General features: G+C 35.9%; 2 protein-coding genes across 23 annotated transcripts; one reads left to right on the top strand and one right to left on the bottom strand.

Annotated features, from left to right (window-relative positions):
- The first annotated feature begins 41,992 nt into the window (after positions 1-41,992).
- On the top strand, positions 41,993-97,912 carry vib (phosphatidylinositol transfer protein vib). 21 transcript variants are annotated; one of them, XM_073987913.1, is made up of 9 exons: positions 41,993-42,131; positions 42,907-43,094; positions 85,469-85,499; positions 89,117-89,228; positions 89,296-89,447; positions 91,842-91,919; positions 92,960-93,069; positions 93,137-93,316; positions 96,820-97,912. In XM_073987913.1, the coding sequence occupies exons 2-9, from the start codon at positions 43,078-43,080 to the stop codon at positions 96,956-96,958; spliced, it is 819 nt and encodes a 272-aa protein (XP_073844014.1). In that variant the 5' UTR covers positions 41,993-42,131; positions 42,907-43,077; the 3' UTR covers positions 96,959-97,912. The 21 variants fall into 21 exon arrangements, with proteins under 21 accessions (XP_073844014.1, XP_073843950.1, XP_073844043.1 ...); XM_073987849.1 differs by having other exon boundaries at positions 41,993-42,147; XM_073987942.1 differs by lacking the exon at positions 91,842-91,919 and adding an exon at positions 92,421-92,498 and having other exon boundaries at positions 42,018-42,147.
- A 13,785-nt stretch (positions 97,913-111,697) lies between these two features.
- On the bottom strand, positions 111,698-121,240 carry cry (circadian regulator cryptochrome). 2 transcript variants are annotated; one of them, XM_073987659.1, is made up of 6 exons: positions 120,831-121,240; positions 113,322-113,668; positions 113,053-113,169; positions 112,199-113,001; positions 111,927-112,145; positions 111,698-111,857 (listed from the first exon to the last, which is right to left on the bottom strand). In XM_073987659.1, the coding sequence occupies exons 1-6, from the start codon at positions 120,961-120,963 to the stop codon at positions 111,854-111,856; spliced, it is 1,623 nt and encodes a 540-aa protein (XP_073843760.1). In that variant the 5' UTR covers positions 120,964-121,240; the 3' UTR covers positions 111,698-111,853. The 2 variants fall into 2 exon arrangements, with proteins under 2 accessions (XP_073843760.1, XP_073843751.1); XM_073987650.1 differs by having other exon boundaries at positions 111,698-112,145; positions 120,831-121,224.
- Between the last annotated feature and the right edge of the window lie 22,939 nt (positions 121,241-144,179).

The raw sequence follows: 144,179 nt of genomic DNA, 5'->3' as shown, positions 1-144,179 counted from the left end.
ACTAAAAAGTTAAAAATAAAAAATAATTTAAAAAAATTAAGTTTCAGTGTTTTATTTAGAAATGCACTTAAAACTAAAAAATAATTTGTCGCTTAGCCTCAATAAATACATATATTCTTTCTCATGATAGAGTCTCTAAGATAAAACGCTTGCCGTTTAATTTTGCCACCATTCATAATTTAAATACAAGCGTTTTATTTGAGAGATTCTATCATGAGAAAGAATATATTTATTGAGGCTAAGCGACAAATTATTTTTTAGTTTTAAGTGCATTTCTAAATAAAACACTGAAACTTAATTTTTTTTAAATTATTTTTTATTTCACTCATACGTTCATACATGTCTTCGCTTTGGTTGTATTTCTGTGGTCATCGCTGCTCTAAAGCAAAGCCGACCAAGAAGAGCGAGCGCTTAAATTGTTTATGTGTGGGTAAAATTACACTGACAGAACAGAACAGGGTGATGATTTTCATATTGAGTATGAAATGAAAAACACAGGAAAAAAGTTGTCACGGCGTGTTAGCGTTCAGAGCCAAACATAGTGGTGGGTGTGTGGGTTCGAATCGTTGGCTTTCCTTTTTCATTTGCATTATAGATCATAAAAAAGCTCGATTAATAAATTAAAAAAAATTAATACTAAAAATGATCTTCGCCTAAAAAGGCAAAATTTTCAAATAGAAAAAATATATTGTTGGCGCGTTCGCTTTGTATGACTAATGCTTTGTTCCAGAACCTGCAAGAAGCTACTATTTTTTACTACGATAACATTTTTTCCTTTATGTTATCGGATAAAATAGTAAAAATTAGTAGATTCTTGCAGTACTGGAACAAACCATATAATTAAAAATAATATACAGTGAATCACAGTCAAAAGTATCCACTTCAGTTTCTTTTATTAAAACTGTGATTGCTAAGAGTTGATTTATGATAGCGATTTCGTTCTTTTTATATTTGTACATTAGGGTCTTAACTTAAATATAATAAAATTAACGAAATTCGGGTAAATTTAGATAAAAAAATAAAAATTGTTAAACATCGATTTCTACCTCACAGTGAAAATTATCCACTCATATTATTTTTTTCGCACATTTCCCGTCATTAAATGATATTTTGTATGCGTATTATAATGACGCCTAAGGTAAGATGGATATACATTTTTTATTGTTGCATTACAGACGAGGCATTCTGCGTCATTAAAAATATTAATACAAAACAAAAAATCATTTTCAAATTCTTCCCTCCACATATTTGCTGTACAACTGCAAAATCTTTTCAGTGTACCCAAAAAAAAAAAACAAATAAAGCGGCATCAACCTGCTTGCATGACATTCAGTACAAAACTGAAGTAAAAAAATCAAAACATTTGCTCTTTTACTTTGCGTTCGGGTCGCGTGTGTGTGATTTGCCGAAAAACTTCGTAACCATATCAATACCAACGAACGGGTTTGCTCTAAAGCACAGCCGACCAAGAAGAGGGCACATAAAATTCTCAATACACATTTGCAACTTTTGACAGTGTGTTAGTAACGTTGTATGCACGCATGCTGCAAAACAAATCAAAACATTTGTGTGCTCTTTCGTTGCGTTCGGGTCGTGTGGGTGTGAATTGCCGAAAAACTTCGTAACTTTAACAATATCAAAGCACCACATTGCTCTAAAGGCTCAATCTCTCATGATTGATTCAGGCCTTTTGACCTCAACACCTTCGAATTGCATACGCTCACTTGCCCAGAGAAATTCTGATCTCAACAAACTCTGTTCTATACCAATGATGCAGAAATCAGGATGAGTTCAAAGTCAACCCCAATGGCCCTAATGGAACAATCACCCATGAGTGGTTCATCCCTTTTTATTTCAACAGCTTCTTCGAAGGAAAATGTGCTGCCTACACACCAGCAGGACACCCCTAGAAGTTGAAGGATGTGGAGTCAAAGGAGATGAATTCCAAATTAAATAAAAAATGTCGAGGCCTGAGAAGACTGGCTCAGTATCGGACTCGACACCTATGATTAGTCTCAAAGTGGTTAGAACATTCGAAAGGAGATACCCTCACATGCTCAGGAGAAATCCTGATCTCAAAAAACTTTCTCTCAAACCAATGACGCGCAGAGGTCAGATTGAGTTCAACGTCATCATCAACCCCACAAGCCCCTGAAGGCTCAATTTCCCACAAACCCTTCTCCAAGAGAGGCTCTGAAAATCGATAAAAATTATGTGCGTCGTTTGCTCGTTTCGCAGAAAAAGGCGCTTTAGAAAAATTTTCATTTGAACCTGAATATTGAACGAAGTCGGAGCAAAGTTGTAACCACACTGGATTTTTTTTAATTTAAATCAACATGTCTGTAAGTATATATACTTATCTTTCCTTTAGGGTGCACCTGGAATTTGACGTATGATATATGATTCCAAAGGTGTACAACTTTTGTCCCGAGCTAAGGAAATATGTGTAACTTAAGGCCAAGTTAGAGTTTCTGTGGAACTTTCTAGGAAGTATACATTTCCGGGACAAGGCCACCTGTGGCAAAATTGCCAAATTTTTCCGCCAGGTGCACCCCAAAGGAAGGAGTTCTTTTCATTTTTTCTTTTTTATACTTTTATGATCTTCTACAATATGATCTTCAAAAAATTTTTCTTTTTTTTAAGGGCGGAAATACCCACAACCATTTTAACACCCTAAATATAACATATTTCGTTGGGCGGATGGAGGACGCCCAAGATTTAGCAAATTCCCTAAACAACAACAACAACAAACGGTTCCATCCGTATAACAAACCCCAAAACAAGAAAAAGGAGGAACAACAACTTGAAAATCCGAATAATGATCAAAAAAATCAAAAAAATAATGATCAAAAAAATCAAAGTGGTAGTGGTGACGCAAATCCATCAACATCAAATGTTGCAGCAAACACCAAGAAATAAAATAATAATAAGTAATTTTTTGAATTATTTCCATTTGATTCATTTTCATTAAATACAAATGAAAAATAAATATACATACATCTACATTATTGAATTTCTTTTGTTAAATGAATTTCTTTTGTTCTTTGTATTGATATCAAATAAATGAAATGAAATATGAAAAGTTGATAAAGTTACGGTGCAGGGCTTAATAAACCCAGTACCGGCGGGGGTTGTTGATCTGCCTACGAGTCACACCCCGTCGTCATCATGCGATCGTAAGCAAATCTCTCCCACAGATGTGGGTGCCTTGGCATCTGTGGTCGAAGGTAATGCGACAAGCACACAGCCGAAGGGCAATTACAGGGAGGAGGAAGTTAAGGAACTCAGGGGAAGCTCATGCTCGACCCAGCCTTCAGATACAGGTAGTGATTCAGACTCCGAATTCCAAACAAATAAAACCATCGTGGAAAACCGCAAAAAGGTGGAGATCCACAAGATGTTAGATGATGTGGGTAAGGGCTTTGAAAACCTCACAACACACAAAAAGCAGCTGTCTGGGGCTCAACGGCGCAAGCTCAAGAAGCAACAGGCAAGCAAAGAGGCAATTCTGCAAGATGCTCCCAAACAGGTCAGGAACACTCCCTCAACTTCCTCGGAAGCTGGGAAGAGGATCAGATTTCCTGAAGAGCAGAACACTGCAAAGCCAACAAAAAAGAAAAAGAGCTCCACACCTTCAAATGATTCGAGCAAGCCGCGTCAAGAACCTCGCAAGGGAGGCTGTTCCGAGAATCCCTTGGCAGAGGGCGACAAAGTGAGCTCGAACATGAAAAAGGTGTGCCCGGCCGCGGAATCGACTGCAAAACAAGGGGTTTCCGTAAAGAAATCCCGGACCAAGCGGAAGAGGGCTGCCGAAACTGGTAAAGAGCCGCCATCTTACGCCAAGGTAGCAAAGAAATGCTACAGGGACGAGCTCTGCTATGCAGTGATCGACACCAGTAGAGGTTGCGGCAAGCTACCCAAGGACCAAATTCAAGCCATTGAAGATGAGGTCAATAACTAAATTTTGGATCACCTAATGCAGGGAGGATATCCAATTCAAATTGTCAGCAGCGGGGTCAAATGGGACATGATTGTTTACCAATTTGCCCAGCATGCAAACGTTGCCGCCCTCAAGGATATTGTCAGTAGTATAAGACCTCCATGGGAATGCGGCAAACTCAAGCTGGTGAGGAAAGACCAAATTCCTCAACTTACTAAGGCATCTGTTTTTGTCCGAGGTTGGGGCAGCAAGTTCGAGACGGAACGCATGCTCGAGGTCTTTGGTCGTCAGAACAGGACCTTGGATGTGAAGAGATGGGAGGTCTTCCACAGGGAGGAGCATGAAGATGGTACTCTCCTTGTGGTCGGAATTGACAAACTCTCCATGTCCAGTTTGACAAAGACAAAGGGCATGGCCTATTACGTTTCAAACGCTGTCCGCTTCAAAACGGGAAAGGCGAGCATCGGCGTAGACGAGGAAGCCAAAAATAACAGCGAGGAGGCTTCACCTCCAAGCAACAACTTACAGGGAGCCGACATTGAAATCAGCACTTCCCAAGAATCCCGTTTACTGGAGGACCAATGATCGGAGTCATCCAGATAAACCTCCATCGGAGCGAGACGGCAACCATGGCACTGATGGAGCAAATTAACACAGGTAAAGTACACATCGGTTTGATCCAGGAACCATGGACAATTCAGAACAAGGTCTCTGGACTAAACCATATAAATTACCAACTTTTTATACCCTCCACCATAGGATGGGGGTATATTAAGTTTGTCACTACGTTTGTAACTACTCGAAATAATCATTGTAGACCCCACAAAGTATATATATTCTTGATCAGCGTGCAATTCTACATCGATATAGCCATGTCCGTCCGTCTGTCTGTCCGTCTGTGGAAATCACTCTAGCGTCCGAACGGATTGACGTAGGTTGATGAAATTTTGGGAAAATATGTTATATTTACGTAGGACTTTTGGTATTGAAAGCGGGCTATGTAGGTCCACGCTTTCGTATAGCCCCCATACAAAATGACGCGTGACGCGTCGTCGTTTTAAGGAATTTTTAAGATATTTGGCCCATTTTACCACCGAATTGTTTGTAATTTGGTACTTTGTGTCTCCAGAGGCCAAAAAATATTCTTACCAAAGTTGGGTTATATAGGTCCACGTTTTGGTATAGCCCCCACATAAAGCCCCATATAAAGTACGCGTCATTTTAATATATTTTTAATGTATTAGACCCATTTGACCACAGAATTGGTTGTAATTTGTTATTTTGTGTCTTCAGAGGCCAGAAAACATTCCTACCAAAGTTGGGTTATATAGGTCCACGTTTTGGTATAGTCCCCACATAAGACCCCTTATAAAGTACGCGTCATTTTAATATATTTTGAATGTATTAGAACCATTTGACAAAAGAATCGGTTGTAACTTTGTATTTTGTGTTTCCAGAGGCTAAGAAACATTTCTACCATAAAATGTTTATATAGGTCCACGTGTTGATATAGCCCCCATAATACAATATCTCCCGATTTTCGATATTTTGAACGTTTTAGCCTCATTATCACACCGATATGTCTGAAATTTGGTATTTAGTCTTCTTTAGGCGTATAAAACATTCCCCCAGAAATTTGTAGGTATAGGTCCACGCCATCATATAGCCCCCATAGAACGGTACCTTCCGAATTTCGGTATTTTGAAGGTTGTGGCCACATTAATCCACCAAAATGGCTGAAATTTGTGGTGGAGGGTATAAAATGTTCGGCCCGACCGAACTTAACGCTTTTCTTACTTGTTTATGCTAATACAGGGTCTCGCCCGAGAACCTGTATAATATGCCACAAAAACTTAAGTTTTTTTTTTTTTTTTTTGGCTTTTAACTCCTCCTTCAACCCTTGGATCACACCGCTACCACCATAAAGCCAAATAAAAATGGTAAAGATCCACGACTAAGTGTGTAGACTGACTACGTGTGTCTGCTTTCCTTCTAATTCGAATTACGACGTGCGTTGAGTTCTGAAGTGAAATTAAGATAAGTATGTTAAGGCATATAGCCATACGATGACAACGTGACCTTCTTCTGCGAAGAGCACGTTTGTGAATCAGGATTAAATCCATCTAATGAGTCAGCATTTAGTATGATTAAACAGCGTTAATTGATTCTCCTTAGGTGTTCATTATGGTCGTGTCTCCAAAAATAAGAATTGCGTGCTGTTAAAGCTCAACATTGGCTTTCTGCAAGAAATCCGCTACGATGATCAGACTATCTAAGCCCTTGGAAGCTACGAGATCTTCGATAGTGAAGAAATCGTGAAGTAGTTGAAAGGATCTCCTCGTATTATCATATTTGATGCAATTAAAAATAATGTGAGAGGCTGTCTCCTCCACCTCACAAACATCACAAAGATTATTATAAGTTACGTTCATTTTTGCCAGGGTATCTTTGCAAAAACAGTGACCGCACAGAAGTCTATTAATTAATTTCTGCTTTTCAGCACTGAGGTTAGATTTCTTGAACCAAGGTGTTCTGGATATATTTGGGAAAATTTTGTAAAACTGTGAGTTACTATCACTTGCTGTTTCATTGTATTGACTCCCCCATTCTTCCCAAATCAACTTTGCCACTGCGTTGATGGCGTCCCCTATCGGCCACTGAATTGCCAATTCTGTCCCATCTATACTAGCCCTTTTGGCAGCCCTGTCCACCTTTTCATTATTGACTATGTTCGAATGACCTGGAATGTAATGAAATTCAACCTGTTCTGTCGAGGAGTCTATCCATCGCATAAGATGATCAATCAGAAAATGTTTATGTTTGTTGCTGTTCAAAGCTTGCAGCCCACTCAAGCTGTCTGTAAGTATGGCCAATTTTCTGATGTTCCTACCTTCTGCAAAAAGTACAGCCCGCAAGCAGGCTAGCAGTTCCGCAGTCATTGAGCAGAATCTCTTGTTGACGTAAAATGATTCGGTGGTATCGGAGTCCAAATGATAGTAAGCGGCGCCTGTGACGTCGCCAATCACTGACCCATCAGTGAAGAAAATTTCAAACCCTCTCTCTCAAACCGTTGACTTTTTCATTGTACAAAAAAGAAATGACCTCTTGATTACATTCTGCCTTTTTGGCAGCAGATTTATTGAAAAAATCGCCAAACGTTGACACTTTTTTTGACGTAAAACCCGTAATGCTAGTGGTTGCTACTTCTTGGAGTATACCCCGAAACTTCCTCCATACCAATGCACTAAGGTTCCAAATTCGAATTCTTTGGCCAAAAGTCAAATTTTTGACATTTCGTTTTATTGTTTTTTTCGTTGTCATATGCAAGTAAACACTCTAAAACAATGACAACAATGTTTGTTTTTAGAAATTTTTATTTACCGTTATAAATCATGGTACAATAATGCAGGTAAAAGCAAGTCCCAGCTGATTAGATTTACCCGTAATACTAGTGTCAAAAACAATATGAAGTTTAATACATGTTGTTCTTTTCGTTAATTGTCAATTAATATTTATGTTTTTTACTTTCTGATAAACAAACATAAAACACATATTTTTGAAGTTATAGACTTCACGGCTAACTTCGAATAAATAGATCAGCAGATGGTGTAAGAGAACAAAAGGCCGTTTAAAATGGTGTGCCAGGAATTTGCGGATACAGGTCAGTGCTATATTTATTCATGGTAAAGTGGGTATTTATGCACGTAAAAATATCTCATTGCAGACAAGGATCTGATGGAAAACATTATGAATGGAATCTCAATATATTGGATGCACTGTGAATTATACGGAATAAGATAAGTTCAGAGTACGGTTAGCCTTTTATTATGGAACCTCAGCCGTGTTATTTTGGCTAACTATGGCGAAGTAGATTTGTTCTAAATATCCCTAGCAGAGAGGTATCAAACAGCATTTTTTAGTATTTGCATGTCAAATGGCATTATAAGAGATTTCATTGGACCATATTTTGTATCGGAAGACAACATGGGATTTGCGAGACCTACCCGTTATTTACGTTTAAGTCCAAATAATGTTGAGGGATGATCTTTAATGTGGGACGAAGCAGTATCTAAAGCTTCCGTGCTTTATGGCACACGAATGCACAATCTCTTCTGTGACAATTGCCATTCGCATGTAGCGACTGCATTAAATTTTATGCGCTACAAAGATTCCAGTTGTAAAGTTCCATGGTAAAGTTGGCCGCATGGATATTCTTCTGTGGCAGATATGTTAGTGTTGTGGGCTTCATCAAAACGTGGTTGACCTTTCTTATTGTTGTACGCTATTGGGAGTGTATTTTTAATATTTGTTATATTGAGAGAGCATACAAATGACAGACTTCCTAATGCATTTTTAGATCGGAGTTTGGCTGCTTCTTGTATTATAAACAAAATTTTTTTATTTTGAATGTTTCCTAATATTAAGTTTCAATATTAGTCAATGTACACATATTGTTTTAATGCAAATGTATATAATAGTTAATTTTAATAAAATGCATAGACATAAATTTGATTATTGATTAAATTGTAATCGATATTTGAGTCCATCTATAAATGATATTTTTAACGGTAAAAATGTATAATTAGCAATGCGTTTTAAACTTCTTTTGCGACTGCATCTTGTTAATAGAACTGCAACTTTTATTCAGACTCAATTTATACTGTTTCATGGCTGCAATAGCAATTTTAGTCTGATGTTCACGTTAAATGCGTTTAATAAAAAGGTGATACCTTACAACATTGTCAATAATGCACAAATTCTGGTTTGAAAACATATGTATTTAGCAATGTATACTTTAATAAAAATTGAAACGTGTACGTTGCTCTATCCAATTGAGTCGGAATATTTTCAAATATGACTTAAGGTCCCACATATGTATGCTTCGTCCGATCTCATATTTAGCTGCGATGTCGTCATAAAAGATTTCCGAAATGTTTAATTTAGACGGTGTACTCCATTTGTTTCTTTGCCAACCAAACTCATCTCATAGCGGAAATCTTTGTCTTTCAATTCATCATGGACCTGATAGATGCTATAGTTAGAAAAAGATTAATTTTAAGCATTTGTTATAATGCAAACAATTTCCACTCACATTCTGCCAGAATTCTGTACCAAATCGGTGGTGGACATTTCAGTATAATTAAATTTCTCAATTTCTGTCTTAGCTTGTTGTTTTGCTACTGGCACATGCTAAGGAAGAGGTATCAGAACAGCAGTTTCATCTCAGGTGTTGCTGTGGTTGGCATCACGAAAGCAATCCAATGTGGTTGTTTTTAGCTACACAAAACGTCAAGCAATGGATTAAACAGACCATAACCCACGTTCAGAAAATCTAAACTTACTATAATGCACGTTGACACTCTCCTTTCGTTACCACTTTTTATCCTTACACCTGTAGGGATGAAAATAGTGAACCAAGTTTGCATCTAGGAACTTCAGCCAACAATTTTTGGGATAATGTCCAAACACACTGATTTTTTTAAACATATGGAGCCAAAGAGATAGAGCTGTTCGCTTATCCTGACAATAACATCGGCTACATTTCCTATTATTGCAGGTATGCAGTTTTCTCTTAATGATACCGCCATACTGTCTTTTCTAGCGGTGTTAATGTTAGTACATTTTATCCTGTGCCATGGAATTGGCGTTTCCTAAGCATATAATATCTTAGGATTAGGTTGATTTAAAAATGAATTAGGAAATAAACTATGAATTATTTTATTCTGGATATTTAGATGCATTAATACTTACTACTGTCAACATTTTTGCGGAACATACCACGCAGAAACGTTATTGATTTTAATTTAATTAGTTTTTATTCATTTTTTTAATTTACAATTATGAAACTTCAAAACATATGTATGTATTTATATTTCATATTTTGTTTACATTTTTGAAAAATTACATTGACATTAGTATTACGTACAACAACAAATTTCTATGTGGTTGTTGTATCGATTGTTGTACAACAACACTTGCTTTTACCTGTAATAATTGTACCATGGTTATAAATAAATGCTTTCAAAATTAACATTTGTTTACTCAGTTGATATCAAAGTCACGTGCGCAGTTTTTTTTCACAGTTTCTGTTTAAAAATATCGCGAAAACAAAAATAAAATTTTTAAAGTAAAATATGGAAAAGAAATGTGGTAGTGTGAGGTTTAAATTTAAAAAAAAAATTTTGAACAAAAATTATTTACAAATGGTATTTTATAAATGCTTTTTGACACCTTATTAAGTTTTAATTATTTTTTTAATTCAAATTTTGCTCTGGTCCTAAATAATTTTGTTAACTAGTGACACCTCTATAAAAAAAATCGAAATTACTTTGAAGTCTGTAGTTAATAAATTTAAAAGGACAGTTTGCTCTTTGGTGCTCTTTACGAGATATAAATTTTTATAGGATACATTAGTGTACTAAATTCACATTTTTTTATTTTTGGCTGGAACAATTAACACAATATCAAATAAGGAAATTTTTCTGAAGATAAAATACAATCTAACGATTTCTTAACAGATACTCGCCTAAGTAGTATAAGACTAAGATGTCGCGTAGTTTATGGAAAGTTGTGTCGAAACTGGAAAAATTTCACAGAAAGTTGACTATTATCGAAGAAAATCGAGAATCGACAGAACCTCAAATCTCTCACTCTAGACAAGTAAATAAAATAAATAACAAGCAGAAAAAGAAGACAAACACAAATTTAAGTACGTCCCAACAAAATGACTCAAATTTATTAGTTCGTGCGGTATCGACGTCAGCTACTTTATGTTGATTTGTCAGTAGTGATTAAGGAAGCAATCTCAAGCCTTTAAGGGGCTACAGCAGTATAAAAAGTTGTGTTAAATTTGAAAAACAATTTTCATCGAAGAAGACAAATTTTCGAGCATTTATAATACATGTGGTAAACTATGGTGGAGTTATGAGAATGATTACAATATACATTTTTCAAATTTTATTTGATTAAAACTCATTCTGATGACCCACAAAAAGAGCCCGTTTTTGTTGCTATATTATAATGTAATAATGTAACTATAATTTTACATTGCTAATATATGAAAACAATTAAAATATATATTTTTTAATTCTCTAATATATAAATAAAACACAAAAACAAATATATTTGCATACAAAAATATTAATTTTTTCATAAGAAATACTTTTGGCCACGAAAAATCGATATGAAACCATTGTGCAATGCAGCGCTAGTATTTAAATTATCGTTTTCTTCCAATAAGCTAACAATAGGGAGATTGAACGCGACACTTTTTACAAGTTCCTTGGCAGTCGCCAGCTCAAACCTGAATTTGGGTGGCAGTTCTGCAGCAAGGTTGTATATTACTGGAATGGGAGTTGATTTAATAAGCCCTAGTGCCTTGCGTAAATTGTCATTCACACATGTTTGAAGCTTGCGTTCCGAACCCTTTGTTAGGTTGGAGAGACAGGATGCCCCATATTCCAGTTTAGATCTTACAAAAACTTTGTAAAAATGGATAGCCCTTTGGGGTTTGATGCCAAATTTACAAACACTTAGTATTCTAACGAACCCGGAACCGCTTCTAATCGCAGTTGACGTTTCATCTACATGTACCTTCGCTGATCGGCTCGACGTCAGATGTACCCCCAAGAACTTGATTTTGTTCGTTTTTTTGACTTCTTCCCCATCAATTGTAAAATCTAACCTGCCTGGCACTTTACTGAAATGCATGGCATGAACTTTGTTCATGTTAAAATGCAGCTTTAACTGCTCACACTTGTCTCTAAATTCAATGATCTTACTGTACATTAGTGTTTTGGTGTCTTCTAGGCCTTTCCCATAGCACAAGATGAAAAAATCATCAGCGAACTGAAATATGGTGCAATTTTCGGAGTTCAATTGATGTAGACTGGCGGTGTATAAGTTAAACAATATTGGGCTTAACCCACTACCCTGTGGAATGCCGTTCCTGATGTCTATCTTCTTGTTCCCCAATATTAATGTTCTCCTTTCCATCCCTTGGTAGAGCCACGTTATAATATGAGCATTGAGACCGAGTTCAAACAAAATCAGAGCTAACTTCCCTATATCCGTATTATCGAACGCCTTCTCGATGTCGATACAGACTCCCAGCACTGTATTTCCAATATTCCTGTTCAGTTCGATTGTGTTCACTAGATCATTGATACAAGTAGACGTGGATTTGCCCGAACAAAAGGCGTACGACCTTTTCGGCACAATTTGATTCTCTTCGATGAACTTCTGTACAATTACTTTAAGCGCACCTTCCATAATTTTCTGCCCCGTACACATTAAGGCGACTGGTCTATAGTTCTGCACAACCGAGAAATCCTTACCTCGTTTTGGCACTGGCGCAATCCTTATACTTCTCCATTTTTCCGGGAAATGTCCGTCCATCCAAACCTGCTGCAAAATTTTTAAGAACTTCGTCCGTTCCTGCTGTTCTAGCTTCTCAATCATGCCATAAGAGATTAAATCAGGCCCGGGGGCCGAGTCCTGTTTCCTGGCTGCAAGAAATTTCTCCATATCTTCTACCTCAATCAAAGGTTTGTCCTCAATGATATTGCCAAAGCTTATTGGAGTTGGCTCACTGTTTACTAGCGTCGAGCTAACTATGTGATTCAGGAATTCCTCGTTCTGTTCCTGATTCCACGAATTATTCACTGGCTTGACTCTCTGATATTTTTTGAGGTTTCTCATTCTGGACCACAATTCTTTATTAGGTATGCCCTCGGACAATTGATTTTGGAAGTTTTTAAAATGCTTGTTCTTAAGCCTGGCTATTTGCCTGTAGAGCTTTTTCTCTATGGCCGCTAATTTGATTAAGTCTTCCCACTTATTAGTTGCCTCAAACAACTTCCTTTGTGCCGTCCTTTTATTGTATAGCCTTTGTATATTTTCGTTCCACCAGGCCTTGGGTGTGTATTTGTTGTTGCTGCTGGTTGTCACCGTATTTTCAGCCCGGATAATTTCGAAAGCATCATAAAATTCGTTAAGACTATCCCCAATTTTGAGTTTTTCGATTTGCTTGAACATCTTCTTTTTCAATAATATCTTAGTGCTGGCTAAGGGAACACAGTTGCCTTCCAATACGATAGTGATTGGCATGTGGTTGCTGTTGGTGATCTTGACATCTCCAACACTCCACTTGATTTTAAATTGAGCGCTGTTAATGAACGTTAGATCCAAAGCTGATTTTGTGCCATCGTTCAGGATGAACGTGGGATCCCCCGTATTACAGCAAATGAAATGATTTTTATCCGCCATTCTACTTAAAAACTCCCCTTGCGCATCCGTGTGAGTATTTCCCCAGTTAACTGATTTAGCATTAAAATCACCCACCAGCAAAGTAGGTAATTTGGAAGCTGAAATCTGGTTAAACATTCTATCTATTATGCTTTTGAAAGCGTCACGGCTCGTGTTGGGCGGGACATATGCGACTACAAGGTTAAGATTACTCTTCAGATTATGGGTCGTAATTCCTACTATATTATCACGTTGGTCAAACTTCATTAAAGAGAATTTGAGACTACGTCTCAAATAAACTCCTACCCCACCATAACCATCACTTCTACTCTTACCGTAGAAGTTATAGTTTGTAATGTTAGTTGAAGTGGCATCTCTGACCCACGTTTCGGTCAGCAATGCCACATCAAAAGTACCTTCCTCTAGGTGCAGTTCGAGCAGATCTTTATTTTGTTTTTTGTTAATGCTTTGCACGTTGTATTGTAAAATCTTAAGCATATTTAAGAAAAAAAAAAGAATAAAAAAAAATATATAAAAATATAAAAAGAAAAATTGATTAATGAAAAACTATATTATCTCTTTAATGATGCTCCCACTGCCCTCTGAATCCCTGTGACTTGACCTTATGAGTGACACTTCCATGTTTATAACCTCTTCTGACTTCTCGAACCTCTTTCTTCGTCAGATTCTCAATCGTCATCATACGCTTGATCTGATACTCAACCTCCCTGGCTGGGCATCTTCTGTCCCAAGGCTTGTGGTTGCCTTTGCAGTTGGAACATACCACCGGTGTAACACACTGTTCCCCTCTGCTATGTGGTGTAAAACATGTTTCGCAAAGTTGAGTCTTTTGTTTGCAGTGTTCTGCAAAGTGATTAAATCGGAAGCACCTAAAGCACTGTCCAAAAGAGATAAAGTGTCTGACCTCTTTCTTAGTATAGTTGTAGAACGTCACCTCCCTAGGTATTTCTGAGCCCTTGAAGAAGACCTTTATTCTCTGCGTTGGTACAATTCTATCACCGTCTTTCCGTGTTATCCTAACTACCTTGTAGAACCTAATATCTGACTGCATAACCTCCATTAGCTCATCTTCGCATATATCCGTAGGTACACCGAAAATGACACCAATTTTGGAAACCCGGTGTGAAAATATTTTTGGTTGATATCCTTCCTTAACTAACTCGGTATTGCTCGCAAAGACATTAGCAAGTGAAACATTTCTAAAAAGCACTTTGGCCCTGCCAAAACCCACTTTCTTTATATCCAGAATACCCTTACATTTTAATCTATCCACCAGTCTTGACAAATTTACCACGTTAATGGTGGTGCGATCACTGCTATCTGCTTGGATCCTGTCCACGTAAACAATATATGGACCCTTACGATCCTGTTCATAAACACAGTCTTTAAAATCTGGGACATTCTTACCTGAGGAGATTCTATCATTTCTTACGTGTTCCGTAGGGCTATTGTTTTTGGTTGTGTCTTCTCTTAGGGTGACGTTTTCTTCAATGCCAGTTGTCTCCATTTGGGTAACATTTTGATCTGAGACTTCTTCTGTTATTATTATGTTATCGCTGTTTCCTTCTTGTGTTAACATTCCGGCAGCTGTCGTTTCCTCCTTTTTCTTCTTCTTTTCTTCATTCCTTACATTGCTGCGAGGAGTCTCTTCTTGTTTCTTTTATTTCTCTGCTACTTCTCGCCGCTCTCTCTCTCTCTGCGGCCATGGAGGAGGTGGTGGTTTCACACCCTCCTTCATTTTACAGGTTCATATGAACACTATCTCCGTCTCTTTCTTGGCTTCCTCTAATACACAGATAATGTAACGGGACCAAAAACCGCTAATTCTTCTGGAAGTTATTTTTGTTGTAATACTTTTTGTTGTAATACTTTTTTATTCCAGAACAAAAAAAAAGAAATTCGATATGCCAATGGCTAAAATGATTTCACTTTGATTATATCGTCGGTATTTTTACTAATTTTTTATGACTTTTTAGCTTGTATAGCATAAACTTCAGTGGGACTTCACACACGACCGTTTTGATGAGTTTATAACTTTTTTCCCATGGCTTCAACGATCGCCAATGGTATGTTTCACTTTTGCAACTAGGTTATGAGCCCGTTTATACAAGAATGATATGGCTTTTCAGCTAATGACTATTCTTTTCTTTAGATTATTAAATATTTAAATCGAGCGGGATTAAAATCCTCTAAATCCAGTAATTTTTATGTCAGATGCCCTATAACACATTCCCGTGTTTTATGTTATGCGCCGAAGCTGTACAATTTTGTTTATTGTTTCACAAAAGTCTTTTGTTTTATCTTTTCTTTGAACACAAAACAATTATGAGCAGCAATACCCAGCTGACTGAACTGGGTTGTAGTGTTACCCCCAGTTTTTGTAAAAAATTTTATTCTTCTCACACGAATTGTCAAATTTTGTAGATCGATTTACTCGCTTTAGCGCAAATGTAGAGCGCTGATTTTTAAATGAGGAATCCTTAATGATATATGGAACAGGTATACGAAAAATTAGATGTGTATGTCATCTGGGGGCTGAGATATGAATGCCTAAATTATTACGAATATAGACGAACGAACAAAAATAAGTTACAAAAACTGGGGGTTAGTGTCAAATATCATATGACATTTTATACATTTATTTCTATTTCGATGTACATTAGGGACATATATTTTTTGAGAAAAAAAATATATCATTCGGAAAAAACCATTTCCCAGAAAGACTTCTTCATTTCAATGATATGTAACCTCCTCCAAGTTCGAACGATAAGCCGCGCAGTAAATCACCGCTTGTAGAGGCGATACAACGTTTGTTAATGTTTGAGGTATTTTGTTAAAATTTAAAAAATAAAGCCCTAATAAACATGTGCTTCTTTGATTTTTAAAACAAAACATTGAAACAGCTTCTCCCTTTTCTATGAATTTCCAGCGACCCCAAACTTGTCTGCAAGAATTCTACTTTCTGCGAGAATTTATGCATTTAGTGGAATGATGTGGAAACATAAAAATTGAAAATGTAACGAATTCATGTTTTCCAAAATATTCAACCAAATGTGAAAAATTATTAGTTTTTTAAATTCCAATAATTTATAGACATTTCCTTGTTTTGTTTACAAATACAACTGGCAGTAACGTTACAAACAAAAACAAATTCCTTTGTGGTTGTTGTTTGAGTTGTATTTGTTGTAGTATTAACTTTACCTTATATTTGTTCTACCATGTATGATAAGTGAGATCACTGATTGTTTTTATTTCATGATACACCAATTTAATTTTCAACACAGCATGAATAACTTTGATTTCATGAGATTTTGCTGTTAAACGAAAGTTTTTGCTATTAAAAGGCTATTGCTCAGAAGGCACTTCTTTACACCACGGCGTTGTTTCAGCGAATGAAACTTAAGTTTTCTTTTCTTCCCAGAGTTGTCAACATCGGACGCAACTGTACTGAAACAGGGGAATGGCAACATACAGTGACACAGAAAAGTATACATACACCCTAGGCTAAATCGTTGGGTTTTTTATAGCAACAACTGCACTGTGTGGCTCCTTGGTGACAAAATAACCATAATTACACAAATTTATTTTAATCTAATACGTATATTTAATACGATTAAAGAAATTCAATTTTCACAACACAGAAAAGTATACATACACCCCAAGGAAATACGAGTATTATCGTAAAATTTATGGAATTAGTAGCAAAATTTATACATTTTTTAGCTTTGGCGAATGCCTCTGGGTGTCTGAGATATATTGTAGAGAAAACAAATCATTTGTGGGGGTTTAATGCCGTTATTTAAGGTCGGACTTCTTGTATAGCTCATTAAACCTTACCCTTGCTTAATTCTTTGCGTTTTTAGGTATTGTATTTAATAAAAAGCACAAAATTAGTTTCAGATTGCAAATCTTGAGACCCTAGAAAGCTTTGGAGTTGTTATTGAGCAAAATATTCCTTCCTGGACGTCGATTAATACACGTTTTTCCTTAAAATTTCTCAGGAAGTTAATATATTCCGCGAAATTCCTGGGGCAAATTACGTACAAAAGGCATTGAATTGCCTTGTAGTATGGTCCGATACAATCCTACGAAAATCTTATAAACGATGTGCAGAATTGGAGGGTCTCGAAAGAGCACTCCTTCTCAGATCATCGACCTATAAGTTTCCGAAATAAATCCAAAACCATCTGGATAAAATTTGGAAAACTAATAAAAGAAAGGCTAGGGCACGATAGCTATGAATGCTCAAGCACGGAAGATATAGATAGAAATATCAAAATTATAACGGAAGTCTTAGTAAAGTCATTCGAAGAAAGTTGTCCCCTTCGAGAGAGGAAATCTGCCTACGAAAAACCCTGGATGACAGTAGAAATTCGTAACAAAGGCAAAGAGGTCCGAAGGCTTTACAACAGAGCTCGACGTAAAGAATTAGCTGTGTTCTGGGATAACTATCACACAAAACTTAAAGAATACAACAAAATGACTAGAACAGCAAAGCGCAATTCCTGGAAACACTTTTGTGAACAGGTAGACAGCGTAAATGAGGTATCTAAAATAAAAAAGTTTCTATCGAAAACCCATACACAAACCGAGATTATGGTGAATGATATGGGAAATAAGATGGAAACAATTGAGGACACGTTGGCGCTTTTGATGAATACGCATTTCCCGCCGAGCACTACGGAAAATGTAGGGATATCGGCGGATGGGGAAAATGCTACGGACGAAGCAGCAAACATTGATGAAACAATGTTTAAAGATGCCATCAACAGTTTCAAACCTTTTAAAGCAACGGGACCAGACCAGGTCTTTCCGGCCTTACTCCAAAAGGAGGTGGACTATATTTCGTCCAAATTAGCTGGTATCTTCAACGCACGGTTAAAATTTGCGTATACCCCTAAAGCCTGGCAGGGTGCGAGGGTAGTGTTTATCCCCAAACTTGGAAAGGCTAGCTACGCAATTCCTAAGTCTTATCGCCCGATAAGTCTAACTTCTTTCTTACTCAAAATCATGGAACGTATTGTCGATACCATGATTAAGAGCAAGATCCCAAACGATATGCTTAAATATAAACAACATGCATACGTTAAAGGCAGATCAGTAGAAACCGCTTTACATGAGGTAGTATACCACATCGAAAACACCTTCGACAAGAAGATGTATACACTGGCAGTATGCATTGACATCGAGGGTGCTTTCAATAACGTCAGCACTGAAACCCTTATCCAATCCTTAGATAATTTTTATGTGGACCGGGCCCTTAGGAACTGGATAAGCAATATGCTAAGGAATAGGTGGATAAGTTGCGGGCTACACGACGTAACGAAACGGGATAAAGTTGGTCAGGGAACGCCACAAGGGGGGATTTTGTCAACTCTCCTGTGGGTTACTACCATAAATAGCCTACTGAGGACTTTAACCAAAGAGGGATTGGAACTAGTCTGTTATGCAGACGACGTTATAATACTTCTGAGGGGAAAGAACCCTAATTTGTTATGCAGAAGGGCCGAATCGGCTCTAAAAATTGTATATAACTGGGCTAGACCAAGAGGTCTAAACGTAAACTCTGAAAAAACAGAAATATGTATTTTCACTAGGAAAACAAATCTGGGTCACATCGAGGAACCTGTTTTCCTTAACAAGACTATTAAGATTTCCAATAAGGTCAAATATCTGGGAGTTATCCTGGCATAAAGATGTTGGTCAATCTGTAGAAGGGCCATAGGCTCTAAATGGGGTCTCAATCCAAAGATGACACACTGGCTATACAAAAGCGTAGTTAGACCCATCCTAACATACGCGTCAGTAGTCTGGTGGACAGCGATGGATAAAAAATATAATATAAAAATTTTACAAAAAGTCTAAAGAATGTGCTGCCTAGGAGCAAGTGGTGCTATGAGGACAACACCAACGAGGGCACTAGAAACTATTCTATACGTACACCCAATAGAAATTCAGATAAGATATGAAGCTGCCGTCGCAGCCATAAGGCTGAAGGCGACAGACGAGTGGATCGAAAAGGACCACGTAACATACCATCAAAAAATTCTACAGGTAACAACGGGGGAGTCAATGGATAACGTTAATTCGAACCGTATACCTGAAACAATTGTAGTTGCCTCATGTGAAACATTAATACCTGACGGAGACTCGTGGATCGGTGGGACCCTAGCTGGAAAGCCTCCTGGAAACTGCTGTTATACAGACGGCTCGATGTTAGGGGGGAGGACGGGACTGGGACTTTTTATTGAAGAACCACGGTTGCCGGATCAAAATACGGTCCTTCAAGCGGAGCTCAGGCTGATCAGAGTGTCTGAACTGGCTTAATGCTAACTCGAGACCAACTACCGTTAACGTCCTTACGGACAATAAAATGACAATCAATGCAATAACATCCAAAACAGTAAAATCGAAAACTGTACTGGACTGCATAAATACGATAAACAATTATTCCCAGCAAGGAACAGTGCGCATTATATGGGTACCAGGCCATGCGGGGATTAAATGTAATGAAAGAGCAAATTCTCTGGCAAAAAATGGCAGGGAATTAGCAACAATAAACTTAGACAGCGAAAATACTCTAAATGCGTCACGTCTAGAGTTAAAAAATTGGGCAAAACAGGCCCATACATCGCTATGGAATAGAGAGGAGATAGGGAAAACCACTAAGATTCTCTGGGGGACCCAAACGAGGATAAAACTAAAAACTTACTATTATTAGGTAAGGCAGACATTAGTAGGCTAACAGGTATCCTTACTGGTCACTTGGGCCTACAAGCACATCTGCATAAAATTAAATGCGCAGATAACAGCTTATGCAGGGCATGCGGAGAGGATGACGAAACGTTGGAACACTATCTTTGCCAATGCCCAGCTTTCGCAAATATCAGGTCCCAGTCTTTAGGGACCGACACTATACCGGGACTTAATCAGATAACGGTAAATGATGTTAAACAGTTAAGGGATTTTGTTAAAGGCACAGAATTCCTAAAATAATAAAGAGACCAAATACGACCCTTTCTTCAATTAGTCTAGAGCGCACAATAGACCTATTCTGGCTTAAGTGTATGTCCATTGGACATATGACGACTTGCGCCCCTCTTTTCAACCTAACCTTTTTGCCATCAACATCATTAAAGGGAGACTCTGCCAGCACACCGGCAGGACACTCCTCGAAGTTGAAGAAGGTGAAGTCTAATGAGATAAATCAGCAACAAAAAAATCAGCGCCGACCTTGACACCTGGACGTGTGGTTTTAACTAAAAGTAACAAGATGAAGAGAGTTAGATCAACGGAGGAACCAAACACGAAGTCAAAGAGACCCAACCCGATGCAGCACTACAAACTCTATACAATCTCTGCCTATCATCAAACGGACCTTTTCTTACGATTAGCAACGCTGAAAAGAGCACCAAACGGCCAATGCCTCCAGAGAAATTTGGTAACATACATATAATCCCAAAGCGGGGAAGTCAAGTCATACACTTCCAAAAGACTATAGACCGTTTTTACCATTTTTAACCTGTAAAGTGTTCCCTTACTTTAAAAAGTATGCAATTAATATGAGACCAGCTGGCCACTTTTAAAAGTAAAGGAAAAGACCAAAAATTGACTGGGAAAACTGAGTCAGGGCTGCCCTCGACACCTGGACGTGTGGTTTTAACCAAAATCAACGGAGAAACCACACCCGAAGGCCAAAAGACTCAACACGAGTGAGGACTCCATGCTATATACTTTCTCTACCTGCTATCAAAAGACTGAGCGCCGGAATGCGCCACTGCCGAGGTAAATTCACAAGCTAACCATCACTACAAGATATCTTGTGGGTAACTCCTCACCGGTAACAACACCCAAAAGACACAAAACTACCAATGGTTCCAGATGAACTTCGGCGATATACATCCGGAAAGCAGAGAAGTCAAATGCCAATTTTGGAAGGCCCAATCTACATCTTCGCAGCCTTTCCTAATATGTCGATGGTCAGACTAGCACGATTTCAACATGGCGACGTCAAGTTTATAGGCGAAAGGTATGAAGTAGTGAAACCCATGTACATGGTTTTCTGTGTTTGTTGTGTTGCCTCTTCTTGTTCTTCGTTGCAAGATTTTTTCTTCAATTTTCTTTCATTTTTATTTTCTCAAGCAAACGTTAACAACAAAACAAACATAAATATATTTAATAAAAACATTTAATTAATGAAATAGTGAAAATTTAACTATTAATATTAATTTAATTATTAATGTTAGTTATTTTGTGTTGTTTTTTGGTTTATTTATGTCTTTTTTTGTTTTTATTGGTATGAGAAACACAACAAACGCGAATGGTAAAATAAAGAGGACACGCAAAGATCTTAAATTTCACGTTAACGTGTGTGGACATTAACGAAATTTGAAAAGAAACTTTAACGAAATTGGTTTCATGAAACCTTGCTAGTCTGACCATCGACTATAGAAGGCTGATTCAATCACGTTAGGCATGAATCCATCTACAATTCACTCACACAATTCTGCATGTGTTTCCTCTACGAGTACACTGATTAATTGGATTGACGAAATGTTTAGCAGCAGGATAGGTGTTGAATATCAAGGTTGAGCATTGGACAATGACAACAGTCTAAAAACCGAAAATACTGGGCGTGATCTTTGACAACCTTCTTGAAACATACAGTCACTGTAAAAGTCCAGAAAAGAAATAAGGTACTAAAGTCACCTTGGGTACGGGGCAAGGAGATCTTGCTCCCTACTTATAAAGCAGTTAGCTGTTCAGTCCTAACCCATGTTCAGTCCTAAATCACAACTTCATGTAATATTTTTTAAATGATAAAATGGGGCATTTCCCATTGTTTCAATTGTTTAGTATAAAATCGAATTGAATAAATACAGCCATTAACAGTCACCGCAACGATCTCCGCACATTCAAACAAAGAAATAAACCGCGAATAAACAATGGGTATCGCCGCCTCATCTCAACCATTTCCACATCTATCAGATTGTAAAATTTATTTTGGTGGACATGCTTATGAGAATGTTGAAATATACATTGATCTCGTTGAAGAATATAAGAAGCGGAGGGACATTTGTGACGCAGTGGCTCTGGACGAGATGAAACGTTTGCTATACGGTCCAGCATTGGTTTGGTGGAAGAAACAAAAGAAACGTAAAATGCTTACTTACTTACTTACTTACTTACTTAGCTGGCCCATTACAGAACATTTGTTCTATAGGCCGAACTAAGAAGAGATCTCCATTCCTCTCTATTTGTTGCTTTGCTCTCTGGAATACCGCGCCTTTTCATCTCAACATCCACTTGTTTGCGCCAACTATTCCTTGGCCTGCCAATTCTGCGTGCACCGCCATGTGGCATGTATTCATACGCCTTTTTAGTGGGTTCATCATCGCTCATTCTTTTGACATGGCCTAGCCAACGCAATCGCTGCATCTCGATACGTTTAACAATATTGATGTCGTTGTATAGCAGATACAGCTCGTGGTTCATGCGACGTCGATATTCACCGTCAACGCAGATTGGTCCGTAGATCTTTCGAAGAATTTTTCTCTCAAACACACCAAGCACTGCCATGTCTGCTTGCGCAAGTACCCAGGCTTCGGAGCCATACATCAGCACGGGTAGTATCAGTGTTTTGTAGAGCGTTATTTTTGTTTGACGAGATGTGGCTTTGTTTTTAAACTGCTTACTTAGTCCAAAGTAGCATCTGTTGGCCAATACAATTCTTCTTTTTATTTCACAACTGATGTCGTTTGTTGTGTTGACGGAGGTGCCGAGGTAGACGAAGTCTTTTACTACCTCAATATTATAGGAACCAACTTCCACAGTCGGTCCGAGCTCAATGGACGCATTGCGCGTCGACACCATCAACTTGGTCTTCTCACCGTTTACCGCCAGACCCACTTTAGCAGATTCTCCTTCGACTTTTATAAAGGTATCAGTTACTTCTTTTACTGATCGACCCATGATGTCTATATCATCAGCATAAGCAAGTAACATGTGACTATTGGTGTAGATTGTGCCACTTCTTTTGACGTTTGCCTCTCGTATAACCTTTTCTAGCAGGATGTTGAAGAGGTCACACGAAAGGCTGTCTCCTTGTCTGAAACCTCTTTTGGTACCAAACTCTTCGGAGAGGTTCTTTCCTATTTTAACTGAGGACCTCGTGTCAGTTAAAGTCATTTTACAAAGCCGGATGAGCTTTGCGGGAATACCAAATTCAGACATGGCTTGGAATACCTTTGAGCGCAGCGGACTGTCGAAGGCTGCTTTATAATCGACAAAAAGGTGGTAGGTGTCGATCTGCATCTCTTGGGTCTTCTCCAGGATTTGCCGCAGGGTAAATATCTGGTCAATGGTGGACTTGCCAGGTCTAAAGCCGCATTGGTATGGTCCAATAATCTCGTTGACCATTGGCTTTAGTCGTTCGCACAATATCCCTGACACGATCTTGTAGGCAATAGGGAGTAGACTTATGCCCCTATAGTTAGAGCATACAGTCTTATCTCCCTTCTTGTGGACGGGGCACAGGATACTCAGGTTCCAATCGTCGGGTACTCGTTCTTCCTGCCAGATGGTGCTAACTAGCTGATGAATACACCTTATCAGCGTGTCGCCTCCGGTTTTGAACAGCTCGGCTGGTAAGCCATCGGCCCCTGCTGCCTTATTATTCTTCAGCCGATTTATTGCTGTCTTTACCTCATCTTGGCTGGGCGGTATACATTCAATACCATCTTCTGGGATTGGGACTGTGGTATCTTCGTCGTCTTCGCTGCTATTGGATACCAACAGATTTGAAAAATGTTCTTTCCATATCCTGAGTACACTATCTGTATCAGTTACCAAATTACCTTGCTGGTCTCTACAGGAGGATGTGCCTGTACCAAAGCCGTCAGTTTGATGCTTGACTCTTTGGTAGAATTTTCGGACTTCATTCTGGCTCCTGTACATCTCGATTTTTTCACACTCCCGCTTTTCCATCTCTCTCTTTTTCCTGCGGAAAAGACGTTTCTCCTCTCTCCTTTTCTCCCTGTATCTCTCTCGTGCGCTACGCGTTGCTACGGATTGTAAAGTAGCCTTATATGCCGCATTTTTCTCTTCGGTGGCAGCACGACACTCCTCATCATACCATGGATTCCTTGGTGGAGGTCTCTGGTATCCAAGTATGGATTTTGCGGCTGTTTGCATGGAGTGGGCAATGCTTTGCCATTGCGCTGATATGTTATCGGGATGAGGAGGGCTTTGATTAAGCAATTGGGCTAGTTGAGTGGAATATGCTGTGGCTATCTGTTGTGATTGCAGCTTACCGATGTCTAACTTTCGTGTTGTGTCTGTTCGTACTTTGTTTGCTACGTTTAAGCGGGTGCGTACCTTTGCTGCAACAAGGTAGTGGTCCGAATCAATGTTTGCGCCTCGGAACGATCGTGGTCCCTCTTTCATCCCAAGTGGACACTGACCTCCCCGTGGTGTCACCTGGGGAACTGCCTTTAACACCCGTTAAAGGTAGTGAGCTAACATGTGCCGCGCGTTCACCCATAAGAACGTTAGAAACTTGGGTTTGGGCGTCGGGTTAGTAACCCTCCCCTAGAAAAAACAGCCTACTATGAAAAAACGAAAGAAAAGAAAAACGTAAAATGCTTAAGGATTGGAAAACTGTCATGGCAATGTTTAGAGATGAATTTAAAGTTAAGAAATAAAGAATTTAACTCGTTTGTTGTATTGGATAATTTTTTAATAACACTGGGACACAAGGGCGGTATCAGAGTTTTGGTAGTGGCAAACTCATTTTGGGTATGAAGCTCATTTTTAAATATTTTACTACAAGGAATACGTTTAAAATTCTGAAACCCACCGAGCAGAACTGAAGATATCTGAAAATTTATTGTGAAGTTTTCAGAGCTTATAACGAGTGGTTTTGTCTAGGGCTGAGATTGGCTCACTCGCAGCCAGGGTCGCCCAAAGGACCCATAAACCTTAAGTAAAACACGAGTGCTTATAATTTCAATATTTATTATAGTAGCATTCTGTAGACCTATTCTGTAACTTTTATTGATTGAAAAGTTGTTAAAATTTCTTTTTTTTTTGTAACAACTACAAAACAAACAAATGATATTGTTTTAAAATAAACAGTGAGTAAAGTTGTTAAAAAGTTACTGAATTGGCGGGCAGTCCCCTATGTGAGGAATATTGATTGATAAAGTAGTTGTTGTTGGTTCGTTAACAAACGTGTTATCGGCTCATTGACAATCGGATGGTAGTTGTGGGCTCGATGGTAATCGGGTGGCTGTTAGCTCAGCAGTTGTCGAGTGTAAGTCGGCTCTAACTACTCAGGTTGACATCGGCTCGGCTGTTGTCACTTTGGCTATACATACTAATATACAGACCAGCTAATGTCATACATGGAGCTTAATTGAATCCATGGCAGAACTACCAGGTAGTGGTATCAAACCACCTGATCGAATATGAAAAGTCAAATCCCTTTATAAAAAAATTATATTTGTTGTAATTTCCCCACCAACATAAACAAAGTTATGACATAACATATTAAAAATGTTACGATGCCACTACCTGGGTAATTGTACCATGATTGAATCGTAGCCATGTTGAAATCGTGCTAGTCTGACCAACGACTAACGAGTGCATTTTGCCAATTTTTTCAGTTAAACGGGCATAAGTCGAAATAATTCTCTGCTAAAATCAAGATTTTTTCAACAAAATGGTAGTAACTCGAAAATTGGTTAGAAATATAATTAAATACTTAACGAAATAAAAATAATGCTGTAGTATAGTGAACAATATATCCTTACGATGGCAAAGTTTTTTTGTATAATATACCTTTAATATTAACATAAATATTTTTTTTGTCTCTACTGAAAACTTGGAAATTTCGAGTGCTACCCTTTTTATGAACAGGTGCGATATATGTATGTATTTGTGCGAACATTGCTCGTATTGGTCATTTGGGTGACATAAAAAGGGGAAATTCCTTACTTGTTGGTGGTTTTGTTGATATGAAAACAAAAATAAGTGCTATTGATAATTCAATATAGGTCATTCCCCACTGCAGAATTTGTATTTCAATCGACGGGAACACATAAAAAGGGGAAATTCCTTACATGCTGGTGGTTTTGTTGATATGGAAACAAAAAAGTGCTAATGATAACACTGTGAACCGAAATTTTGGGGGGTGGAAAATTCCTATTGGAGATGAAAGCCCTTGGTGAGTATATACAGAACCCCGAAGGACAGATTCGCCGTGAGTCGAACTTTCGCGATATGACGTGATGAATATTTGGCTGGAGACCCTAAAAGACATCTGGAATCAGCGTTATATCTTTGTTCGCTGTTGTTTAAGCTTATATTTAAGATGAAATGTCTTCAGTCAAATCAAATGAGGATTTTTTTCGTAGAACATTTCGACCTTCTAACATGCTTCCTTCAATGTCCTTTTCGTCCTTTATTTCAAGAACCGCAATAAAAGTGGCACAGGATGACATTTTTCAGCTTCGGAATGTTCTACAAAAATGTCGCTCGGAAGATTTTAGGTACGGTTCCCAAAGACATAAAATCGATAAAATCATGTTTAAGCTGTCGTTTTTCACTTTTACCCGAATCTTGCTCAGACAGCCCTATATCTATTTATTTCAATACATTATTGTTAACCTATTGATTATCTAGAATTCTCGGAGTCATTAAAACAGTTGTATCTTGTTTTGCTAAGCACGTTAATTTCATTATTTTTTAGAATAAATATCCGGATATCCGAATTATGGAACCGGTTATTCTGATATTAAAACCGAATTTTTATCCGGTTTTTATGAACCGAATAACCGTATATGTATATCATTAGAAAGCTATTAAAATTGTCCAACAGATATGACTAATATGCATTATACGTTTTAAGCGGTTATGGTGATGGAACAAAAAAACGTATTTTTGAACCGTTTCTTAACGTTTGTGAGGATACATTTCTGTGCGTGAAAAAAATTATGATCATGACCTGGGGGGTGGAAAATTCTTTTTGGAGGTGAAAGCCCTTGGTGTGGACATACAGAACCCTGAAGGGCAGATCCGCCGTGAGTCGAACCTTTGTGTTATGGCGGGTTGAATTCTGGGATGGTGACCCATTATTGCAAGCGTCAAAATTTACGTAACTGAATTTCAAGTGGGTTAACTAGGCGTTTACACCAGACAGTTTGTCTTTAAATACAACTCTGATTTACTAACACATACATACATTTGCCGGCTGTCTTCACAGACAGTAGGGAAGACAAATTTTTGGCATTTTTGTAAAAATAAGTGAAATAACAATTGAAATGTGTTGAAAAAAAGAATATGTACAAAAACAAAATATGTGAACGGAAAACGAAAAGAAATCGATGGTTTCTATTTATAATATTACAACTGTTTTTGCAGTTGTCTGGACGCCTACGTCACACAGGCAAGTTTTGGGTTTTTGACAATCAATACATGAACTCAACTGTCCTGTCATGTATAAACGCAGGGTTAGGGTGCTACTGGGACAGTATGTGCTTAGTCTTATGTCAGACTATGAAAATTATTATTGAAAACGTTTTTCCATTTTCTTCCAAATTTTCATTGACGTTCACACACATATTTGAAAATTTTGATATTTTCATTGCTTTGCATTGGTTTGAGTGTTACGAATATAAACACAAAGAATAATTTCAGATTACAGAACCTTGTGTACAGAGTTTCACCCCCTTCACACCTCTTGCCATTAAACTCATTTTCATGTTATTGAAAATTTTCATAGTCTGGCATAAGACTTAGTCAAATCGTTTTAAGACGATTTCTGTAGAACATTTACTGTCTTACTCTTATCCTGCTCTTTTTGTTGAAGAAGGTATAAAAATATACTTTAAAGAAAAGGAAAGATGCAATTTCAGGGTTAAAATATTAAAACAAAAAAATCCTCAGCCGATTTGGCTAGGGCATATCACGAAAATAATCTTACGCCGACATAGCACATACTGTCCCAGTAGCACCCTAAACCCACTTGAAATTCAGTTACGTAAATTTTGACGCTTGCAATAATGGGTCACCATCCCAGAATTCAACCCGCCATAACACAAAGGTTCGACTCACGGCGGATCTGCCCTTCAGGGTTCTGTATGTCCACACCAAGGGCTTTTACCTCCAAAAAGAATTTTCAACCCCCCAGGTCATGATCATAATTTTTTTCACGCACAGAAATGTATCCTCACAAACGTTAAGAAACGGTTCAAAAATACGGTTTTTTTGTTCCATCACCATAACCGCTTAAAACGTCTAATGCATATTAGTCATATCTGTTGGACAATTTTAATAGCTTTCTAATGATATACATATACGGTTATTCGGTTCATAAAAACCGGATAAAAATTCGGTTTTAATATCAGAATAACCGGTTCCATAATTAGGATATCCGGATATTTATTCTAAAAAATAATGAAATTAACGTGCTTAGCAAAACAAGATACAACTGTTTTAATGACTCCGAGAATTCTAGATCATCAATAGGTTAACAATAATGTATTGAAATAAATAGATATAGGGCTGTCTGAGCAAGATTCGGGTAAAAGTAAAAAACGACCGCTTAAACATGATTTTATCGATTTTATGTCTTTGGGAACCGTACCTAAAATCTTCCGAGCGACATTTTTGTAGAACATTCCGAAGCTGAAAAATGTCACCTTGTGCCACTTTTATTGCGGTTCTTGAAATAAAGGACGAAAAGGACATTGAAGGAAGCATGTTAGAAGGTCGAAATGTTCTACGAAAAAAATCCTCATTTGATTTGACTGAAGACATTTCATCTTAAATATAAGCTTAAACAACAGCGAACAAAGATATAACGCTGATTCCAGATGTCTCTTAGGGTCTCCAGCCAAATATTCATCACGCCATATCGCGAAAGTTCGACTCACGGCGAATCTTTCCTTCGGGGTTCTGTATATACTCTCCAAGGGCTTTCATCTCCAATAGGAATTTTCCACACCCCAGACTTTCAGCTCCATTTTTTTGCACAGTGTAATTCAATGTAGGTCATTCATTCCCTACTGCAGAATTTTTATTTCAATCTACAGGAACACACGCGAGACTCATATGAATGAGTGAACGCCGTTTCAGCTCTATGATGTAGGAACTACTTTTTATGGCTAGGTTCGAACGGAGTGTCTAACGTCACTACCTAAAGATAAGTTTCATATTCCTGAGTAAATGCCGCCTGCATTAAGCTGAGGGGCATTTTGCCACAGTTGGAAAGTAGGATGTTTCTGCTCGGTCTGGGAATTGAACACGGGCACGCAGAGTGCAAGGCGGATGTGCTAACCATTGCACCAAGGTGGATGGATTCGGTTCCGTCTGAATCCACCCCACGAAACTCAAGTAAGAGTGGGGAAGCGGCAGGCAATTGAGTTTTCCTATCTTTATATACATACATATTTACATATCGTCGGCGTCATGCTTAAGTGTTCCATACGCCATTTTTGACATTTTGAGACAAAGGTATCCTACGAGGTTTTAAACCATATTCTTTCAGATTTTTTAATCTGTTTTCTTCTATCTCCTATCGTTTTTGAGATATTTATGCCATGTTCATACTAGAATTTGTGTACGACATGGTACACAATTCATAGCGACATGATTCATATTTTCATACTTTTTATTTTCTGATTTTAAAGAAAGTTTCGTCCAAAAGACAAGTAAAATTAATTGATATTGATACTATTTGTCCTTCTTTCAGATATCTATTTAATATTTAATTACATTATTTTCATTCATCTTTTCTATTTTTTCTCGCAATTTTGGTGTTTTCAGCAAATAAAAATATTTTTCTATTATCAAAATTAATTAGAGAGAGACCTGCCAAATAAATTTTTGGTATACAGACTTTCTGGCAGGCATTTGATTTTTGTTTTTAAATTTGTACGCGAATTTGAAACGATGGACAAGAAATGCAACTGCAATAAACGAAAATAGAAAATTTGCTATGATTTGAATGTTTATTAGTCATTAAACCGTTTACTTTTCATTCAGGTTTTGCAGTTTTACTAAAAAATTTTGGGTTTTTAATAAATTTTATATTTTTCCTGTCATAATTAATTTATTTCGATTAATTCTCTCATTTGTTAGAGATGGGACATATTTTATCGTCGTTCTGAGAGTAATTTAAATTGAACGAAGTACACAAATCGTTGTTCGTTCTCAAAATTTTGTATGGGAAATGAAGTAATTATATGTAATTTGGGGTCGAACAACGAATAGAGAACGAATTACCGTCAGTCTGAACAAGGCATTAGATGTCAATATGTCATATAGCCCGTTTCCACGGTACGTCGTTCGTTCTCTATTCGTTGTTCGACCCATAACTACGAATAAATTACTTATTTCCCCACACAAAATTCTATGAACGAACGACGATTTTTCTACGTTGTTCGATTAGAAATACTCTCTGAACGACGAATAAGTTTGTCCCATCCCTAACAAATGAGAGAATTTATCGAAAAAATTAATTATGACATGTCTAAATTCAAAATTGAAAAATTTGTTGAAAATACAAAAATTTTTAGAAAAAAGGAAAAAGATGAATGAAAATTAATGAACTAAACATTTTATATAGATGCAGAAGGAAGATGGTTGTGTTTCCTTCTTAATTCCACACACATTTCTTGTCCATTAGTTCAAAATCGCGTAAAAAATCAGAAACAAAACGGAAACAAATAACTTAAAGTATGTATACACAAACATTGTTTTGACATGCCTCTCTCTTTAATTTTGAAAATAGAAACATATAAAAAAATATATTGAAAATACAAATTATTCAGAATTTACAGAAAAAATGAATGAAATGTGCGTAGTTATATATAGAAGATACATTTGAAGGAAAGTCTATTGCTTTTCCTATTCATTTAATGTTTATTTTATGTGTTTTCGATTCAAATTTTCGTGAAAACAAGGAAACAAAAATGAAGGAAGATTTGTTTATGTTTCTGTTAATTACGAATGGTGTCGTGGAAACGGGTTAATTCGTGTACGTCGTTCGACAGGCGAACAACGTAATTGAAACGCTCGTGTGAACATGACAATAGACAAATAAATTTATAGACGAAGAAATACTCAATGTTGCCGCTGTCAAGTTACTCAAATCCGAAAACTCAAAAAAGTTCGAAGACGTTTGGATATTTTTGGGCGAAACCTATAGCTCTGCGTGTTGCGTGTGCGTTCAAAAATACAAAAACAAAATACATGTATTTCAAATTGAAAACAACAACAAATGCATGTATTTTGTTTTTGTATTTTTGAACGCACACGCAACACGCAGAGCTATAGGTTTCACCTTTGTCTGAGGATATTGTTCCCATCAAAAACTAACCCCATGTAGCCTTTTGCCAGAACAAAATATGCCTGTCTGCGTACTCCATAATTTGTAATAATAGGTGTGACTTTTTAGGTGATAATTAGTAATAATTATTACTAATGTTGCAGATTTTGACAGTTGTATGGTCTGTTCCAGTACTGCAAGAATCTACTATTTTTTACTATTTTTTCCGATAACATAAAGGAAATAATGTTATCGTAGTAAAAAATAGTTACTTCTTGCAGGTTCTGGAACAGAGCAGTATAACGGAAAAGTTGCTGAAAAAAATGTTTCAGCAATATTTAGTAAATAAAAAGATACACCAAATATTTATTAACTTGTGTTTTTTGGCATTTTATAGCACGGTTACACTACAGCTTTTTGCCGGGTTAACCCACTTCATGAGGATTTATTGCTTAATCTGGTCAAATCTGACCAGATTTGCCATACAAAAATTAAATCCTCTCACGACTGGGTTTATTTTAAATCCGGCACAAATCCACCAAAAATACAGTGTTGTATTCGGTACTTGTGCAAAAAAATCCAACTCTACTCAAAAAGTACCAAAAGTTGCAACTGTTTTTGCAACAGAGTTAGTCGTGTTTTACACGTTTACGATTGGTCGCCTGAGATTTTATGGAGTTAATAAATCTAAAGTTATTTTAAAATCATAAAATTATTTATTTTTTTACATTAGACACTTTTTTAACAAAAAGTACGCTTGATACCATGATACAAAAATGTATCCCTGTGTGTAAAATATACCAATATGAGCAAAGAGGGGACGATATCTCATACGAAAAATTGTAAAAGTGTAAAACACGGCTTTATTATTTATTTTGTATGTATACGTAAACAAACATCAGCTGGCAGTTTATATCCTCGAAAAGCTAAGTGTAACCAGCAAAGATTAACCCACTGGATCTATTAAACCCAGTGGGTTAACCTTCAATAGTGTAACCGGGGTATTATTTTGAGTTTCTTTTTCAGCACACTCAATTCGAACATACTCGGTGAGAGCATTCCGTCGTCTATGTTTTCATTAGTCTATGAATATGTTCCATATACGTTTTGTGACTCAAAAAGTCTTATCGAGGAGTTTGGAAAAAAAGAGACAAAAACGAATTATTCCTCGCCAAAAATGATGGCGCTTGGAACAAAAAATTGTCCAATTTTGTCAAGTTACGAAAAATGTGGCTTATGGAACAAATTGTTTTAACCCTCCGTTGGACACCAGAGTCTGGCCAGGCCTTTTTCATTTTATTTTGCATTTTAAACTGGGTTACGATAAAGTTATGAACCTGAGATTCCAGGTAGCTTCATGAAATTTTCTTACCTTTCAAATGAAGGAAACATGAAGTCAAAAGGATCACCAGAAAAGGAGCTACAAGGATTGTTTGACATACATATCACATACGTAACACATGAGTCTGGTCAGACCCCACCCATTTTTTATAGAATATTTTCCGAAATTTTTCTTAAAATTTGATTTTTCCTACATTATTTGACAAAATGAATACCATTTTATGAAACTTGTCGCATTTCACCCTACCATGTCTTCAAAATTGCACATAAAAAGGTCGCAAAAGCAGGATATGGGTTTGAAATCAGTGAATGTACCACAACCTAACAAAATCCCTTGCAAATAGCGTTACACTTGTATTCTAGACAATTATACACATAACTGGACTAATAAAACCCATTACTTAGCTTTTCTGTTCTTTTTATGGGTTGGATTGGTCCAAATATAGAATTCTCCACAATTATAAGAAAATCCTTAGGATATTTGCCTTTATTTACCTCTTGATATCATCGTTATTGCACTACAATAAGCTGTAAAGTTATAAAATATACACTCTTTATTCTGAATAATAGGCCAAAACTAAAATATAGTGCTTCAAAATGAAATATAAATAGGATTTTGGAGCATAGTGACAAGAAAACTACGAATTTTTTACTTCGTAGGCATATGTCCTGTTTTACCTACTTGATAATATCATTTAAATTTATAGTTTTTCGGCATGTTTTTTGACAAATAAGGATTATTTATTAAAGATTAGGGTCCTTTAAACATATTCTACAACTTTTTATATGAAAATGTTAATTAAGTTTACTAAAAAATTATAAATAATTATATGGGTCTGGCCAGACTCATGTGTTACGAATATGAAAAACAATATTGGTGTCCAACGAAGGGTTAAAGGACTGGGTTTAAAAACTGAAGAATATTAGGGGTGTCTTATTACTTCCCAGCAAAATTTTATGGAAGTGGTTCCATGAGATCACTACAAGTCGATTTGTACATCCCTACATGTAGCGACATCAAAACAAAAGAGTTTACATTTCCAAAAATTTTGTTATAAAATTACAAATTAAATGTAGGTTCACGAACAGAAATTCTTAAAGGAGTGCTGTTGGAGTACATGTCGAAATCTGAACTGGTGATGAGAAGATAATAGAAAAGCTTTTGTAAGATGAAACAAAATCAGTGGCTGAGAGTGGACGAAGTAAACTCTGTTGGGGTGCAGCGGCGGTGTTTAGACTGCCACAGCTGGGACAGCCGGAAGTCAAGTTTCTCACTTAAATTTACAACCTGTCGCTTGCCAAACACATTGTTCCCGAAGTCTGGAAAATAGGCCAGCTACTGAAGCCCGAAAAGGATTCCAGCAAAGGTGAATCTTACAGGCCGATTTTGTCGCCCGTAGCAAGGACCCTTGCGGCTTTAGTTCTTCCACCATCAGAAATAACTTTCTAGTTGCCGATCAATAGCGTAGGATCCATAAGCAGCACAACAACTGCGCTGAAGGCCATCTCCATATTAGCCGAAGACTCACTCAGAGCAAGCTGTGCGATAGAACAGTGATAGTGACACTTGATTTAGCAAAGCCCTTTGATATTGTCAAGCACCCTCGTTTTTTGATGCCATCGAGCAGACTACGCACTGCCCAAGTTTGAAACGTTGGATAATAAATTTTAAGTGTGGATGACAGTAGTACGTAGAATAACGTATGCGAATGATTGTACTATCTTGGCGTCAGGTGCCTTCCCTGACGACATTTGTGAAAGACTGAGCTCCTTTTTGTCTGATCTTACCATTTTTTCCACGCGAGGAATATGCAAATACCAGCCAATAAATCTACGGCCTCCCTGTTCACTACCTGGGCGGCCGAGTTGGGAACAATAGAGTTGAATGTCATGGTCGATGATAGCAGAATTCAGACCACAGGCCCAGGCAGCCAGGGGGTCTTCATAATCTAGAAAGAGAAGTCTAACGTTACAAGAGAGAACCTCGATCAACAAGCCTTTCAACCAGGTTTAAGTAGCATTCACACGAATGCAGTCGCAGATGCAGTAAACAGTTATCGTGTGAACGCGGTCCTTGGAGAACATACACCATCTATCGCAGCTGAGAAGCGCCAGCTGTCAGGACAAACCAGAGTAGTTTTGGGTCAATACTCTCGGGATGGTGCAGCCGTCAAAATTCCTATAGGGCAAGTACTGATGACACCGTGGAAAACATCTGCCCAGCATACAGCACAGGCCCCCACGACACACTACTCCTTTTCAATTGCCCTACCAATCCTGCTAAGAAACTTAAGTTTGCAGCTTTGTGGTTACAAACCATATAAATAGCGAAATTCTTATGACTGATAGACCAAGAGTCAGATTAAGCAGAAAAATGAGAATACAAACATATTAACTACTGTTACAACAACGAGAACAAACTGCAAATATAGATGTAAACTTTATGATGATAAATAAATTATAGTTATTTCATTAATTCCTTTGAATTAATAAAATAAAAAAATTAAAATCATTTTTCAATACAGCATTTTCCGAACAAGACGTGAAAATTACATGCCAAAGGGTTGGTGAAAATGACATGCCAAAGATTAGTGAAAATGCTATTCTTGGGAATTGGTTAAGATGGCATGCCAAAGGATTGGTATAGATGCCATTCCAAAGAATTGTTGAAGATGCCTTTCCATCGAGTTAGTAAAGATGACATGCTTAGGATCTGAAAATGAATTGCATCTTTTGGGGGTCACGCTCTTGTAAAAAGAATGAGTGAAGATGCTGAAAAAATGACATTCCATTTCACTTGCACCCATTCTTGAATAGCATCTTTGGCATCGAACATTTTGCTGGGTTACTAAATGTTGCTGAAACATTTTTTTCAGCAACTTTTGATTTATACAACTGTCAAAATCTGCAACATTAGTAACAATTAGGAGTGTCTTTTTACTTACTAAATGTTGCTGAAACACTTTTTTCAGCAACTTTTCCTTTATACAACTGTCAAAATCTGCAACATTAGTAATAATTATTACTAATTATCACGTAAAAAGACACAGCTATTATTACTAATTATCACGTAAAAAGACACAGCTATTATGCTAAGTTTACATTTACGAAACCCACTCGATTTCAACTGTCAATTCCATAGCTCAAACGTCAAATGAAATCTTATCTGAAATCCATTGGATTTCATTTGACGTTTAACCTATGGATTTGACAGTTGAAATCGAGTGGATTTCGTAAATGTAAACTTAGCATTAGTTTTTAAATCTAAATATTGAGAAATATTGTTATATGAGAAACAAAATTTATTGTCGCCTAAAAAATCGGTTAAACATAAAAATTCCCTCGCTTAAAGACAAGATTTTGATGCAAGCTCACAAAAATATATGCAAATACGTTTATTCGTCTTGGTCGTTTTCTATAGAAATTTTCATCACTATTCTACACTACTTATATATTCAAAATAAGCAAAAAACAGTGATAAATGGAGGCAACCCCTCAAATAGATGTTAAGGCGACATATAATAATGGCCCTTAGGCCATTTTTATATTATAGCCTTTTGCAGGGTTAACCTTCTTAAAGGGGATTTATTTGACGTATATGCAAAGGAATTGACATTTGAAATAATAATAATGAAACAGAAAGATTCACTCGATTTCACCTGTCAATTCCATTGGTTAAACGTGAAATGAAATCCAATGAATTTCAGATGATATTTCGTTTGACGTTTGTGCAATGGAATTGACAGTTGAAATCGAGTGGATTTCGTAAATGTAAACCTAGCATTAATCGGTTTAAAATGAATAAAAAAATTGCGTTTTTCGCGGATAATGGAGGTTTACGGATTATCGAGGTTCGACTGTAATATCGAAAAAATAGTAGAATCTAGCAGAATATTGCAGTTCTGGGACAGATGGTGTTATAATACGTTTATATATAACCGGATTTAACAAACCCACTGGGTTTTAAATGTCAATTCCTTTGCGTATACGTCAAATAAATCCTTATTAAGAAGGTTAACCCTGCAAAAGGCTGTAATATAAACATGACCTTATATAGTACGTTATGATTTATAAATTCATAGCGTATACCATGGTATAAGGTAGGCCACAGCTAACAGCTGATTACAATTTTTTTCTTGTTATGGCCTATTCTGTCAAAAGCAGGGTTGACATTTTTTACTGCTGTTGACATTATGCAATTATAAAGGTAGATGGATCGGTGAACTGTTCCAACAAAAAACTGTTTTAACGCTATATCTTACTAGGCGTTTACACCAGAAAGTTTGTCTTCAAATACAACTCTGATTTACTAACACATGCATATATTTGTCGTTTGTCTCTCAGCTGTCCATCAGTTTTTCACAGACAGCCGGGTTGACAAATTTTTGACATTTTTGTGAAAAAGAAGTGATATGATAATTCAAATGTGCTGAAAACAAAAGAATATGTACAAAACAAAATATGTAAACGGAAAATAAAAAGAAATCGGTGATTTTCATTCATAATTTTAAAACTGTCTGGACGCCTACGTCACACAGGCATGTTGTGTGGGATTTTGACAATCAATACATGAAGTCAACTGTCCTGTCATTTGTAAACGCAGGGTTAAAATTGATAACAAGGACAAGAAATTTTATTCGCGTGGCTAAATAAAATTATGGATTTTTTAATATGCAGTAATACTTGCGAATAAACGATTTGTCAAGTATTGACATTTATTGAAATTTGTTCTAAATGTACGGGAACGGAAAAATTACTAATATTGTAAAATTTTTAGATGAAATGTCGCCGTATCTGCAAATCGGATGCCAGCAATCACGATGTTAGATAAGCCAAGCTTTTCAAGTAGAAGTTAAGAGAATGGCATTTTTGTTTTCACTGATTTAAGTTTTGGGTACAACTTTTGCTATTTTTGGAACACTTAAGAGGTGTTTACACTATCTATCAATGTCATATGCACTGTCACTTCTTTTACCACTTTTAGTTTTTGCGTTCACACTAGCATACCATTTCGTATGACTGCAACCTTCTTTATGAGGATTTATTTGACGTTCTTTTCCTATGAATTCACTTATGAATTTTACAAGAGAGCGCGCAGCTAGGATGCACTCCATTTTCGATCCACGGCTTAAGATGCAGTGCTTTGGATTGAATTTATATGCATTCTTTGGATTGCATTTTTAATCAGTCTAAAGATGCAATTAAAATGCAAGCCATTGCGAAATATCCCAAAATAAATAAAATGCATTTATTATTAGTGTAAAACAAGAACACAAAGTACTTTATTAAATAAACACAAATTAAAAAAAAAAAATCAATTATTTGAGCTTACTTCCTCCCTTCTCGATTTAATTCAAGCGCATCTGATTTTTTTCATCATCCTAAAGTTGTTTTTTGTTGCCTTCCCATCACTAGTTCAGCTTTCGACATGGACTCCAACTCCACTCCATTAAAAATGTCCGTCTCGTGAATTACCGCAAAAATGTTCGCTACTTAAGTTGCTATTTCTTTTGGTCTGTTCCTTTACTTCTGAAAGTGGTAAAACCGGCAAAAGTAGTAAAAGTTGAAAACTGCTCCCATATGAATTGTATTGTGTCTGAAGTAAAGGAACGCTTTTCGAGTAAAAAGTTGTAAAACTTGAAGATTCTTGAACGTAAAGGAACAGGGCTTTTATTTTATAACAATTTCTTCGAAATGTATACACTCTTGTTTATCTTGTGAAAAAATGTGTAGGGACCAACCAACTGATTTTTTTTGTAGGGATATCTACAGCAACTGCTTATAAAATGTATCGAATGCTTGGTTTATTTACATTTACGAAATCCACTCGATTTCAACTGTCAAATCCATAGGTTAAACGTCAAATGAAATCCAGATGAGATTTCATTTGACGTTTGAGCTATGGAATTGACCGTTGAAATCGAGTGGATTTCGTAAATGTAAACTTAGCAGAACGGTGTGCATTTTTCATAACCCTGCGTTTACAATAGACAGGACAGTTGACTTCATGTATTGATTGTCAAAATCCCACAGCTTACCTGTGTGACGTATGCTTCCCGACAACTGCTAAAACTGTTGTAAAATTATGAATGAAAATCATCGATTTCCTTTTGTTTTCCGTTCACATATTTTGTTTTTGTTCATGTTCTTTTGTTTTCAACACATTTCAATAATCATCTCAAACATTTTCACAAAATATTTAAAAATTTGTTAACCCTGCTGTCTGTGAAAAACTGATGGACAGCTAGGAGACAGCCGACAAATCCCAGCAACCACGGCACACAGCTAGGATGCACTCCATTTTCGATCCAAATCACAGCCTTTGATGTAGTGTTTTGGATTGAATTTAAATACAGTCTAAAGTGCAGTACACATTGTCAGTTTTGAATGTAGATATTTCGCAATTATCGATAACTGTCAAACCGTCCAGCAACCACAAAACATTTGGTGGTTGCATGATGTATGACAAAAATGAACGGCCACACTAGCAAGCAACAACAAAGATGTCATTCAAAACTGGCAATGTGTACTCAGCTTAAAGCATAGTACACACGGTCCAACAAAACTGACAGTCATCGAGGTCTATTTCGTTAATATCAAAGTCTACCTGAATAATTACTTTCCTAATCACTAAATTATACCTTAAATGTTCTATTTCAATCATTTTTAGCTAACAAAAAGTTTTTATTTGCCAGAAAATTGCCGTAAAAGTGCGTTGACTGTCAGTTTTGTTGGACCGTGTGTACTATGCTTAAAGATGTTATAAAATGCAAACCATTGTAAATATCCCAAAATAAATAAAGTGCATTGCTTATTCGTGTAAAACAAGAATATTAACATTATTACATTAACACAAATTATAAAAACTCTCCATTAAATTTGATCGTAACTAAGTTTACTTCCTCTACTCTGCTTTTTATGACATCGAAATTGATATTGCTTCATCATCCAAATGGTTTTTCCTTTTTCCTCCTACTTCAGTTCAGATTTCCAAAAAACCCCAACTCCACTTCAAAAATGCGTCTCGTGAATTATCGCAATGTTCATAACTTTAGTTTGTATTTCTTTATTTTTTATAAAACAAAATTCTTAGAATGTTAACACTTTTGTGTTCAAAAAAAAGGCTGCGACTGTAGGGATCAAAAAATTGGATTGCTTGGCTAGGGATCTTTAAGCGAGTGCTTCCAAAATGTATCGAGCTCAGTGCATTTTCATAACTCCGTGTGGACTGCATCGAAAGATGTATTGAAATCATAACTCTGCATTGCACTACTTCCAAACTTCTTTGCTGGGATGTATGTGTTAGTAAATCAGAGTTGTATTTGAAGACAAATTGTCTGGTGTAAACGCCCAATAACTCTGTTGGACTACATCGAAAGATGTTGTGAAATCATAACTCCAATTGCACAACTTCCAAAATTTTTTGCTGGGTTTAGTTGACATTTGAAACCCAGTTGTTTTATTAAATCTGGTTAATGCTACATTTATATTTACGAAATCCACTCGATTTTAACTGTCAAATCCATTGCTTAAATGTCAAATGAAATCCAATTGATTTCAGATGAGTTTTCATTTGACGTATACGCAAAGGAATTGACAGTTGAAATCGAGTGGATTTCGTAAATGTAAACAAAGCATAAGTATATCATAGAAATCGAGTGGATTTGATAAATCTAAACGTTCTATTACGCCATACGCTAATATTAAGTCTGTCTGGTTACTTTCCCAGCAAGAATTGTCCAGCAAGAACTTTCTCAGAGAGTAAGGGATTTTTATTCTCTTTTGCTAGAAAATTGTAAAAAGTAAACAGACACCTTCCCAGCAAAAACCAGCAAGCAATCAGCTGACTTGCCAAAACAGAACAATTTGTCCGCCAACAAAGGAAGCAAACACGTTGTATTTTATTAAAAATAAAAAAGAAAATGAAACAAAAAAGTATTTTTCCACTTTACAAATTTGTTCTCCATAAAACAATACAATTAGACTATGCTATTTCCACAATAAAATTGTTTTTAATGTTCACAAACATAAATCAACAAAAAACTAAAAACATCTGATTGATTGTTTTCAGGAAGAAGAAGAGCTTGCAAGTGCTTGCTAGAAGAAATTTGTCCAGCAAGAATTTGCACACTCTCAGTGAAAGAACAATCAAAATGTTTCTCTCGAATCGCTCTCTTTTGCTGGTTTTTTGTGTTAACAGACGACTTCCAGCAACAATTGGTACAAGTTGTTACAAATTTTAGGGTAACCAGACACAGCTATTAAGTTTGGTTAAATTTCAACTGAAGTTCCTCAATCCCATACCTATATACGGACATATACCCAGGACATGGTACAATAATACAGGTAGCATTATCATGCCAGCTGATGGTAACATAATTGCTCTGTTCCAGAACCTGCAAGAAGCTACTATTTTTTACTACGATAAAAATTTTTCCTTTATGTTATCGGAAAAAATAGTAAAAATTAGTAGATTCTTGCAGTACTGGAACAGACCAAATGTGTCAACTGCATTGAATTGATGTCAAATTTTGACACCTTATGTTACCAACAATTGCCGATGCGGCTACCTGTGTATTTGTACCATGACCCAGGGCGTGTGTAGTGAAAAAAGTAGAACACATTTATTCTTATCAGAGGTGGCAAAAAATCTATGGTACTATCGATAATATCGATCATTATTTAAAAATTCAATATCGATAGATAGTTTTGCCTATCGATATTATCGGAATAAAAAACTGAAATCCATTGAAATAAATAGAAATTAGGCTGATTTTCGGTTGTGTGTGTGTAAGAAAGTACGTCCGTAGTCACACGTACACAAGTATTTGGGTAATACGGACGCTCAGAGAGCGTTGTTTTGGTAGGTTGGTGAAATATTTGTGTACGTCCCGTCGTTATTTAGGTTTAGCAGTCAACCGAAAAAAACTGGTGATTTCATATTTAGTCTGTTCCTTTACTTTTGAAAATGGTAAAACCGGCAAAAGTAGCCCCCATATGAATTGTATGGTGTGTGAAGTAAAGGAACGCTTTTCGAGTAAAAAGTAGTAAAACTTTAAGATTCTTGCACGTAAAGGAACAGACCAATTGACAACACTGTTGCTACTCATGACACTGATTACTTGAGTATCCAAATACCAAATACTTTTCGTAAAATGTTTTTTGTTGTAGCAGTAGATGTCAAAATCATTGGATTTGTCGAGCGGTTAGAATACATACGTCGTCTTATATTTTTGCAAATCGATGAAGAAGGTGTAATAAGAAAAAAGTAATAAAATCAATAGAAAAAAGCACTAAATGAATTAAAATAAAGAATATTTACTTACATACCTTTGTAAAGTGCACAAAACAACAATTTATTCGTGAAAAGGAGACATAGTGCGGTGGAAATAAAGAAAATTGCAATTGAAAAAAGAAGAAAAAACGAAATAACGAAATACGTCATCATCTCTTCAAGAGAAAGAAGAAAAAAATATATTGGGAATTACATCCTTTTGTTGAATTGGAGGAGCAGCAAGAAAAGCATGGATATAAAATATTCCAATTAGATATTATTTCAATCCAACTTGGAGGTTGTTATAGAAATTGAACAAAAAATATTTGAAGTTTAAGCTTTGACCCTCCTCCTTTTTGGATCTGCATAATTTTTTTTTTTCATTTTTTTGTGTGACTCCAAAAATTTACTTTCATTTGCCAGCTCATTCGCAGAGTTACTTGACGACCTTTTGCTCTCTTTGAATAAATACAATTTCCCCCTTTTTCTTATAGTTCGTTCTCCTTTTCCTTTTGCTCTCTCCCAAATAAATCCAATAACAACACAAAAACCAACCAGAATACGCAATCAAACAACCAACAACAAGAACACAGAAAGTGAATGCTGCTGCTAAATGGTTGATTGCTGTTTGCGCCGCTGTTTCGAGTGTCGAATTAATGTAGCAAAACCAACAACAAAAACTCTAAATAGTGCAAATTAATCAATTTCTAATAATTCCAACAAAATAACAGTGAAATTTTGTATTTTTTAAAGCAAGAAATAAAAATCCCCCCTTATTTCTGAAAGGAGAAAAGTGTGTTCACAAAAAATCCACAACAGCAGCAACCAACCAACACTGAAATAGGAGGCAGAAGAAGAAGCACATCCCCAAGACCAACAACAAATACGACTCCAAAAAGTACAAAAAGAAAGAGTTAAATCAAAATGTTGATTAAAGAATTGTAAGTATATAATTTTTGTTAATGAACAACAATTAAGTTTATAAAATATTAGAAAATAACAATTTTATGCGGCTGTTGTCACACGTCTAAGAAGAAAAGAGAGATTTAGCGATTTTCTTGTTTTTGGGTTATGTATGGAATGTCCTTTTGCTTGCATAATATTGTCCTGTCGCTATACAATGTAAAAAAAGAAATGTATATATATTTTTTATTTTTTACTTCCTCTCTGGGTTTTCATTGTTGTTTCGTGTGTTCCTTTAATTGCTCTCTTTGAAAATTAACGCTAAATTATAGTGTCGGTCTTTTTGCAATAAATCTAATCTAATAAATCTTTTTAATGAAAATGGATTGGAAATTTTATGAAAAGGTACGCTTTGCCTTAATGTATAAAATAAGGGACTTGAATAAATGGTGCTTAGTAAAACAAGTATCGTTAAGTGGCGCTCTCCGATCGGGCTGAAATTTTTACCAAGTCCTTGGGACTCCGTTCACAACGATAAATAGCTTTCCTGGGGGAAATCCAAACTTCCCGAGGTATGCTCCTATGCAATATCGTTACCATTTTAAAGCTCATGAGGAGTGTTGTTTGTTCTAACAGTGATTTTGTTTTATGTTTGTAAGTTCCTTTTCTGCTTAATCTGGCTCTATATCTATCTTGTTTTAGGTATGTGGCTGTTTCGATGGGATGTAACCACAGATCTACTGGAGTTAGTTGAGTAGGAGGTTTGACAGGGCTGTTGAAAAGGTGCAGTGTGTCGTGCGGACCTGCACCGCTGGTTCGTGCAGGTTTGAATATTTTTACATCGCGTTGCAGTTATATTCCCGGACCAAAACTGACGCCGCATAGCGCAGGGCATGTGTTGGCCATCGGCTGCATCGTCCGGATCTTAACTGTGCTAAAATCACTAGTGTTTGCTTTGGCAGCTGGCGTTCTTCTGCTGCGATGGATAGGGGGTAGTCTCCGAGTACGGAGACATTCAGAATGACATTCTCGAGGATTGAATATTCTTCCACTACGTAGTGCAGAATGCGCCAGTATGCATTGTTTTGTAAGAGGTCGACAAGGTTTCCTTTTCTGTACATCCTGTTCTTCCTCCTGATCTTGCCGCGAATAGGTGTGGCGGATAACGTTACACGCAATACCTTGGAGTAGTTAGTGGTCGAAATCAGGACACCGTTGACTTATATGTTTGGGGGATCCCCATTGCATTGAACGGTGAGATAGTAGAATTGCGGCTGCGAGGGTTCTATATGGCGTATACACATTTCTTCGGCTATAAATTGCCGGCTTAATAACACGGGCACCTCTTCATATCTGCCACTATCATCCTTCTTTTCCGGATTAAGGTGTGATTTAACCGTTGCCCACAATTAACGTAATCCTGTTCCAATGTTGCATTGCGTCATCTGGTCTAGTCACCTTTTCCGCTTATGTTCGCCTACTAGCCTGTTGACTTCAAAAGTAAGCTTCCTAACACTGGGTCTTCAGAGTTCGTCCGATGAGTTTCATCACGCTCATTTTCTAGTCCCGTCGCTCTGCTGGGAAATTTGGTCTAATTTCGGGTATTTGAAAAGCAGGTATTAAGCGAGTGGCTGCAGCTGCGGTGATGTCACGGAAAATTCTCTCAGCTACCTCTCTCTGAAGCATTATCGAGGAAGCGCTTGGAGTAATCAATTTGCTCGGTAAGCGGGGTACAGGGCCTAAGGCGGAATGCCACATGTCATGATGATTGAAGTTCCCTATCACAAGTCGGTTATTGCCTTCAAAAAAAAAAAAAAAAAAAAAAAAAAAAACTATTGTCGGGCGTATCACGCAGGGCACAACAATTCATCGTCTGTACACTAAGGTCAAGCTCTAGGAGGTACTTCTTGTACGACCATTTTGCAAAACATTGTAACCAACACAACGTTTCAAGCTACAGACCTGAAGCGTGGTGACCATGATGAGTCGGAAGACTCATAAAAACTCTAATTTTGCAGACTTTGTTGCTGAACAACAACATGTGTTATTAGATGTTTCTTTTGTTGTTGGTGGAGAGACTGTGCCGGAGTCCCGTATTCCGACCATGAATCCGATAACGAAACTGCAGACATGCTAGAAGATGTTCTGGCATAGCAAGCAGAAACATAACTCATATCGCAATTGTTCTGGAATCGGCTAAGAACAGAGCAACCTCGGTAGTGCACCAATTCACTACACCCTTAATGTCAGTAATTTCAAAGCGTAGTTATCTACGAGTTCATAGACATCTCCCGTGTAAGCAAAAATTATAATTTCAATTCATAGGTAACGTTAGCGGCTCAAAAACGGTCGTGTTACTTACACCAAGGATTTTGCCTGGTTGATCGTTGTCAATGTGTTAAAAGTTGTAAAAAAGTTACTATATGTGGCAATGCTTTTCCGAAATCATGAATGAAAATCACCAATGTTACCACATGTTTTCAAAAATTAAACGCTTCGGTAAATGACACGCGTAACGCGTAGGTAAAGGTAAATAATTGAAATTACGGGCATAAATCTCACCGATGTTGACATTTGGAACAAATTCACGATTCTGGGTTCTTCTCCGGTATGGAACAATAGATCTCGGGCATGTATTTCGGGATATATTGCCGCCCACGGGGAAAAAAGTATAAGAACTCAAACACATAATTGTTGAAGTGGTGGCCCTTGGCCGAGATTCCTCCAAGTCAATCCGGTGCATGGAATGAGTGAAAACAATCTATTTGCTTTCTCTGGCCACTGTACTCTATTTCTCTCAGTGTGCAAATATCTCATTAACAGTGAGAAATTTCACTAATCACTGCACACCATTCGATGAGAACGAAATGAGATGGTCACCACCATCTAACATGTGTTTCCTTCTTCAAATTTCCGTGACATTGACAGTAATGCCAATTTGAGTTTTTGTGTATTTCTTTCTGCACAACTATGCTTTAAGTAATAACAATTGGCGTTATTTTATTGTTTATTTTTCGCTGTCTTTTACAACGACCGACCTTCCAGAGCGCGGGTGTGTGGCTGTGGTGTGTATGATATAATAATTGTGGGTGGTGTGATTTGTGTTTTTTTATCCTTTCTTTTGTCGCAAGTTTTGTAATGTCTATTGGTTTTTGCAAAACGATAAACTATACATTTTGTTTTGTTGTTTTTTTTTATTGTTTAGATAAGGTTAAGATAGGTATTTTTAATCGCTTTTCGGGGAAGGTAATAAATATCTCTTATTGTTATTAGTTAACAATTATTAATCACCTGTTAAGTTGTTTATATAGATCTGCTGATTAATTGCAGAAGTTCTAAGAATTGCTATTGTAATTTGTATACCTACTTTCAGACATTAAGCAAACGCAGGTGTATACATTTCGATGCGATCAAAAATGTGCCTAAAGGTGTAAAAACCTCCCTTCAACTCGTCTACAAAGACTCCCTTTAGCTCGTCTATGAAGATAACCTTCAGTCAGTCCATAATGGGTGTTATTCTGAACATAAATTCCCCGTAAGTTTTCTCACTTTCTCCTTTAAGTTAAAAAGACGGAAATACAAAAACTTACGGGGAATTTTCGTTCTGAATAACCACCAACAACTCCCTCCACCTCATTCATAAAGAGTTTATCTAGCTTTTGGTCCTTCGAGACTGGTTCAAAACCAGGTTTACAATTGGATTATGCGTTTTTTTTGTGATTAAAAGCGGTACTAAGAATCGGATTATTTTAACAGATTTCTTCGAAGCAAAAAAAAAAAAAGATATCTTATATCAATATTTACTCAATACTATTTCTGAATTATTTGCTTATTTCCGTCAATAGATAACAACTATAGCCTGCTCAGGTTAACAATAAAAAATATTTAAAAACGATTAATGCCACAATTATGGAGCGAATTTCTTATCTCTATCTAAGGATGAGATATGTAAATGTAAATACCTACACAACAGTTTTCGCATTTCAACCATTTCGTATTGAGACAATCTCGATTTCATTACCAACACGTGTCCAACTAATTGCCCAGACATACAGACATGATGTGACGTAATGTTTGTATTTACTAATCGGGTAGGCATACCCTACCCACCATTCGGTGGTTTTTAAAGGTCAAACGATTGGTTTTAAATATTACCAATAAATATTTTTAGGTCTTGGAGGAATGTCGAAAAGTTCATAGACATACAGTGAGCGTCAAAATAAACTTTACACCTCCCAACAATCTTTTAATTGCATTATTACACCGACATATGCATATTATAGATAAAATATATAAATGTAACTTTTTAAGTGTTTAGTGGTGAATTAAAATCCAGAAAATATTAGTCCCTTCCCAAGGTTTCATTAGAGAATAAATGAATATTACCAAAATAATCCAAAATTTGACGCGTCAAAATAAAGTTTACACTTTTACCAAACGTAAGAAATTTGTTACAGTCGGACCTCGATTATCCGTGATGGTCGGGACCGGAGGCATTACGGATAATCGATTTTCCCGGATAATGGAGGCAATGTTTTTATGCAGCTTTTGAACGAACATATTTTTGAGTAAAAATTGCATAGTATTGAGCAATAATAATAAACTATGGAATTTTCATTATATTTAACAAATAATCCACCAAATTTTAGAAGGATACATCATAATCATTATCAGATTCATCGGAATTGACTTCCTTTTCTATCTTTTCTATCCCGGATAATGGAGGTTCCCGGTTAATCGAGGTTCAACTGTATTTCTTTTACAAAATAAAGGTATATTTTCAACATATTGGATCCTGCAAACATTAAACCAACGAGGTTTTTGGTGATATTTTCCCGTCAATATGAGAGGAAGACATTGTTCTCATATCCCCGAACACATAAAAACCACAGTGCGGGCTTGTGCCGCCTATTGGACGGTTGCACCATCCTGAACGTAGTTGAGCTAAAACTAATCGTGGCGTCATCTGCGAGTGCATCCGTGTGAATGCTATTTAAACCTGCTTGATAGGCTTTTAGATCTTGGGGTTCTCTCTTTTAACGCTGGACTTCTCTAGAAGATCATGATCATGAAGATCCCTCCTGACATGCCTGGGTCCTATCCACCATATGGTGATTAGGATGGCCTCACGGTAACAACCGAGTAAGTACTGCAACGAAAGCATGCTATTGTGTTGCTGTACTGCAAGAATCTTTGCCTCCTCTTGTAGATAGTCCACTAAAAACATGCAATTCTCAGGTCGGCATTCTGACAGGTTTGAATATTTTTTCATCGCGTTGCATTTATATTCGCGAACCAAATTGCCGCCTCATAGCTCACCATGAACAAACCTATCTCATTATATGTGATCAACAAGGTTTCTTTACCTGTACCCCAAGTGCTGCCGGATAGGCATTTGAGAACGTTGTTCCTACGTCTCAACTTGTCGCAGATAGCTGTGGCATGCACTGACGCTTGAACATACTGTCGAATGTGACCTCCAGAATTTTGGAGTTGTTTGTGGTTGGACTTCTGCTACCATTGACCATGACATTAAATTCTGTTCTGTCGTCCATGTAGTGAGCCGAGCTGACGTAGTTTTAGTAGCGGATATTCGCATATTCCTCGCGTGGAAAAGGTGTTAATATCAGTTACGATCTTAATGGCTTCTGGTGGAGGCGGAATACATGAGAAGTAGAACTTCTTGTTCCTGAATTCTACGCAATATTGGCTTCCACATATAATTGATTGATGACGTGACGTGGATCGAAAATGGAGTGCATCCTAGACGTTTGCTGTGGAAGCAAAATGGACTGTATCCACGCTGCACTATGCCCTTGTAAAAATCATGACTTCTTTCACATACAACTCCAAATTAATTAAGAGATAAGAATATTTTATGAAACAGAAAATAGCACATTTGGAGACTAATATTCCTTAGGAAAACTTGGGGTACAGATTTCGAAAATTTTCAGAAGTGCTTATTACGACCTTTTGGAGACATTTCGAGTACTCTGATGTAAAACTGTGGCATATTTTTCTAAGTGATGGGGAAATAATGCTACAGTGTTACCATGGAAACCAAAAAACTTAGAGAAGTCCGAACTGGCTTTAAATAGTTAAAATTAGAGAAAATTAGTATCAGTATAAACTGGCAATATCTTACATATGGATTTCTAAGCGATTTTTGTAATTTTTGGTCATATATTGGTTTGTTTAAGGGAATGTCCTTATCCCTTAATCCAATTTCAGTTAAATAAATCACTTTTAGGCCCCTGTTATTGGCCTAGGTGGTTTCATTTACAGTCAATATGGCCTGGTACTCTTTTAGTAGATATGGCAACCATCCTGATCGAGTTCTGCTGTAGGTAATATTTATTGTGATTGATGACAGCCCATCCTGGTGAACTAAAAGATTCATAAAACGTCGTAGTTTTCAGATATTTCCCGTGACATTTTCATACCCTCAGCATTTATGCTAACGAGGTTATATACACTTTCATACGGGCAAAATGTGCCTCATCGAAATAATGGTTTTAGACCAATGCCGCTCGTTGGTATTGTTGAGGTTACGAAGTTTTTCGACAAATCACACCCAGGCGACCCGAACGCAAAGAAAGAGCGTGCATGAGAGAGCAGATGTTTTGATTTGTTTTTGTTTTGTAGCTAGCGTGCATACAAACTTACTACCACACTGTCAAAAATTGCCAATATTTTTAACACATTCACATTTTTGTCTTCGCTCTTCTTGGTCGGCACTGTTTTAGACCCCAATTATGTTTGGACGAAATGTGTTTCAGACAATTTGGAGTTGATTTAGCAATGTCCGTCCGTCTGTCTGCCCGTCTGTCTGTCTGGCTGGCTGGTGCGCACGATAACTCTCGAGCGGATGAACCGATTCGGTTCAAATTTTGGTTTTCGTAATATTTTGCCCAAACTTAGTTTAAGTTCGAAAATGTTCGGAAAATTTGTGCGCACGATAACTCTTGAAGGGAGTAACCGATTTGGTCCATACTTTGCCCATCGTAAAATGTGTACCAGACTTAGATAATGTTTCAATATAGACTCAATCGGCCCACTCCTTCGAGTACCTCCCACACAAAATTTCGGAAAAGTTCAGTTTAGGGTCATCTCTCGAATCGCTCTGATTTTTGTTTTATCAACTTGTATACTTGACGGTAGAAGTTTCATTAGGGGCAAGTCCATACTTCGTGAGAAAATAGCCTGAAAGTTGCAAAAAACCCCTATGACACCGTGTGAGGTGGTTGGAGCGGAAGATAACTATAGAACGGATCTGCCGATTCGGTCCAAAATTTGGCCTTAGTAATATTTTGTCCAATCACTGTTTAAGTTTGAAGATAAGCCATATCGGTCCACTCCTTCAGGTACCTCCCCCACAAAAGTTCAAAAATGTTCGGAAAATTTGTTCATACGGTAACTCTTGAAGGGAGTGGCCGAATTGGTCAATACTTTACACATCCTAATATATCTACTAGATATAGATCAGGTTCAAATATGGACTATATTTGTCCACTCCATCCGGTACCTCCCACACAAAATTTCGGATAAGTTCACTTTATTACGATGGTAAACGTTTTTTCAGGGGCAAGTCCATACTTTTTGAGAAAACATCCCGAAGGGTGTAAAAACCCCCTATGGCACCATATGTAGTGGCTGGAGATCCACTTCCATAATGGTCAATGTAGATCCATTCCTTTTAGTATCTCCTTCGCAAAATTATTGATCTCTAATCCTAATGAACATTTTTGTCTGTTCAAATTCCCAAAATTTAAAAAAACACCTAAATACATACGTTTTTTGGGAAAAAATTGTTTCAATATATACAGGCTGAGGGTATATCTCAGTCGGCAAAGCCGACTGATACTTTTTTACTTGTTTATATGTAATATGATCTGATACCGCCTTGGTCCATATGATAACCCTCTTAGTAGTGATATTCTATGCCTAATATTGTTGATACTTGTTAGCAGTTAATCCTTGTTAAAAATAAAATTCAAAAAGTACCATGATTTTCATGTATTTACCGAAAACATAGGTTATTTTGGAACCTTCATTATATGTATTTTGAAAACATTTACTTGACACCTTGCATTACATGTTAATTATTAGTTTTGGTTATTATTGAATTTTGTTTTTGTTTGGTCCGGTCCAACATATGTTTTTTTATATTGTTTGTTAAGTTAGGTAGACCTAAGTTTGTGTAAATAAAAATTCCTTTTTTATTCCATTCTTCCCGACGTTTCGCAATGTTTGTTGATATCTTCAGGGGATTCGTAATAATTAAGAATATATTCACATGAAGTTCTTCGTCAATAAGCACACGTAATAACACAACTTCTAATTTTAGAGACAACTTAAATCTATATCAAAGAGTTTGTATTGCAGCGCGGTAACTAATACTGTAACTGTATTAGTAATACTGAACCTGTATTTACACAAACTTAGGTCTACTTGGTTATTATTGTTGAACTAAGTGGGCTAATGTTTTATTTAAACATTTAATCTTTAATCTTAAACAAGTCGACCAACTAATTTTGAAAAAAAAAAAATTGAAAATAATTCCCATAAATTCGAAATAATAAATCATTTAATCGCCTACAAAATATAAACTATAACTCTATCACTAATAAAAACATTTCAAATCTAATCACTCGATTATTGTCAGTGATAAGATTATAAATCCGAACCAGAAACTTCTAGGGGAATATGGATGACAGATGTAGTTGTTTTATTGCTGCAATAAGTGGTGGTAATTGAACTTTTGACGCGTCATCAGTGTTCAAGTGTGTGTGCCATTGCAACTGTGCTGCAAAGATTTAACCACAAACCTGGTTGGAGATATACTCATCAAGAACAAAAAGGTTTATGGTCAGAGATAATCACTACATAGTATTGAATGTGAATATGAAAGGAAGAGGTAGATTCAGGGGGGTGGAAGGCGACGGGTATAGATTTCACTTGAATATTGACCATATCAGTATGTGATTATGATTCAGTGCTGCTTTTTTGCTTTCATGGGTGGAATAATAATAAAATCATGCGGCATCAAGGGGTGACAGATGATATGGTGTTTTTTCATTGCTTTATTAACGTCTCGACGTCTGTATTAAATGGCTAAATGATGAAGAAAAAATCAACAATAGCCAGCCAACCAACAACCCATCATCATTTAATTTTTTTCTTAGTTCGTGCTCATATATGATGATTCATATCTCCCTGCCTGCCCAATTGAGTGGTAATCAATTGACTAATGACCAGTGATTTGCATTCCGTTATTGGCAATAGTGGCAATTGATGAAGAATTTGTAATAAATTTTGAAATAAGCATGGCTATGTGGGGAAATAGTTGTTAAAGTGTGTTATGCCCTAGAAGTTGTCATTCAAATTAGAGCATGAATTCACATATTCACAAATTTCTACAACAATAGCCCTGAAACAACAACAATTGGTGGCGTTGATTTTTTCACAATTTGTAGGCTCTACACTCTTATCACAAATTGCCACATAAAGACTAATAATTTGCCAAAGCTCAATTAGAGAACACTAAAACCTTTTATTGCTAAATGTTGATAAAAAACAAAACAAATTTTCCTAATCGAAAAAATAGTTGAAATATTTCAAATGTTCCCCTACTATTCTCCCCCTATCTACCCGCACTATTTACAGCCTAAACACATATAATGCCCAAAAATAAATATTTCTTGGTTTTTTATTGCATCGTCTGGATCTAAATAGTTGTTGTTGTTGGTTCGATGGCAATAAAAATCCAAAACGCGATATCAAGAAATTTTGCAAAACACATTGGAGGAGGGGCAGTGGGGCAGATGATATCGACAACGGCCAACCGAGGAAGGACTTGAAAACAACAACACGAAATAAACATTAAAGCGCAAATGTCACTGAACAAGAAAAAAAAAATAGCAAACATAAAAACCAAAACATGCGTCCATACATAATTACAAATGCGAAATGTGTGTACGAGTATATGGATGGCAACGTTATATAGAGTGCGTAGAAATAATTAAAATGTTATATGTATGTTACTGCTTAAGTATGTATCTATGTAAGTATTTGCAACATAAATTCAAATGTATTACCCCCACACAGTTAGTATTTTGTAACACAGTTTAAGGTTTTATGCTTTTTTCAAGGCCTTTCCAGCGAAAAAATATCGACCGGCCAAAAATAATGACGCGCTAAGCAATGACGTCGTTAATTTTCAAAACAATTTTCTGCCTAAGCAGAAGAAATGAAATCATGACTTTTTATAAAAGAAGGACATTGGATTTTTTTTAAAGGAATCGTATGTTTTAAGAAAACAAAACATTTTTCAGTGGGTTCTATGGGGAGAAGAATTTTTAAAAAAGGGATGAAAAGCTAATTTATTCAATGGAAAGAAAAGCCTTTAATGGAAAAATACCTTTTTAAAGATCTTATATGGGAAAATATGTTTTAAAGAGGACATCTAAGATGTCTTCAATGGATAGAAGACCTCTGAATCTTCTTTCGAGGACCAAGAAAAATAGGGGCTCAAAACGAACCCCTTGCAAGATCTATTGGGATTTTAATAAATGTTGAGCCGTGCCTTTTAAATATTTTCGTTGTCAAGAACCTTTTAAGGACTTTAATAGGTACACTTTTCGAAGATCTTCTATGGGAAAACAGTCTTTATATGGAAAGAGTAGATATTGATTGAGAAGAATACTCTCAAATGTATTCAATGGGGTTTAAAGTTATTAATAGATGGAACAACTTTTTAAGGACTTCTAGGGAAAAATCCACTTTAAAGGTCCTGTTCTAAAAAAACCTCTCAAAGGCCTTCTATGGGATTGGATGGTTGTTGTTGTAAGAGTATTTGATCTGGATCTATCTCCAGTTTAAGGAAAGTGGCTGCTTCGATGGGTTGTAACCACAAAACCACTGGAGTTAGATGAGTAGGTTTGGCAGGGCAGGAATAGGAATTTAAGCGACTGCAATATGCTGAGCGTAGTTGAGCCAAAACTACTCTGGTTTGTCGTGGCAGCTGACGCTCCTCAGCTGCGATATATACTCCGAGGACTTTATTCACACTGTATTAGCTTATGGCCTTAGCAACTGCGTCCGTATGAATGCTATTCAGACCTGCCTGTTGATCTAGGGGTTCTATCCTATATTGATGGACCTCCCTCTCAAGAGCATGAATATCTTTCCTGATATGCCTGGGTGTGTCAGGCCTAGCCAGCAGATGGTGATTGGGATGGCTCTCACGGGAACACCCGAGCAAGTACTGCAACGAAAGCATCTCATTGTGTTGCTGTACTGGAAGAATCTTTGCCTCCTCATGTAGATAGCCCACTGAAGACTTGAGGAAGCACCCTGTTGCTGTTCTCAGCGCGGTATTCTGACAAGTTTAAATCTCTTTCCAATGCGTATCAATTCGGGGACCAAACTGGCGCCGCATAGCTTACCACAGACCGACCTATCGCGTTATATCAACAAGGTCAACAAGGTTTCTTTGTTGTTTCTGCATTTCAATTTGTCGCAGATAGCTGCGGCATGCGCGGACGTAGTTTAGAATGTGACACCTAGAATTTTGGGGCAGTTTTTGTTCGGGATTCTGCTACCATCGACAACGACATTCAACTCTCTTCCAAACTGCGTCGTCTATGTGGTAAACAGAGTGGATGTAGATTTAGTGGCGGACATCTGCATATTCCTCGCGTTGAAAAAGGTGGTAAGATCGGCTTAATATGAGTTCATTCTCTCACAGATGTCATCATCCGCATACGTTACGATCTCAATGCCGTCTGGAGATTAAACAGTTCCGGAGATTTTACCCCACCGTGGTGAACTCCCAGTTTCACTGTTTGATTTGTGTTTGTATGTTCGCTTTTCTGCTTAATCTGGATCCGGGTCTATCTCCAGTTCTAAAAATGTGACTGCTAGTTTAGTAGTAGGTAGTTTAGCTATTTATAAGCGGAATGTATACGTTCAGCTACCCTAACTCAGTAGTTCCACACCTGACTGCTACCCCTATACATTCCATGTACGGGTCAATAGAGTCAGGCTCAAGCGAGATAGGTCTGTATTGAACAGACTGGTGCAGTAGGAAAGCTAATCCCCCCACCACCACTTCAGGTGCGATCCTTCCTCCTGAGTACATTGTAACCATAACAACGCTGTTAGCTGCAGTGGTTGTTGTGTTTGGTTGCCTACACCGTAGCGATCATGATATTCTTACCTCGGATCCATTGCAATTAAATTGCAAAACGGATGCATTTTCTGGGATAAGAACAACAACGGTTGGTGTTAAATGCTGCGTGTGCGATTGCAGTTGGGGACTGAGTTTCGTAATCTGACGACGATGACGACTCACTGGGGGCTGTGTTCACGCAGCATGCAGCAACATAGTCTATGTCGTAGTCCCTCACGTGGACAATTCAGAGCAACCGCTTAGATGCACCCACTCCTGACATCCGTAGCATCTCACCGAAGGTTGAATATGGGTGCAGATGTGGATGTGACAAACCGAGCACTAATATATTGATCCTGGGTTTACCTCCATCCCGGCACGGACCAAAAGAATCCGGAGCAGGCATTCCGGCAATCCGGTACGAGAGAACCCGATGCACTAATTCGTTGTAATGTTATCTTCACCAATTGTGTGGATTACCATTACATATTCTCTATTTTTTTGTAATATTCTTTTTTTCGGAAATTTGTTCAACAAATTTTAAATGATTTTCACTATAAAACCCTTGTAAAGTTCTCTCTACCAATTTACACATGTAATCCTAGGGAGATTAAGTTTCACTATTTCCCATTTTAACAGTTAGTTTGTGGGTGGTTTTCCGTTTGCGTTAAGCCATTAAAAGTCTCTTGGAAAAACTAATTTTATATTCTGTGAAAAGTGGTAGAAAAATCCCAGCTAAATAAAAAATACATACCCTCTAAGGATGACAATTGTAAAGAAGTGGATGTGGATGTGTGTGTGTCGGTGTTTTTTATCTCTTGGTATGATAATCGTTTCTTAACGGTCATGTGAAACAAATAGCTCGGATATGGACAAGAAAAAAATAAAGTCCAACCAAAAAGTTACGCGTAGCCAATGACAAAATCCACGACCCCACATAAACACATGTCCAAGCACTACCCCATTAACACCGAGCACCGCCAAAGAGAGGAGGATGACAGATTTGAGGCTTGTTTGCCACTGTTAAGTGGCGAAAAAAATATAAAGCAGAACAAATCCCAAAAAGAAAGCAAAACAATTTTAAGTTGACTGTAAATGGATGGTGGGTGGATATGCTTGGAAACAAACCTCCAAGCATATCACATCAGCAGGCCCAGTCACCATATTTACATAGATATATATTTTTTTCTTCTTATTCGTCTCCTTGTGGGTATGTATCTGTTCGGAAAACATGATATTGACATACAAAAGTTGTTGGTATCTTTTTTTCTCTTTTGCTTCTAGGAAGGACAAGTAAGATTATTCTTATGGATACAAATCATTTCTTTGAATCCCGTAGCAATCTTAAAGCTTTTGCCGGCTTTAGTAACAATTTTTGTGTGGGTGGTTTGGTTAAGAATAATTATAAAAAAATTTGGCAAATATTTTTTAACTGCATTTAGGAATTTTTAGAAAAAGAACGCACCACTAACGTGTCCTCATAGTGAAGCGGATAGCACTGTGATTATCTTGGTTCGGTTACCAGACAAGCTAATATACATAAAACACAAACATTGTTCCACAACATCCCATACGGGACAAGGGAGACTTCTCTCATATCAATGAGTGCACCCCGATTCATATTTAGCTTAATGATATGGGACCTACTGTTTATCGCCGAGGCCGAACGGCGTGTCTTAAGACACTATTTGTGGAGAAGTTTTCAGGGCTGGAATACTCAGGAAATGTCGCCAACATCACTGAGGGGTATTTTGCCAACGTTGAAAAATGATTGATGTTGCCTGGCCGGGGAATCGAACGCCCGACCTTCTGCGTGAAAGGCGGGCGTGCATACCATTGCACCACGGTGGCACCCTAATATACATACATATGTATATTTCAAACGGTGGTTTAACTTCTCAGCGATATATTTGTCTGTTATACAACAGCATCCTTGGAGTCAGTTCTGTGTCATGTTCGTTGTTGTTGTGCTTCGATCAGATGTAACCACAGAGCTACTGGAGTTAATTGAATAGGTTTGGCAGGCAAGTTGAAAAGGTGCAGGGTGTCGTGCGGGTCTGTGTCGCATGGAATTCAGACGGCTGCACGATCCCAAGCGTAGTTGAGCCAAAACTACTCTGGTTTGTCGTGGCAGCTGACGTTCCTCTGCTGCGATAAATGAGGGATATACTCCGAGGACTTTATTCACACGACAGTTGTTTATAGCATTTGCGACTGCATCCGTGTGAATGCTATTTAAACCTGCATCATATGCTTGTAGATCTAGGGGTTCTCTCCTGTATCGTTGGACCTCCCTCTCTAGAACGTGAAGATCCTTCTCGAGGTGCATGTGTGTGTCGGGCCTATTTACCAGATGGTAATTGGGATGGCTCTCACGCTTACACCCAAGCAAGTACTTCAACTGTGTTGCTGTACTGGACAAATCTTTGTCTCCTCATGCAGATGGTCTATTTTTCTGCGTGCTGGAAAAAATGATTCTGAACCACTGTGCATCGTGGGATTGTTGTTCCAATGGTGGTGAAACTTCTCAGCGATATGTGTTTGTTGTACAACACCGTCCTTAGGGTACTTAGGGTAGGTTCTGTGGCATTTGTAACTGGAAACCCCGATAACTATTTCAGTCTGAAATATCCTTCAAATGTCACTTTCAGCTTGTTATTTTCATTTGAAAATGCCACAAATGCATGGTATTTGTTTGAGTGTAGCATGCCACAAGAAAAATATTGATTGTTTATGTTTCAACAACAATAAAAACAACAAACAAAATCGATAAAACATGTTCAAAAAGGAATGAAAAGCACAAGCCCATCAAATCAAAGTTTATTCTACTGATGGCCAACAGAAAAAGTTGTCTCCATTTCCTGGCATCACTACGAATTGCAAGAGTTACGGCCAATGATTTGACACTTGACATGTTGATAAAAATGTTAGTTTTGTTGGCTAAGTGGGACAATAACATGTCAAATAGTTTATTTTATATAGATCCAATTGTTTATTACTTTTATTGACTGGCCATGATATCGGAAAGACTAAGCAATAATTGAAATGAATTTTAGAATTTTAATATTTTTATTACATTTCCCCGCGGTACCAACACATTTGGCTGGCTCACCTATTTCATTTTGCTGATTTGATTTATTGGCCAAGCAAACAACCAACAAACATTGTATTTTTTTAATTTTGCAGATTATTGTTTTGCTTTATCGTTAGTCATGTTGTATCACCATCACCATCATCCACAATTGACAACGACACCTCAGCTCTTTAGCATTTTATTGGCAAATTTAATTTTATTACATCATTTTTTTTATTTGTAAAAGAAGGCAGAAGGCAAAACGGGAATGGGTAATGGGTGATTGCCATGTCTTCTTTTTCATTTTTTCTTCTGGATTCTTTTTTTTGTAAAAGAAAACGCCACATTTAGTTCTTCCTTTATTTTCTTTTACTTTCTTGATTTTTTATCTTTGTGTGCCAGTGCTGTTTGTCGGTCGTTTCAATAGGGTGAGGTGTAAGGTGTGTATGATAAGAAGAGGTGGTGGTATTGTGTTATTTGCCGTCTATATATTCTTTGGCCATTTAAGCAGATTTCCTTATCGTCATCATTATATTTCTTTAATGGTTCTAAATGATTATTTCATTGATTTACAATTTTGTCGTTTTGCAATTTTATTGAAAGGAAAATTGTAGACGTTTTTGAGTATGGAAAAGATGGTGCCATCAAATTGGTCGCTGGTGCCACCCTAAAGAGAGTCTGTATAGACGCCCTAAAGGGAGTTTTTATAGACGCCTAAAGGCAGTTTTTATAGACCCCTCAAGAGAGTCTTTTTAGACCCCCTAAAGGGAGTCTTTATTAACTCCCCAAAGGGGGTATTTATGGACGCCCTACAGGGAGTTTATAAAAATCCCCAAAGGGAATTTTATATACGCCCTAAAAGGAGACTTTATAGACACCCTAAAGGGAGTCTTTATAGTTCCCTAAAGGGAGTCTTTATAGACCTCCTAAAGGACTTTATAGACGACCTAAAGGGAGTCTTTATAGACGTCCTAAAGGGAGTCTTTACAAACACCCTAAAGGGAGTCTTTACAGACACCCTAAAGGGAGTCTTTACAGACACCCTAAAGGGAGTCTTTACAGACACCCTAAAGGAAGTCCTTATAGACACCCTAAAGGGACTCTTTACAGACAACCTAAAGGGAGTCTCTACAGACACCCTAAATACGCCCTAAAAGGAGACTTTATAGACACCCTAAAGGGAGTCTTTATAGTTCCCTAAAGGGAGTCTTTATAGACCTCTTAAAGGACTTTATAGACAACCTAAAGGGAGTCTTTATAGACGTCCTAAAGTGAGTCTTTACAAACACCCTAAAGGGAGTCTTTACAGACACCCTAAAGTTAGTCATTACAGACACCCTAAAGGGAGTCTTTACAGACACCCTAAAGGGAGTCTTTACAGACACCCTAAAGGGAGTCTTTACAGACACCCTAAAGGAAGTCCTTATAGACACCCTAAAGGGACTCTTTACAGACAACCTAAAGGGAGTCTCTACAGACACCCTAAAGCAGGGACGAGCTTCTTTGCTTAGATCGTATAGTGAGGGCGCCCACTGAGTTGTTTTTGCATTTGCTTCTCTCTCACGTACAGTGTAAATAAATGAAAACAAACAAAAACATAATGTGGTTGTTGCTTTTTTCACTCATACGTTCATACATGTCTTCGCTTTGGTTGTATTTCTGTGGTCGTCGCTGCCCTAAAGGGAGTCTTTACAGACACCCTAAAGGGAGTCTTTACAGACACCCTAAAGGGAGTCTTTACAGACACCCTAAAGGGAGTTTTTACAGACACCCTAAAGGGAGTTTTTACAGACACCCTAAAGGGAGTCTTTACAGACACCCTAAAAGGAAGTCTTTACAGACACCCTAAAGGGATGCCCTAAAAGGAGTTCTTACAGCCCTAACGGGATAATTTATAAACGTCGTAAAGGCAGTCTTAATGGAAGCCCCTAAGGGTGACTTTATAGACGCCCTAACCGATGTCTTTATAGACGCTCCAAAGGGAGTTTTTATAGACAATACAAAGAGAGTCTTATAAGACGTCCTAACGAGTCTTTAATTCACTCTAACGGGAGTCTGCCCTAAGGGCAGTCTTTATAATTGTTCCACAAAAATCCCAGATGGGACAAGGGAGACTTCTCTCATATCAATGAGTGCACCCCGATTCATATTAGCTCAGTGATATGGGACCTACTGTTTATCACCGAGTGCGAACGGCGTGCCTTACGACACCACTTGCAGAGACGCCATGTAGAAATACCCAGGAAATGTCGCCAACATTACTGACGGGTATTTTGCCACCGTTGAAAATTTGATGTTTCCTGACCGGGGAATCGAACCCACGACCTTCAGCGTGCAAGGCGGGTTTTCATACCATTGCACCACGATGACAGTCTTTATAACGGCATAAAGGGAGTATTTATATACGCTCTGAAGGGAGTCTTTATAGACGACCTAAAGGGAGTCTTCATAGACGCCCTAATGACAATTGTTATAGGCGCACCAAAGGAGTCTTTGTAGACGCCTTAAAGGCAGTCTTTACAGGCATTTAAAGGCAGTCTTTACAGGCATTTAAAGGCAGTCTTTATAGACGCCCGAAGGGTAGTCTGTATAGATGCCAGAAAGGGGCGTTTATAGCCCCCAAGATATCATTTATAAACGCCCTAAAAGCCGTCTTTATAGGCACCCAAAGGGAGCCTAGTTTTGATGGTTACAACGTATTGAGGAAGAATCGCACCAATCTGTTCAATGCAGACCTATCTCTCTTGAGACTGGCTCAAATTACTCTTACATGGAATGTATTGGAAAAGCAGTCAGGTGTGAGAAACTGCCGAGGTAGACATCCCACACCCAAATAGGTGTACTACAGGTTATAGGCCAAACATTGGCCCGCTTTTGGAAGGTCATAACCGTCCGGTCTTGGATTTTTATGCTCATCATGATTTGTGGCATTCCGTCTCGGAGACGAAAGGAGGGGCAGAGCAAATTTATTGTAACCCTACGTTTTGCACGGGCAATGAGGACGACCCTAGCAGAATTAACGGAGAGTGTCACAGTTCGCCAGACATAACCATCGTGTCACCTGTTCTGACAAATGACGTAAGCTGAAAACCCATTGTTTCTTTTGGACCAGACCATCTACCTATAACTACCTCCATCAGCAGACCGCCCGATTTCATCACCCCTGCACGCCGCATTTTCATCAATTATTGAAAAGCTAATTGGCCTAGTTTCAGAGAGTTCACTAACCTGTTAACTTCGTCAACTGAAATGTTGCAACATTGGAGCCGGAATAAGTGAATTGTGGGCAACGATTAAGTCACTCTCGTACCCTGGAAAGATGGAAGATAGGACCACAGTCACGTTTGGCGACGTTACACGTATCTGATTCGACAGTTTGTTGAGTACTGCGGGACTGACAGGGCGAGGAGAAGAGTACTAAGTCGCATTAGATCTCTTCCTGCCGAGATGAAACCATTTAGGAACGCTAAATACCGAAACAATTGGATGAGCTGAGAGTTGAGCATCTCAACAAAGTTCTCAACCTGTCGCTAGCCACCCACATCGTATTTGCCTTTGAGGTTCTATATAGGCCGGACCCCTTTGCGATGGCGATATAGACTGTCTTAAGGTCGTTTATATATACAACGTGCCGACATTCTCTCTCCCTTTAACACACCTAATCTAACCCAAACCTGACCTACCTTCACAATTTACAAAAATTATTACTTACAAAATTTTCACAATATAAATAATAGATAAACTAACTAACAACTATTATTTGTTTAAATGGTAATTTATAATAAGCTCTGATGTACATGTGTATGTATGTGTGAGTGTGTGCGTTAATGTCTATAATAATGAAACGTATAATTGTTTCCAATTATCTGATAGATGGACATTGCTTTGTTTTAGTTCAACTCACAAACCAAAATGCGTTTTCATTTTTTATAGAAAATTGTTGATTTCAACATCTGCTGCTGCTGTTGTTGTTGTCTATTTGACAATAAAATGTCTGTCCATTATATTTAAGTGTATGTAATTAACTTGTTTGTCAATTTTGTAAAAAAAATTATACAAATGCGACGAAAATGATTTTTTCTTTTTTGCTTTCATGTTTTGATAGATGACAGGAAAGAGAATAGTGCAGTTTTTTAAGGTGGTTGGAAGGAAAGTTGAAGGATGACTAGACGGTAGTGTTTGGCGGCGACATGTAGAAACTCTTTAAACACGAACAAATTTCGTCGTTATAGACGAGATGAATGGGGTCATTAAAGAGGGCCGGAATTGGGTCTTTAAAGACCACTGGAATTGGGAATTTATAGAAGAGCTGAATTGGGTCATGGGTTCTAAAAAAAGAGCTATGGTAGGTCGTAATATTTTACCAGGAAGGAGTTTTCTTTAAGAACATTTAGAAGATAGTCTTTGTAGGCGAATTGAAGGGGGTCTTTTGCAGACCACCAGAAGTGTATTTATATGCGTTTAGGAGCCCTTTTCAATTGCATCCTTTTAAAAAGCAACATCTTCCTACCTAACTTTTCCATTTGTTGCCGGACAAAATCAATTACAAATCATCAATGTGGCGGCGGAAATCATATATTTCCCAATTTCCACCATCATCATCATCATCATCGACATTAGGAAAAAAATTCATCACTTACAAAATGAGGACTGCATGATATCAATCACTACGTTGTCATGGAAGATGTGATTTACTTCGCAGAATTTATTCGGCAATATGCCAATGCCAATTTGGGCCAACGGAGAATGAATGGAAATCAATGACGACAGTAATCAAAACATTTGTAAAAAGTAATAAAACAAAATTTTGAAAATTGAATTATGAGAGCACACACACATACATACATTTGGCGGAAATCACAGACTATGGCAAATAAGAAATATTGGATAATAAAATCTTCGGGCATAATTTTTCATTTATTTAATTACTGCACTGCCTGCCTGTACCCGTAAGTTTTTTTTCATTAAACTACCCGGCCGGCTGCCATTTCTTGTCTGCCTTCACTGCCATAACAATAAAATCAATAGCAAATAACAAAAAAAAAAAAAAACAAAACAAAAAAAAAAAAAACAACTAAACTTCATTAAATTGATGCCACTTTTTTCGGCGAATGACTGACTGACCGGGCTGGGCTAAAGTTAAAAAAAAAAGGATGTATATATTAGGGTTGTTTTGTTTTAGGTGGAGTTGAAATCATAAACCTGTACCAAAAAAAAAAGAAAAAATTGATGGATTTATCATAGGTCTCCGAATGAAATTTTCGCCCTGAAGGTGGGAGTGTTTATTGTTGCTCTAATAGGGAGTCTACAGTTGGCTAAAAGAAAGTCTTTATAGACGCACGGAGGAGAGTCTCCATAAACGCCCTGAAAGAAGTTATTATAGACCCCTTAAAAGGAGACTTTTTAGACGCCACAAAGTGAGTCTTTATTGATGCCTCACAGGGAGTCTTTACAGCAGTGGTGCTCAAATATTTTATGCATTGTTTGTTTTACATCAGTGGTGAGCAAAATCCCGAAAAAGATTATTTAAGGAAAAGCTAATATTAAGTTTTTCTTGATGTCTCCTTACTTATTTTAACCCAGATATGCCCAACGTCCTATATATCAAGCTTTTTGTAGAAAATTAACTTATGTTGAAACTGAGGTATGGGGCATTGTAACTCGCGATCAGTTTTACTATACCATAACTTTTGACCGCATTTCGGTAAAATAAACTGTTTTAGCCCGATTCACCGAGGGGTTTCTTAAAATAATAATTTGAGCGGAAGCTGTGGTCGTACTAATGTAAAAAAATCGGAAAAAATCGTTGAAAAAAACGAGTTTTATTATGTTATTTTCCAATTAGTGGTTTTACAACACAATGTAGAGCTTAATGCTCAAAGGAGAAGTTAAAGAGTACACTTCAGAGTTGATGTTTCTAATGTATGATTTTTTAATATATCCACTGTATCTACCTCAAACGGATGCTGACATTTTGAAACGAGAAAAATGGGTTTTTTTGAATTTTTGCTCTAATCGGGACGCGCAGCTGGATTTCCCTAAAAGCTTATTACTTGATTGTAGTACTCGCGATTTCGCATTTTTTAATGTATAACATGAGGGTGTAGCCCTCACAGGATCACAGTAATCTGCGCCCAAACACGAAATTTTTGTGCGTAAATTTTTCTCAAAAACCTATTTTTTTGGTTTAAAATTTACAAACGTCAATCGATTTTCGTGGAAACCCGCGTAAATTTAGTTTTTTTGCGTTCTGAATCTAACAAGCCACGACGCGTAAAAATCCGCCCACTAGATCGGCGGATATGATACCCCTCAAATTTCGAAAATTTGCAAAAAACTATTTTGAAAATATCGCATAATAAAACGCGTTTTGGATGTGTCAGTTCTACTCAAATAAATAGATCGATACGCGTGTTTAAACTGCGCGAAAACAGATATTTAAAAACTCTCGTAAATCCAGAGATATAATAGATTTTTTCTAAAAATTGAGTGCGATGCTACATCCACGGTTCTTGATGGATCGCATTGAAACGGCATAGAATGATGTATTTTTTAATGGTGATTATTGAAATCGGATGCGCATAAAATGTAAATGAACTTCGCGGAAATTATGACCATTTTACAGTATTTTGCACCCTAATATGCAGCAGATGCTACATCGTGGTCGCTAAATAGAATTTGACAAACTGTACATCAAATAAAAGGGATTGATTCGCTGTGTTGGAAAATCGGATGCGCATCATGTCATTTTCATAATTGCGCGGTTTATATGCATCTCAAATGTTGTAATATTCAATATAACATTATTTTAACGTTATGCCACCATTGGAATTCCTTGTGATTTGATATAAGGTTCTAATAATATTATCCAATAGGAAAACTATAAGCGAAAAATTTGTTACAACGAAATATCATCATTATTGCGTGAAATTTTGACGAAAATGCCGAAGAACTCAAAAATTTTTTCTCCAACTTTTTCTAGAAAACCATAAAAAAATAAAAGTAGAATAATATGATTTTAATTTTTTCGTAATATTTTCTTCGTATTTTTGCAAATAACTTGAATACTATAGCTCCAACCTTCACAACTTAGGTTTCATTTTATTCCTCAAAATGTCTGGATGCTGTTATAATTTTTTTATATATTTTTCGTAAGTATGAACGCTATTGTTTCAAAAATATGTTTGTAAATACGTGAAATTATTTAACAAATTTGATTTTTCGCGAATCCATTGAGACTTTGCGATTATTTTTTTGCATCATCGCAAAGGTTACGAATTCAGTTCACGATAATAGGATATAACAGCTAACAATATTAAGCCGCGATTTTTTTAGAATTTTTTCTAATTATCATAATTAAAACAGTCATATCTTTTGCGCGCAACGATCGAAGTTAGTAACGAAAACAGATTTGGAATGCTGATTTTTTTCTTAATCTATGTACCAAAAATCATTGATGTAGTATCAAATTTTTTTTTGATTTTTTTGAAATGAAAAAGACAATTTTAGACATTTTTCCTGATATAGGACACACAAAATTCTTGCTAATTTGATATGTTATGTTTATCAAAGTACCGTTTATTTTGGTGATATACTCAGTACACATCTGTAGCTTTTGGGATATTATGTGATTCCATTATTTTGAGCTACTATTTTTGAGTTTTGAGGTCTAGTTCATCGAAGTTGCCACCTATCGCTTAGTTTTTACAATGATTTGCGTTATGACCGATTAATTATTGGGTAGTTTTATAACGAAAACATACACGATGTGGAGCCTACTACGAAAAAACGTTAACTAGATGCCGAAAAGGTGTCTTTGGACTATATGTCAAATGTTTTGTGTCCCATAACTCCCAGTTATAAGATAAAACCCTGTGTCCAAAAGCGGCCTCAAAAAACACTTTTTTCAAAAAAATTTTAAAAAACATATAAAAGTACTGTTATTATTTCACATTTGCTTCTAAAAAAATATAAAAATACTTTTAAAATGATCACGATCAAGCAATGGGCATATCTGGGTTAACATATTTTAGACATAAATGTTGTCTAAAATCGCTATTAATCCAAATTATGGACGAGCGTTAGTGCTTTACAGAAGCCCTAAACAGTGTACTCATAGACGAGTTAAAGGGAGTCTTTATATACGTCATACAGGGATTCTTTGTAGACGACCTAAAGAGAGTCTTCATAGGCGCCCTAAAGGGATTACTTATAGAAGCCCTAAAGGGGGTCTTAATGGACGTACAAAAAGAGTCTTTAAATTGAGGCTTTATAGCTGCCCTAAACGGAGTCTTTATAGACGACGTAAAGGGAGACTTTAGAGGCGCCACAAAGTGAAACTTTATTGACGCCTTAAAGGAATTCTTTATCGAAGCATTAATGGGAGACTTTTCTCGACTCTCCCACAATCTCATTTACCAGTGGAACTCATTTAACTTTGAAATTAATAATTTGTTATAATATAATTTACAATAATAAAACACATCTAATATTTGTATGAACCACACTAATATACTCTCATAGATGACAATATACTTTCAACTCGTAACTGACCACCATTCGAGCACAACAGTCAAATGGTCCGTTCAAACCAATTGGACTATTGACCTTTAGATATGTATGTCTGTCTCAACGATTGTGTGTGCGTGTGTGAATGAGATGTGATTGAGACACATGAAAAAAAAAAAAAATCATGTGGACAAAAAACAAATGAAAAAAAAAAACGTTTAAAGTTTCATTTTCAGTTAATTTGCTTCAGTGAATGAGGCCGTTTTTATAACATATTGATGTTGTTGTTTTTGTATGTAATTGGAGTTAAATAATAAATATGTCTAATTTTATCAGAATTGAAAAAAATATGAACGTTAATTTAAATATAAATTATTTTAATTTTTTAGTCGAATACAGATATCCTCTCATTAGATCGTCTATAGAAAGTAAAGGCCTTCTCTATAGACGATCTAATGAGAGTCTCTCTGTATTCGACAAAAAAAAAAAAAAAATAATGGTCTGTTTCTCTAAGAGGATTCGAATTCAAATTCGTTCGAATTACTACCAAACTTCTGTTATTGTAGAAAATTTTTGTTTGCTTGAAAACAAAAATGAAATGCTTGAAAACAAAAATGAATGGTAGTAATTTGATCGAATTTGAATTCGAATCGTCTTAGAGAAACAGGCCATAAATAGTTTATTTTTGCCTACATACGTCCCCAATAGAATTTTTATAAACTCCCCCAAGGTAGTTTTTATAAACTCCCCAAAGGGAATTATTATAGCCTCCCCAAGGGGAGCGAGTTTTCACTAACATCCTAAAGAGATTTTTAATAGACGTCCTTTATAGATGCCCTAAATGGGACGGTGATAGCCCTAATGGGTGTCTTCACACACGTCGTAATAGGGATCTTTATAGGCGCCCGAAAATGACTCTTTATAGACGCCCCAAAGGATAATATTAGAGACGTCCAAATTCTATCAGTTTAGAAAACCCGAAGGGTAACTTCATAGTCTTTTATAGAGACGCCCTTTAAATTGTCTATAGTTATGCTCTTGAGGTCGTCTATAAAGACGTAGTATAAAATCGCCCTTTAGATCGTCTTAAAGACGCTTTTTACGTCGCCTATAAAGACGCTTTTTACATCGCCTATAAAGACACCCTTTAGGTCGTCTATAAAGACACCCTTTAGGTCATCTATAGAGGCGCCCATTAGGTAGGTTAGGAAATGCCTTTTTAGTTCAACTATGTCCTTTTAGGTCGTCTCTTGAGACGCCATCTAGGCCATTTATATAGAGACACCCTTTAAGTTGTCTATAGAGATTGCCTTTAGGTCCTCCATAAAAACGACCTTTAGGTTGTTAGAGACGCACTTTAAGTCGTCAATAGAGACGCCGATTCGGTCATCTATAGAGACGCCCTTTAGGTCGTCTATTAAGACGCCCTTTAGGCCGTCTATAATGAGGCCCTATAGAGATTTAGGTCGTCTATATGTGCAGCATTCATGTGATGACCCTTTCGGTCGTTTATAAAGATGACCTTAAGGCCGTCTATAAATACGGCCTTAGGTCGTCTATAGAGAGGCCATTTAAGTCGTATATAAAGATGCTTTTTAGATCGTCTATAGGGACGCCCTTTTAAGTCGTCTATAGATGTGCCCTTTAGGTCGTCCATAAAGATGTCCTTTTAGGTCGTCCATAAAGACGTCCTTTTAGGTCGTCTATGGAGACGTTCTTTAGGTCATTTATAAAGACGACTGGCGGAATGCTCGACAAATTGTCGATTAAAACAACTTGCGCACGTCTTAGGATACGTGAACTGTTGCCAAACATGGCTGAGGTCCTTTCTCCCTTCTTCACAGGATTTGAGAGTGGATTAATTGTTGGTCAAAATACAATTATTTCAGCTCCGATGTTGCGACTCTTTAGATGATTTGGCCACTTGTTTCGCTTATACTCACCGACGAACCTATTAACATCTAGTGTCAGTTCCATAACTCTGGGGTCACTGGGGTTGAGGTTTGCTAGTCCCGTTGGGAATTGTTGGTCGGGTATTCGAGCGACTGCAGCAGCGATGATATACCGGAACATCGTTTCTCCTACGCGAACATCAGAAGGATTGGTCAGTTCTCTGAGGTGCTGAAGGGTAAACTCTTTGAAAATAGGCTAATAAGATTTCCGATGATCGATGAATGTGCAGCGTTCATGTGATAAAATCGGGCAGTCTGCTGATGGAGACAATTATAGGTAGATGGTCTGACCTGAGAGAAACTACGAGTTTTCCCGACCACTGTATCACTTTGGTTATGTCTGCCGAACTGTGTCACTCTAATTCTGGTAGGGGTATCCTAATTGACCGTGCAAAACGTAAAGCTATCAATCTGCTCACCCAGCGCTATACCCCATCTGGTCCTATCGGTTATAAGCTTCCAAAATCTATAATACATACGTTAAGCAACTTTACTTCGGAAATTCCAAACCTAACTGCTACATCCAGACATTTCATGTACGGGTCATTAGAGCCAGGCTCAAGCTCAAGTGGTTTGTATAGAACAGACGGGTGCAACGGAAAATCTAGTCCCCAAACTCCACTTCTTGTGCAATCCTTCCTCTGTACTTTGTAACCATCCCAATGCTGTAAGTTGCCGCTGTTGTTAAGTTTAATTTCCCGCACTGCCGAGACCATTTTATTTTTCCGATTTATAAAGTTAATTATTTCCTCGATTTTACTTCGGAGTCCATTGCAATTAAATTGCAAACAGGATGCATTTTCAGAGATTGGTAAAGCAATGACCGTTTTTGAGTGTTGCGTGTGTAGCCGTATTGAGGACAGTGGAGAGTCCATATTCTGATGGTGACGACAAAATGCGGCAACATATTGCAGTTTCCATCATATAACGAGTCCAGAACAACCCTGAGATACATCCACTTCAGAGATCTACTGAAAAAATATTTTTTCAAAAATCGTGGATTTTTTAAAAAATAATTTTTCATAAATCGTAGATTTTTAAAAAAATATTTTTTCATAAATCGTAGATTTTTAAAAAAATATTTTTTCATAAATCGTGGATTTTTTAAAAAATATTTTTTCATAAATCGTGGATTTTTTAAAAAATATTTTTGCATATATCGTGGATTTTTTAAAAAAATATTTTTTCAAAAATCGTGGATTTTTTAAAAAAAAGTATTTTTTCATAAATCGTTGATTTTTTAAAAAATATTTTTTCATAAGTCGTGGATTTTTAACAAAAGTATTTTTTCATAAATCGTGGATTTTTTTAAAAAATATTTTTTTTTCATAAATCGTGATTTTTTAAAATTTTTTTTTTCATAAATCGTGGGTTTTCTAAAAATATTTTTTCGTAAATCGTGGATTTTTTAAAAAAATATTTTTTCAAAAATCCTGGATTTTTTAAAAAATATTTTTTCAAAAATCGTGGATTTTTTAAATAGTATTTTTTTTATAAATCGTGGATTTGTTAAAAAATAATTTTTCATAAATCGTAGATTTTTAAAAAAATATTTTTTCATAAATCGTAGATTTTTAAAAAAATATTTTTTCATAAATCGTGGATTTTTTAAAAAATATTTTTTCATAAATCGTGGGTTTTTTAAAAAATATTTTTTCATAAATCGTGGATTTTTTAAAAAATATTTTTTCATAAATCGTGGATTTTTTAAAAAATATTTTTGTATATATCGTGGATTTTTTAAATTTTTTTTTTCATAAATCGTGGATTTTTTTAAAATATATTTTTTTATAAATCGTGGATTTTTTAAAAAATAATTTTTCATAAATCGTAGATTTTTAAAAAAATATTCTTTCATAAATCGTAGATTTTTAAAAAAATATTTTTTTCATAAATCTTGGTTTCTTTAAAAAATATTTTTTCATAAATCGTGGATTTTTTAAAAAATATTTTTTCATAAATCGTGGATTTTTTAAAAAATATTTTTTCATAAATCGTGGATTTTTTAAAAAATATATATTTTTTCATAAATCGCGGATTTTTTAAAAAATATATATTTTTTCATAAATCGCGGATTTTTTAAAAAATATATATTTTTTCATAAATCGTGGATTTTTTAAAAAAATATTTTTTCATAAAACGCGGATTTTTTAAAAAATATTTTTTCATAAATCGTGGATTTTTTAAAAAATATTTTTTCATAAATCGTGGATTTTTTAAAAAAATATTTTTTCATAAAACGCGGATTTTTTAAAAAATATTTTTTCATAAATCGTGGATTTTTTTAAAAAATATTTTTTTATAAATCGTGGATTTTTTAAAAAATATTTTTTCATAAATCGTGGATTTTTTAAAAAATACTTTTTCATAAATCGTGGATTTTTTAAAAAAATATTTTTTCATAAATCGTGGATTTTTTAAAACATATTTTTTTATAAATCGTGGATTTTTTAAAAAATATTTTTTCATAAATCGTGGATTTTTTAAAAAATATTTTTTCATAAATCGTGGATTTTTTAAAAAATATTTTTTCATAAATCGTGGATTTTTTAAAAAATATTTTTTTATAAATCGTGGATTTTTTAAAAAATATTTTTTCATAAATCGTGGATTTTTTAAAACATATTTTTTTATAAATCGTGGATTTTTTAAAAAATATTTTTTCATAAATCGTGGATTTTTTAAAAAATATTTTTTCATAAATCGTGGATTTTTTAAAAAATATTTTTTCATAAATCGTGGATTTTTTAAAAAATATTTTTTAAAAAACCCACGATTTATTAAATAATGTTTTTTAATAAATCGTGGATTTTTTAAAAAATAGTTTTTCATAAATCGTGAATTTTTTAAAAAATATTTTTTCATATATAGTGGATTTTTTAAAAAATATTTTTTCATAAATCGTGGATTTTTTAAAAAATATTTTTTCATAAATCGTGGATTTTTTAAAAAATATTTTTTCATTATTCGTGGATTTTTTTTAAAAAATATTCGAGGTTTTTTTAAATTATATGATTAAAAAGTTTAAAAAATCCACGACTAAAGAATAATATTTTTTAAAAAAATCTACGATTATTAAAAAAATATTTTCTTAAAAAAATCCACCATTATTAAAAAATGTAAAAAATGCACAACTGTTGATTTTTTTTAACTGCATTTATAGAAAAATTATTTTTCCACGATTATAGACAAGAGTGAAGCAACTAGCCTATAATGACTCCCTGATTTAGCTCTACTATAAAGTTTTCAGCTACAGATTGCCGCCTCTAAAAAATTCTCCTCTCTATCTTGCATTCTCTTTAAGATATGTATGAATATTTCTTATCGATCAATTAATTATTGCACGCGTTTGACCTAGAATTTTCCTTCAGATTTGTGCGATCATTTATATCCGCATCGAAATGTATTTCTTCTTTTATTTGTGGTTTTCTTCCTTCCTATTCTTGTATGCAATTGAAATTCGTGTTTCTCATTGGTGGTATAGCTATTTGCATTTTTTCCACACAATGTCAATGGCTGAAAACAAAATCGAAATACATGTGGCCATTCACTACAATCGCCAACGGAATCACATTCGCATTTTGTTTTATCATTGCACTTTGATTAGTTTTTGCAAGTAATGTGGATGGGTGGTGGGGGTGGATGGATGGATGGATGGTTGCATCGATGTGTCTGGCAAACATTTTCCTTCATTTTATTGGTTCGCGTTCTATGTGCAAAATAAATGAAAAATAAAGAAAATAAATAAAATTTAATTTTATTGTTTATAAACATTTGAAATTGCAGCAGCTAATCTACCTTGAGGCAATTGAATTTAGAGTTTAATTGTATTCATGTAGAGTATTTATTTAACCGGCCAATCTCTTGGGTTTTGGAAATTCCATTTAAATTGCAAACATTTATTATCGTTCTCTGAATCTATTCATTAAATTCCCTTTTATTGTCATTGACATCAATACCTATCTGTATTAAATACCCCAAACACAAAACATTTGTTCAAATAAGACCAATCCTCCAAATAAATATATTCAAAAAATCCAAAAAATGGATTTAAATATGAAATTGTTTGGTAGAGAGAAAAGACAGCAACAAAAATGGTCAATAAAAAAAGAAACAACTTTTGAATATTATGACCCAGCAATTAACCCATTAAGTATTTAGGTCGTCTTAACTTAAGTGGTTGGTTGTGCCGCACTTCAAAAAGTTTTTTAAATGTTCCTCTTAAAAAAGCAGCGAATCTTTGAGGCTCTCAAAAACAGACATTGAAGAGAAACCGAGTGGAGCAGATGAATCACTTGGTTTTCTTCTTCTTTCAGACAGGTTTAATTTCATTTATATGTACCTACATCTGTATATTGGAACTATTGGAGGAGGGGGAAGTCTTGTTATCGCACTTCATATCTTATCATATCAACCCACCGCTACCTACCTTCGTAGACTTTATAAAAAACCCAACATAATGGAGTTCTTTTAAATTCTTAATTGATATGTTTTTATTGTTTGCTATTTGTAAAACTTTTTTGTTTTCGATGTTATTTCCTGAAATTTCAAATACTTTTATTTGAAGATAACTTTTTGTGTAAACGTATCAAGAAGTCAATAAAAAAAGAAAATCAAAATGTTAATTTTATTATCAAACAAATATTTTTGAATCACCTCACCTCACTCCACAGTTATGCTAATGAACCTCATGGAATGTAATAAAAGTACTAAGTCCAAATTACAATAAACTTGAAATACGTATTTTATGTATAAGTATAGCAAGGTATAAACAAATGAGAAGAGCAAGAATTCCCCTAAACTATCTTTGGTCGGAAGGTCAACAAGTCAAGCATCATCTGCCCTTTTGAGTTACTTGACCTTCTGCTCAAATAATGAATGGAATATTGAAATATAATTTACAGGTTTTTGATAGGAAGAACTAAAAATATTCTATAAGACGAGATTTTATAGAGATTTAGAAGGGAGTATTAGTCGACAAGCTGTACCAGATAGTCCTTACTGACGAACAGAAGCAGGGAATCTTTATAGAAAAGCAGAAATAGAGATTCTTTATAGACGAGCTGTGGCAGGAAGTTTTATAGACGAAGATCTGAAGCAGGGTGCCTTTATAAACAAGCTGTAGCATGGAGTTCTAATAGAATAGCAAGATAGAAATTTAAACAAATGTTATACTACGAAATTTCAATAGAAAATCATGTTATCGGACAAAATTTCGAACATCATTTCTATAACAAATGTAGATATCGAACAAAATTTCTATAGGACATCTTGGTATCGAAGTACATTTCTTTAGGAAATGTTGGTATCGAACAACATTTATAAAGGACATGTTATACAAAAGATTGTTATCGAACAAATTTCTGTAGTAAATGTTATCGAGCAACATTTCTATAGGAAACGTTATCACACTAAATTTCTGTGGAAATATTGTTATCGAAGAACATTTCTATAGGAAATGTTGTTATCGAACAACTTTTGTACAACTTTTCTATAGAAGATGTTATCGAACAATATTATTTCTATAGGAAATTTTGTTATCGAACTACATGTTGCTATCGAACAATATTTCTATAGAAAATTTTATTGAAAAATATTTCTATAGAAAACGTTGTTAGAGAACAACATTTGTATACAAAACACTGTTATCGAACAACACTTCTACAAAAACTGTTATCAAACAACATTTCTATAGAAAAATTTGGTATCGAACAACATTTCTATAGAATCGGACGTTATTGAACGACATTTCTATAGAAAACGATGTTATCGAACAAAATGTCTACATGAAATGTTGTTATCGAGAAATTTTGTTATCGAATAGCATATTTCTATAGCAAATTTTGTTATCGAACAGCATTACTATAGGAAACTTTATCGAATAGTGTTTCTATATAAAATATTTTTATCGAATCATTTTTCTACAGAAAATGTTGTTGTCAAAACACTAGAAAACTTTTCTTTGGAACAACTTTTCTATAGAAAAGGTTGTTATAAAATGTTATCGAGCTACATTTATATGGATAATGTTGTCATCGAACTACATTACTACAGAAAATGTTGTTATCGAACTACATTTCTACAGAAAATGTTGTTATCGAACTACATTTCTTCAGGGAACTGTTGTTGTCTGCAGGAAATATTGTTATCGAGCAACTTTTCTATATAAAATGTTATCGAGCTACATTTATATGGATAATGTTGTTATCGAACTACATTACTACGGAAAATGTTGTTATCGAACAACTTTTCTATAGATATTGTTGTTATCGAACTACATTTCTTCAGGAAACGGTTGTTGTCTGCAGGAAATATTGTTATCGAGCAACTTTTCTATATAAAATGTTATCGAGCTACATTTATATGGATAATGTTGTTATCGAACTACATTACTACAGAAAATGTTGTTATCGAACTACATTTCTACAGAAAATGTTGTTATCGAACTACATTTCTTCAGGAAACTGTTGTTGTCTGCTGGAAATATTGTTATCGAGCAACTTTTCTATATAAAATGTTATCGAGCTACATTTATATGGATAATGTTGTTATCGAACTACATTACTACAGAAAATGTTGTTATCGAACAACTTTTCTATAGATATTGTTGTTATCGAACTACATTTCTTCAGAAAACTGTTGTTATCGAACAAATTGTCTGCAGGAAATATTGTTATCGAACAACATTTCTAAAGAAAATGTTACCGAACAACTATTCCATAGAAAATTATGTTATCGGTCACATTTTCAGTAGAAAAGGCGGTTATCGAGCAAATTATCTATAATAATTTTGTTAGCGAACAGCATTTCTATAGGAAATGTTATCGAACAGTATTTCTATAAAAAATGTTGTTATCGAAAAATTGTTCTATAGAGAATATTGTTGTCAAAGCACTAGAAAACTTTTCTTTCGAACAACTTCACTGTATAAAAAGGTTAATGTCGAGCTACTCTTCTATAGAAAAGGTTGTTATCGAGCAACTTTTCTATAGAAAAGGTTTTTATCGAGCAACTTTTCTATAGAAACGGTTTTTATCGATTGTTGCCAAAACACTAGAAAACTTTTCTTTCGAACAACTTTACTGTAGAAAAAGGTTGTTATCGATCAACTTTTTTATAGAAAAGGTTTTATCGAGCAACTTTTCTATAGAAACGGTTGTTATCGAGCAACATTTCTATGGATAATGTTGTTATCGAACTGCATTACTACAGAAAATTTTATTATCGAACAACATTTCTAAAGAAAATGTTTCTTTAGATATTTTTTTCTATAGATATTGTTGTCATCGAACTACATTTATACAGAAAATGTTGTTCTCGAAATATTGTTATCGAACAACTTTTCTATCGAAAATGTTATCAAACAACTATTCCATAGAAAATTATGTTATCGATCAAATTTTCTATAGAAAAGGTGGTTATCGAGCAACTTATCTATAAAAATTTTGTTATCGAACAGCATTTCTATATGAAACATTATCGAACAGTATTTCTATATAAATATTGTTATCGAACAATTTTTCTATGTTCTATGTTGTCAAAACATTAGAAAACATTTCTTTTGAACAACTTTTCTATAGAAAAAGGTTGTTACCGAGCAAATTTTCTATAGAAAAGGTTGTTATCGAACAAATTTTCTATAGAAAAGGTTGTTATCGAGCAACTTTTCTATAGAAAAGGTTGTTATCGAGCAACATTACTATGGATAATGTTGTTATCGAACTACATTACAACAGAACATTTTGTTATCGAACATTATTAAAGAAAATGTTGTTATCGAACAACTTTTCTATAGATATTGTTGTCATCGAACTACATTTATACAGAAAATGTTGTTATCGAACTACATTTCTACAGAAAATGTTGTTATCGAACAACTTTTCTATAGATATTGTTGTTATCGAACTACATTTCTACAGAAAACTGTTGTTATCGAACAAATTATCTTTAGGAAATATTGTTATCGAACAACATTTCTATAGAAAATGTTATCGAACAACTATTCCATAAAAAATTATGTTATCGGTCACATTTTCAGTAGAAAAGTTGGTTATTGAGCAACTTATCTATAACAATTTTGTTATCGAACAACAGTTTATAAAAAATGTTGTCATCGAACAACATTTCTGCAGAAAATTTTGGTATCGAACAACATTTCTATAGGGAATGTTGTTATCGAACAACTTTTCTATAAAAAGTGTTGTTATCGAACTATTGTTGTTCTCGATCAATGAAATGTTGATATCGAACAACATTATATTTATATATTGATACCGAACAACATCAATAGGAAATGTTGTTATCGGACAACATTTCTCTAGGAATTGTTTTCGAACAACAGTTCTATAGAAAATCTTGTTATCCATCAACATTTCAATAGAAAACCTTGTTATCGAACAACATTTTTATAGGAAAGGTTGTTATCGAACAACTTTCTATAGATAATGCTTTTATCGAACATTATTTGCATAGAAAATTTGTAATAGAGCAACTTTTCATAGTTTGTAAACGAGCAAATTTTCTATAAAAAGTATATTATCGAATAACTAGTCTATAGAAAAGGTTGTTATCGCACTAATTTTCTACATGAAGGACTCTTATCGAAAATAATATCTATGGAAAAGAATTTAATCGCAACAACTTTCTATAAAAAAAGTTGTTATCGAACAACTGTTTTATAGACACATTTTCAATCAAACCACTTCTTATATAACGTGTTGTTTTTGAACAATTTTTTATGTTAGTCATCACATGTTTTCAACCCTAACTTATGTCGAAATTTATCATCTAATTAATTATTGATATAATTGATGATAAGTAATTGAAAACAACCACCCTGAAAAGGCGACTTTTTCTTTCATGGCCAATTTGATACAGAAAAAGAAAGCTGCCTTAGCAAAATAAACTTTCTCTAAGCCTGTAGACTGCATTTACTACAAAATTGATTGTAATATTTCTAAGAATTCATATCCAGTATCCGACATGTAATGTACCGTTTGTACCAGGCCGAACCTGAATGATGGAAATTGGTGTTGTTTTTGTATCGAGACCAAAAAGACTAATGGGAGCCATTAATACTGCTAGCTATCAGTCGGGTGGGGGAGTCCGTGTCTTTTCTGTTCTCAAAATTATTCAACCTAAACATAAACAAAAATATTATTTAAGACTCCCGGATTACTAAAATGAAACTAAATGTAGATGAACCAAGTATCTATTCAACACTGCACCCCTGTTGAATCAGATTAAAGCGAAATAAAACAAAGATCAACCTCAGATTGCAGCTAACGGAACTCCAGATGACGATTGGAGTCCGACCCTCTAAAACCCACCCTACCATGGTCTCAAGGGCTTTGGATTTTTGTGGAGACCCCATACTTGCAGATTTACCTGTCTATCTTACCTCACCATCAGTAAGAAAAATAGCAAATTAAGGGAACATCTTGGTAATAACCAGATTATATTTAAAAAAAAAAAAACTATCCTTTAAAATTATAATTCAAGAAAATATATTTATAATAATAGTTATAATGGATAAAGGTATAATTTTCATAATATTCATGACTTTATCTAATAGTTATTTGGGTGCATACACTCGATAAAAATACAATACTATAAATGAGATTGTCCTTTTAAAAAGACAGAATTAATTATAAGTTTAATGAAGCCAAGAATAATAATCGAATTTAGTTTGAGATTTTGTAAATCAGTAGGATAATATATGATGTTGGAAGAATCCAACAGAGACTAATAAAAGATATAGCAATTAAATAAGCTCTCAAGAAGATTAATGTAACCAAAGGATCTTTTTACCATAAACATTAATTATGATTTACTTTATTTAATTTTGGTTAAAAGGGTCATTTAGCCCAATTTATTGGGTTCAATAAAAAAAATGAATAAATTTAAGGAAATGAAATTATGGTTTAAAGACCGCTTTGCTGACACCAAATTTTAAGGATTTATATGCAAATAATTCAAAGTTATTTTTTACACATTTGGTTTGTTATAACTCAAAACTCACTCTTAATTTCTGGCTACAATCCTTTGAGCCACTCCTACGAAGATCGCCGAGGCCTCGATGAACAAGCGTACGTATGTGGGTGAAGGATTCTGAGGATAATGATGAAGGCTGTAAATATTTTAAGAGACTTAATTAAGGCTTTGAAATGTTTGCATACTTTATGGAGCTTAAGTTTTGGATGATTATTTATACTTATAAGGCAAAACCTTTTGGTTTCCTAAAATTAAATTTGTAATTAAATAACGTCGGAGTCAGGAATCGAACTCAGGTCCCTTGACTTGTTGATAAGATACAACGCCCGCTTACTACTTGGGCTATTGCGGCTGTTGTCGACTTTGGCTTTAAATAGGTTTTAGTGCTGTAACAAGCATTAGTGTCTGCCCACAATCATCAGCCAATCAGAAATGGACTGTAGCTATTTTTAGCCCACTGGATGGTTAGACTGCTGTCGTTGCTGTTCTTGTGTTGCGCCGCACAGTCTCCGAGTTTTATTAATTGATGGTTTTTTAATTGTAAATTATTCCACAATTCCGAACCCAATGCAAACTGTTATAATGTGGAGAATTTAGTCGTATCAAGTAATTCTACATTCGGTATTACGGATGTGGGATTCCGAAGTTTTTCCAAAATGGCCGATAGTTACACAGATGAAATTTGACCAACCCTTAAGTCCCAACAACAATGACAATGGATTAAAAGAAAAGTTGCTCGATATGCACAGCTGGACTTAGGCAATTCTAGACGATTTATATTCTCCCAAATTTTAAGAGATCACTGTGACTGATGGTGGTTTTTGCACAACTTTTTGGTGTTTTTTTTTTTTTGTTTTTGTTTGCGAATAAAAGATGGATCCCCATTTACGGCTCAAGAATCGGAGGGCCGAAAATGAGGATAGTTATAGCGATCTAGATTGAACAAAAAGAGAAGTTATAGTGCCACGGAATTCCACTATGTATGATCACACCTTACCTTAGTATTTGGCAAAACACTTGTTTACACAGTTTAGTTACAATTTATACAATTAGAGTATCGGTTTTTGGTACAGTTCCTTGGTATTTCTTGTGAGTTTTCTAACACAACAACCATAAAGACATTTGGTTAGAAAAACATATTTTGCCAAATTATTAAATTTAAGGAATAAAAAATACCTTTGATTTGCGACCGGTTATATTATTTTGAAATTAATGAGAATACACTTCGGTGTAAAAGATTTTGGTTTGCAATGATATTTAAAGATTTAATTACACTTTTGCTTTCTCTAGGCTGATTGTAAAACTCTAAGTTTATTAAGAATCTGTTTCCACTATTGATGTGTGTTTTCGTGTTTGGTTCAGGAAAGCAAAAGAAAGATCTCCTAACATTTAAACCAAGGAGAGGGGCAATCTCATTTTTAGTGGGATTTCACCACTAGATATTGCTTTATCCATATTTTTAGATGAGAACATTTAACGAAAAGTTAAATTAATCTCACAAAATTCGATCTGATTATATGTACTCACTAACACCTAGAAAAGTACCTAAAAAAGTCTCCAATAGAACCGTTAGGGTAGAGAATGAAAAAAAAATATATATTAAGAAATAAAAAAATGATTCGATCACGTCGTGGATTGAACTTCGGTCCATTCGATTCAGAAGCGGACACGCATCCCCTGAGCTACACCAGCATGTGGGGGTGGCTCAGCAAACTAAAAGCTTAGACCGGCTGCGTTGCCAATGCGAACAGACGGGGTGTTCGATTGGCTATATAAGTTGATGGGAGAACACACACAGCAACGGGGAATAACAAAAAATCAAATCAAGTTAGGGAGTTTTTAACTTCCCAGCAAACAATTTTGGTTCATTACGTTAATGTTGTGGGACCATAGTTTATCACAGACACCACAAAAGCAATTTTGCTCATCCCCTACAAAAACATTAAAGTTATACCCACCCCACGAGCCAACACCACCACTATCGACACATTTATTATACTCCAACTCTACTGATCCAACCGGGCTAGTCAAGCCGCATAAAAACATTAAATGTTTATGAGATTTTTGTTTGCTATACACTAAGAACAACAAAAACCATGCTGCTATTTTTGTTTGAAGCACACAGTTTGTTTTGTTTTATTATATGTCTTCTTTATATTCCGACCGTTTTTTATAAATATGCTAAGTTTTGCCCGGTCTATATCTAACCTTATATTTTTTGTTATAAGAGTACTAGTGCTTCGGTCTTCTTTTCTAAAACGGATCTATGGCGACATCAAACGACATCATTTTCCTCCACATCTAATAATTCAACTCTTTCCACTTCAAGTACACCAAGTCTGATGTTTGTCGTGCAGTTTAGTTTGGGTCCTATCAACCACCACCCACCCACGTGCCCACATTTCCATTCTTTTGTAGGATTTCAAGGTTTTTGTTATTCAATTTGAATTTTTTCTTCTGTATTTTTCATGCAGAAGCACAAGTTTTGAAGCTGCCTTCGAAAAGTGTCGTAATTATTTGTAAATGAAATAAAGTGTGACATGTGAAAAGTTACCTCCTTTCGGCTCAGTTTCACAATTTAATGAGGTTGTCATATTTATTACAGACACTTCTGGGTGGTTGGTTAGTAATTTGCACAATTTTAAACTACGATAACAATTTTTCCTTTATATTATCGAAAAAATAGTAAACTTTAGTAGATTCTAGCAGTACTGGAACAGACCATATGTTGGAAAAGAAAAGTTTGAAGTTGGTCGATAACATGATTTTCTGCAGAAAAGTGTTTCGATAACAATATTTACCATAGAAAAATCAATCGATAAGAATTTCTTTAGAAAAGTTGTTAAATAACAACATTTTCAATAGAAAAATTGTTTGATAACAAGATTTTAATAAAATTTTCAACAGAAAAAATGTTCGATAACAAGATTTTCTGTAGAAAGTTTGTTCGATAACAAAATTTTCTACAGAAAAGTTAATCGATAATAACATTTTGCGAAGAAAAGTTAATCGACAACACCATTTTTCATAGAAAAGTTGTTCGATAACAAAATTTTCGATAGAAAAGTTATTCGATAGCAATATTTTCATTAGAAAAGTTATTCGATAGCAATGTTTTCAATAGAAAAGTAGTTAACAGGGTTTTTTACAAAGAAGTGTTCCGATAACAACATTTACAATAGAAAAATTAATCGATAACTACACTTACAACAGAAATGTTGTTCGATAACAAGATTTTCTGTAGAAAATTTGTTCGATAACAAAATCGATAATAACATTTTATGAAGAAAGGTTAATCAATTGCAATATTTTCTGTAGAAAAGTTGTTCGATGACAAAATTTTTAATAGAATAGTTGTTCGATAATATTTTCAATAGAAAAGTTGTTCGATAACAACATTTTCTATAGAAAAATTAATCGATAATAATGTTTTGTGAAGAATATTTAATCGATAACACCATTTTCCATAGAAAAGTTGTTCGATAACAAGATTTTTAATAGAAATGTTGTTCGATAACAAACATTTCTATAAAAAAGATGTTCGATAACTAACTTTTCTATAGAAAAGTTATACGACATCAAAGTTTTCTATAGAAAAGTTGTTTGAGTATTTGTTCGATAGAAATGTTGTTCAATAACAACCATTTCTATAGAAATGTTGTTCGATAACAACCATTTCTATAGAAATATTTCAATAACAACCATTTCTATAGAAATGTTGTTCGATAACAACCATTTCTATAGAAATGTTGTTCGATAACAACCATTTCTATAGAAATGTTGTTCGATAACAACCATTTCTATAGAAATGTTGTTCGATAACAACCATTTCTATAGAAATGTTGTTCGATAACAACCATTTCTATAGAAATATTGTTCGATAACAACCATTTCTATAGAAATGTTGTTCGATAACAACCATTTCTATAGAAATGTTGTTCGATAACAACCATTTCTATAGAAATGTTGTTCGATAACAACCATTTCTATAGAAATGTTGTTCGATAACAACCATATCTATAGAAATGTTGTTCGATAACAACCATTTCTATAGAAATTTTGTTCGATAACAACCATTTCTATAGAAATGTTGTTCGATAACAACAATTTCTATAGAAATGTTGAATGAAAAAGATGTTCGATAACTAACTTTTCTATAGAAAAGTTATACGACATCAAAGTTTTCTATAGAAAAGTTGTTCGATAGAAATGTTGTTCGATTACAACCATTTCTATAGAAATGTTGTTCGATAACAACCATTTCTATAGAAATGTTGTTCGATAACAACATTTTCTATAGAAAAATTAATCGATAATAATGTTTTGTGAAGAATATTTAATCGATAACACCATTTTCCATAGAAAAGTTGTTCGATAACAAGATTTTTAATAGAAATGTTGTTCGATAACAAACATTTCTATAAAAAAGATGTTCGATAACTAACTTTTCTATAGAAAAGTTATACGACATCAAAGTTTTCTATAGAAAAGTTGTTTGAGTATTTGTTCGATAGAAATGTTGTTCAATAACAACCATTTCTATAGAAATGTTGTTCGATAACAACCATTTCTATAGAAATATTTCAATAACAACCATTTCTATAGAAATGTTGTTCGATAACAATCATTTCTATAGAAATGTTGTTCGATAACAACCATTTCTATAGAAATGTTGTTCGATAACAACCATTTCTATAGAAATGTTGTTCGATAACAACCATTTCTATAGAAATGTTGTTCGATAACAACCATTTCTATAGAAATGTTGTTCGATAACAACCATTTCTATAGAAATATTGTTCGATAACAACCATTTCTATAGAAATGTTGTTCGATAACAACCATTTCTATAGAAATGTTGTTCGATAACAACCATTTCTATAGAAATGTTGTTCGATAACAACCATATCTATAGAAATGTTGTTCGATAACAACCATTTCTATAGAAATTTTGTTCGATAACAACCATTTCTATAGAAATGTTGTTCGATAACAACAATTTCTATAGAAATGTTGAATGAAAAAGATGTTCGATAACTAACTTTTCTATAGAAAAGTTATACGACATCAAAGTTTTCTATAGAAAAGTTGTTCGATAGAAATGTTGTTCGATTACAACCATTTCTATAGAAATGTTGTTCGATAACAACCATTTCTATAGAAATGTTGTTCGATAACAACCATTTCTATAAAAATGTTGTTCGATAACAACCATTTCTATAGAAATGTTGTTCGATAACAACCATTTCTATAGAAATGTTGTTCGATAACAACCATTTCTATAGAAATGTAGTTCGATAACAACCATTTCTATAGAAATGTTGTTCGATAACAACCATTTCTATAGAAATGTTGTTCGATAACAACCATTTCTATAGAAATGTTGTTCGATAACAACCATTTCTATAGAAATGTTGTTCGATAACAACAATTTCTATAGAAATGTTGTTCGATAACAACAATTTCTATAGAAATGTGTTCGATAACAACAATTTCTATATAAATGTTGTTATATAACATTTTCTATAGAAATGTTTGTTGTTGTATAACTTTTCTGTTTCATTTTCAATAGAAAAGTTGTTCGAGAATATTAGTTTCAATTGAAAAGGTCTTCTATAACAACATTTTCAATAGAAAATGAGTTCGATAAAAAATTTTCATTTGGAAAGTTATTCGATAACAATATTTTCAATAGAAATGTAGTCCACACGATTCGATAACAACGTTTTTTTGTAGAAAAGTTGTTGGATAACAATGTTTTCGAAAGAAATGTTGTTCGATAACAGCATTTTTAATAGAAAAATGTTCAGCAACAATATTTGCTGTAGAAAATTTGTTCGAGAATAAAAATTCCTATTGAAAAGTTAATCGATAACAAAATTTCCTGATGATAAGTTGTTCGATAATATTTCCATAGAGAAGTTGTTCGATAGCAACATTTTCAATAAAAAAAAGTTGTTCGATAACAACATTTTCAATAGAAAAATTGTTCGATAACATCATTTTCAATAGAAAAGTTGTTCGATAAGGACATTGTCAATAGAAAAATTATTCGATAACAACATTTCCTCAAAAGTTAATCGATGACAACATTTTCCACAGAAAAGTTATTAGAAAACAACATTTTCAATAGAAAAGTTGTTTGATAACTACATTTTCAATAGCAAAGGTGTTCATTAGAAAAATATTCGATAACAACATTTACTATAGAAAATATAATCGATAACAACATTTACCATAAAAAAGTTATCGATAACAGGATTTTCTGCAGAAAAGTTGTACGTATCGATAACAACATTTTCGTAGTAGTGTTGTTCGACAACAATATTTACAATAAGAAAAGTTAATCGATAACATCATTTTCTGTAGAAAAGTTGTTCGATAACCACATTTTTATAGGTAAGCTGTTCCATATCAAAATTTTCTAAAGAAAGGTTGTTCGATAACAACATTTTCCTTGAAAAAGTGATTGGCTATATCTCTCTTGTAGTTTAATTTTGCATTCGATTCCATGAAATTACTATTTCGTGTATATAGTTATTTAATTAAATTCTGCGAATACATATAATGACAACTGCGATGAAAATGCAAAAGAAGACATGTTGTACCTTCTGGCAGATTTCATTATAGAAAATACTCTCATTTTGTATAACCTCCTCTTTTTCAAATGAACTTTTCTAATTAAAAATTCTTTTCTCTTTTTTCCACTTCCAGCCGAGTCACTTTGCCATTAACTGTTGATGAGGTATGTATTGATATCATATTAGAAAAAAACACCACACACCCACAGGCACTTGTACACGGGCAAACCATCATCACATAGCACCTACCCCTCTTATGGCCTTACAGTTACCAATAACCCCATCCATAGATTGAATCACAAAAAACAATTAGACATGCTTCAAACCCACAGTAAGGGTGATGAGCAATCAGATAACCCAATAACAATATGATGAGACTGCAGCGGATGCGGATACAATTGCGACAACAAAATGACATTAACCGACATTACTCTTGTCGCTCTACACAACAAGTGTTGCCTGCTACCACATTTGAGTACAAAGTAGGCCATTAAATAGTCAAGGCATGCATCGTACATGGTCCTAGGTGTGTGTCTCTGTGATGTGGTAAACGATGCTCCACATTTAACCAACTTGTCATCACTTGAAGTACCGTACCGAATGCCAACAAGGTTGTCCAAAGTGTTTTAAATTATTCATATGATGAGATTTTTCTCATTTGTCAATGAATTTATCTTTAATGTAGATTATGCGACAGAAATGTGTGTTAATCCCAGAATGGAATTCTTTTTGTGGTTTTTGTAGAACATTTCTTGCGAAGTTAATTTTCACAAAAAAAAAAAAAAAAAAAAAAAACATGTTCCTTGACACAAGCCCTATAAAAGTATATAATCATGCAAAGGATAACAACAATCATTTGATCGATAACACGTTCTTTAGAAAAGTTTTGTTACTATCGACATTTTGTAGAAAAGTTGGCCGCCAACAAACATTTCTATCGAAAAGTATTTTTATAGAATTGTTTCTATAGAATTCGTTGTTCGATAACCACCATTTTTATAGAAACCATATTCGATAACACAATTCTACACAAACGTTGACTGATAACTACCCTTTTATATAGAAACATTGTTCATTCCATTTCTATAGAAATGTTGTTTCTTAAAAACTATTTCTATAGAAAAGTATTTCGATAGCCAACTTTTCTATAGAAAAGTATTTCGATAACAAACTTTTCTATAGAAAAGTATTTCGTTAACCAAATTTTCTATATAAAAGATGTTCGATAGTGAACTTTTCTACAGAAAAGTTGTTCGATAACAACCTTTTTGTAAACAAGTTTTTCGATAACTACCTTTTCTGTAGAGAAGTTGTTCGATAGCATGTTATTGAGCCATATTAATAATTTGTACAGAAAATGTGTACGACAGCAACCTCGATAACAATTGTTTCTTTAGAAAAGTTGTTCGATAAAATCCTTTTCTATAAAGAGTTGTTCGATAACATCCCTTTTTACAGAGAAGCGGATCGATAACAACATTTTTATAAGAATGTTGTTTGATATCAAATTTTTCTATAGAAAAATAGTTCGATAACAATCTTTTCTATATAAAAGTAGTTCAATATCAGCCTCTTTTCTATAACAACTTCTTCTATAAAAAATTTGTTTGATAACGTTTTTTTATAGGAAATTTTTTCGATAACAACTTACTTTTGTTATAGAAGATTTGTTCGATAACAAACTTTGCTATGGAAATGCTGTTTGCTAACAACTTTTTGTAGAAAACATGTTCGATAACAAAATTTTCCATAAAAAAAGTTGTTCGATAACAACCATTCCTATAGAAAATTTGCTGAATAACTGCCGTTTCTATTGAAAAGTTCTTCGATAGTAACATTTTCTATAGAAAATTTGTTCGATTTTGACGTTTTCTATAGAAAAGTTGACAGCCTTGTATATAGAAAAGGAGTCCGCTAATACCATTTTGTATCAAAATGTGTGCTTAAAATGTGTTCAATAAAAACATTTTTTTATAGAAAAATTGTTCGATAACAATCTTTGCTTTAGGAAAGTCGTTTGATAACAAGCATTTCTATAGGGAAGTGGTTCGATAAGGAACTTTTCGATAGAGAAGCAGTTCGATATCAGTCTATTCTATAGAAAATTTATTCTATAACAACTTCTATAAAAATTTATTTGAAATTCCCTTTTCCATAAAGCGATAACAATTTCCTTTATATAAATTTGTTCGTTAACAATTTCTATAGAAAATTTATTCGATAACATTTTCTATTGAATTTTTTTTCGATAACGACGATAACGAACTTTTCTAGAGAAAAGTTGTTCGATAACTAACTTTTCTACACAAATTTTTTTTGATAACGAAATTTTCTATACCAAGTGTGTTCGATAACTAATAATTCTTTACAAAAATTCTTCGATGACAAACTTTGCTGTACAAAACTTCTTAAAAAAAGTTGTTCGATAACAACTATTTCTATAGAAATGTTGTTCAATAACAAGTTATAAGTTGTTCGATAACAAACTTTTCTGTAGAATAGTTTTTCGATAACAAACTTTTCTGTGGAAAAGTTGTTCGTTAGCAAACTTTTCTTTAGGATCGTTCGATAACAAAGTTTTCTAGAGAAAAGAAGTTCGATAACAAACTTTCCTATAGAAAAGTTTTTCGATAACAAACTTATTTATAGAAAAGTTGTTCGATAAATAACTTTTCTATAGAAAAGTTGTCGATAACACACTACAGAAAAGATGTTTGATAACAACATTTCCTTTAACAAAGTTGTTCGATAAAACATTTTCTGTAGAAAAGTTGTTCGATAACAACCATTGCTCTATAAAAGTTGTTCGATAACAACCTTTTCCGTGGAAAAGTTGTTCGATAACAAACTGTTCTGCAGAGAAGTTGTTCGATAACAAACTTCTATAGAGACGTGGGTCGATAACAACCTTTTCTATATAGCAGCTCTTCCTAAATACAATTTTCTATTACTCCATCTTCCACTGAAAATTTGTTTTGTCTCTATGGGATATTATCCTGTTATCCACATCAACAATTGTCAAACAAAAAAAACCGTTTTCATTCCCAAGAAAAGGGTTTGGTAATCAATTTCTATGACCCACTGCTAACAACAATGACATTTTTATAAATGCAAACACATTTTGTCCTGGAAAAACAAATGTCGAACCCACGTGGCAAACCTACGTAGTTTAGGCTATACGTGTTATGCTCCTAAAGCCTACACGTTTTATTGACCCTAACACAGAAACATCATTACGTATGTATGTGTATGGACCTACATTGTTTGTGCATGTCCAGTTTGTGGTTTGAAAACAATCAATCAACTGTGAGCGAAAAGCTTTGGGGGGAACTAACTGAGTATCACTGACTGCCGGCTGCTTAAATCCCACACAACAACTATGTGCTACTTGGCACAAGAATTGTTGATTGACCACTGAACGGAAGGGGGTCCTTTTAATGTTATACTCCTTCTTTTAAACGCTTTTTCCATCTGTTTGTTGCCTTACAATTGAAAGTGCTTTAATTGGTTTCGTTTTATTTTTGTGTGGTTGTTGTGTGTGTGTTTTTTTTCTTCTCTTATCGCATTCTGACCTAAACAAATGAAAATGTTCAAGTTTAATTGATTTTCTTGTATTGTCATCTTTCATCTTCATGTACATATACATTGCTCAAAACAATATTTAATTACTTTTCTTCATTTTTCTTTAATTTTTCCTATTTCTTTTAAACCATAACCTCTGGCTGGTTGGCTACTTTGTTTACAAATAACATTTATCTCTGCAACAACATCCATCCAACAGTATCAAGTTGCACAACTGTATTCCGTGGCGGAGGCATCTAAAAATGAAACGGGTGGTGGTGAAGGTATTGAAGTATTAAAAAATGAACCCTTTACCGATCATCCATTGCTGGGTAAGTAAATGGACGTTTTGTTTTCTCTTACCATGATTGATTTGATTTGTCTTTTTGTTTATTTTAGGTGGCAAATATAGTTCCGGTCAGTATACATACAAAATTTATCATTTGGCTTCAAAAGTTCCAGCATTTATAAGAATATTGGCACCCAAAGGATCTCTGGAGATTCATGAGGAGGCATGGAATGCCTATCCATATTGTAAAACAGTCATTACGGTATGTTTGTTGTGAGGTGAAGATACACTAATTGTCCTACTACGCAATGTGAAATGCAGAGAATGTTTTTTATTGTCGAAAAGAAGGGAATTCCTATTCCAATGAAAGGTCACGAAATCACAAAAGGTTTTCCTAATATTTACACTCAATAACTATGGCGATTTGAAGAGGTTATCTCTTAGTAATTGGCAGGAAACGATTTATAATTAGGTGTCTATAAATATATACAGAAAGGCGAGGAAACTTTCGGGCAGTAGTTGTGTTTTTGGGTTTAGGTTAGGTTTAAGGATGCGCAGCCACCATAGAAGCTGCCACTGCAATCAGAGTCATTGTGTTCATCCTGGATAGTGGTATAGTATAGGTTGCTGAGTTGGTGCAGGAAGATAATATCTGGTTTATTTCACAAGATGATTGCCGTAGTGAAAGGAAGGATCCAAAACGAGCTTGTTTATTGAAGCAGCTGCCACGGATAGTGGGTGATCTCCTAGGACAGTATTTATACGGTTCGCTCTTATAGCCTCCTCGACTGCATCAGTATGAACTTTATTTCAACCTGCTTGGAATGCTGTTGGTCTAGGCATATCTTTTAAATCCTTGGTCATCACTCTCTCTGGCGGGGTGTGCATGTTCTAAGGGCAGATTTCTAAATTCTCTTTTTGATTTTGTTGTACTAACGCTCCGGCTAGATCTTAGCCTCTTTATGCAAGTGGTTTATGAAAGATTTTGTAATTTTGTAATTTGTAATCAATATATCACTGAATTTGTGCATTACCTTTTCATTCCAGAATGCATTATTGTTAACACGGAGAATGTCCTAGGAAAGTAATGCATTCTTTTCCAGAAGAAATGAATGTGTAATCTACGAATTGCCTGTGTACTGATTCCATTACCATTGGATTTGGGAATGCAGTAGGTAATCAATATGCAATTTTTTAATCATTTGCATTCTTTTCTCGATTACAAAGGTAATGCATTCCCCATTTTCCCACTGGGAAGTACTGCAACGAAAGCATGGCATTGTTTTGCTGTACTGGAAGAATCTTTTTCTCCTCATGTGACCTTGTTCCTACATCTCAGCTTAGCGCTGATAGCTGTGGTCTGCGGGGACGACATGAACATGCTGTAGAATTTGACACGTAGAATTTGGGGTAATTTGTAGTCGGAATTCTGCTAACATCGGCCATGACATTAAAATCTCTCCTTACCTGCGCCGTCCAGGGTGGCCGTAGATTTAGTGGCTGATCTTTGCATATTCCTCGCGTGGAAAAAGGTGCTAAGATCAGTCAAATAGGAGTTCAGACTTTCACAAATGACATCAGGGAAGGCATCTGACGCCATGGTCGTACAATCATTTGCATACCTTACAATTTCACTGGCGAAGGAGAAATAAAGAAACATCCCAGATGGTATAAGGGAGTCTTCACCCCGATTCACATTAGCTCAATGATATGGGATCTACTGCGTGTCTTAAGACACCACTTGTAGAGAAGTTTTGCATGGCTGAAATACTCAGGAAATGTCGCCAGCATTACTGAGGGGTAAATTTTTGAAATTTTTGATGTTGCCTGGCCTGGCCATGACCTTCAGAGTGCAAGGCTGGTGTGCATATCATAACTATAGTATTTAATTACTGACATTGATATAACGTTCTCTCAAACTTAAGTCGAATTCCAAGATGGAATATATCGGACAACACCTTCCGGTGCCTCCCCCACAAAAGTTCAAATTTTTCGCCAAGTCAAGTTTAAGGGCTGTTCGAAAATTATTTGAAATATTTAACGAATGTACTCTTTGTCGTCGTCCACAAGACCATGCATCCTGACATAATGTTCTAAAAGCCTTAAAAAATCTACGGTGACCAACTTAAATTGGTGGTGGGCACGATAACTATCGAAAGTAATAGCTCCCAAAATTGGATCAAGTTTCAAAAGTCTAACGCTTTTTAATTTGTATTCGTGTTAGTGCTACTTATCTGATAGTGTTGACATTTCAATAGAGGATAGTCATTGTGAGGAAGCCCAATATTCAGTACCACTTTTTCTTACACATTTCGCAACAAAGGTCGTAGTTTGTAGCCTTTGTAGTTTTTGTTATAATGCTATAATTTCTTCTCTCGATAATCACCCGAATGTTCAAAAAACCCAGCCCAAGTAGTCTGTGGAATAATTATACCCACTATTTATGGTACATATCCCACAAATGCATAAAATTAAAGTGATTTTTTTAATAGGAATCTGTTCATAGTTCATTTAGGTCCAACACTCCTGCCATTGTTTTTTGTACAGTCATACATCTACTGTAGGTTTTTCTTATATACTACCACCAGGATTTGTATTTTAATCCATAATTATTTAAATTTTAATCCCTCTACCCAATTATATATATTTTTTATAGAATCCTAAGTTTATGAAAGATGGCTTTAAAGTTATTATAGATTCTCTGCATTTAGCCGATACAGGAGAATCTGAAAATGTAAGTTGCCAATGCTAAATGTAATTAATGGTGTTTTTTTCTCTCTCTTTTTCTTCTATTTTCTTGTAATTTTTGTGGTATTAATTCGACTAATTGTTAATAACTTAATGTCTATCTATGGTTGGTTACAACAAAAACAAAACAAACAAATGCTTACATACATCAAAATCATTAAAAACATGTGGTGTTGGATTATTAATAAAACTTAATTTGTGTGTATATGTTTGGTATATATATATATATATATATATATATATATGTAATATATTTTTTTAAAAAACAAATTAAAATCAATGTATTTCTTATTATTAATATTAAAAAATGCTTTAACTAATAATATTAATGAAATGGCAAACAACAACCAACGGATTCTCCATTGTGATCTGATCATTTGGTGTAATATTTTTTTTAACTTTGTTTTTCTTTATTTAAAATTTAAAATAAATTTATGCATTTTATTTAAAATTTGTTAAAAACAATATATAAACTCTATATAACCAGAATCCTGGTTACATGAAAGATAATTTTATCATAATCATTGAATCTCATCACATTGCTGATATAGGCGACCAGGAAAATGTGAGTCATTTTTCGATAAATGTTAACATTACTAACCTTTAAATATAGTAGAGACACAAATAGAGAAGAGTTGTGAATCAGAAGAAGACATGAGCAATGTAAAATTATGCAAATGATTGCCGAGATTACCAGTGAATCAACATTTTAAACATTCCGATGGATTAATTATATTTTTTCCAGCTCGTCATTGATTGTTTCACGATATGAACAACGAATCATTGGTTTTTTTATGCCACAACTCTTCCATTTGTGTCTCTATGCGCAATAGCTTTCCATTTTGTTTTCATTTCCCATGTAGTTGTAACGTAGCAAATTTTTGACTAACATATGCATTTTTTCTATATTTTTTGATCCAAACAATAATTGGTACAATATTCCTTTTTCAAATACCCCCCAACATTTCAAACTTGAAAATATTAAACACAATCTCTTATTTTATCTCTTCCTCCAACACCCCACAGGTACACCAACTGCCCCCCGAAAAACTAAAACAACGTGAAGTTGTTCATATTGATATTGCCAATGATCCCGTTACACCTGCGGATTATAAACCCGATGAAGATCCCACAAAGTAAGTCGTTGATTCGTTTGGCATTAAAAAAAAAAAATACTAATTTCGTTTTGTCATGCCTTTTCAGATTCAAATCAGAGAAAACCGGTCGTGGTCCATTGGTCGGTCCAGACTGGAAGAAGAAGATTGATCCAGTTATGACATGCTATAAATTGGTCACTTGTGAATTCAAATGGTTTGGTCTACAATCAAGAATAGAAAATTTCATTCAGAAATCGGAACGACGATTATTTACAAACTTCCATCGGTAGGTATTTTCGATGATGATGGGAAGAAGATGAAATCATTGAGAAAAAGATGAAATCATTTTATAAAGATTTTAAACGAAACAGAACATGGATTTTCTAGGATTTAGAAATCACTGAAAGGCGACAAATGTAAATTTTGAAGATAGGAAATAAACATACATGAGATCCAATTAAAAATCGGAAAGAAAGGTCGATGAGGTGATGCTTTAGGACAACTAAAAATGCGTATTACAACGGGGGACTCCGATGGCAGGAAAGATGGGTAGATATTATCGACTGTCAAAAGGATTGTAGATCGTTAGGTATTAAGAACGTGCGACCATCTCGAACGAAACTACTGAAAACCAACAGGGAGTTCCCCAAGATGGAGTTATATCTCAGGATATCTCTACTCTAGCTTTATTCAATTTCACTCTTGTTCGACCGCATTGGGATAATTACGTACGATGATTGTACCCTCATGGCGGCTTGCTTACTTAACACAGAACAATAATCCGCGTGATACGTTGCACCTGTTCAACTACCCAGTCCAGTCCTACGACGGCGTGTTCTTCGATACCTGATTGACCCGGAACCAGACAACACACATGTTCTGGCCAGCCACTTCCACTTCGGTATACACATGTTTGTATTTGTATCGTTTTTTCATTGTTGGTAGCAGCATATCTAGGCCTGCTTGGGATTTTTTGGGTCCCGAGGAAAACCCAGGACCAATATATTGTTTTTTTGTCGTATCCACATCCATCACTCAAACTTCGGTTAGATGCAATATATGCCGGACCCGCCCACACTAGGGACTACGAGGGTTTATTGCTGCATGCGTGAATACAGCCCCAGTGAGTCGTAATCATCATCAGAATACGGTGCAATCTCACTGCAGAGGGTTCTTTCGTACCGGATTGACCATAGCGAAACCATAGTGTTTCGGCCGTCGACTGCAGGCTATATGTTGTTACAACAACAAAAACTTCCCCGTTAGTCACACACGCAGCACTTAACACCAGCCGTTGTTGTTCCAATCCCTGGAAATGCATCCTTTTTGCAATTTAATTGCAATGGACTCCGAGGTAAGATTTAGGAAATAGTGGAAGAATATCGCGGCGGTGTTGGAAACGAAGCTCAACAACAACTGCAGCTTTCAGGCTTGTGATTGTTACAACGTACAATCTCGCTTGAGCCTAGCTCTAATGACCCGTACATGGAATGTATGGGGTTAGCAGTCAGGTGTGGAACTGCCGAAGTAGAGTTGCTGAACATGTAGCTGAACAACTGCAGCTTTCAGGCTTGTGATTGTAACAACGTACAATCTCGCTTGAGCCTAGCTCTAATGACCCGTACATGGAATATATGCGGTTAGCAGTCAGGTGTGGAACTGCCGAGGTAGAGTTGCTGAACATGTACATCCGGCCGATAAATAGCTGTACTCCAGGCTATAGACCCAACATTAGCCTGGTCTTGCGGGACTTTAATGGTCATCATGAATTGTGGCATTCGGACGTCGGAAACGGTCACAGGGCTGACTGAGCAGGTTGATATCTCTACCTTTTGCACGGTCAATGAGAACGCCCCTACCAGAATTAGTGGAGAGTGTCACAGTTCGCCAGACGTAACCATCGTGTCACATGATCTGACAAATGACGTCACCTGGCAACACGTCGTTGGTCAGACCATCTCCCCATAATAGTTGTTGTTGTTGTAGCAGCATACAAACCTACGTAGAAGCATAGGTTTGATGCTGGGTTGGCAGCCGCTGGCCGAAACACTACGGTTTCGGGTCAATCCGGTACGATAGAACCCGCTGCCGTGGGATTGCCCCATAATAGTCTCCATCATCACCTCTGCATGCCGCACTTTCATCAATCATGAAAAAGCTAATGCGCCTTGTCCAACCCTTCTGATGTTCGGGGACATCATCACTGCTGCAGCCGCTCGCCATATACCTGCTGGTCAAATACCGGAAGTGAGATTAAATTTGCCTGCAGGGGCGACAGGATTTACAAATAAGCGTGATGAGCTTCGCCGTGCGGTAAAAGGTTGGTCGGTGAACATAAGCGGACCAAGTGGTTAAATTATGTGAAGAGTTGCAAACATAGGAGTCGGGATAAGTGAATTGTTGGCAACGTGACTTGGTAAAAGTGACTTAACACTTTCGAACCATGGGAAGAACGATGATAGGACATCACTTCCGTTAGTCAATATTAAGGGTGCCTCTATAGATACTTCTCTGATAGAAAGGGCGCTTATATAGATACTTTTCTGATAGAAAGGGAGCTCCTTTCTGAAAGAAAGGTCGCTTCTGTAGATCCTTTTATTATAGAAAGGGTACTCCTATAGATCTTTTCTGAAGAAAGGGTGCTTCTGTAGATTCTTTCTGAAAGAAAGGGTGGGTGCTTGTATAGACCCTTTTCCGAAAGAAAGGGTTGGTGCTCGTATAGACCCTTTTCCGAAAGAAAGTGTGGTATAGAAACTTTCTGAAAGAAAAGGTGCTTCTATAGACCTTTTCTGAAAGAAAGGGTGTTTCGATAGACGTTTTCTGAAAGAAAGGGTGCTTCGATAGTCTCTTTCCGAAAGAAAGGGTGCTTCTATAGACCTTTTCTGAAAGAAAGGGTGCTTCGATAGACTCTTTCCGAAAGAAAGGGTGCTTCTATAGACCATTTCTGAATGAAAGGGTGCTTCTATAGACCATTTCTGAAAGAAAGGGTGCTTCTATAGACCATTTCTGAAAGAAAGGGTGCTTCTATAGCCCATTTCTGAAAAAAAGGATGCTTCCATAGCCGCTTTCCGAAAGAAAGGGTGCTTCTGTAGACTCTTTCTGAAAGAAAGGGTGGGTGATTGTGTAGACCCTTTTCCGATAGAAAGTATGGGTGCTTATATAGAAACTTTCTGAAAGAAAAGGTGCTTCTATAGACCTTTTCTGAAAGAATGGGTGCTTCTATAGTCCTTTTCTGAAAGAATGGGTGCTTCGATATACATTTTCTGAAAGAAAGGGTGCTTCGATATACATTTTCTGAAAGAAAGGGTGCTTCGATAGACCCTTTCCGAAAGAAGGGTAGGTGCTTGTATAGAATCTTTTTGAAAGAAAGGGTAGGTGCTTGTATAGAATCTTTTTGAAAGAAAGGGTAGGTGCTTGTATAGAATCTTTTTGAAAGAAAGGGTAGGTGCTTGTATAGAATCTTTTTGAAAGAAAGGGTTCTTCTATAGACCGCTTCTGAAAGAAAGGGTGCTTTTTTTTAGAAGCCTCCTGAAGAAAGGGTACTTCTAAACCACCTTTCTGAAAGAAAGGATGCTTCCATAGCCGCTTTCTGAAAGAAATGGTGCTTCTATAGCCGCTTTCTGAAAGTAAGGGTGCTTCCATTTGGTTTAAAAGATTTGGTTTGACCCAATATTTGGTTTGCTTCTATTCCTCATATCACATGCTGAGGGTATATCTCTGTCAACATATTCGTCTAAATCTTTCTTATTTGTTCTAATAGAAATTAATTCTACTATTTTCTTTTTACAGTCAAGTATTCTGTTGGATGGATCGCTGGCACGGTCTAACAATGGAAGATATTCGTGCTATTGAAGACAAGGTCAAGGAAGAACTCGATAAACAACGTCAAGAGGGTGAAGTGCGTGGCACCAAAGCCGATAGTGATTAGGAACAATATTAATAAATGTCGTCAAAAAATTAAACAGAAAAAAAACTATATAAATATATAACAAAAACAACAACACATTTAAAAAAAAATTAAGTATGCTACAAAAGTGAAAAACAAAAAACCCAATTGTAAAACAAAAGAAAATTTAAATAAATGCTGCATTAATTAAAAACCAATAACAACAATAGCAATAATAACTAAGAGATTTTTAAGAAAAAGAAAAGTATTTTATTCCTCAAAAAAGCACCATCAAAATCAATGAATTCAAAAGAACACCAATTATGATCCACTTCTTAAATGCAACACCTATCAGCAAAAAAACAACAGCAGCAGCAGAGCTATATAGGACCCAATTTTTTCTGCAAAATCAACACCTAAGCACACCTACTCTGCCATACATACCTATATTCCTATTTACTTACTACACACCAGCAGAGCAGATCAGTCCGAACAATCATAGCAATTATTTCCTCTTTTCTTCTTCCATCTAGCCACACATCAGCAGCAACAACAACCAGAATTAAAAAATAATAATTTAAATGGCTCTCTTTTTTGTTGTTTTATTTGTTTGACTATATTTCATCGTTTGTTTTTGCTTAATTTGCATTGTTAATTAACTTCCACCGTTTTTTTCGCAAACTATTTTTATATATATTTTTATTATCGTTTTCTTTTTTCATTTCCTTCTCTCTTTTTTTATTTTGTAAATGTTCAAGTCAGGTTTATATTATTAATAACTGTGTAAACAAACAACAACAACAGCAAAGAATTTTTTATATATAAATATAGAAAGAATTATTATAAATACAAATACACATATAAATATATTTAAACACCAATGTTGAAATTAAACAAAACATAGCAATAGTTTAAGTTAATAAATACTTAACACAACAACAGATTTACAGATATAAAAAATATATTTACAAAGTAAAAACAAAAACAAGCAAAAAACGTAAATCATCCCGTTCCAAAAAAACGTATATAGAGAAAAAAAAACAACAACATCCTTGATATGTTATTTTAATGAAGAAAAACAAAACATGAAAGAGAAGTGAAGCTCTCCTAAATTCCAAACACACGTACACACATTATTACACACTCCTCTAAATACTATTACACGTTGTAAACATAGTGATGGGTACTACATTATTATTATAATTAATAATATTATTACAAATTATTAAATAAAATTATAATTGATAAAGAAAAAGTAATTATTTTTGTGGAAAAGAATAAAGATTTAGTTAAACAAATATACAAATTTTCATTTCTTTTTATTTATTATCGTTTTAATTATTATTTTCTTTTTTAGACAGATGATGGATGATATAAAGAAAGAGAAGACTTAAAAGAGAGAAATGCGTTGTAGAAGCGAAATACACAACTAGAACCTTCATTATAACCTCAGTCTTTAGACTAACGAGACATAGATGATATTCCAAAATGGATTCTATCGATCCACACAATTTCGGAATAATGCAGTTTAAGACCTCCTCTCGAATTCCTTTGATTTTTGTTGTAGCTACTTGACCTCCCTCACAAGAGTTCAACATTTTCGTTTAAGTGTCGTTTAAGGTATGTTCGAGGATCCTTTGGTTCTGTTTACAACGATATTACGTTTTTCGTTGGCAAGTCCATGTTTTCATATATATTGGTCCAACAACTTTGAATTATACGGTGACCAACTGAAAGGACTGGTGGGCGCAAAAAAGAGAAAAAAAAAAAACACTTCCAAAATGGAGTATGTTGGACCATTCTTATAGTAGGTTTATATCGTCCCCTGAAATGCCCAAAGACGTAACTCTCAACGTAACCCTTTGAGGGTTACGTCTTTGGGCATTTCAGGTGACGATATATAACTGGATTTAACAAACCCAATGGGTTTCAAATGTCAATTCCATTGCTTATATTTTAAATAAATCCTCATAAAGAAGGTTAACCCTGCAAAAGGCTATAATATAAACATGGTGTTACAGGTACCTTATCCATATTTTTGCCGGCAAGTTCATACGTCCAAAAAAGACCACAAATTTCTGAAAACATCCTAAATACATACGATTTGGGGAAATGAATTTCATTCCATAGTCGATCTGCCAATAGATGAACGTTTCAATTCACATAGTTGTCTCACCATATTACAGCTGCATATGTTAGAATCGGTTTTATTACGCTTCTATATATGATTAAACCCCCAGTTTGAGGGCTTTATTAGCCCATTCCTGAATATGGGTCTTTCCATTTAAATTTCCTATTCAGAATTACTCACAGCTGCTTAAGTGTTTGAGAAATGTTTATTGCCTTATTTGGGAAAATTGGTTCTTTGAAAGCCCCTAATTTCGTTTTCCTGGTGAATAGACATAATTCCGCTTTTCAGGGTTAACATTTAGAACTCTCGGACTGGCCCGAAATAGTAATTTTACCCTCAGCATTTATGCTAACGAGGATATATACATTTTCATACGGGGAAAATGTGCCGCATCGAAATAATGGCTTTGACCCCAAGTATGTTTGGACGAAATCCGTTTCAGACAATTTCATCTCGAAGGGATGAACCGATTTGGTGCAAAATTTGGTCTTCATAACATTTTGCCCAAACTTAGTTTAAGTTCGAAGATGGGCCATATCGGTCCACTGCTTCAGGTACCCTCCCGCACAAAAGTTCGGAAATGTTCGGAAAAATTGTGCGAACTATAACTCTTAAAGATAGTAACCGATTTGGTTCATACTTTACACATCGTGAATTTTCTACCAGACATAGATGAGGTTCCAATATGGACTCTATCGGTCCACTCCTTTAGGTACCTCCCCCATAAAATTTCAAAACTTTTCACTAAAATGGTGCACACGATAACTCTCGAAGGTAATAACCGATGTGGTCCATTCTTTGCACATCGGTTTATTTCTAAGAGACATAGATCAGGTTCGAAAATGGGCTATATATGTCAATTCCTTCGGGTACCTCTTACAAAATATTTCGGGAAAAATGCAGTTTAAGGCCTGCTACCGAATAGCTTTGATCTTTGTTGTAAAAACTTTTATTCGCTGCCCTCATTACGACGGTACAAGTTTTTTTCAGGTTCAAGTCCATACTTCCTGAGAAAATAGCCCGAAAGCTGTAAGAATGATCGATGTTAGGTTTTTCGTGGACAAGTGCATGCTTTCAGACCAACTGAATTTACTGTTGGGCACAATATCTATCGACAGAAATGACTCACACAATAAGACCCACTTTCAAAATGGATTATGTCGGACCATTCCTTCAAGTACATCCTGCGGAACACTTTTGAGCTTCAAACCAAATATATGTTTTGTCTGCAAATTCCAAAAACGGCCAATCCGTAATCAGTGGATTCTATATTGATCTATTGACAATATAGAATCCACTGATTACGGATTGGCCGTTTTTGGAATTTGCAGACAAAACATATATTTGGTTTCACGTTTCATTTCACACAGGCTGAGGGTATATCTCTGTCGGCAAAGCCGACTGATACCTTTTTTACTTTTTGTCCGCTAGGCCCTACGTCGAAATAGTGTCAAGATGCATTTCTGGCTACGTTTCTGGTCATCTGCATAGCAGACTGGTTCTATTTATGGTAGAAATGATATGATGGTACATTAAGAGTTCCCCCTTAAGCTCGCTGCTGCTATTTTTATTGGTCCACGTCCTTGAAGTATGTATTCCAATATTTTGTCGTTGACCATTTTTCCGACGGCCTCCTGATGATATTTGGGTAGTGCCCGACGTTCTACTAGTGTCGTTCACCGCATAACACCGCCTCGTTCTTGTAGCAACCTTCCTCTTCTGGAAGATTTTAGACTTCATTTCTGAGTCCCCGGTCATTCAAAAAGATTCTGCGGCCCGGCTTACACCCTTCATGTTCGAGCTCACCTTGTCGCCATCTGTGGAGGGATATTTTGGACAGACTAATCCGCGTGGAGGTTTACTCGGGACATTTGAAGTTGAGAAGCTATTTTTCTTCTTACAAGGTTTAGCGGTGTTCTTTCCCACAGGAGATTATCAGCCCAATCATGAACATCATCTCACCGTGAGTTTTCTCACTCTCGCCTCCTCCCTTATTATAAACATCATAAGGGAGAACAAAACTCACGTTCGTGAGAAAAGTAGCTATCATAAATGTCAAAAAAGTGAGAATGTGAGGCAATTTTCTCTCACCACAGAAATCAAGGTGAGTTGAACAAAAAAATGTAAATATGGACATTTTTTATAGAAAAAATCGACAAGAAACGAATCTTTTGCAATGATAATCAATTGTATTTATTTGTGTTTTACGTTAAAGGTAACAAATAAAAAAACAATTAGAAATTCTTTTGGCAACTATACATGTTCATCCGTGTATCAATGAAGCAAGGAAGACCTCAATCGAGTTTGGCGTAATTTGGAGGTGGTGTTGAAGTTGGCCAAAATTTTTCAGATATGGGAAGCGGTTCAGAATCATATGATGAAAACAGGAATGAAAGAGGATCCTACCAGGAGCAACACCTTTCTAAAATTTGTTTGTAGGTACTTCGCTAAGGTTCCCAGCAAAATATTCGATGCCAAAGATTCTATTCAAGCATGAGTGCAAGTTATATGTCACCTTTTTACCACCTTCGCCCATTCTTTTTACAAGACTGTGACCCCTAAAAGATCCAAATCATTTTGGATGGCATCTTCAATAACCCAGTGGAATGGTATCTTAACAACCACCTTGGCATGGCATATTCCACGAACAAGCCACAATAGGAAGGATTAAATTCATAAAAAAGGGCATGTTTATATTATATAGACTTTTGCAGGGTTAACCTTCTTGAAAATTGAGAAATTGTATTTAAAATCCATGAAATTGGTTCAAATGTTGAATAGGATCCGAATTTCACGAATTGTACTTAGCATTCATATGATTGGTCCTATTGCTGGAGAAGAGATCGGATGTTTCACGTATTGTATTTATTTACAATTCTTGAAATTCCTTCCAAATGCTGAAAATGGGATCTTTCACAACTTCATTTGAACTAATACAAAAGATCCAGTGAGATATTGGCATCGCATGGAACGACTTCCACAAAATTTTGCTTGGTTTTCTTTGTATTCCTCAGCGTTTGTCGTTTCGCACATCATTCAAAATGCAATATTAAACATATTCATTTCTTTTTGCCATTTAATGACCTTTAAACGGTTTTTGTTCACTTTTTTGCAAATTGCAGAAATTCTTCGGGCGTAAATAAACAATTTTTACATATGTATGTATGTATCTGTCAAAACAAAACAAAAACAGCTGTTACAGATGTTGCCACATATCAAACATTTAATATTTTTATCAATTACCAAGTATTTTTAAAGTGGATTGTTGATAAAAATTATTTTTCGTTTTAGAAATATTAATTTAATTTAAAATAAATTAATGTTTTATAAAAAAAATTACGAATTTAGTTATTGCAAAATTATTTGTAAATAAAATAACGATATGGCAACGCAAATTATATTTTCAAGGGTTCACAAAATGCGGCACTATTTTCAATTTTCAAACTTGTGAACCCCTCTTCACTTTTTTCGCTCCTCCCTTGTCATTTGTGATAGGTCGAGACGTGAGAAGTGAGCTGCAACTCACTCGTGAGAAGCTCCCTACGTGAGTATTCATGATCGCTATGCTTACTTTCTTCTCGGATTCCGAGGAAGTTAACATACTTTGGAACAACCCAGTCCATTAAACAGACAAGGAATGATGGAGAAGAGATTAATTCGAGCTACGTGGAGAAGAAATTATCGAACGTAAGTAGATCTCAGAAGATCCACCTCACAGTTACTCTTATGTTACACGCTAAAAATTTCATACGAAACTTTCCCATTATTTTGGCGTTCTTAGGTCGAGTTCCCCATTACAGTTATTTTATTAAAATTCTTTTGTATGGAACTCGATCTATGAACGCCAAAATAATGGGAAAGTTTCGTATGAAAGTTTTAGCGTGTAACATAAGAGTTATTTATGGCTCTTGCAGTAAATTTGCAGCGCCGCTGATTCTATGGCAGAAAATTAAAGTATAGTACATATTGACAAGCAAAACTGACAGTCATCGAGGACTATTTCGTGAATATCAAAGCCTAACTTATAAATTTCTTTTGAAATCTCTAAATAATACCGTATGTATTGTATTTCAACAGTTTTTAGCTAAATAAAAGTTGTTATTTTCCGGAAAATTGTCCTAAAAGTAAGTTGACTGTCAGTTTTGAATGATAGTGTGTACTCCCCTTAAGAGAGATAGAGAGACGTGCAAAGGCACCAATCAGCCTGTGTTTTCTGTTCACCAGACCAGATAGTGGCACAGAAAGAGCTCGATCGCTCCCAAAGCAATATTGTTCTCTGACTTGCTATGTGAGAGTAGCAAATGCCCAGATATTGGCGGAAATAGCTGTGGCTTGCGCGGCTAACATGAATGTAAACCCTAGAATCTTGGTATAGTTAGCGGTCGGAATTCTGTTGCAATAGACTAGGACTTTCAACAATGTTTTCTCCTCTGCCGTCCATGTTGTGAACAGAGAGGCCGTAGATTTAGTGGCGGATATTTGCATATACATACCTCGCGTGAAAAGGTGGTCATTCAAATAGAAGCTCAATCTTTCACAAATGACATCAGGGAAGGTACCTGTCGCCAGGATCGTACTGGAGGTGGCGGAATACAGGAGTGGTAGAAGTTAAACAGTTCCGGAGATATCCCCCCCAGCTTGGGGAACTCCTTGTTTCACTATACGGGGCTTGGATTTCTTGTTCCTGAATTCCACGTACGACTGGCGTCCACACATATAATTGATTATCCAACGTTTCAAACTTGGCCGGAGAGTAGTCTGCTAAATGTCCCCAACCACCGTGGAGCGCTTGAAAGTATCGAAGGCTTCCGATAAGTCAAGCGCCCCCATAACTGTTTTATAGTATGGCTTGTTTTGGTTGAGACCTCGACTAATATGTGTGAAGATGACGTGCAGCGCTGTTGTCGTGCTGCCGTACTGCTTATTAGGAAACCATGTTGATGATCGGGAACTGCATAGCTATTTCTGATGCTGGGGCGGAGTAAAGCCTCAAGCGTCTTGGCTACGTGCGACAAAAACGTAATCGGTCTGTACGATCCACCTTTGCTGCCATCCTTGCCTTGGCTTCAGTAGCGAGACCACCCTAGCCACGATGTGCGTGGCTAGCGATAGTTTGAGAACTTTCGTGAGATATTCAAACCCGGTTCATCTAGCCGTTTCAGCATTACCATGTAGATACCGACAGAGTCCAGTGCTTTGGATAATTAAGCGTTCCTAATGACATTTGTCTCTTTATCCAATGTAAGTTGTGGTGGTTCCTCCTCGGCAGGTAGAAATCTGCCGGGTTGCTAGTTCACTAGGGTTGACTCAACGTAGCTCACCACACTCATTTGCTAGTTCCGCCGTCTCTGCTGGGAAATTTGGCGAGCGGCTGCAGCAGTGATGATGTCTCGGAACGCCCTTTCTGTTACCCGAACATCAAAAGGGTTGGGTAGATCTCAGGAGAGCTGATTAGTGAACTCTGTGAAACTAGGACAATTAGCTTTCCCATGATTGATAGAAGTACAACGTTCAGAGGTGATGAAGCGTGGTCTGCCGATGAAGACCATCATACAGAAATGATCTGACCCAAGAGAAACGATGGGTTGCCAGGTCAGGGTAACGCGATGTTTATGTGACACTCTCCTCTAATTCTGGTTGGGGCATCTTCATTGACGGTGCAAAACGTAGAGCTACTCGTATCAATCTGATCAGCCAGCGCTATAACCCTCTGATCATTGTCAAGGACCGAATGTCACAACTCATGATGAGAATTAAAGTCCCCTAAGTCGGTCGGTTGTGATCTTCCAAAAGCTGGACGCTTAAAGAACAGGAAATTTTTGTATGAGTTCCTTCCTTTTTTCTTCTGCAATTTTGACACTTTGTTACGAAAAATGCTTTGTGTAAACATTGGCTATGTTGTGTTGTGGGGAAATTACAGTACAAAAGTGTTACATACTTTTAGGGGCATTAAAGATAAATCGTATAATTTTTATATTTTTACAGTGTTTTATTTTATTAGTAATTTTTTTATTATTTCTGTTTTTAACAACAACTTTTAGCAGATTTATAATTGTAAACACCAAGAATTTTTAAAATATAACGAAACAAAAGCTCCATTGCTAGGCATTGCAAATAAAAACCAAAGCGAAAAAAAAACTCTCTACAAATATGAAAAAGAATATGTTAATGTTTAAAAAAAATAAAACACAATTTTAGAAAAAAATACAAATACATACAAGAGTTGAAGGTCATGACCGGTCATGGGTCAATGGACATCATACATACCTGTCTATGGGCTATTATTACCTTCCAAATTATGTAGACCAGATTGACCTTCCACTTTCAGAGTACGTTTATATTATCACTTATTACCACTATAAACTGCTCTACCACGATTTATTTGACAAAGATCAAGATAGAATCAAAATCACGTTAATAAATGCTAATATAAACGTACTCTAATATTATTAACACACACAGACATAAATACACTCAAAATTTTGCTTAGAAAAACCAAAGAACAAGCCATTTTATTAACAAACAACCCGAAACAGCATAATTATTATTAGTAATATAAAAACGTCTATATATAAAAAAAAACAAACATATATGACATTGTATTTTAATTGTAATAACAACAACAAATTTTAAAATGTGTAAGAATTTCTTTATATATTTTTTCCTCATTAAAATCCAACCAAAAGAAAAAAATCTTTCTTCGGTTTCTTTGAGAACGAAAAATTAATACCAAAAAATTAGTGAAAAACAATTCAACAAATTAAGAAAACAAAGTTCATGGAATTTAATGTTCATTGCGTATTAATTCAAATTAATTACAACAAAATATATTTATTAAACAACAACAAGAAAAAAACAACAAACAAAAAATCCATATTAAAAAATTATTACGTATTGATTGTCATTTTAATTCAAAAGAAAAAACAAAAGCAAAGAAGAAACAAAAAATATAAGAGTAAAATTTATTTAAATTAATTGAGAACTATAGATAAATAAAATTAACAAAAATCTATTACATAAAAATATTTTAGCAATTGTTTTATTTGTATTGAAAACGACACCAACTGGCATCAAGCTTTTAGGTGACTTCAGCTCAGCTACTTGAGTTTTCCATCCCTGTGCACAGTCAAAGGTTTCGCAAGGACGACAATATTGATCTGCATAACTTAGAAACGGATAGGACTTATAATTCTGATGAGAGTGATTTTGGTGATCAGTTAATAAGTAATCCATGTGCCATCCATACTTTCCAACCCTGGAAGTTAATAGGTTGGCCCGTGGCCAAAATGTCTCTATGATTTAAGTTTAAGATCATCGCATGTCCACAGTGTGAAACTCGCCATGGGTCTGACTCTCGAAATCTAAATGCCGTCCTTGTCCAGAATCACGTTGAAAGTAGACTGAAGATTGTTTTTGATTGATCCGGTGATCAGGATTGATAGTTTGGACTGTAGTGCCATATTTCGAAGTGCTTGCCATTGGTTAAGATAACCAAAACGACGTTTACATATAACCATACAATACCACGGCAGCGGGATGTACACATGTACACACATACACATGTACACAGGTACTTGCAGTCGCCTAAATTCTTATTGGGCGGAAATCGACCACGCCGGGCAATATATCTGCCCAGTATGCGGCATGGGCCCGCACGACACAAAACACCTTTTCCACTGCCCCACCAAACCTACTCAGCTAACTGCAGTGGATCTGTGGTTAAATCCCATCGAAGCAGCCACTTTCCTGGAACTGGAGATATACCCAGAGCCAGATTGAACAGTAGAACGAACATACAAACATAATAATAAACACTGTTACAACAACAACAACGGCAGCGGGATCTCTCATACCGGATTGACTAGGAGTTCCGGTCAGCGGCTGCCACCTCAGTGTACATATGTTTGTAATTGTATCGTTTTTCTGTGTTGGGAGCAGCATATCCCGAAATACCTGCTCAAGACCAATATATTGGAGCTCGGTTTGTCACATTCGCATCTTCACCCATATCCAACTTTCGGTGAGATGCAGTAGATGTTAGGTTAGGTTAGGTTAGGTAAAAGGACGCGCAGCTGTCGTGTTGGACAGCCACTCCACTCGGAGACCTTATGGTCCATTGTGTTCATCCTATATTGTGGGTTTGAGAAAAGAAAAGAAATAAAATTGCATAGAAGGTATCGAGGGAAGAAGTAAGAATAATTAAGTAAATGCTATGGATTGAAAGACAATTGAGAAATTATTTTAGAGAGGAGAGCGAGTGAGGATGTTTTGCCATATTAAGTTGCTGTAATTCGTTCGTGTTGAAGCCACTTCAGACCTTTGGCGAGAAGAAGCAGTGTTGTCGGCTCGGCTTGGCAGAATGTTGTCAGAGATAATATTGTGTGTTCATCCATTGTCTAAATTCTCCTGGTCATGAGCATTGGACAACGGCATAATAAGTGCTCAATCGTCTCTGTTTCTTCTTCATCTTCGCATAATCTGCAGTAGTCCGTGGAGTCATCTCTATCCCATTTGCAGGTCATTGATCTTATTCTGTAGTGTCCCGTGATTACTTCAACCATTAGTTTCAGGTCGGGTTTTCTCATAGAGAGTAGAGAAGTGGTCTTCCGTTTGGGGAGGTTGGGCCAGATTGCCTTCGATACCTTTGATATCGATTTCGATGTCGTTTGACTCAGATCCGCGACGTGCCAGTTCATCCGATTTTTCATTTCCCTCGATATCGCAGTGGCCCGGGACCCAGCACAAGGTAACGATTGATCTTAGGGCCTCCAAAGCTTTCCTGCAGTGCAAGACCGCAGCAGACTTGATTGAGTGGGATCTAAGTGATTTTAGGGCCGCTTGACTATCCACATAGATAGTCACCGGTCCAGCTATGTCCCCTTCCATGTTTTTTTTTTTATCAACTCTGCTAATTTCGTGACCGCAAAGATTTCGGCTTGGAAGACGCTACAATTTTCGCTTAGCTTGTACGAGATCCGTAAGTTGAGGGTATCGCTGTAGACGCCCGCTCCTGTTCCCCTTTCCATCATGGAGCCATCGGTATAAACCTTTATACCGGGTAGAGGTGGGGAGTTGTGGGTCCAGGCTTCTCTGTCAGGTATCCGAACTTCAATTTCGTCGAAGTGTAATTGTGGTGATATATAGTCACTGATTACCTCCGATCCCACTGACAGTCCAGATCGTCGTAAAATAACAGCGTGGCCATAGTCGAAGTTGCGCCATGAGCTGATCTCCTTGAGTCGGAGAGCACTCTTGCACCACGAGATTCATCGGATGAAGATCCAGTAATACATTGAGGGCAGCCTGTGGAGTGCTTTTCATGGCACCGGTAATTAAGAGAGATGCCGCTCTTTGAACGGTATTAATCTTGTGGAGAAGGGATGTCTTACTTAATGCATTCCACCATACCAATGAACCATAAGTCAGAATAGGGCGAACTATGGTCGTAAAAATCCAGTGGATGACCTGTGGTTTCAATACCCAACTTTTACCTATGGAGTTATTGCATGAATAAAGGGCTATAAGGCCTCTTGGCACGTTCTCTGACATTCCTTTTCCACGTTAGTTGATGGTCCACGATAAAGCCAAGGTACTTGGCCTCTATGGAGAGCTTTAGGGCCACCCCATCCAGCGTTGGTAGGGTGAATGGTTTGACTTTTCTCTTGTTCGTAAATAGAACCAGCTCTGTCTTAGATGTGTTCACCCCAAGTCCATTGTTGTGTGCCCATCTTGATAAATTGACTAGAGCTCCTTGCATGAGTTCCGATAGCCACAAACGCTAACTTCCCGTTGATCATTATGACCACGTCATCAGCATAAGCTACTGCTTTTATATGTAGTTGGTCAAATTCCTTAAGTATTTCATTAATCACCAGGATCCACAGCAGTGGAGATAGTACGCCACCTTGTGGTGTGCCCCTGTTGACAGACTTCCGAATGGAGGTCTCACCGATATTTGAATTGATTATCCTGCCACTAAGCATTCCATCGATCCAATTGATCAGTGTGGTGGAAACACCTAAGTTCAAGAGTGAATTGTGGATGGATTCGAGTTTGACGTTATTAAAGGCGCCTTCTATGTCAAGAAACGCTGCTAACGTATAATTTGAGCCCATCATATTCCTCTCGATTGAACCAACGACTTCATTTAGTGCAGTCTCCACCGATCTGCCTTAGATGTAGGCGTGTTGGGCAGGACTTAAAACACTGTTTTCAAGCTTGGACCTTATTCCTAGATCAAGCAATCTTTCTTAGTTTTTCAATAGAAAAGTGTGTGACTTGACTTCCCCGCTTTGGGGATGTATGTCACCGTGATCTCCCTCCACAGAACCGGAGTGAGCGATAGACGTAGACAGACACTAAAAATGTGATCCAGGTGTGGAATCAACACTCCAGTGCATTTTGTAGCATTGCAGGGAAGATACCGTCTGGACCATAGAAATGGTGCTATTTAGATCCTTTTCTGTTAGAGAGGGTGCTACTTAGATCATTTTCTGATAGAAAGGGTGCTACTTGGATCCTGTTCTGAAAGGAAGGGTGCTACTTAGATCCTTTTCTGATAGAAAGGGTGCTATTTAGATCTTTTTCTGATAGAAAGGGTGCTACTTGTATCCTTTTCTGATAGAAAGGGTGCTACTTGGATCCTTTTCTGATAGAAATGGTGCTACTTAGATTCTCTTCTGCTAGAAAGGGTGCTACTTGGATCCATTTCTGATAGAAAGGGTGCTACTTAGATCCTTTTCTGATAGAAAGGGTGCTACTTAGATCCTCTTCTGATAGAAAGGGTGCTACTTGGATCCTTTTCTGATAGAAAGGGTGCTACTTAGATCCTTTTCTGATAGAAAGGGTGCTACTTAGATCCTTTTCTGATAGGAAGGGTGCTACTTGGATCCTTTTCTGATAGAAAGGGTGCTACTTAGATCCTTTTCTGATAGAAAAGGTGCTACTTAGATCCTTTTCTGATAGAAAGGGTGTTATTTGGATCCTTTGCTGATAGAAAGGGTGCTACATAGATCCATTTGCGATAGAAAGGGTGCTACTTAGATCCTTTTCTGATAGAAAGGGTGCTACATAGATCCATTTCTGATAGAAAGGGTGCTACTTGGATCCTTTTCTGATAGAAAGGGTGCTACTTAGATCTCTTTCTGATAGAAAGGGTGCTACTTAAATCCTTTTCTGATAGAAAGGGTGCTACTTAGATCTTTTCTGATAGAAAGGGTGCTACTTGGATCCTTTTCTGATAGAAAGGGTGCTACTTAGATCTTTTTCTGATAGAAAGGGTGCTACTTAGATCCTTTTCTGGTTGAAAGGGTGCTACTTAGATCCTTTTCTGATAGAAATGGTGCTATTTAGATCCTTTTCTGTTAGAAAGGGTGCTACTTAGATCATTTTCTGATAGAAAGGGTGCTACTTGGATCCTTTTCTGTTAGAAAGGGTGCTACTTAGATCATTTTCTGATAGAAAGGGTGCTACTTGGATCCTTTTCTGATAGAAAGGGTGCTACTTAGATCTTTTTCTGATAGAAAGGGTGCTACTTAGATCCTTTTCTGATAGAAAGGGTGCTACTTAGATCCTTTTCTGATGAAAATTGTGCTACTTAGATCCTTTTCTAATAGAAACGGTGCTACATAGATCCTTTTCTGATAGAAAGGGCTATATAGATCATTTTCTGATAGAAAGGGTGCTACATAGATTCTTTTCTGATAGAAAGAATGCTACTGAGATCCTTTTCTGATAGAAAGGGTCTACTTAGATCCATTTCTGATAGAAAGGGTGCTACTGATAGAAAGGGTGCTACTTAGATCCTTTTCTGATAGAAATAGTGCTACTTAGATCATTTTCTGTAGATCCTCTTCTGATAGAAATGGTGCTTCTATAGACCCTTTCTAAAAGAAGGGTGGTTCTGCAAAATGACGACTTTCCAGGTATGGGAACAGTAATGGTTCGTGTTAAGTGCTGCGTGTATGGTAGCTGTTTGGGCGACTGCGGGGGAGTCTCGCATTCTGATGATGATGACGACGACTCGCTCGGAGCTTTGTTCACACAGCAGCATACACCCTGTCGCAGTCACTTACATGGACGATTTCTGAACAACCTCTGAGATGTACGCACTGCAGACATCTATTGTATCTCACCGAAATTTGAGTGTGGTGGATGCGGATGCGACAAACATTGGTCCCGGGATGTCCTTCGTCCCGGTAGGGACCAACAGAACCCGGAAGAGGCATTCCGGGATATGCTGCTCCCAACACAGAAAAACGATACGAATACAAACATGTGTACACTGAGGTGGCAGCCGCTGGCCGGAACCTGAGTTTGGTGCGGTTCCCTGTCAATTCGGTATCGAAGAACCACCCACCGCCTTGGAATTGTGAATCAGTTCTTCACTGAAATGGCCAGCGTTGTCTTTAGTATTTGTTATTTTGAAGAACTCTCCCCTAATCATAATTTTTAAAGCAATTGTACATGGGGTCGCATGATCCGTGACACAACTTATACGCCATATGGTCGGTCCTTGTAATTAATTCGTTATTGATTGAAATTAAACAGGAAAAATTCTAATTATCGGTTTCGAATAGAAAATTGCTCTTTATTTAGACTTCCTCAGTCCACATTCCGACTTCGTGACCATTCAGTAAAAACACAACACCTTCACAATCAACAATTACGAGCATATTTTATTTTCAAAGACACAAAAATATGTATTTCAACAACAAATTTCCTTTAGGTATGTATGTAGGTATACAGTATGTATGTAGGTAAGTACATGTAGGATAATGTGCAGATATGCCCCCAAAAAAAGACGTTTAACTACATGAGATAAATTCGTTATAAAAATATTCCATCATTTAAACATCAATAATCAATTAATCAGCTAACCAAAAGAAATGCCGGACTTCTTCCTCGTTGGATGGCCGGCAATGGGGTGGAGTTTTGTCTGGGGCTCCGGAAGATGTCAATGACATACGCAAATCACGCATAGCCTTCATGTTGCGTTCCGTGGCCAGAGACAGATCAATCATGGGACTGGGATAATGGACACCAATGAGACATTCGGCCTTCTCCTGTTCCTCCAAGGGCATGCGCCAGGGTTCGTGACTGTAAAGGGGGAATTTTTTCAAAGTTTTTTTTTGTGTGAATTTCATACTCACATATAAAGCTGTGGCACCCTGGACAATTCGGGTACATATTGTTTGATATAGCTACCGAGGGGATCCAAACGCTTGGCCAAGGCCACGGGACATGTGACCAAAGATGAATCTAGCAAACGTTCAAAAGCCGAGGAACTAACCCACATCCAATTTCCGGCACACACCGACCAGTCAGCATCCAAGAGGTGTTTGAGAAAATATCTCAACCCGTGTTCCCAATTTTGCCACAGTCCCCCACGAGTCAAAAATGTGGCAACTGTATTTCGCAGGGTGTGGTGTAGCCAACCTTCTGCCAACAGTTGACGCATGGCAGCATCAATCAAAGGAAATCCCGTCTGTCCCTCAGTCCAGCGATTCAATTGTTCAATATTCGTGGGAGCCCAGGGAATGGTTAGACATATGGCATTACCTTCCATGCGATCATAGTAGGGATTATTCACCGACATTGTGTAGAAATATTCCCGCCAAATAAGTTGCCCCGTTATGTGGGCACCACCATACATTTGCATACCAAAACCTTCGGCCTGTAGCTGTACCGTTCGAAAGAGATCATGTACATCCCAATAAAATTTTCTCACCGATAAGCAGCCAAAACGCAAATGGGCACTCATCGATTTCGGAGATTCGAGTATGTTTGGAGAGGCTTGGTTGGGTAGATAGCGGCCACAGCGGAAAGCATTCTCTTCGACATTAAGACGTTCACGTAAATGTAGCAACGCCTGGGTTTCGCCACCCGTCCATTTAGTTTTCGCTAAATAGCTTAGTTTTTCGGGAAAAATATTAAATTGTTCGGGAGTAGGGAACTGTGGGATGAAAAATTAGATTTCCTCTTCCATTACTAATACTTCTCTTACCTCTAGGAATCCTCGGAGTTCCTTAATGAGATCATTATCGATTTGTGGAAATTCGACATTTATCCAGTCGGGATCATCGGCCGGTCGTGGAGGCAAGCCTATGACTTGGACGGTGTGCTACAAAAAAGGAAATTAATTTGAATACTTCGAAGCCAGATAATTTTTTTTGTAAAATATCCGAGTGTTTGGTTAGCAGTAGGGAGGGATTAGATTTGTTTATGATCGTGCTTCCCAAAAACTCAAATCACTGTTCTTTCCATTTAATTTACCAAAAACATTTGATAGGTCAACGGCGGTATACCACCATTGGTATCAATAACCGTCTGCGGATCCCATAGGGTATGTGATATTTTCTCAATGGCCTCTATGCCGAGTTCATGGCACATTTTCTTAACCGATTCATCTCTTTCTTTCCAGATGGGTTCACAGTCCTGTTCAAAGCATAATTTATGAATACCAAATTTCTGATGTAAACTTCGAAATATTTGCGGGGGATTTCCTTGAAATAGATACAGGCGACCACCATGACCGCCACTTATGGCACGAAATTGATCGTCGAGATCTTTGAGAGAATCCAAGAGAAATTTAAAACGATTGTAGCCCACACATTTTGTACCTGCAAAATAAGAGGTATTTTCAAATTATGAGGCATCTTGATTGGATGGTTAGTTACTCCTGATCTTCCTCAGACAATAGAAAGTTTTTCTATTTCCTTCTTTTCTCTTATCTACAAACTGAGAATTCCTGTAAATATAATTGTCCAGTGTAATATAAGACAAACTAACAATTCACTTGAGAAGTCATCAGTAGCTCTAACGGAAGTTTTTTTTGTCTAATTATCTCGGCTGTAAAACTGAGCGTAGAATTCTATTCTAGCTAAGGGGTTTACTTAGTCTCTGTAGTCATATTATTCAAATATGTAAATGGTATTATAGCGTATGGAGCGTAACAATACTCAAACGCACCACGTACCGCTTTTGAATATTCGTAGCCGTATATTGAGTACTTACTTTACTTATTAAGTTATTAATAATAGTAAGTAGAGTTGTGCCAAAGGAACTATATGGAACTATCTAGTTCACTTCGCAGTTCCAATGGCCCACATTTTTTCTTTGAACAAACTGCGTATACTTAACAGCACACGTTATCTTTCATGATGTTACTCATACGTTTTGGAACTAGGAACTAGATTACCCAACTCTATTAGTAAGGACTCAATATATTATTAAAAATCCACGAGACTTTGTAGGTACTGTGAAAATATTTTTAAAAATCCACGAGACTTTGTAGGTACTGTGAAAATATTTTTAAAAATCCACGAGACTTTGTAGGTACTGTGAAAATATTTTTAAAAATCCACGAGACTTTGTAGGTACTGTGAAAATATTTTTAAAAATCCACGAGCCTTTGTAGGTGCGATAAAAATATTTTTAAAAATCCACGAGCCTTTGTAGATGCCCTAAAAATATTTTTAAAAATCTACGAGCTTTTGTAGGTGGTCTAAAAATATTTCTAAAAATCTACGAGCTTTTGTAGGTGGTCTAAAAATATTTCTAAAATCCCCGAGCCTTTATAGGTGCTCTAAATATATTTTTAAAAATCCAAGAGCTTTTATAAGTGCCCTAAAAATATTTTTAAAAAATCCACCAGTGGTTTAAGTTACCTAAAAATATTTTTAAAAATCCACAAGCCTTTGTAATTGCGGTAAAAATATTTTCAAAAATCAACGAGCCTTTGTAGGAGCCCTAAAATATTTGAAAATCCACGAGCCTTTGTAGTTGCCCTAAAAATATTTTTAAAAATCCGCGAGAAGTTTAAGGTGGCCTAAAAAATGTTTAAAAATCCACGAGTAATTTTAGGTGCCATAAAATTTTTTTAAAAATCGACGAGTATTTTTAGGTGCCATAAAATTTTTTTAAAAATCCACGAGTAATTTTAGGTGCCATAAAATTATTTTAAAAATCCACGAGTAGTTTAATGTGCCCTAAAATATTTTTAAAAAATCCACCATTGGTTTAAGTTCCCTAAAAATATTTTTAAAAATCCACGAGCCCTTGTAGGTGCGGTAAAAATATTTTCAAAAATCCACGAGCCTTTGTAGGAGCCCTAAAAATATTTTTTTTTTAAATCCACGAGCCTTTGTAGTTGCCCTAAAATTAATTTTAAAAATCCGCGAGTAGTTTTAGGTGGCCTAAAAAATTTTAAAAATCCACGAGTAGTTTTAGGTGCCCTAATATATTATTAGTTTAAGGTGCCCTAAAAATATTTTTAAAAAATCCACCAGCGGTTTAAGTTCCCTAATAATATTTTTAAAAATCCACGAGCCTTTGTAGGTGCTGTAAAAATAGTTTTAAAAATGCACGAGCCTTTGTAGGTGCTGTAAAAATAGTTTTAAAAATCCACGAGCCTTTGTAGGTGCTGTAAAAATAGTTTTAAAAATGCACGAGCCTTTGTAGGTGCTGTAAAAATAGTTTTAAAAATGCACGAGCCTTTGTAGGTGCTGTAAAAATAGTTTTAAAAATCCACGAGCCTTTGTAGGTGCTGTAAAAAAAGTTTTAAAAATCCACGACCCTTTGTAGGTGCTGTAAAAATAGTTTTAAAAATCCACGAGCCTTTGTAGGTGCTGTAAAAATAGTTTTAAAAATCCACGAGCCTTTGTAGGTGCTGTAAAAATAGTTTTAGAAATCCACGAGCCTTTGTAGGTGCTGTAAAAATAGTTTTAGAAATCCACGAGCCTTTGTAGGTGCTGTAAAAATAGTTTTAAAAATCCACGAGTAGTTTTATGTGACATAAAAAAATTTTTAAAAATCCACGAATAGTTTCAGGTGCCCTAAAATATTTTTAAAATCCACGTGTAGTCTAAGGTGCCCTTAAAATCCAAGAGCCTTTGTAGTTGCCCCAAAATAATTTTAGGTCACATACAAAGGCTCATGGTTTAAAAAAATTGGGCACTCAAACTACTGGTGGATTTTTAGAAATATTTTTAGGGCACCTACAAAAGCACGCAGATTTTTAAAAATATTTTTACCGCAAGTACAAAGGCTCCAGAATTTTTAAAAAATATTTTTATCGCGCCTACAAAGACTCGAAAATTTTGCAACCTGGACTGGCTGCGTCCATAATTAATCAGGACACAGGTGAGTGGTATTAGCTAGACATCCAAATAAATGCAGTGGGTGCGATAACTTACGCAATGAGTACTCGATTTGACCGAAACTTTGTACATCGAAGATGTTCTGTATAGAACTACATCTTTGATTACGTCCTTCATAAAAGTTCTACATTTATACAGCCTGCGCAACCGCATGAGTATGGATGCTGTTCAAGCCTGTCTGAAAGGTTGGTTGGTCTGGACGTTTTCGCCAGATCACGAAGATATCTATTGACGTGCCTTAGTGTGGGAGGCCTGTCCACTAGATCAGCGATACTTCTACTTTTCGGGGTGTCATTGTGTGAGTGCATGCTTTTTTAATTGGTTGAATTGTGTGTGTGTGGAGAGAGAAGCATTCACTGTGAGCACGTGGGCGCTCTCTTGCCTAACGCTGCACTAGATAGCGGCAGGGATGCTCACGACAGTAACACCCAAGCAGGTACTGCATCGACAATATCTTATTGTGTTGATGTACCGATAAAATCTTTGTCTCCTCATGAAGATTGGCCACTGGTGTCATGAGGAGGCACCCTGTTGCAGTCTTCAGGCCGGAATTCTGGGAAGGTTTTAATATTCTTTTACTGCGTAGGGCTAACTTTTGCATACCACATTAGCGCCGCATAGCTCACCACAGACCGCCCTATTGATTTGCTGCTGCTGTGCTGCCGGCCAGCGACTTGAGAACCTTGTTCCTACTACTGACCTTGTAACAATTAGCTGTGGATTGTGCGGACGACTTAGACATGCTGTGTCGAACGTTACACTCAATATCTTGGGGTAGTTAGTGGTCGGAATCAGGACACAATTGACCAATATGTTCAGTCGGAGCCTCATTTCAGCCGTCCATGTGGTGAGCATTGTGGTAGTGGATTTAGCGGCAGAATTATCATATTGCTTAGATGGAAGAACTGCACTAAGTCAGCATAAACTTCTACATACTTTTAGACTATTACATATAATTCAAAAAATGAGTTAGAGAATCGCGCTACAGGTACAAAGTTTTAAAATTTGTCCCCTATAAAAAAGAAAGTTGACCCAAAATGTAGAAGGTTATATAAAACACCTGGAGGTAATTTTATGTACAGAAATGAAACAGGGTGCATGATGTCGAGATATTTTATCAGATCCAAGAACTAAACGTATACGGTTATCTGTATACAGATAACATGTCAAAATCGCGCCATGTGCACACCAGAAGTGTCGTATAACAGGGTGCTTTGGCATAATACCACCTGTAAACCTATATATAACCACGTAAAACTAGTATTTTTGCAAATATGTTTAAATTCTTATCGGACCCGATCAGCTTATGTAATCTAAATTCCGGGACTCTAATCTGGACTCTAGCCTATTAAATATCGAATAAAGCCTTGGTATTTAACAATTATCCTTAGAGCATACGATCCCAAAAGATATTTTAATTTATTTATATAACTGGTTTCCTTTACGATGTCTCAAAAAAAAAAAAAAAAAATAATAATAATTTCTTCAGATTTTGAATCAAATTTTCTCAGTTGCAAATGTTTTGAGCAGAACCAAAAGTGAGTTCGAGCTTTGTTTTGTATATTTTTGTAAAATAAGTGCAATTTTTGCAAATTAATTTTTAAATCATTAAAAGGGACATACTCGTAATAAACAATCAATCTACAAAAATATTTGCATTTCAAACCCATAAACTACCTCAGAAGTATATAAAATATGAACTAGTCATTCAAGTTGCATATGTTTTGAGCTGCTCTGTAGGTCTATAACGGTACCTCCCGATTATCGGTATTTTGAGGATTTTATCTACATTTTTGACCGAACTACCTGTAATTTTACATTTGAATATCCTAGTGGTCTCAAAATATCTACAAAAAAATGTTCAACATAGGTCATGTTTTGGTATAGCCCCGTCATATGGGGCTCTCATATTAATGTACCGCCCGATCGAAGACATTTTTTGATACATTTTCTGATTTTATCTAGGCATTTGGGTATCCGAGTTCAAACAATTTATCCTCTTAAAATTGTGAACTGAAAGAAAACTAACGAATATTTTGTGGTGGAGGGTAAAACAAGTAACGAAGGTATATACACTTTCATATGGGCAAAATGTGCCTCATCGAAATAATGGTTTTAGACCCCAAGTATGTTTGGACGAAATCTGTTTCAGACAATTTGGTGTCGATTTAGCAATGTCCGTCTGTCTGGCTGGTGCGCACGATAACTCTCGAACGGATCAATCGATTCGGTACGAAATTTGGCTTTCGTAATATTTTGGCCAAACTTAGTTTAAGTTCGAAGATGAGTTATATCGGTCCACTCCTTCGGAAAATTTGTGCGCATGATAACTCATGAAGGGAGTAACCGATTTGGTCCATACTTTTCACATCGTGAATCGCTTTGATTTTTGTTTTAGCATCTTGTATTTACTGCCCCCCATACGACGTTACAAGTTTCATCAGGGGGAAGTCCATACTTCCTGAGAAAATAGCCTGAAAGTTGCAGAAAACCCCTATGACACCGTGTGAGGTGGTTGGAGCGCAAGATAACTCTCGAACGGATCTGCCGATTTGATCCAAAACTTGGCCTTAGTAATATTTTGTCCAAACATAGTTTAAGTTCGAAGATAAGCCATATCGGTCCACTCCTTCAGGTACCTCTCCCACAAAAGTTCAAAAATGTTCGGAAAAATTGTTCGTACGGTAACTCTTGAAGGGAGTGGCCGAATTGGTCCATACTTTACACATCCTAATATATCTACCAGATATAGGTCAGGTTCAAATGTGGACTATATTTGTGGACTCCATCCGGTACCTCCCATACAAAATTTGGGATAAGTTCACTTTAAGACCTGATATGGAATCACTTTGATTTTTGTTGAAGCAACTTGCATTCGCTGCCTCAATTACGATGGTAAATGTTTTTTCAGGGGCAAGTCCATACTTCTTGAGCAAACAGCCCGAAGGGTGTAAAAACCCCCTATGGTACCATATGTAGTGGCTGGAGATCCATTCTTTTTAGTATCTCCTCCGGAAAACTTTTGATCTTTAATCCTAATCAACATTTTTGTCGGTTCTAACGCACAAAATTTTAAAAACCGCCTAAATACATACGTTTTTTGGTATAAAATTGTTTCAATATGCACAGGCTGAGGGTATATCTCTGTCGGCAAAGCCGACTGATACTTGTTTACTTGTCTTTTTTATACCCTCCACCATAGTATGGAGGGTATATTATGTTTGTTTTTCCGTTTGTAACGCATTGAAATAATCATTTGCGACCCTATAAAGAATATATGTTCTTGGTCAGGGTAAAATTCTGAGTCGATCTATGCATGTCCGTCCGTCCGTCCGTCCGTCCGTCCGTCTGTGGTAATCACTCCAGCATGCACAAAAATGGAGATAGGACGCTGAAATTTTGGGAAGATGCGTCTTTTGTTTGCAGGCAGGTCAAGTTCGATGATGGGCTATATCGGTCCCCGTTTTCGTATAGCCCCCATATAACGGTACCGTCTGATTTCAAGTATTTTGACGTTTTTAGTCACATTTTCAAATCAAATTGGCTATAATTTGTCATATGAGGTTCCTAGTGATCAACAAACTTATATTCCAAAAACTATGGGCATAGGTCCATGTTTTGGTGTAGCCCCCATATAACGGTACCTCCAGATTTTCGGTATTTTGAGGATTTTAGCTACAATTTTTAACCAAACTAGCTGTAATTTGACATTTGACGTTCTCAGTAGCCACGAAGCTTCTCCACCAAAAATCGTCTATATAGGTCCATGGTTTGGTATAGCCCCCATATAACGGCACCTCCCGATTTTCGGTATTTTGAGGGTTTTAGCAGCAATTTTAAGCCGAACTAGCTGTAATTTGACATTTGAGGTTCTCAGTGAGCACAAAACTTCTCCACCAAAAATCATCTTGGTATAGCCCCCATATAACGGTACCTCACGATTTTCGGTATTTTGAGGAATTTAGCTAACATTTTTAACCGAACTAGCTGTAATTTGACATTTAAGGTTCTCAGTGGTCACTAAACTTCTCCACCACAAATCGTCTGTATAGGTCCCTATTTTGGCATAGCCCCCATATAACGGTACCTCCCGATTTTCGGTATTTTGAGGGTCTTACCTACATGGTTTGATGGAACTACCCGTAGTTTGACTTTTGAGGTTCCCTGTATTTATAAAACTTTTCCACCAAACTTTGTAAAGATAGGTCGACACTTTGATATACCCCATAGGTGGTACCTTTCACCTGGCTAAACACATTTTTTAGATTAGATTAGATAATTTAGACATTTGGGTTATTCCACCTAAAATTGTGAAAGGAAACTAATTATTCAATTTTAGTTAAGACTTTTTTATGGTGGAGGGTATAAAAAGTTCGGTCCGGCCGAACTTAACGATTTTTTACTTGTTTTAATTTCACTGTGCAAAACAAAATCTTTTTTGGACCTCACAATGACTTTAGTTTCTTTAGTAGGGCCGATTGCACTTAGTTTGTTCATATTTCCCTTCTGGGTGGGGGTGGTGTAAACCGCTGTAACCGATTGAACACAACTTCTTTGGTGGGTTAGATTATTTACACTATATTGACAACACTGGCCATTGGCATAGCTAAAACAAGCAACCTACCCGCACTTTCGCCATCAAATATAAAGACCGGCAGCAATTTTATGCCTCTGCTTTTATCTGAAATAGCTTCTAGCAAGGCTGGATTATCGTGTAAACGTAGACCATGGCGGAACCAATGGATATTCACAGACATTCCTGTGTTCCACTAAATCAATCAATCAACCAATCAATGCAAATTAAGAACTTAATTAATTATTCCTTGTTGTTGTTCTTCCCTTCCTGATTTGATTCGAGTTGTTGATACTTGTTGGCTGTTGTATTTTCCACTTGCGAATAGTTTTTGTTTTGTTTTGAAAAGAACAGAAAATAAAACTTTTTTTGTGCTCAGCTACAACTTGAGACGATTTGCCGTAGTCCGACTGACCGCGTTAACTGACAACTGGCAAATGTACTCACAGTTGAACTGGAAACGTTTTGGTAAACTAAAATTTTATACTTTTGATTTGCTGTTCTATGAGAGTCTCAACTAAGCTACAACAACAATTAGTTATTGTAATCGTTGTTGTTATTATTGCTCGGGTGGGAAACTAGAAGAGGAGAAGGGTTCTAAATGTGAAAATGCATTTTGCCGGCATCTGTGTGTGGTACGTGTGTTTGTGTTTGTTGAGTTTATGCACCCAACCCCCTGACTTCCCCTAACCAAGCGAGTACCACCCCTGCTAGACGAGAATAAAGCTTGTCTCTCATAGCTTGCTATTGTATCGAGTAGATTTGTGAATAGTTTGTTCATTGTTTCTGTTAACCACTTGTTGTTGTCAGGTGGTTAGGGTTGATGTAGTGAGGTGTCTGTTCCAGACACATTTTGGGTATTGTGCGGGTTTAAGGTATGGCAATGCTACAACAACTGATGTCTATGTATAAACAATATTGAAATGTTTTATTGACGTCAATTTTTGGATAGGTTTTTGACGTATCTCTGTTTTGGATATAAAAACTCGCAAACATGGGTCGAAAAATTAATCATCGGATGAGGGGGTTTTTCAACCACCAAAAATGCTACCTTCGTGCTTTTTTTTATACCCTCCACCATAGTATGGAGGGTATATTAAGTTTGTTTTTCCGTTTGTAACGCATTGAAATACTCATTTGCGACCCTATAAAGTATATATATATTCTTGATCAGGGTAAAATTCTAAGTCGATCTGAGCACGTCCGTCCGTCCGTCCGTCCGTCCGTCCGTCCGTCCGTCTGTGGTAATCACTCTAGCATCCACAAAAATGGAGATAGGACGCTGAAATTTTGGGAAAATGCGTCTTTTGTTTGCAGGCAGGTCAAGTTCGATGATGGGCTATATCGGTCCACGTTTTGGTATAGCCCCCATATAACGGTACCCCCCGATTTGCGGTATTTTGACGTTTTTAGCTACATTTTTAGACCGATTTAGCTATAATTTGACATCTAGGGTTCTTAAGTATCAATAAACTTATATAACAAAAGTTGTGGACATAGGTCCACGTTTTGGTATAGCCCCCATATAACGGTACCCCCCGATATACGGTATTTTGACGTTTTTAGCTACATTATCAGACCGATGTAGGTATAATTTGACATTTAGGGTTCCTAAGTGTAAATAAACTTATATATTAGAAGTTGTGGACATAGGTCCACGTTTTGGTATAGCCCCCATATAACGGTACCCCCCGATTTGCGGTATTTTGACGTTTTTAGCTACATTTTCAGACCGATGTAGCTATAATTTGACATTTGGGGTTCTTAAGTGTCAATAAACTTATATAACAAAAGTTGTGGACATAGGTCCACGTTTTGGTATAGCCCCCATATAACGGTACCCCCCGATTTACGGTATTTTGACGGTTTTAGCTACATTTTTATACCGATTTGGCTATAATTTAACATTTAGGGTTCTTAAGTAATAATAAACATATATAACAAAAGTTGTGTAAATAGGTCCACGTTTTGGTATAGCCCCCATATAACGGTACCCCCCGATATACGGTATTTTGACGTTTTTAGCTACATTATCAGACCGATGTAGCTATAATTTGACATTTAGGGTTCTTAAGTGTTAACAAACTTATATATTAGAAGTTGTGGACATAGGTCCACGTTTTGGTATAGCCCCCATATAACGGTACCCCCCGATTTGCGGTATTTTGACGTTTGTAGCTACATTTTCAGACCGATTTAGCTATAATTTGACATTTAGGGTTCTTAAGTGTCAATAAACTTATATAACAAAATTTGTGGACATAGGTTCACGTTTTGGTATAGCCCCCATATAACGGTAGCCCCCGATTTACGGTATTTTGACGTTTTTAGCTACATTTTCAGACCGATGTAGCTATAATTTGACATTTAGGGTTCTTAAATGTCAATAAACTTATATAACAAAAGTTGTGGACATAGGTCCACGTTTTGGTATAGCCCCCATATAACGGTACCCCCCGATTTACGGTATTTTGACGGTTTTAGCTACATTTTCAGACCGATGAAGCTATAATTTGACATTTGAAGTTCTTAAATGTCAATAAACTTATGTGACAAAAATTGTGGACATAGGTCCACGTTTTGGTATAGCCCCCATATAACGGTACCCCCGATTTACGGTATTTTGACGTTTTTAGCTACATTTTCAGACCGATATAGCTATAATTTGACATTTAGGGTTCTTAAGTGTAACTAATCTTATATAACAAAAGTTGTGGAACTAGGTCCACGTTTTGGTATAGCCCCCTTATAACGGTACCCCCGATTTACGGCATTTTGACGTTTTTATCTGCATTTTCAGACCGATTTAGCTATCAATTGACATTTAGGGTTCTTAAATGTCAATAAATTTATATAACTAGTGGACATAGGTCCATGTTTTAGAATAGCCCCCATGAAATCGGGCGGTAAGATTTCAGGTATTTTGAGAATTTTACCAACAAGTTTTAACCGAATTATCTGTAATTTGAACATTTGACATTTGAAATTCTTAGTGGTCAACACACCTCTCCACCAAAAATTGTCAAGAAAGCCCCCATATAACGGTAACTCCCGATTTTCAGTAGTTTGATGATTTTAGCTACAATATTAAACCGAACTAGCAGTAATTTGACATTTGAAGTTCTTAGTGGTCACAACACCTCTCCATCAAAAATTGTCAACATAGGTCCATGTTCGGATATAGCTCCCATGTAACGGTACCTCCCAATTTTCAGTAATTTGGCAATTTTAGCTACAATTTTGAACAGAACTAACTGTAATTTGACATTTGAAGGTTGTAGTGGTCACCACACATCTGCATCAACAATTTTCAACATAGCCCCATTATAACGATACTTCCCGATTTTCAGTACTTTGAGGATTTTACTTAAAATGTTTAACCGAACGTAGGTCCATGTTTTTGTAAAGCCGAACTTTCTGTAATTTGAAATTTGTTCATTTAAGTTCATATTTTCGTATAGCCCAGATACCTCCGAACTAGCTGTTAATGACATTTGAATTTCCCACGTTATGTACCGATTTTCGATATTTTGAGGATTCTAGCTAAATTTTTTAACCGAATTAGGAGTTATTCGACATTAAAGGCTCCCATCAAAAACTCTCAACATAGACCCATGTTTTATTATAACCCCTATATAACAGTACTTCCCAATTTCTAGCCCACCAAAAATTGTCAACAGTTAGATATAGGCACCATAAAAAAGAGCCTCCCGAATGAAGTATTTTATGTACATTATCTGATATTTTAACGTACTCACTTAAAGTTGGGGACGGGAATGAATATTTTATGGTGGAGGGTATGAAAAGTTCGGCCCGGCCGAACTTAATGCTTTTTTACTTGTTAAATATTGTTTTCAACTTGTTGCTGAGGCACAAGCTTGAACTTTTAAAGAATATTTTTTGCACCATTAACATGGCCACAAGCGTGGATTTTTAAATCCCACGGCGGCCGGTTCTATGCACCGGATTGACTAGTAGGAATCTTTGACAAGGGCCGGAGGAATCTTCGACAAAGGCCGTCACCTCAACAATTATGTGTTTGCGTTCCGCATCCACCAGCTGTCAATATTGGTGAGATGTAATGAATGTAGGGAATGACTGCATTTCCGAGGGTGCTCTGGCCTTAGTCGCACCCGGGATTGTAGCGATAGGTATGTTGCTGCTTACATAGGCCAGTGTGTCTCCAAATTCGTCGTCCGACTCTTCGTTGTCGTCGGAACACGAGACGCCACCGTAGTCTCCCCAACAACAACAAACGCAGCATCTAACACCACAAGTTGTTGTTCAACGGCCCGTAAATGCATCATTCCTGCAATTAAATTGCAACGGTCTCCGCAATAAGGTCAGGGAAATTGTGGACTATGTAAGTCGGAAAAACATCATGGTCGACGCGACCCAGTAAACAAAGCTCAACACAACCTGTAGCTTGCAACGTTGTGATGGTTACAACGTTTTGCGGAAGGATCGCACAAGAAGCGGAGGAGGATTTGCCTTCCTAATACACCAGTCTGTCCAGTACAGACCTAACTCGCCGGAGCTTGACTCTAGTGACCCATACATGGAATGTAAGGGGGTAACAGTAAAATGTGGAACGGCAGAGGTAGAGCTGCTGAATGTGTACACTCCGCCGATGAATAGCTGTGACCGGCGTTATATGCCCGATATTAGTCCGATTTTAGAGGGAAATAACAGTCTGGTGCTAGGGGACGTCAATGCTTATCATGAGCTTTGGCATTCCTTCCTAGGTAACGATCAGAGGGGTACAGCGCTGGCCGAGCAAATTGATAGCTCCACGTTTTGCACGGTGAATGAAGACGCTCCTACGAGGAGATTGCCACAGCTCGCCAGATATCACCATTGTGGCACCAGGTCTGATAAATGAAGAATTCTGGCAACCCATCATTTTCCTTGGCTCAGACCACCTTCATAACGTCGTCTCCGTAAAGAAACCACCCGATTTCATAACCCCTGAACGCCGTACTTTCCTGAACCATGGTAAAGCTGATTGGTAAGGGTTCAGAGAATTTACTAATCACCGCTTCAGAGAGCTGCCCATTCCCTCAGATCCTCGGGTAGCTTAGAAGACTTTCCGGGACATCATCACGGCAGCAGCTGCTCGCTACATACCTGCTTGTTGAATACCCAAAATAAGGCCAAATTTCCCAGCAGAGGCGACGGAACTAGCAAAAGAGCGTGATGAGATTCGTCGTACGAACCCTGAAGACCCGAGAGTTAGAGAGCTTACTCTTGAAGTCAACAGGTTAGTAGCAGAACATAAGCTCAAAAAGTGTCTGGATCACCTGAAGCAATGCAACATTGGTACAGGATTAAGTAAATTGTGGGCAACGCTTAAATCATTCTCGGATCCGGGAAAGAAGGATGTCTTATTAGGACGAAGGTCATTTATTTGTGAGAGTTTTATTTAATTGAATTAATTGAGCTATCATGAGCTAAGGAGTTTTGTATTGAAAAAGTGATATCTAGCGAAGTCCTCACTCATCCAACCAATATGCTACGATCGTTTTGCTGGTGGTTTAATTCAGCTCATCAGGCATATTCAACTGTTACTTTCAACGGCTTGATAGAAACTGACCCTAACTGACGCGTGTTATTTTACCCGGCAGTTCATAGAGCACCCAGAGAGTGCTAGGGCGAAGAGGTGTGTGCTACGCCGTATAAGAAGAGCCCTCCCAGCCGAGGAGGTACCACCACAATTTATGATGGGCGATGTTGCAGATGCCATCCGAAACGCAAAATTATCCCAAGATTCAAAGCAACTGGATGAAACCCGAGTTGAGTATTTAACAAGTGTCCTCAACCTATCGCTAGCCACCCATATTGTACCAGAAGCCTGGATAGTTGGTAGAGTGTTCCCGCTACTGAAGTTAGGCAAAGATGCGAGTAGAAGTGAATCGTACAGATCGATTTCACTCCTGTCGCCAGTAGCAATGATCCTTGAAGCACTACTCCTCCTCACGATGAGAAGCTGTTTCCTGTTGCCCAACATCAACATGGATCTCGGAAAATGCATAGTACTACTACTCTCCAGTCGTGTTTGAAACCTTGGGTAATCAACTATATGTGCGGACACCAGTCGTTTGTAGAATTCAGAAGCAAGATGTCCAAAATCCGTAGAGTGAAGCAGGGAGTTCCCCATAAAGGGGTGATATCTCTGGAACTGTTCCTGAAATTCCACACCTTCCAGACGGCATTGAGATCGTAATATATGCGGATGATTGTACGAACTTGGCGTCGGGTCCTATCGTCGATGACATATGTGGTAGGTTAAATTTCTACATAGCTGACCTAGTGCCGTTCTACTAAATCCACTGTCACACTGTTCACCACTTGGACGGCTGAAATGAGGCTCCCACTGAACATATTGGTCGATGGTGCTCTGATTCCGTCCACTACTACCCAAAAATATTGGGTTTAACGTTCGACTCAGCATGTTTAAGTCGTCCGCGCAAACCACAGCTATTTGTGACAAGGTCAGTAGTAGGAACAAGGTTCTCAAGTCGCTGACCGGCAGCACTTGGGGTCTTGACAAAGAATTCGTATTGCCCTCATATAAGTCATACGGCGCCAGTGTGGTATACAGATGTTAGCGCTATGCATTTCAAGAATATTTAAACCTACCAAGAATGTCGCCCTGAGTTCTGCAACAGGGTGCCTACTCATGACACCAGTTGACCATCTTCATGAGGAGACGAATGTTTTACCGGTTCGTCGACACAATAGGATGTTGTCGGTGCAGTACCTGCTTGGGTATTATCGCCGTGTACATTCCTGTCACGATTTAATGTACAGGCTTCCCCCACCCAGGCACGTCCGGAGAGAGAGGTCCAAAGGTCACGATTTAATGAACAGGCTTCCCCCACCCAGGCACGCCGGGAGATAGAGGTCCAACGGTATAAAAGAGAACCTCTAGACCAACGAGCCTATCAGACAGGTTTGGATAGCATCCACACTGAGACTGTCGCGCAGGCAGTACAGAGATACAGTGTGAATGCCGTACTTGAAGACCACCCCCATCCATCGCAGCAGAAGAAAAGCAGCTGCCAAGACAAACGCGAGTGCTTTTAGCCCCAATTAAGATCAGGACGGTGGACCCGAATCGATGCCACGATACCCAACACATGCCCGGCATGTGGATTGGGACCACACGGCACGCTGCATTTGTTTAGCTGCCATGCTAACCCCACTCAACTGTCTTCTGATTCTTTATGGACCCAACCAGTCCAGCTTGCAGAATTTTTAAGTCTGGATACAGAGGAACCAGAAATAGAAATAATATAAGGACGAACATACATACATGCTTTGCTACAAGAAGAATTTTTGTTCAACCATTAACAAGGCCACAAGCGTGGATTTTTAAAGAATATTTTAGTCATTCAACTTTGGCCAATTTGTCCATGTCTCGAAACCAATTTTCATGTATGTTTCATCTCTTTCCTCAACAACGTATTTTTCAGTTTCAATCCAATCTCAAAGAAGCATACGCAATTTAACTAAAAACTTTTCTCCAAAACTTACATTCACACACACATAACACATCAATAATATCACCCGGTAACAGGATGTCGTACAAGTCAATTTCGATTTTATAACTTTTTCAAATCTTTCTTCCATTTCTGTCTGTCCCGCTGTATACCATCGTGCACTCAATCATTTGCGAAATTGAAATTCTTTGACAAAATGTTCTTAGAGATGACGTTAAATGTGAAATGACGGCAGCGATAAAGACACAACTACAGCAACAACAGTATAGCTTAGAAAGATTCAAGAAACTGAAAAGTTCTTGTTGTTTTTGTTATAGTTTTAGTTATGACGCCAATTGACGTGCCACTCCAACCAAGAACACTGAAGAAAGGAAAGAAATCTGCAAACAGGAACGGGAAGTTAAAGAAACGTTAAAAATGTCAATAACATATAGGAGGATGCACGAGCACACACACACATTCACCTAGCCATTTATGCGAAAGTTATAGCCATGAAGTGTTTGAGTGCAATCGTCCTACGTGTGAATTGCAGAGGGGAAATATAATTTGAAATCACGTGCAAAATATTTCCATTTAAATGATGTCTCAACGCACCGTCATTGTCATCATCAACAGGATTCAGAGAATTGATGGAGATGTTTGTGTGCGTGTATGTGTATTAGTGCGTCTATGATTAGGATAGGGCTTTAAAAGAAATAAATATTACTATTCCTTCTAATGAACTACGAGATATAGGGGATGCTAAATACGCAGGAATGACAAAATATTTTGAAAAATCCACGCTTGGCAAAATATTTTTTTTAAATCCAAGCTTGGAAAAATATTTTCTTGAAAAATCCACGCCTGGAAAAATATTTTTTTTAAATCCAAGCTTGGAAAAATATTTTCTTGAAAAATTCACGCCTGGAAAAATATTTTGTTAAAAAATCCACAATTGGAAAAATATTTTGTTAAAAAATCCACACTTGGAAAAATATTTTTTAAAAAATCCAAGCTCTGAAAAATATTTTTTTAAAAAATCCAAGCTCTGAAAAATATTTTTTTAAAAAAATACACGCTCGGAAAAATATGTTTTTAAAAAATACACACTTGGAAAATTATTTTTTTAAAAAATCCAGGCTCGGAAAAATATTTTTTTAAATCCACGCTTGGAAATTTTTTTTTTTTAAATCCACGCTTGGAAAAATGTTTTTTAATCCACGCTTGGGAAAATATTTTTTTTTAAATCCACGCTTGGGAAAATATTTTTTTTAAATCCACGCTCGGAAAAATATTTTTTTAAATCCACGCTTGGAAAAATGTTTTTTAATCCACGCTTGGGAAAATATTTTTTTTTTAAATCCACGCTTGGGAAAATATTTCTTTTTAAATCTACGCTTGGGAAAATATTTTTTTAAATCCACGCCTGGGAAAATATATTTTTATATCCAAGCTTCAATTTTTTTTAAATCCACGCCTGGACAAATATTTTTTTTTAAATCCACGCCTGGACAAATATTTTTTTTTAAAAATCCACGCTTGGACAAATATTTTTTTTTAAAAATCCACGCTTGGACAAATATTTTTTTTTGTAAATCCACGCTTGGACAAATATTTTTTTTTTAAAAATCCACGCTTGGACAAATATTTTTTTTTAAAAATCCACGGTTGGACAAATATTTTTTTTTAAATCCACGCTTGGACAAATATTTTTTTTAAATCCACGCTTGGACAAATATTTTTTTTTTAAATCAACGCTTGGACAAATATTTTTTTTTTTTAAATCCAATCTTGGGCAAATATATTTTTTTAAATCCACGCTTGGACAAATATTTTTTTTTAAATCCAATCTTGGGCAAATATATTTTTTTAAATCCACGCTTGGACAAATATTTTTTTTTAAATCCACGCTTGGACAAATATTTATACCCTCAGCATTTATGCTATACCCTCGTTAGCATAAATGCTGAGGGTATAAATATTTGTCCAATATTTTTGAAAATTTAACATAGCTGAAGCCAAGGTTTACCCTTTTAGAACACGCGACTCGTGATTGTATATTATACAAATTAAATACTTTTGGATAAAATGAAATGTTTTTGGACGTGGCAAAAAATATTGGCCTTAAAAGATAATTTGCGTGGAAGCTGTGGCTATATTTATGTTAAAAAATGGGTAAAAATGGGTTGAAGCCACCATGTCTTTTTTTGTTTTCTCTCGATTTGTGAGTAAACCACACTTCTCTCGATTTTCCTGTCAAGGTAAAACTAGAAGAAAACTAAATAAGGATCATCTCACTAATGTATTACTTTTCAAAATTTGAACTGCTTCTACCATTAAATGATGCTGAGATTTTGAAGCCAGTTTTACAGTGTTTTTTGACATTTTCTTCTAATTTCATTCCGCAAACAGGTTTTACAAAAAATCGTATATAGGATTGTAGAACTCGCGATTCTGAGTTATTTGATATATGTGTCGTGAATGTAGTCTACACAGCTTCATAGAAATCTGCATCGAAACACGGAAATTTTGTGTGAACATTTTTCTAAAAATCATATTTTTCGGGCCTAATTTTTACAATTGTCATTCGATTTCCTCGTACTTGATTGCACATTTTAGTTTTTTACGTTCCGGATCTAATATGTCATTCCCCGTGAAAATCCATCCACTAAAACGCGATTTACAAGAAAGTCCAAAGTAGAAAAATCACCTAAAATTGTTTTTGGAAATATCGCGTATTTTATCGCGTTTTCTGCGGTTCGTTTGCACTGCAATGAAACAACTAGTACAGCATCTTCGTTTTAGCGGAAACAGAGTTTTGAAAACTTCACTGATAAGGGAGCTACATTCATTTTATCCCAAAAAATAGTGTGTGATGCTACATCCACGGTTCTTAATTGATCGCCTTGAAATAGATATATATCAATGTAGATTTTCATGGTGGACATTGAAATCGGATGCGGACAAAAATTGTATGCACTTTGCGCAAATTAGCGATATTTTATAGGTATTTTAATGCTAAGATGCAGCTGATGCTACATCTTAGCCTCCAAATTAAGTTTCGAAAAATATATACAAATTAACAGATATGGTCTTGCTGTACATGAAAATCACATGCGGACAAAACGATTTTGATAATTACGCGATTTACACGTATTTTAAAATGCATATAAATAAAAATGGGTTATTTGACCTCTATTTCCATTTCAGAAGCTTTGACATAAATCCCTATTAACCCAATTAGCTTCCCTAATGGGAAAGCTTTAATATGAATGTCAATAAAGCAAAATCCGTCTATTTTGTTGGGAGATTTAAGCAAAATGAAGGAAGTATTCCTATAAATTTTTACAATATTTTCTACTACATAATGCATGTGAAAAATTTTTTTTAAACAAAAAATTATTTTTTTGACCGAAATATGTGCTTATTTTGGCTGTAACATCCAAACTATAACACCAATCTGTATGATTGTAGTCTCATTTGATTTGCCGTGAAGTTTGGATCCACAACAATTTGTTTTGTAATTTTATGACCACTAAATGGGCCTTAATTTTGAAAAAAGTAGACTTATATTCAATAACTAGCAAAATGCCCGCTACTTCGTATGCGGAAAAGGAATAATATTCAAATAAACAATATTTAATATGGTGAACACTGAAAATTTTTATGTACTAATACCAATTTGAATTGATATTTTATTTCTTCGATGTACTGTTCGTACACGTTTTGTTCGAATCTCAAAAAAAAGACCTCTACACTTCAACAGCGGCCTACATTTGAGTATTTTGAAAATTTTATATAAATTTTCCAACCGAATTTTGGAATTTGTGATTTCAAAATGTAGAAAACCGATCGATTCCCCGGTCAGGGGATTCCTGAGTATTTCTGCCATGTAATACTTCTCTACAAGTTGTGTCGTAAGGCACGCCGTTCGGAATCGGCGATAAACAGTAAGTCCCATATCATTGAGCTAATATGAAACGGGGTGCACTCAATGATATGAGAGAAGTCTCCCTTGTCCCGTCTGGGATGTTTGTGGAACAATTATTACATTATTTTGAAACCGAATTCGTGTTAACATAGAAACAATAGTACATTATTCAGTAAAATTTTTAGAATCCACAACCTTAGCTCATATGTTACAGTTTTAGCTCTACTTGTTCACCCAATGCCAATGGTATTACATGTAGAAACCTTTCATACATTTAAAGGTGGATTTTAAAACATTCTGATCCAATATCAACAGTTTTCATTTAAATTCATTTAAATTTCATTTATCGATTCACTCAATACCAGTGTTTCAATATTTAGTATTACTTAATAGTTCTAGTACATTTATTGTACGACCACTTCTAACAATGAAGTTAACAAATAAATAATATACCAGAATTCCACTCCTATTCCTTAGCCCAATACCAAATTTATTGCAATTTTGTACTTTTCACACACTAATTATATAATCCCAGCTTCATTGCTACACCAACGTCAAATTTAATACCATTTAGTACATTTCGTATTTCTCAATAAGTCAGCCAGCCCTCAGCCTAATTTTAGAATTTGTATGTATTTCAAAAAATCCTTATCTAAACACCAACACCATCCCTCATACAACAATTCGAAATTCCACCTTTATCCCTTCAAGCAACGCCAAACTGGTACCAAATTCAGTACTTATAATATGTATAAGTTAAAAAACTACTTCCTTTTATCCAAAACTAAATCCCAATCGCAATTTAGTATTTTTCGTATACATAATACCGAATTTCACAATTTCAGCTCTACAAATTTACACAATAACAATTCGAACCAAATTCTTTGCCATTATGTTATTTTCGTTCACTTATTGTACGTATATCCACAACCACATCCATATCTCAACCCTACACATCAAGAGGGTCTATAATACCAAATTTCCGAATACCATCATAATACCATTAATACTTTTCGTATGAAAGTACGAATTTCAATAACTATCTCCAACAGTAACTCCAAATTTCAGGATTCTACCCTATCCGTCCATCCAAAACTAAATTGTACCAAATTTAGTACCATTTAGTACTTTTCGTAACCATAAGTACGAACTTCCAAAACTATCTCAGTCCTACACTCCAACTGTAATCTAAATTTCAGGATTCCAGCTCTCGCCGTTCACCCAAATCCAAATTGAACCAAATTTAGTACCATTTAGTACTTTTCGTAGCCATAAGTACGAATTTCCTAAACTTCCTTAACCCTACATTCCAACAATAACCTTAACTCGAAATTTCTGGATTCCTGCTCTATCCGTTCATTCAAATATAAATTGTACCAAATTTAGAACCATTTAGTACGTTCCATACCCATAAGTACGAATTTCCAAAACTACCTCAATCTTACACCCCATAAGTAAACTTAATTATGAATTTCAGGATTCCAGCTCTATCTGTTCACCCAAATCCAAATTGTACCAAATTTAGTACTTTCGTATCCATAAGTATGAATTTCCAAAACTATTTCAATCCTTCACTCTATCAGTAACCTTAATTCCAGATTTCAGGATTACAGCTCTATCCGTGCACACAAATTCAAATTGAGTACCATTTATTAATTTTCGTACCCCCTAAGTACGAATTTCCAAAACTTGTTCAATCCTACACCCCAATAGAAATCTTAATTAAAAATTTCAGGATTACCATTGTACCAAATTTAGTACTTTCCGTAGCCATATGTACGAATTTCCAAAACTAACTCAATCCTACAGTCCAACAGTAATCTTAATTCCAAATTTCACGATTCCAGCTCTTTTCGTTCCCTAAAATCCAAATTGTACCAAATTTAGTACTTATGGTACCCATAAGTACGAATTTCCAAAACTTCCTCAATCCTCACTACAACATTAACCTTAACTGGAAATTTCAGGATTCCAGCTGTATCCGTTTACCCAAATATAAATAGTACCAAATTTAGTACCATTTAGTACTTTCCGTACCCATAATGACGAATTTCCAAGACTACCTCAATCCTACACTCCATCAGTAATCTTAATTTCAAATTTCAGGATTCCAACTCTATCCGTTCACCTAAATATAAATTTTACCAAATTTAGTACATTTAGTACTTTCCGTTCCCATGAGTATGAATTTCCAAAACTACCTCAATCCTACATTCCATCAGTAACCTTAATTCGAAATTTCAGGATTCCAACTCTATCCGTTCCACTAAATTTAAATTGTACCAAATTTAGTACCATTTAGTACTTTCCGTACCCATAAGTATGAATTTCCAAGACTAACTCAATCCTACACTCCAAACGTAATTAAATTCCAAATTTCAGGATTCCAGCTCTATCCGTTCACCCAAATCCAATTTGTACCAAATTTAGTACCGTTTACTACTTTTCGTACCCATAAGTAAGAATTTCCAAAACTATCTCAATCCTTCACTCCATCAGTAATCTTAATTCCAAATTTCAGGTTTCCATGTCTATCTAAATCCAAATTGTACCAAATTTGGTACCATTTAGTACTTTTCGTACACATAAGTATGAATTTCCAAAAGTACACCCATATCTCAATCGTACGCTTCAACGGTAATCTAAATTCCAAATTTCAGGTTTTCAGCTCTATCCGTTCACCCAAATCCGAATTGTACCAAATTTAGTACCATTTAGTACTACGCGAACACATAAGTACGAACTTCCAAAATCATTTCCTTATATCAACACCACTTCCAAACCTTGATTTCCATACCAAATATGAACATTGTAGCTATATCCGCTCAAAATATACAAATGGTACCAAATTTAGTAACTTTTCGTACACTTATAGGTCGAATTTCCAAAAACCCTTTGGTACATCTTTCTAACTCTTCATCAGTTACCCTCATTCCAAATTTCAGAATTCTAGCTCTTCCCGTTTGCCTAATACCAAGGGTACCATATTTAGTACCTTTTAGTACTTTTCGTACCCTTCTAGGTCGAATTTCCTAAAACCCAGCCTTATCTCACCCCTACACACTGACAGCAACCCACAGTCAAAATTTCAGCTTTCTAGCTTCAGCGGTTTCGTCTGGGCGATGATATGTCAGTCACTCAGTCACTCACTCACTCACTCACTCACTCACTCACTCACTCACTAAGCTCTTTTATATACAGTATCGGCCAAAACTAAAGCACCCCCTCAGTACATATTTTTAAAATGAAATTTTTTTTAAGAAAACAAAGTTGTAATTTTTATTTGTATTTTTCGTTTTCTTTATTTATATCCATATTAATAGAAAACACAATCAGAATGTATTCAGAATGTAATAAACAAAAGTTAAAATTCAAAAATCATTTTAAGTCGAAAATGTAATCGGACAAAACTAAAGCACCCCCCTATTTGAAGTATAACAAAAACCATTGAAATCAATATTTCGTTGGGCCTCCTCTATTCTGGATGACACAATCACATCTTTTAGACATAAAGGATTCTAAATAATTAATTATTGCAGGCGAAATAATTGATTTTCGGAAAATTTAGCTTAAATCCTCAAAATACTGAAAATCGGAACTTATCGCTATATGGGGGCTATACCCAAACGTGGACCTAGGACAACGATCTTTGGTGGATAGGTTTTGTGACCACTAGGAACCCTAAGTACCAAATTACAGCTAATTTAGTGGGGAAATATGGCTTAAAAATTCAAAATACCGAAGATCGGAAGGTACCGCTATAAGGATGCTATACCAAAACATTACCCGATATTGTTTATATCCATTTAAAAAAGATACTACAGCCTCTTCTGTTCAAATACAAAATCGCTTAAGTTTAAAAATTAGAAAAAGAACGATTCACAAAAGAACGGTAGACGTCGACTTATTCAGTCGACGACCAGCAAGAAACCTTTAATATCGACTAAAAGTGAATTGGATTAGAAAATGGAGGATACTGCTATTTTCCGATGAAGCTATATTTAATTTAATGTATTCAGATGGTAAAAGACGTGTACCAAGTGGGCAACTGTTAAATCCTAAATATTGCTTGTTGGTCGTCGTCGACTGAATAAGCCGACGTCTACCGTTCTTTTGTGAATCGTTCTTTTGCTAATTTTTAAACTTAAGCGATTTTGTATTTGAACAGAAGAGGCTGTAGTATCTTTTTTAAATGGATATAAACAATATCGGGTAATGTTTTGGTATAGCATCCTTATAGCGGTACCTTCCGATCTTCGGTATTTTGAATTTTTAAGCCATATTTCCCCACTAAATTAGCTGTAATTTGGTACTTACGGTTCCTAGTGGTCACAAAACATATCCACCAAAGATCGTTGTCCTAGGTCCACGTTTGGGTATAGCCCCCATATAGCGATAAGTTCGGATTTTCAGTATTTTGAGGATTTAAGCTAAATTTTCCGAAAATCAATTATTTCGACTACAATAATTAATTATTTAGAATCCTTTATGTCTAAAAGATGTGATTGTGTCATCCAGAATAGAGGAGGCCCAACGAAATATTGATTTCAATGGTTTTTGTTATACTTCAAATAGGGGGGTGCTTTAGTTTTGTCCGGTTACATTTACGACCTAAAATGATTTTTGAATTTTAACTTTTGTTTATTACATTCTGAATACATTCTGATTGTGTTTTCTATTAATATGGATATAAATAAAGAATATGAAAAATACAAATAAAAATTACAACTTTGTTTTCTTAAAAAAATTTTCATTTTAAAAATATGTACTGAGGGGGTGCTTTAGTTTTGGTCGATACTGTATATAGATTTATCAATTTTTTGTACATTCCGCGAATTCTGTGTAACATTTTGCAGGTATTATGCAATCTACTTGCTGAAGTAACTTCGAGAGAACTTTTTTTTAACAATTGTGTTCATTAAAATAATTAGCGTTTTTATAATATTTTCTTTCTTAAAAAGCGAAATAAAAGCGCCATAACTTTTGTCCGCAACAACCAAAAATTGGCTTGCGACCAGATTCGTACTGGGAATCTTTTTCTTAACCTACATATCAAAAATCGTTGATGTAGCGCGAAAAAAATTATCCTTTTTTTCTGAAATGGAATATGAAATAATTGACAATATTCCTGATATACACTTTCATACGGGCAAAATGTGCCTCATCGAAATAATGGTTTTAGACCCCAAGTATGTTTGGACGATATGTGTTTCAGACAATTTGGAGTCGATTGAGCAATGTCCGTCCGTCTGTCTGGCTGGCTGGAGCGCACGATAACTCTCGAACGGATAAACCGATTCGGTTCAAATTTTGGCTTTCGTAATATTTTTTTAGTTTAAGTTCGAAGATGGGCTATATCGGTCAACTCCTTCCGGTACCTCCGCCACAAAAGTTCGAAAATGTTCGGAAAATTTGTGCGCACTATAACTCTTGAAGGGAGTGACCGATTTGGTCCATACTTTGCCCATCGTGAAACGTGTACCAGACTTAAATAAGGTTTCAATATAGACTCAATCGGTCCACTGCTTCGGGTACATCCCACACAAAATTTCGGAAAAGTTCAGTTTAGGACCATCTTTAATTTTTGTTTTAGCAACTTGTATTCTTTGCCCTCCATACGACGGTACAAGTTTCATCAGGGGCAAGTCCATACTTCCTGAGAAAATGGCCTGAAAGTTGCAAAAAAACCCTATGACACCGTGTGAGGTGGTTGGAGCGCAGGATAACTCTCGAACGGATCTGCCGATTCGGTCCAAATTTTGGCCTTAGTAATATTTTGTCCAAACATAGTTTAAGTCTATACTTCTTGAACAAACAGCCCGACGAGTGCAAAAACCCCTATGGCAACATATGTTGTGGCTGGAGATCCACATCCATAACGATCAATGTCGATCCATTCCTTTTGGTATCTCCCCCGCAAAACTTTTGATCTTTAATCTCAGTCAACACTTTTGTCGGTTCAAAGGCCCAACATTTTAAAACGTATTTTGGGAAAAATTGTTTCAATATACACAGGCTGAGAGTATATCTCTGTCAGCAAAGCCGACTGATACTTTTTTACTTGTTTTTTTTTTAAATCCACGCTTGGACAAATATTTTTTTTTTAAAATCCACGCTTGGACAAATATTTTTTAAATCCACGTTTGGGATTTTTTTTTTAAATCCACCCTTTGACAAATATTTTTTAAATCCACGCTTGAACAAATATTTTTTAAATCCACGCTTGGGATTTTTTTAAATCCACACTTGGGAATTTTTTTTTAAGTCCACGCTTGGACAAATATTTTTTAAATCCACGCATGGTTTTTTTTAAATCCACGCTTGGACAAATATTTTTTAAATCCACGCTTGGGATTTTTTTTAAATCCACGCTTGGACAAATATTTTTTAAATCCACGTTTGGACAAATATTTTTTAAATCCACGCTTGGACAAATATTTTTTAAATCCACGCTTGAGAATTTTTTTTAAATCCACGCTTGGGAATTTTTTTTAAATAAACGCTTGGGATTTTTTTTTAATCCACGCTTGGACAAATATTTTTTTTTAAATCCTCACTTTGAAAAATGTTTTTAATCCACGCTTAGGAAAATATTTTTTTAAATCCAAACATGGAAAATATTTTTGTATATCCAAAATTGGATTTTTTTTAATCCACGCTTGGAAAAATTTTGTTTAAGCAAATCCACGCTTGGTAAAATGTTTTTTTAAATCCACGCTTGGAAAAATATATTTTTTAAAATCCAAACTTGAAAAAATGTTTTTTTAAATCCACGATAGAAAATTTTTTTTTTAAATCCAAAATTGAAAAAATATTTTTTTTAATACACGCTTAGAAAAATGTTGTTTAATGAAATCCAGGCTTGGAAAAATAATTTTTAAAATCCACGCTTGGGAAAATATTTTTTTAAATCCAAACTTGAAAAATATTTTTTATATCCAAATTTGGATTTTTTTTTAATTCCACGCTTGGAAAAAATTTTGTTGAAGCAATTCCACGATTGGAAAAATGTTTCTTTTTTTAAATCCACGCTTGGAAAAATATATTTTTTTAAATCCAAACTTGAAAAAATATTTTTTTAAATCCACGATGGAAAAATATTGCTTTAATTTTTTTTAAATCCACGCTTGGAAAAATATTTTTTTAAACCCACGCTTGGAAAAATATTTTTTTTTTAAATCCACACTTGGAAAAATGTTTTTAAATCCACGCTTGGGAAAATATTTTTTTAAATCCACGCTTGGAAAAATATTTTTTTTTAAATCCACACTTGGAAAAATGTGTGGATTAACGCTTGGGAAAATATTTTTTAAAACTAAACATAAAGAAATATTTTTTTTTAAATCCACGCTTGGAAAAATATTTTTTTAAATCCACGCTTGGAAAAATATTTTTTTTTAAATCCACACTTGGAAAAATGTTTTTTAATCCACGCTTGGGAAAATATTTTTTTAAATCCACGCTTGGAAAAATATTTTTTTTAAATCCACACTTGGAAAAATGTGTGGATTAACGCTTGGGAAAATATTTTTTTTTAAATCCAAACTTGGAAAATATTTTTTTATATCCAAAATTGGAATTTTTTTTAATCCACGCTTGGACAATTTTTGTTTAAGCAAATTCACGCTTGGTAAAATGTGTTTTTAAATTCACGCTTGGAAAAATATATTTTTTTAAATCCAAACTGGAAAAAATATTTTTTTAAATCCACGATTGAAAAAATATTTTTTTTAAATCCACGCTTGGAAAATATTTTTTATATACAAAATTAAAAAAATATTTTTTTTTTAAATCCACGCTTGGAAAAATATTGTTTTAATTACACGCTTAGAAAAATCCACCCTTGGGAAAATATTTGTTTAAATCCAAACTTGAAAAATAATTTTTATATCCAAATTAGGATTTTTTTTTACTCCCCGCTTGGAAAAAATTTTGTTGAAGCAATTCCACGCTTGGAAAAAAATTTTGTTGAAGTAATACCACGCTTGGAAAAATGTTTTTTTTAATCCACGCTTGGAAAAATATATTTTTTTAAATCCAAACTTGAAAAAATATTTTTTTAAATACACGATGGAAAAAGCGTGGATTTACGCTTGGAAAATGTTTTTTTAATCCACGCTTAGGAAAATATTTTTTTTAAGTCCAAACTTGGAAAATATTTTTTTAAATCACGCTTGGAAAAATTTTGTTTTAATTCCACGCTTAGAAAAATGTTCTTTAATGAAATCCACGCTTGGAAAAATATCTTTTAATCCCTGCTTGGAAAAATATTTTTATAAATCCACACTTAAAAAAATGTTGTTTAATGAAATCCACGCTTGGAAAAATATCTTTTAATCTACGCTTGGAAAAATCTTTTTATAAATCCACACTTAAAAAAATGTTGTTTAAACAAAACCACGCTTGGATTTTTTTTAAATCCACGCTTGTATAAATATTTTTTTACATCCAAGCTTGAATTTTTTTTAAATCCACGCTTGTATACATATTTTTTTACATCCAAGCTTGAATTTTTTTAAATCCACGCTTGTATAAATATTTTTTTACATCCAAGCTTGAATCTTTTTAAATCCACGCTTGGATTTTTTTTAAATCCACTTTTGGAAAATACTTTTTTTATATCCAAACTTCAAAAAAAAAACATTTTTTAAATCCAAGCTTGGAATTTCTTCGCTTGGAAAAATATTTTTTTTTGAATCCACGCTTGGAAAATGTTTTTTAAAAAATCCACGAGTTGAAAAATATTGTTTTAAAAATCCAGGCTTGGAAAAGTATTTTTTTAAAAAATCCAAGCTTGAAAATTTACTTTTTAAGAAAATCAACACTTGGAAGATTATTTAAAAAAAATTAAAACCTGGATTTTTTTTAAATCAACATCTGGAAATTATTCTTTTTTTAAATTTCAAGCTTGGAAAAATATTTGTTTTTTAATTTTTTTAAAAATCCACCGTTGGATTTTTTTTTTTTTAATTTTGTGAAAATCCGCCATTGGAAAAACTATTTTTTAAATTTTGTAAAAATACACGCCTTTAAAACAATTTTTTTAAATCCACGCTTGGAAAAGTATTCTTTTAAAAATCCAAATTTTGAAATTTATATTTTAAGAAAATCAAAGGAAATTTATTTTTTAAGAAAATAAATACTTGGAAAATTATTTTTTAAAAAAATCAACACTTGGATTTTTTTAAATCAACACCTTGAAAATGATTATTTTTTTAATTTCCACGCTTGGAAAAACATTTGTTAAAAGTCTACATTTAAAAAAAAAATATTTTTTTTTTAAAACACGCTTGGAAAATTATTTGTTTAAGAAATCCACGTTTGAAAACATATTTGTTTAAGAAATCCACGTCTGAAAAAGTATTTGTTTAACAAATCCACACTTGAAAAAATGTTGTTTTAGAAAATCCATGATTGGTTTTTTGTTAAATCCACACTTGGAAAATTGTTTAAAAAATCTACCTTTGGAAAAATATTTGTTTTATAAATCCACGTGTGAAAAATGTGTGTTTTTTCTAATTCACATTTGAAAAATTGATTTAAAAAAATGATCCAAATTGCAACCATTCACCCTAATATTTACACGTTTCATTTAATGTCGTGTAAATTTAGTTCCATCTAAATGGTGGGAGGGTTCTTTGCAACGGAATTCGTTAAAAGTTTTCTGCTCAACTTAAAACGTGAGGTTTCATAAACATTCATGAGTTTCGTAAAACAGCAGCCAGCATCCGACAGTAGCAAGCACATAGTACCATAGTTTGAAGTTCATTACCAAAGGATTACATGTTCGTAAAAGCATCCCACACCTACATATGTAACTAACTATTGCGCATTTGAATGCAGGCGCGTTTCCAACAGTTTTATTATAATGAGAACATAAATGAGATTCTTGGAAAGATGTTTTCGTAGAATAAAACTATGACGAGGAGTTGGTAAATATTTTCAACGGCGTTTTTATATTTCAATCTAAAAGTATTAGTATTGAGTTTAGTTGCTAAACGAAGAGGGTGGTTTTGTTTTAGGGAATTAGGTACATAAGTAGAGGGTGTAGCTTAAGTGGACTCATGTAAAAGCTTAGTAAATGTTGTTATGATATTTATATCTATTAAGCGCCTTTTTCATTATAAGTATTAATATACTTTCAGTTCATGGAACTCTAGAAAAGGAAACAACATTACTTAACATAGCTCTGAAGGGTAGGAAGAGACTTATCTCATATCAATGAGTGTTCACCGATTCTACTTTAAGCCCAATAATGTGAACGCGTTTCTTATAACCAAGTTCAAATCACGTGTTGAACATAAACAATGCGGAAATATAATGTATGAAATGTTCCGGAAATCTAGTCAACGCTACATACATACTTAGCTGGCTTTTTACAGAACATTTGTTACATAAGCCGAACTAAGAAAATATCTCCAAACCTCTCTGCTGATGTATTTTCCTAATCTGGGATATGGATTTTTCTGATGTCGCGTTTCAGTTGTTCGTTGTTTGCTAGTCCCGTCGCCTCTACTAGGAAATTTGATCGACCGGCAGGTATGTATCGAGCGGCTGATGCATTGATGATGTCCCGGAAAGTTCTCTCAACTACCCGAGGATCTTAAGGAATGGACAGATAACGGAAGTGTTGACTGGTAAATTCTCTGAATCCTTGCCAATCCGCTTTCCGCTCAGTAAAATTTCAGGGGTTATGAAGTCGGAAGGTGGTGTGAGCTCTTCCTCTTCATTCACCGCGCAAAACGTGGAGCTATCAATTTGCTCGGCCAGAGCCAAAGCGCCAATGCCAAAGCTCATGATGGGTATTGAAATCCGCTAGCAACAGATGGCCATTGCTCTCTAATATATATGCCGATATTAGAGAGCAATGGCCATCTGTTGCTAGCGGTCTTCAATACCCATCATGAGCTTTGGCAGACTTTAAATTTGTATGCCAATATGAATTCGTGTGCACTTCTATTTTCAATTTGTTTCCGGGGCAAGTCCATACTTCTTGATATCTTCCACGAATGTCTATATTGGACAACATTTTCGGGTACCTCACTCGCAAAACTTCAGAATTTTTGCTTAAATGCAATTTAAGAACTGTTCGCGAATGCTTTTGAAATTTTAAACGAAAATACTCCTGGTGGTCCTGGTCACTTCGATATAATGTTTGTTTTTTCCATGGCATGTGCCGCATGCTGTGCAGGAGTTTTGCACGGTTTCATCGATCCTTGGCGGCAGACGACTGCACTATCCCGAGGTATTTAAGCCAAAAATACTCTTTTTCCATTTCGTTGCACTTATATTTGCGGACCAAACTAGCGTGGCTAGCTAGTTTACCACAGACCGCCTTATCGCGTTATATTTGTGGCCAACAAAGATTTTTATCTGCATCCCATGTCCACTCGATGTTCTCAAACAACGTGGAGTCAAGCGCTGCCAGCGCTGTTGTCGTGCTGCGCTACTTACAAAAACCATGCTGATGATCGGCATCTGGATAGCTATTTCTGACGCAGTGGTGGATTAAAGCCTCAAGGGTCTATGGTACGGGCGGCAAAATTGAAATCGGTGTGTATGATTCACCTTTGCTGGTATCCTTGCAGACTTCGGGAACTATGTGGGTGGCTAGCGAAATTTAGTGAGATTCCATCAGGGCCCAAGGTTTTGTATGGTTTGGTGTTCTTGATTCGCAACATCATCACTTGGTGGTTCATCCTCTGCCGGAAGAGATCTAATGCAACGTAGTACTCTTCCCTTCGCCCTGCCATAGCCGGAGAGCTCGACAAACTGTCGATTGAAATAACTTGCGTACCTCTTCGAATCAGTCAGCGTAATATCACCAAACGTGACTGAGGTCATTTCTTCCTTCTTTCCAGGATTCGATTCAATTTTGCAACTCTTCAGATTATTTTACCATTTGTTCCGCTTATGCTCACCGAAAAACTTGTTAACTTCCAGTGTCAGCCACATTTCCCGCTTATGCTCCCCTACTAACGTTTTGAC

Source organism: Musca autumnalis, unplaced genomic scaffold (genome assembly GCF_047663935.1).
Source record: "Musca autumnalis isolate F117 unplaced genomic scaffold, ASM4766393v1 scaffold_1, whole genome shotgun sequence".
Classification (NCBI taxonomy): Eukaryota; Metazoa; Arthropoda; class Insecta; order Diptera; family Muscidae; genus Musca; species Musca autumnalis.
Note: the sequence above shows the minus strand (reverse complement) of the source record. Positions and strands in the feature narration are given on the sequence as shown.

Excerpts from the sequence above, each read along its gene's own strand:
- cry (XM_073987650.1), bottom strand. The coding sequence starts at position 120,963 with ATGTCTGTGAATATCCATTGGTTCCGCCATGGTCTACGTTTACACGAT. Across the intron at positions 113,002-113,052 it reads AACTCCGAGGATTCCTAGAG|TTCCCTACTCCCGAACAATT; the intron begins GTAAGAGAAGTA and ends TTCATCCCACAG. Across the intron at positions 112,146-112,198 it reads AGGGTGCCACAGCTTTATAT|TCACGAACCCTGGCGCATGC; the intron begins GTGAGTATGAAA and ends CCCCCTTTACAG.
- vib (XM_073987913.1), top strand. Across the intron at positions 89,229-89,295 it reads TACCGATCATCCATTGCTGG|GTGGCAAATATAGTTCCGGT; the intron begins GTAAGTAAATGG and ends TGTTTATTTTAG. Across the intron at positions 93,070-93,136 it reads CCCGATGAAGATCCCACAAA|ATTCAAATCAGAGAAAACCG; the intron begins GTAAGTCGTTGA and ends ATGCCTTTTCAG.